Source organism: Rana temporaria, chromosome 12 (genome assembly GCF_905171775.1).
Source record: "Rana temporaria chromosome 12, aRanTem1.1, whole genome shotgun sequence".
Classification (NCBI taxonomy): Eukaryota; Metazoa; Chordata; class Amphibia; order Anura; family Ranidae; genus Rana; species Rana temporaria.
The window spans coordinates 64,565,546-64,709,724 of NC_053500.1; the positions used below are offsets into that span (position 1 = coordinate 64,565,546).

General features: G+C 46.2%; 2 protein-coding genes across 4 annotated transcripts; one reads left to right on the forward strand and one right to left on the reverse strand.

The window, feature by feature from the left end:
* Window positions 1-2,080: 2,080 nt before the first annotated feature.
* UNK (unk zinc finger) lies at window positions 2,081-104,294 on the reverse strand. Of its 3 annotated transcripts, XM_040330521.1 has the most exons (18): window positions 104,074-104,294; window positions 87,545-87,754; window positions 72,574-72,750; window positions 56,027-56,157; window positions 50,432-50,567; window positions 47,509-47,626; window positions 47,312-47,396; window positions 45,372-45,514; window positions 41,270-41,317; window positions 36,332-36,517; window positions 36,082-36,147; window positions 31,144-31,318; window positions 18,786-18,887; window positions 16,252-16,440; window positions 15,923-16,104; window positions 14,089-14,346; window positions 9,132-9,258; window positions 3,711-3,795 (listed from the first exon to the last, which is right to left on the reverse strand). In XM_040330521.1, the coding sequence occupies exons 1-17, from the start codon at window positions 104,178-104,180 to the stop codon at window positions 9,157-9,159; spliced, it is 2,415 nt and encodes an 804-aa protein (XP_040186455.1). In that variant the 5' UTR covers window positions 104,181-104,294; the 3' UTR covers window positions 3,711-3,795; window positions 9,132-9,156. The 3 variants fall into 3 exon arrangements, with proteins under 3 accessions (XP_040186454.1, XP_040186456.1, XP_040186455.1); XM_040330520.1 differs by lacking the exon at window positions 9,132-9,258 and having other exon boundaries at window positions 2,081-3,795; window positions 104,074-104,291; XM_040330522.1 differs by lacking the exons at window positions 9,132-9,258; window positions 45,372-45,514; window positions 47,312-47,396 and having other exon boundaries at window positions 2,081-3,795; window positions 104,074-104,292.
* A 17,889-nt stretch (window positions 104,295-122,183) lies between these two features.
* Window positions 122,184-129,379, forward strand: LOC120918225 (histone H3.3A). The gene is made up of 4 exons (XM_040329727.1): window positions 122,184-122,291; window positions 126,194-126,328; window positions 127,473-127,626; window positions 129,076-129,379. The coding sequence occupies exons 2-4, from the start codon at window positions 126,201-126,203 to the stop codon at window positions 129,202-129,204; spliced, it is 411 nt and encodes a 136-aa protein (XP_040185661.1). The 5' UTR covers window positions 122,184-122,291; window positions 126,194-126,200; the 3' UTR covers window positions 129,205-129,379.
* Window positions 129,380-144,179: the final 14,800 nt, after the last annotated feature.

Genomic DNA, 144,179 nt, shown 5'->3' on the forward strand with positions numbered 1-144,179 from the left:
CATAGTGACACTGCACTACTCTAGGGAAGTGATTGGGATTTTTTGCACTATAATTGTTAATACAGCCATAATGGCTGTTTAAGCAGTAATTTCTTACAGTTCGCAGCTGCATTCATGCAGTCACTGAGAACTACTGTGATAGCTGTGATTGGCTACAGCTATCTCATGGTACTAGGTTTGGCCCTGTACCATGTAATTTCGGTGACCAATTACAGCAATCACATGGTACCACGACGGAGCATAGCCGATCAATGCTCAGATCATTGATCGGCTGTGCCTGGTGCACCCCGAGGGGCATGCACAAAGCGCAGTTCTGGGAGGATGTACGGGTATGTCCTCCTAGAATGACGCTTGTCCCACCTGGCCACTGTACATATATATGTTCTAAAGGTGAAACTACCCTTTAAATACAGAACATTACACTTAGAGATTCTAAATTTGTACACAGAGGTTAAAGAAGTAGTACAGCCTGGGTGAAAAAAAATTAACGTCAGCAGCTACAAATACTGTAGCTGCTGACTTTTAATATTAGGGCACTTACACGTCCAGGGAGCCCGCAATGTCGGCACCCCAAGTCAATCTTCGGATCAACTGCCAGGTGCTGCTGCTCCTTCTAATTGGCCTGGCAGCGGGGGAAGGAGGAGGGGGGCCGAACTTCCGGGAGATCGGACCGCGGCCCATCTCCCGGGAATGGGGAAGGGGACCTGTCACAAAAGCACTGAAGGTTGCCAAATGTGACACCAGAGGGATGGGGGGGGGGGGGGGGGCATATAGGCGGAAAATTTACTTTTGGGTGGAACTCTGCTTTAACTATGAAAAACTATTACGAACATAAATAGAAAAAAACACTACTCCTCTTCAGAACAGATTCAGAACAGTTTATTTTTGACATTTCCAAAAAAGGCGGATTCATTTCACATATAGATTTATTTAATATATAAAAAAGGAGACTTCACATGTGAAGATTTTGATACAACTCTTTTCTGACCATGCCCAACTGGGCAAGCTCAGTGTAAAAAAAAAAAAAAAAAAAAAAGACAAAAGGAACTAGTTTTTAGTCCACCAGATAGGCTGGACATTGCTATAAAGGACATCCGGAACAATGAGAACGTACTGCAGTAAAAAGCATACAAAAAACTCACTGAACTGCCATTTTCTGAATTCAGGAACATCAAACACCTGTAAAACACTGTTGGCAATTTATAATTAGAACTAAAACTTCTGAAAGCCTACTTTTGGTTCTGCTACATCAGTCGGCAAACTGGGGGACATTTTATAAACATTGAGTAATGAAACCGATGAATGTGCACATGTTCATCGGCATGGATTTTGTACTTGTGATAAACCTGTGACCAGACTATGGATGTAAAAATGTTAACATATTCTGGAACAAACAAGGGCTTTAAAACAAGTCTGCATTGACTTCTGTAGCTCATGCACTGTGGAGTAATTCGTTCTCAAAGGCACAGACATGGCAGCTCATCTCTCCTAGCTTCCTCTTTGCAGCCTGCCTTTAATGTAAACAAACAGCAGGTGTTGTAAACACGGCAACCTAACTTCGGTTGTAAACTTTGAGGATGAATTTTGACACAGTACCTGCATCTACCAAGGTCAATGAGGGCTGTTTTTAAAGCTCATTTACTGCTAGTTAACAATATACTGTATATAAAAGTTTAATGTCCATTTCCTAGCCACAAGTTTACTTTAAGACCCCTTTCACACTGAGGGCGTATTGCAGGTGCTATAGCATTAAAAATAGCACCTGCAATCCGCCCTCAACCAGCTGCTCCATTGTCTCCAACGTGAAAGCCCAAGGGCTTTCACACTGGAGCGTTGCGCTAGCTGGACGGTAAAAAAAAGTCCTGCCAGCCGCATCTTTGGAGCGGTGTGTTTACCGCTCCTGCCCATTGAAATCAATGGGACAGCATGGTTTTTACCCTTTCTCGGCCGCTAGCGGGGGTTAAAATCACCCAACTAGCAGCCAAAATGCACTGCAAATCCACCCATAGCGTCGATGGTAAAAATAGCGGTGTTTTACCGCCAACACTATGGGCGGCTCAGTGTGAAAGGGGTCTTAGTGCAATTTTTACTCTAAATTGATTTTAGGATAATGCCATAAATGCACCAAGCCAGTTTTCCCAAACTAGTAAAGGTAACGAACGTGATATCATACTGTTAAACTTTTGGGGAAATGAAATGCAATTTGTTTGTAATAAACCCCTTTCCAACTTCATTTGAATAAAGAATGGTTGTAACTTGTCAAGTGCTTACAAGTGTACCACCATATAGCCTTCCACCTTCTTCATACCACAGTTTGCATATTGGGGCTAACGTATAAAACTGGTGGAAAGGTGAAGGTTTGGCCAAATGCAAACACTTGTGCTTGTCTTTGAACACACATCTGAAAAATAGCTGGAAACTGAACACAAGGGAGGATACTTGTACTTTTCTGTTTTCACATATTAGCACCGCAGTTGCACACACGCCATCATTACCTATGCGTGCAGTACTCTATTATCTAACAACAAATCCAACTGAAAGATTAATAGCTCTTAAATGATATTGAGATGGATCTAAACATTATTTGGACATAAATAACATCTTCTAAAACAGACAGTTCAAACACCTGCAGGACGACAAGGTTTAAAAGAACTGGTTGGTTTCTATAACATGTAAAGAGCTTGTGATATAAGGAACTAAAGAGAAGCATCCTTTGTCAGTATCCTTTGTTAATTTATAGCCATGCAGGCTGCAATACTTAAACTGTAGGCGTTTTTTCCATATTGGAGAACTTTAGGCCTCATTTTAAGCCTTGCCCAAAACCATGACTATATTTTTTTAAATGTCAACACTGAAGAGAGACGTAATTGTTCTATTATTAAAGACGGATACTTTTGTATTTCTGATTGCAAGAAATTAGGCTGTTAATACAAAAGAAAAATCCTTTTGCGGACACTCAATACTGAAATGATTACTTGCATGAATGAATAATCTAATTGATTTTACAGAATAACATTATCTAAGTGAGACAAGAGAACTTGATCTCTAACCCTATGTTAGAATGCTTCTATTCCTGATATCATATGACACACAGAGAATTCTTCAGGCATTCTAAAGAGGGGGAGCTTAAGCAGAACCCTGACTGCTTTACTCAAGGCTGGTCCCAGGTAAGTGCTATCTACAGCCACCATTGTTTACAAGGAATCGTCTCTCAGCAAAAGTCTTCGGGAAGTGTTGTGTTCTTTATTCAGCACATCACAATGATGACCAGCTTCAGACTCACCTTGGACATTTTTTTGGAGAGTTTATCAAGATGCGGCTTGTAGGTGGGAAAACAGACATTATTTGGTCCCAATAAAATATATCACAGAGGAAATCTTGCATTTCACTATGCCAAGATATGTCATCTGGGAAGTAATCCTTAATAGGAGGTTCTAGAAATGATAGAATACCGAGTCTCTCAGAGGAAGAAAAACTCTGAGGCTTTGTGGTAAGTTCCAAAAGGAATGACATTTTTTTTTCTTTGTTTAAAAGTGCTCAACTTCACTAGGATTCCATTGTATGAATATATATTGATTTATAGCAGTTTATATAAAAAAGGAGTTTTGAGGAGCCTGGGAGTCAGGCTTGCAGAGGTCATGGCTGCAGAACGGTTGTTATATTAAGCTGACAATTAGGGCAGTCTCCATCTTCCGCAGCACATACTTCGCAAATCACGCCATGTTGGCACTGTAGCATTGCTCTATTCTGGTCCTGACACTTGTGACATTTTACGGATTGGAGCTGATAAACTGCCTGCAAGGAAATAACAAAAGAGAATGTGAGAGAATACAATAGTAAAAGACCATTTATATAAAATCATAAAGAAATGCCAAAGAGTAAAAATATACTATATGGCCATACGTTTATGCAGACCTTGTTATGAGCATGTTGCATTTCCAATTTCAAAACCATGACCATTAAAGTGGACTTTGTATGTAAACATCAAGGTTCACTTATTCAGTGAGGGCCCTCTCCCCTTTAATTTGCTGCACCAAAAAGGTACAAGAAACAACAAAAATTCATGTGGGGGGGAAATAGTTAATAAACTTCCCTTACCACCATGGTCCCTAGGCAAGGAAAACGTTGCCATCTTTCCAGCAAGACATCAAAGAATGCCGAGTAGCTCAAACCTCATGAGAAGACTACAATGCACGGTGCTGTAGCAAGATCTAGTTACACATTGGGGTACTTGGCAATCCCCCCAGGATCTGCAGTATTGAAGCCAGAGGAAAAGTTAATTGTTTTATTACTTTTTACCCAAAGGTGCTTTTTTACCTTTTTGTTCAACAGATTAAGATGCGGTATGGATGGCGCCATACACCAGGGGTGCCCAACCAAGTGGCCAGCGGAGCCTCCGATGCCCACGTCCTCCTGCACTGGGATAGTGGGTTGGCAAACCCAGATTGCGGCTTGCTGACCCACCATCCCAGACCATCAGTGTTGTAAATGAAGCTGGCGGTAGAGGAAGCACAGCTGCGGAGGGCACAGGGCCGCATAAGCCAATGCTTCCTGTATAGTGCTGCCTCCTGTCAGAGGTGGAGTAATACCAAGTGCACTCTGCCACGTCTGGCAATACCTAAATGGAAGACTGTTATTAAAGGTAAGTTTATTACTTTAACTCACAGTGTATTTATGTATGGGCATATCTGTTCTGCAGTGGTTACTGAGCTGCTTTCAAACTTATTTGCAGGTGCAGTGCACCTACAGATTACCTGTACTGAGCGATAAACTTTGGTTATGACCTGCAGGTTTGGTGCGCTTTCAGAAAATTCTGCTGTGCGGTAAACCGCAGCACATTAATGTGAAAGCAGCCTTAGGTCCCTTTCACACGATTGGTCAAACCCAGTCAGACCCTTCTTTCATCTCTATGGAATGGCAGACGAAAACTGACTTGTGTCCATTTACACCCACCTACCTCCAATCCAATCCGCTAAAAAAAAACAGAAGGGGATCCATCCCCTTCTGTCTGGGCAGATCAGAGTGCCCATAGAGTAGAGTGGGCTGTGTCTGTGTTCAATCTGCAATGCAGAGTGGACACAGACCTGTCATCCACCGGCTTCACTCATTGTAGCTCATGACCGGTTACCAAGCCGCTTAAGTGGCCCTCGCTCTTAAAAAGGTTGGGCACTGAGGTTGGGGGTCTGTACAGGCCAACCACTGTCATGTTCTTCCACAGCATAAGCTTTAACCACTTCCTGCCCAAGGTGCGTAACAGGACGTCCTTGACTTTGAGCGGGGATATCTGAATGATGGGTGCAGCTCCAGGCATCATTCAGATATCGTCCTTTTCATCCGGTGATTCTCTGCACCATAAGAATGATCATAGCGGTTGTTCCACCGCTTGATCATTCTTACAGGAGGCAAGAGGGGACGCCCCCCCTCCTCCCGCCTCCCTCCGGCGCTTCTTCAGACTCACCACTGCGATCGGTGAGTCAGAGAACGGATCCACCGGCCCAGAATGCAAACTATAGAGATTTCCGGCGGACCAGATGGTCGCTGGAGTCTCTATGATCGTTCCGAGGCCGGGCACGATGTAATGACGTCATACCCGGCCTCTGCATTAAAAAAAAAACGGCGGCGCCTCGGCTGGGAAGCCGAGATCCTTTTTTTGTATTATTTATTTCAGGCTTCCCAGCCCAGAGGTGAGATGTGGGGTCTTATTGACCCCCATATCTCACTTTAAAGAGGACCGATCATGCCATATTCCTATTACAATGGATGTTTACATTTAGTGTCAAAGTAAAAAGTAGAATAAAAAGTGCACCTGTCCCCGTGTGCTCGCACGCAGAAACGAACGCATACGTAAGTTCAGTCCACATATGAAAACGGTGTTCAGAGCACACGTGAGGTATCGCCACAAACGTTAGAGCGATAGCAATAATTCTAGCCCTAAACCTCCTCTGTAACTCAAAACATGTAACCAGTAAAAAAAATTAAACGTTGCCCATGAGGATTTTTAAGTACCAAAGTTTGGCGCCATTCCACGAGCGTGTGCAATTTTGAAGGGTGACATGTTAGGTATCCATTTACTCGGTGTAACTTCATCTTTCACATTATGCAAAAAAATTGGGCTAACTTTAATGTTTTGTTTTTTAAAGTGGAGTTCCACCCTGAAAAAAAAATTGCCTCCAAAAATAAAAAATTTTACTTATCCGAAATAGCTGTTGTTATTCGGAAGTCCCGAATCTGCCTCTTCATTCTCCCCGGGGGATTCTCTTTCTCCTCCTACACTCGGTTTCTTCTTGTGAATGGGGGGCGCTGCATTCTGGGAACTGTGTGTATCCCAGAAAGCAGCCGGCCCATTCACAAAGCGCCGCGCTGCTCGCGCATGCGCAGTAGGAAACGGGCAGTGAAGCCGCACGGTTTCACTGCCTGTTTCCCTTACTGTGGATGGTGGAGCTTGGATTTACCAGGATCGAGGATCGGCCTCGGCGGGGGCCGACATTGCTGGCGACTAGGACAGGTAAGTGTCCTTATTAAAAGTCAGCAGCTACAGTGTTAGCAGCTACTGACTTTAATTTTTTATTTTTTTCCCCCCAGACCTCAGCTTTAAGCATGAATGTTCGAAAAATTGCTGCGCAAATACTGTGCGAGATAAAAAAAATCAAAGACCGCCATTGTATTTTCTAGGGTCTCTGCTAAAAAACATATATAATGTTTGGGGGTTCTATGTAATTTTCTAGCAAAAAAATATATGATTTTTACATGTAGGAGTAAAGTGCCAGAATTGGCCAGGATGGGAAGTGGTTAAACAAAGAGGTTAATTTAGTAAAACTGGAAAGTACAAAATCTGGTGCTGCTCTGCATAGAAACCAATCGGCTGAAGTTAGAAGCCTGGTGGCTACCATGCACAGTTGTACCAGATTTTGCACTCTCCAGTTTTAGTAAATCAACCCTTATTTATGTCTTTTTTGACCTGACTTTGTGCACAGAGGCACTGTCATGCTGGAATTAAAGGGACATTCTCCAAACTCTTGCCACAATTGTCTAAAAAGCCTAAGGCTTAATTTCCACTGGCGTTTTTACAGCCACTTTTCTGAGCGTTTTTTACAGCTTAAAAACGCCTGTCCATGTTATTCTATGGCATCATGCCCACATAGGCGTTTTTGAGCTGCAAATGGCATAGGCGTTTTTGAGCTGTAAAAAAAACGCAGGACCAGGGCGTTCTGAAGCTCCAGAGTAGAGCTGTTAAAACGCTGGATGTTAAAAAACGCTCAAACGCGCAAAAACGCGACCGCGGCATTTTTAAAGCTGCAGCTCACAAAAAAATTATTATTTTTTTTTTTTTACAAAATAAACATGGACAGGCGTTTTTAAGCTGTAAAAAAGCCTAACAACAGTGGCTGTAAAAACGCCAGTGGAAATTAAGCCTAAGCGGTATTCTTTACTAAAAACATCAATATTCTTTAGGGATGTCCACATACTTTTGACCACACTATTAATATTGTCCCCCTCTAGTTATGCTGAGAAATGTTTTAACCACTTAAAGCGGAGGTTCACCCATAGAGAACACATTTTTCCCTTAGCTTCATGCTCGTTTTGTCTAGGGGAATCGGCTAGTTGTTTTAAAATATGAGCTGTACTTACGGTTTACGAGATGCATCTTCTCCGCCGCTTCCGGGTATGGGCTGCGGGACTGGGCGTTCCTATTTTGATTGACAGTCTTCCGACGGTCGCATCCATCGCGTCATGATTTTCCGAAAGAAGCCGAACGTCGGTGCGCAGGCGCAGTATAGAGCCGCACCGACGTTCGGCTTCTTTCGGCTACTAGTGACGCGATGGATGCGACTGTCGGAAGCCTCTCGGAAGACTGTCAATCAAGAAGGAATGCTCGCTCCCGAAGACCCATACCCGGAAGCGACGGAGAAGATGCATCTCAAAAACGGGTAAGTACGGATCATATTTTAAAACAACTAGCCGATTCCCCTAGACAAAACGAGCATCCATCTAAGGGGAAAAGGTCTAAAAATAAATAAATGGGTGAACTCCCGCTTTAAAGGACCCCTCACTGTATATATACGTAATTTTTTTAAAGATGGATATCTCGGTAACGGCAGCAGCTGCTGCCACAACCGAGATATCCATCTTTTCAGTGAGCGGTCCTTTAAACGATAACGGTGGTCTCCGCAGTGGATTCGCCGCAAGATCACCATTATCGGCGGCGGGAGAGGGGCCCCCCCCTCTAATTACGTGCACTTGACTCTGGGTCTACAACAGAGAAAATAAAGCAAAAGCAATTGTGTTTTGTATAAGAGATAGAAAGGAAAGGCAAATGTAATAGCCCCCATTTAACAATTTCAACTTCTGCCTGCTTATTCTGAAGAGGGCCCTACAATTCATAAGTGAATCAAGTGACAGAACTCTGCAGTATGAACACATCAAAGATTACCAGATACTTGTAAATGTAGGACAGTGAAAATTCTGCTCAACAGCCACCTCCCGGAACACTTTGTACAGCAGGTAAAACTAAACTTTTACTGTAGAAAAATACAAGACAGAACACAAGGGCATGGTTTATAGTGAAACTAAAATGTCTTTCAGTGAGCACATATTTAAATCTGAACTCCAAGCAGATATAAAAGACACAAATAAGTGCAGCTCATTACATGAATTAAAAAACAAAAAAACTAAAATACCTGAATTTGAAGTGGCATTAGCCTTTTGCAAATCTGCTATACAGCAGAGCTCAGGCTAGGAGATGGAGGGACAGGATTGGGAGTCAATCAAGTGTGCTGTATGCAAATATGCTAACAAGGATCTGATAGAAGGAGAGAGCAGATTGGGTACAGGGATGATCTTGTCAGACTGTAGATGCTCTTTTACTTACCAGTCACAAGGCTGGGGATGAGCAGATTGGGTAGAAGGACTGCTGATGCTTACTGTCCACTCAGAGGGCGAGGGATGAGAGAGGACACCACTGTATTCCCTACCTGTCACCCACCTGGGTGTGTCGTGTGATGGGGCTGGGTAAGCCTCAGTACTCAAAAATTCAAATCTTTGGCAGATAATCAGCTCCCTTATATGTATTTCATATCTGCATTTAGCGGTTTGCCTGGAGTTCAGCTTTAATACATTACTTTAATTTTTACCTGCACATAATTCTTGATGTAAGTTTCACTTTTTTAACAAAGCGGCTATTTCCATGGCTTTATGGGACATAAAAAGGTGTAGATTCTGTCTGTATTGACTAAAACACTCAGTTTCACTAAATAACATCTGCAGGGATAAAATGAGTTAGACCTGACAGGTAGACTGCAATGACCAGGGAGAAAAGAAACACTACTAAGAAGAGCAGAAGAGCCTGCATATGCAATAACCAAATATAGATGGCATCATGTACATTATAAAATGCAATGCATACACAGAAATAGGAGTTTGAAAACGAACAAATTCACAAACAAATATGATTTCCATTTCAGTCAATAAATAAAGTTAGACATTAAAGGCTAAATTCACCTTTTGAAAAAAAAAAAAAATAATAATAATAATAAACGTACATATTTTTGGTCGCATTTCCTATTTTTTTTTTCTAACGAGCCTGCAGAGCATTGCTTTCCCGATCAGCAGATTGTGGGTGCAATGCCAGGATCCTGCAGACTCTGAAGCCTTGTATACACAATCGGATTTTCCAATAACAAACATGTGATGGCAGGGTTTTATCGGATAATCTAACCGTTTGAACGCTCCATCGGACAATTGTTGGAATTTCCAACAACAAATATATTTTATAGCATGCTTTCAAATTTTCTGACAACAAATGTGTGCCCTCAGATTATCCAATCGTCTGTAGACTAGTCCGTCACAAAAAAATCCAAAGTACAAACACGCATTCTCAGAAGCAATGCTAACCATAAGACAACATTAGCAGAAGTTGCCCAAAGGGTGGCGCTAAAGAGCTGTCTGTTTGCATACCAAGTTCACTGCCAACGCCCTTCGCACAAAATTCCACGGATTTGTCCATTGGAAATCCGATCGTGTGTACGAGGCTTTAGAATAGCTGTCTGCCCATACCTTAGATACGGGTATACAGTAACTTGAGAGCAGAAAGAACAATGAAGTACGAGAGCGCTCACTAGCGCCCTCACAGTTAATTGAGAACTACAAGCCGTCAGCCACAATGGACGGATCCCACCAACACTACTTTGTGGCATGGAGGAGCATGTGATCCAGAAGTGACAGATAGCAGTTATGCTCATAACTTCAATAATTAGTCTTCAGTCACACCCATTCACAAAACATAAGAATTGTTATACTGGCTGGGCCATGGGTCAAGTCTTACTGGGAAGCTAAATGTAGTTGTTTTTTGTGTTCGAAAATTTAGACATTTCAACTATGCCTAAGCATTAATCAACATTTTCCCTTCATTTCCGTCTGAAAAAAAGCACTGTACTTCCTAGTATGTGAGTGTGCCTAGGCAACCTTGTGCCCATAGCCTCATAGCTGTATATCTGCAGTGTATTCTCCCTAATAGGAAGAGGAATCAAAGTCCTGCCTCTACCAAGATGATCACCACCATATAAGGTGCAGAACAAGACATGCTAAGTCCGCTGCAGGAAGATCACAGGTTGCACAGGTGGCTAGCCTTTTGTCCTCTACTTGCTTCTTTTTTTGCACAGCTTCCACAGTTTAGTTCCTCTTTAACCACTTGCTGATCATAATATGTATACAGTGAGGAAAATAAGTATTTGAACACCCTGCTATTTTGCAAGTTCTCCCACTTGGAAATCATGGAGGGGTCTGAAATTGTCATCGTAGGTGCATGTCCACTGTGAGGCCCCGTACACACGACCGAGTTTCTCGGCAGAATTCAGCCAGAAACTCGGTCGGAGCTGGATTCTGCCGAGAAACTCGGCCGTGTGTACACTTTTCAGCGAGGAACCCGTCGAGGAACTCGTCGGGCCGAAAAGAGAACATGTTCTCTATTTCCTCGTTGTTCAATGAGGAAAGTCGGCCCGCCGAGCTCCTCGGCGGCTTCCACACTGAACTCGCCGAGGAACTCGATGTATTTGGCACGTCGAGTTCCTTGGTCGTGTGTACGGGGCCTCAGAGACATAATCAAAAAAAAAAAATCCAGAAATCACAATTTATGATTTTTTAACTATTTATTTGTATGATACAGCTGCAAATACGTATTTGAACACCTGTCTATCAGCTAGAATTCTGACCCTCAAAGACCTGTTAGTCTGCCTTTAAAATGTCCACCTCCACTCCATTTATTATCCTAAATTAGATGCACCTGTTTGAGGCCATTAGCTGCATAAAGACACCTGTCCACCCCATACAATCAATAAGAATCCAACTACTAACATGGCCAAGACCAAAGAGCTGTCCAAAGACACTAGAGACAAATTTGTACACCTCCACAAGGTTGGAAAGGGCTACGGGGAAATTGCCAAGCAGCTTGGTGAAAAAAGGTCCACTGTTGGAGCAATCATTAGAAAATGGAAGAAGCTAAACATGACTGTCAATCTCCCTCGGACTGGGGCTCCATGCAAAATCTCACCTCGTGGGGTCTCAATGATCCTAAGAAAGGTGAGAAATCAGCCCAGGACTACACAGGAGGAGCTGGTCAATGACCTGAAAAGAGCTGGGACCACCGTTTCCAAGGTTACTGTTAGTAATACACTAAGACGTCATGGTTTGAAATCATGCATGGCACGGAAGGTTCCCCTGCTTAAACCAGCACATGTCAAGGCCCGTCTTAAGTTTGCCAATGACCATTTGGATGATCCAGAGGAATCATGGGAGAAAGTCATGTGGTCAGATGAGACCAAAATAGAACTTTTTGGTCATAATTCCACTAACCGTGTTTGGAGGAAGAAGAATGATGAGTACCATCCCAAGAACACCATCCCTACTGTGAAGCATGGGGGTGGTAGCATCATGCTTTGGGGGTGTTTTTCTGCACATGGGACAGGGCGACTGCACTGTATTAAGGAGAGGATGACCGGGGCCATGTATTGCGAGATTTTGGGCAACAACCTCCTTCCCTCAGTTAGAGCTTTGAAGTTGGGTCTAGGCTGGGTCTTCCAACATGACAATGACCCGAAGCACACAGCCAGGATAACCAAGGAGTGGCTCTGTAAGAAGCATATCAAGGTTCTGGCGTGGCCTAGCCAGTCTCCAGACCTAAACCCAATAGAGAATCTTTGGAGGGAGCTCAAACTCCGTGTTTCTCAGCGACAGCCCAGAAACCTGACTGATCTAGAGAAGATCTGTGTGGAGGAGTGGGCCAAAATCCCTCCTCCAGTGTGTGCAAACCTGGTGAAAAACTACAAGAAACGTTTGACCTCTGTAATTGCAAACAAAGGCTACTGTACCAAATATTAACATTGATTTTCTCAGGTGTTCAAATACTTATTTGCAGCTGTATCATACAAATAAATAGTTAAAAAAATCATACATTGTGATTTCTGGATTTTTTTTTTTTTGATTATGTCTCTCACAGTGGACATGCACCTACGATAACAATTTCAGACCCCTCCATGATTTCCAAGTGGGAGAACTTGCAAAATAGCAGGGTGTTCAAATACTTATTTTCATCACTGTATATACGCTGCAGTTTGCAAGTGGTTTAAGGGGATTATGACTGAAGATATAAGCCATAAACCTATGTAAATTTTTCTGCAGCTGGGTTTCTCAGCAAAGCATTCTGAATGGCTTATGAGCCACTGTAATGTTTTCCAAAGTACCTCAGGCTTACCGTTCGCCCTAGAAACAATCCGGCTGCTCCCATAGGCGATCAAAGAGTAAATACTCTTTAATCGACTCTATGGCCTTGGAGGACTGGAGCGGCATCATACGTTACTTCCGGTCCAAGGTGAAAGTAAATAAAATCAATTTTAGGCAAAAGAGGTAAAAGGAAAATAAGAAATTGGGGGTCTTTTTGACCCCAGATCTCTTCATAAAGAGAACCTGTCATCCTTATTTCTATTACAAGGGATGTTTACATTCCTTGTAATAGGAATAAAAGTGAGAAAAAAATAAATATTAAAGGGACAGTGTAAAAATAAAAAATAAAATAAAGCACCCCTATCCCTCTGTGCTCGTGAAACGCATATGTAAGTCGTGCAGACATATGTAATCCTAGCGCTAGACCTCCTTTGCAACTCTAAACAGGTAACCTGTAAAAGGCATTTAAAGCATCACCATAGGAGATTTTTAACTACCGTAGCTTGTCGCCATTCCACGAGCGTGCGTAATTTTAAAAAGTGACAGGTTGGGTATCTATTTACTCGGCACAACATCATCTTTCACATTTCATAAAAAAATTGGGGTAAATATTGTGTTTTGTTTTTTCTAATTCATTAAAGTGTATTTTTTCATTTGATTCTTATCAGTCCCTCTGCCTTTTTATCAGATAAACAAAAGGATTTTAAGTGAGCCTCAAATATATCAGGGGAATACTACACAGCATGACCTGAGTGAACACTGAGTCTGCCTGGGGCTGCTGATGTCACATCCAACACGGCAGCACCCAGAAGCAGTTTTAGGCCTGTTCAATATGGTAATATCATCAATAACTACAGGGAGGTTAGTTGCACAAAATTTGGTAATTTGACATATAATCTTATGGAATGGTTGTTGCTGATATTAATAGTATGGAGACAGGGTCTCTTTTAACAGTGTGTACTTTACAATCACCCTGTAACCACACAAAGGAAACGTGTGCCTGGCAGCATACTAATTACTTGCTCTACTGCCCACTTTGCCAGCCTTCACTGTTTCCTTGAGATAAAGCTGGCTGAAGAATCTTCTGCAACTCACTCTTCTAGGGTGGTTGAATACATGGTCCGCCTCTGCAGTCCCATTCTTTGGCCCTACTTCTCTACAGGAAAAGCGGTGATGTTATGCCTAGCAGGCAGAACAGCAGTGGAGGACCAGGCACCCTACACAACATCTCTTGAAAACAGGGAAGATCATTGCCTCTGCAACAATTCTTTACATTTCTTTTAAGTGGTGTCAGGCTTGCGTGTGAATGAGATATCGTACATTTATATATGACCAAACATTTTCCCTTTCATGCACCCACTCCTTCATCCTGACCTTTTCAACTCTTTCCAAGCTGGCATGTAGCTGCTTCTGAATGCTATATAACGTAGCTAAAGGGAGAGTTTCTAGTTCAGAAACAGAGCTAAGTAATTTAGAATCTAGTGTTCCAGGAATTCTATCCAGCTCTTCCTGCAGTTTCTTCACTTGTTGTTCCAGGGCATCTCTCTGCTCCCGCGCAAGTTCACATTCCATGCTAGCTGCTGTCGCCCGCTCATTAGCTTCCTCTGCCTCTTTCTTCCAGGCATCACAGGCCTGATGAGAGAGAGAGAGATAACTTGAACCAATAAAAGGACAGAAGTCTGCATTCTAATTAGAAATGTTGTCAATCTTAAAGTGATTGTAAAGCTTCAAATTTTTTTAAAATAACAAACATGTCATGCTTACCTCCACTGTGCAGTTAATTTCACACAGAGTGGCCCCGATCCATGACTTCTGGGGTCCCTCGGCAGCTCTCGTGGCTCCTCCCTGCATCGTATAACCCCCTAGGAGACGCTCTCCCGGGGGGTTACCTTGCGGGCGCGCTCCCGAGTCCATCATTCGGAATGTAGGAATCAGCCCTGCCCCCCTGGTCATTGGATTTGATTGAAAGCAGCGGAAACCAATGGCTGCGCTGCTATCAATCTATCCAATCAAAAGCCAAGAGCCACGGGCAGCGGGACAGTGCATCTCCGCCGTGGCAAATTCTAGGGCTCAGGTAAATAAAACGGGGAGGCTGGGGGCCGATCACTGGCATCCATTAAGGTGAAAAAACATGAGGGTTTACAAAGTGAACATGGTAAGGAGAGAAGTGAGATAAACGTGAGAGTGTGCTGCTCCTCTTTCGTTGTGCAGTCATGGGCCATGACAGGTTTTGGACTTTGCTAAAGTGCTTAGTATAACTAAGCCTGGTACACCCTAGCAGCTTTGTTTTTCTTTCAACCCAGCGGACTGAATGAAAAAACTGAAGAGCTCAGAAGGATCTTCCCTACTGCTGTGCTATTGGGTCTTGACAGGGGGACACGGATGCCCCCCCCCCCCCCTGCCAGAACACTCCAGTCAGCACTCTCAGCCATTGCCGCTGGTTAGATGATGATCGGCAGACCTCATTCGTTCATGCCCATTCAAGCAGAATGTCGGACAGTTTCTATTGAACCAGCCAATACCGCCCAATATTCTGGCCCGTGTCTTAAGGGCTTAAGGGCAAAACTTTTTTTTTTTTTGGATAGAGTGGAGAGGGTTTATAACACTTGTCAGTTTTTATTGCTGTCTGTGCCCTCGTTAGGGAGATTCACCCTCTCTATTTGTCCTGTTTACCATTATCATTGAAAGTAAGTAAAAGAAAATCAAAAATGTTTTAATTGTTCCCAGAAATGTAATAGAGGGGGAAATCTTCCAAAGTGGACACTAGTTCTTGTGACCTGGGGGTCCCCAATGTATTCTCTTAATTTGCAGGCATTTCCTTTCACTTCCTGTGTTGGCAATGGGACAGGAAGTGAAAGCAAATCTCCCCAATATGACAGAGAGGGCAAAATAAACCTTACAGAGGTTATAGTCCTACCTTGCTCTATCCAAAATGAAAAAAAAAAGGTTTTGCCTACAGTTCCTTAAATAAAGCCCAGTCTACAGAGAGACCAAAGACTGAGTTGCTCTTTCCAGCAGGAGTGCCTGGATGACAAGACTGAACAAAGGCATATGTATTATACCAGAGCTGTTTTGCTGTTTTCCTGGAATTTAGCTTTACATAAAATGCAAAAAAAACATGGCACTTCCTTTGAACGACTTTGAAAGCACCCCAGAGTATTCCTAGTTAGAAGGCTAAAAGCAAATGCCAATGTACATCACTGTTTACCTGTTTTGCTTGTTTCCATGAGTCCTCCCATTGTTTGATAGTGTTACTAGCCTCTTCCAGCTCCTGGCGTAATCTAACAAGCTCGGCCCCACCTGCTCCAGAGGGGAACGCAGGTGACGTCCCAGGAGAATAGCTGCCTGACACAAAATGTTCCCATATACTGTTATTCATGCCATTTAAGCCTATAAACATAAAAACAAAACAAGGTAAACCTTAACCATGAATATGAATGTTAAAATATGAGTTATTTAAAAAACAAAAAATTCAGGAAGGAATAGCCCTACCATAGATGTCCCATTACATCCATTTGCTGCTGTACAGTCACTTACCTAGTGACCCAGGGGTGGTTGATGTACTGAGAAAGGTGCTTTCTGATTGGCTATGTGCTCCAGGGGTCTGGTGCATAAAGTGTGAGGAGATGCTTACAGGTGGAGATGGAGATGTGGAATGGAAGGACGCTGAGCTGCCTAAAGATCCAGGGATGTTTACAGGAGCAGAACTCTGCATTAGGCTGCCACCTGCAATTGGAGAGAACAAATTAACATTAACAAGGCAACATTGAAGAGGAGAGGAAAAAAATAAAACATTTCAGATGGAATCTGGAAGCTTTATACCAATTTGCTAGTAAGGCTGGCCATACACCAACAGATATTTTTCGTTTAGCTTGGAAGTCTGCATGGAAAAATGTATCCAATTCTTCTATCTACACTATGCAGCTATTTTATTTTGGCAGCCTTGCTCACCGTCTATCAAAAAAACCTGATTGGATGTTTCCAATGTTCGGCTGTCAATTTTCCACCCGACTCCTTCAATTTGTCAACCAAGGAATGCTGGGCAAGAGGTGGTCCATGGGGCCACCCAATGATTACATTTCATCCAGTTCATCAGGAACTGGGTAAAATGAGAACAGCGTATAAAAAATTTGATTTGGTTCAATCCTGCTAACTAAGAAGTATCATTATTTCGTGAATGAAAGCCTTAAAGTGGTTCTAAAGCCTTATGCCTCGTACACGATCGGAATTTCCAATGGAAAAAGTCAGACGGTCATACACTTTCCATTTTCGGATGATGGATTCAACAGTGCTCTATGAGATGTTCAAAGCTTGGGATATTTTTTTTATAACCTAACCCTGCTTCAAACTTCTCCACATCTTTATCCCTGACCTGTCTGGTGTGTTCCTTGACCTTCATGATGCTGTTTGTTCACTAAGGTTCTCTAACAAATCTCTGAGGGCTTCACAGAACAGCTGTATTTATAACGAGATTAAAATTACACACATGTGGACTCTATTTACTAATTAGGTACCTTCTGAAGGCAATTGGTTCCACTAGATGTTAGATAGGGGTATCAGAGTAAAGGAGACCGAATACAAATGCATTTCACACTTTTCAGATATTTATTAGTAAAAAAAATTGGAAAACCATTTATCATTTTCCTTCCACTTTATGTTGGTCCATCACATAAAATCCCAATAAAATACATTTACGTTTTTGGTTGTAACAAGACAAAACGTGAACAATTTCAAGGGGTATGAATACTTTTTCAAGGCACTGTACAAAATGTTCTTCCAGCTCTTCCTTGTTAGTACCACTTACTTCACCAGCTTTTTGTTGCCCTGTCCCTGAGACATGTTGCTGCCATCAATTTCAAAAAGACCTTATTTTTGTCTTAAAGCGGGGGTTCACCCGTACATAACACTTTTTCCCCTTAGATTCCTGCTCGTTTTGTCTAGGGGAATCGGCTAGTTGTTTTAAAATATGAGCATTACTTGCCGTTTACGAGATGCATCTTCTCCGCCGCTTCCGGGTATGGGCTGCGGGACTGGGCGTTCCTATTTTGATTGACAGTCTTCCGAGATGCTTCCGACGGTCGCATCCATCGCGTCACGATTTTCCGAAAGAAGCCGAACGTCGGTGCGCAGGCGCAGTATAGAGCCGCACCGACGTTCGGCTTCTTTCGGCTACTAGTGACGCGATGGATGCGTCCCGACAAACTTGCGTGCAGAAGCGAACGCATACATGAGTAGCGCCCGCATATGAAAACGGTGTTCAAACCACACAAGTGGGGTATCACCGCGATCGTTAGAGCGAGAGAAATAATTCTAGACCTAGACCTCCTCTGTAGCTCAAAAGATGCAACCTGTAGAATTTTGAAGCGTGACATGTTGGGTATCATTTTACTCGACGTAACATTATCTTTCACAATATATAAAAAAATTGGGCTAACTTTACTGTTTTATTAGTCTTATTTTTTAATTTAAAAAAGTGTTTTTTTTCCAAAAAAAGTGCGCTTGTAAGACTGCTGCGCAAATACGGTGTGACAAAAAGTATTGCAATGACCACCATTTTATTTTCTATGGTGTTAGAAAAAAACCTATATATAATGTTTGGGGGTTTTAAGTAATTTTCGAGCAAAAAAAAATGTTTTAATCTTGTAAACGCCAAATCTGAAAAACAGCCAAGGTCCTTAAGTGGTTAAAATGGTACATTTTCTCAGTTTAAACATTTGATATGTTGTCTACTTTCAATTGCGAATAAAAATCTGGGTTTATGAGATTTGCCAATCGTTGCATTCTGTTTTTTTGTAGATTTTACACATTGTCTGAACATTTTTGGCATTGGAGTTGCATTTAAATGAATGTTTTTGTGGTCAGAGTTCAGCTTTGAGGCATTAAATTATTAATGCGGACCTTCAGTAATTTTTTCATCTTTCCATCTATTAAATCTTCTGCCCTTGTTGTTTTAACTTTGTATAGTAAAAAAAAAAAAAGCCTTACGTGTCGCCCCAGTGTGAACCGAGTCTTAAAGTCAGCAGTTATGATCGTTACTCTGATATAAACAAAAGGAAAACATGATCAATTACCTATCATTATACCACCAGATGTGGCAACTGTGGTATTATCGAATGACTTCTCTAAAGCGGCAACACCAAAATCATTTAAATCAAGGTCATCCAGGGCAGATTCTGAAAGAAAAAAAAAAGTATGAAGAAAACTGTAGCCTGAAAAATATAAACGGTGGTATAAAAATGTATGATAAGCGAATGTACCCCTTGAGCTGGTTATACACAGCCAGTTTCTGACCTGGTAAATAAACAGCAATTCAAGCCATAGGTGGCCCTGTCTGCACCAATTGTGGGATGAACAGGGATGGCACCCTATCAGATGCAGTCACTGTTCAGGTATTCAGATGGCCATAGGTGGTTCGGTTTTCTGAATACAATAGTCAGCAGAAGAGATTCCTCCATCCACACGCTTTAGTGTTGATGGAGAAACCTATGCCTGTATAGCTAGCTTTAGAAAGAAAAAATAAATAAGGAGGTAAACTTTGGGCATAAATACCTATTAAAAATATAATGGTACAAGACTGATTCCAAAAGATCATTTATATCAGATCATTTAAATAAAGCTGGTACTTTGACCATAGCAGGCAAAGGAACAGGTACACCTTACAAGGATTACAAAAAACATGCTTTAATAAAATGTCCCCACTTTCCCCCAATGTCTCCATTTATTGCCTGAGACCCCTAAAACACGGGTAGCTTTTGACGGTGCTGACGGGGGAATACCTCCAACCGAGGCATTGCTTGCTCCCGCCGGGGGCGGGTAAGCCATCCCCGCTGGGAGATGACAGTGATTATCGTTAGTGGCTATAGCAACCGCTAGCGATAATCATAAGAGAATCCAGCTGGCAGGTTGTACCCAAGTTGATTGACTTGGTACATTCAGCCTGCCCATTAGCGGTTCAAAGCTCAGCTATGGCCTTCCTCAGAAGGCACCAGATATGTGGTCAGAAAAAGCAACTCCCATCATCTCCTATCTAGGCTGGAATAATACTCAGATTGTGACATAGGGGAATTTTTCTCTAGCAATACAAACCAAACTGAGCATGTGCAGCTTGCCCCCAAGGCTTGGTTCTATCAGCAGCTAGATTGGGGACAGTGGAAGAAGGGGAGTTTGAGAGACGACAGAATCAAGCAGCCTTTTTTACACAATGCTGAGAATTAACCCCTTAGGTTCCACAGCGAGTATAACAAGCATGCTTTACTGCATATACAGAGAGTCATCAACATGTGTGTATTTGATGGCATTTCCCTGACAAATATGAAAATACATTGTACTGGAAATCATCTCACTACTGGCAGCCTTACAAGCTGGATTCCCAAAAGAATGTTACCATTTTGGGTTCAGGGCAGAAAATACCTGACCCAGTGCTATAACAATCAACCAGAACAAGTACCGAACAACAAAATTTTATTTTATTTTTTTAAACAAAATGGTCATTTAGAAAATAGCGTGCAAAGTGTTTCTATTTTCAGTGAGAAAAAGTTAAGCTTTCATACTTGCCCACCATTGCTGGTCCACTGTGTGTCCTTCTCCAAACCCCAACCAACCAGCTGTAAGTTTAGCTCAGCTAAGCAACTACAGTGCTACCAGTGCTTAGAGAAATGTTGCCTTCCAAAGCCACTGCCTGCCATTAGAACCTTATTGGCTTTCATAGTGGGCTGACTCTCATTGGCACAATCTAGGTGGACTTTTATACAGTATTGTCCTAGAGGGAGGTTATTATAGTCCCTCTGTGTATTTTCATTTAGTTTCTCTCCTCTCTTCCACAAGCGCTTTGATTTTTAGGAAGGGCTAGTCGTTTTGTTTGCAATCTAGGTGGACTGTTGATCATATCTAGGGGCACTGGGAACTCCTGGAATGAAGGAACTTGATTACAGGAGCACATAAGATATCCGTGTCTATGTAGGAACAGTGGAGCAGGTACATGGTAAGAACAGACATACAGAAGACTATCACATTGCCAGCTCTGGGTAATGGGCTAGGATAGGACAGGCCCGGAATAGAAGGGAACCTAGGTGGAGGGCCGGCATGACTGGGGGAGCTGGGGGGAGAGCACCAATGGGTAGTCTGAGGAGGGGTTAAAAAATCTGGTGATGGGGTGTGATTTGAAAATAGGGAGGGGGCAAAGTATAGTATCCCGGGTTGGGGGGTGGGCCCAGCTCATTCCTGGGTAGCAGAGCAGGAAAGTGGGAACCAGCAGAGAGGATTTCCCGCCCGCCCGCCCTATTTGTGGTGGCTAGGTTGAGGAATTTTAGGGAGATGTTTGGCATGGGTCTTGGTGGTAGAGTGGAGGAAGTCGGTTTATGACATGGGATGGGTTGGACCTATCTAGGTATGGGTACCCTCCCTAGTCGTAAATAGTGGGCTACAAGATAACATCGGGCTGCAGTGGCACGAAGCAACAGCTCGTCCCTGAGCTTGTGGGACCACGGCTAGGGGCCAGGGTGGTGTTAGTGCAGCCGATGGGGTAGTTGTCATATTTCCTTCGCTCACCTAAAATAAGACAGCAGTTGTAAAGTTGTGGGTTGTTATGGTGTATATATATATATTGGTTGTTGTTTTATATATATATATATTTATATATTTAAAGAGTTTTATTGTTTGTTATTTGTAATAATAAAGTGGCCGGCTGGCCTCTTAACCAAGAAGTAGTTTGTCTTTACTTAGGTTAAGTGGAGGCACGGGTACTGGGTTTGTAGTCGGGACATCAGCTATACACCAGTCAAGGAGTACAATGACCAGGAGCACCCAGTCTTCAACCATGCTGTTGAGAGTACAGATGGACTAGAGAGGCCCGGAGCAAAAAACCCACAGCATAGGCGCAGGGCCGGCCATGACGGGGTTAAAGGAAAGCCCTGCCATGGTCAGTGGGAGGGGTTGCAGTGAAGGAGAGCGGTGGGAGGGGAGGTTATAAATCACCCTCCCACGCTTCCCGGGCTAACAGCACGAGGGGCGAAGTTTGCTGCTGGGGACTCTGTGCTCTGCCAGAAACGTCCGGGGAGAGGTAGGCCGCGACCGGGGACTTTATTTGCGGGCGTCCGGCGGGACATAGGCGCTGCTGGGGATCCATTGCTCTGCCAGTAAATACCAGGGAGAGGCAGGCCGCGACCGGGGACTCTATTTTCCGGCGATCGGCGGGTGTTAGGGGCGCTGCTGGGGCCTGTTGTTCTGCCAGAGACTTCCGTTAGAGGCAGGCCGCGACCGGGGGCTATATTTTCGGGCGATCGGCTCCAGGGACAGGCGCTGCTGGTGTAGCTGGCTCTGCCTAAAAAAAAAAAAAAAAAAAAAAACGAGCGCTGCTAGGCCGCAGCCGGGGGCTCAATTTTCACCCAGCTGCCTGCTACTATGTCTGGGGTTGAGGCTATGCTCGCCCAGCTTAGGGAGGAGGCAGATCGCCGCGGAGAGGGGTGGCTCCAGTCCATGCTGGGGCCGCTCCTGCCACAGGGGGATGCCAGGTCTGTTTCACCCGTCCGGGGGGGGGAGGGGGGCACCTCAGCAACACATGGGCCTCGGCCTGCGGAGCGGGGCAATGTGACGAGATCACCGGGCCGGGGGGGGGGGGGGGGGACACCCCGCGTTCACGGGTGTCCCGGCCCCCTGTGCGTTATTCACCCGGTCCATCCACCCGGTCCCATAGGAGGGAGGGCAGCCCCATCCGGGCCCCCTCGGGCCCCCCAGCGAAACGTACAGCGGCGGGGGGGCGCCAGGAGAAGACCATTGAGCGGCAGCGTGGGGCAGGGAGGGGGCGGCCAGGGGGCTCTTCTGCGGCGGCCAGGTCCGCTCGGCGAGACGATCGGAGGGATGCGGGCTCCAACCCCGGTTTTGCACCGGAGGGCCGAGAGCCTCAGCAACGCACATCGGTCCCTGCGGTGGCTAGCTCCCCAGCATCCGCGGCTAGCCACCTCCAATCCAGCCCCGTGGTGAGGGAGCGTGGGGGAGGGGAAGACGGCAGAATGTACGAGGCACCAAGGAAAGCAACGAGGAAGTCGGTTCACGGGTCCAGGGTGCGCAGCGAGAGCGAGTCCAGCTCTGGGCCCACGGCTCCCAGGCCCGAGTCGCCTGGTGGGCTTTCATCGGGTGAGGAGGGTCACCCTGGAGATCGATCGGAAGGGGAGCTGTCGGAGGAGGAAGTCGTGCCCAGGACGGAGGTCGCAGCGCGGGAGCCAAGCCGGACGGCTGATGGGATTGCTTCCAGACAGCCCGGTGAGTCGTTTTTGGCTTTGTCTTCTAATGTACAGAATGTGGGGGTGTCAGTGGGGGGACGGGGGGGTCCCCGTAGGCGTTTAGGGGTGCCCGCAGGGGCGAGTAGTGGGGGTTCGGGTGCCTTGGGGGAACAGTCGGGAGAGGATGGGGGTTTGCATCGGTTTTTGGTGGGTTTAGAAGCATTGGTGAGCCAGCTGAAGGGGGGGAGCAGCCCCGCCGTTAGCCCCGCGGCAGCATGGGGTCCGGCGGGGGGGTCCGGGGTCACGTCACCTGCAGTGGCGGTCGCCGTGTCGGGGCCAGTGGTGCCTGTGGACAAGGGGCAAGAGGTAGGGGCGGTGGCAGCGGGTAATGGGGTGCCGCCTGCGGATAAAGGAGATGCGGGGGTCGATTCCGCAAAGAAGAGGGATTTGGTCCGGTTGGCGGACGCAGCTAAAGGGGAGGTGTATACCTGTTATGAGGCACCGCTGGGTTCACATTTGAAGCCAGAGGTGCGGGAAAAGATTTGGAAGAGCGAATATGTAGAGATATTTGCGTTGTTACCGCTGGAAAAGTTTAACCTTGATAGGGTTAAGCCGGAGGAGTCCAAAAAAGAGGACGAGGAGAAGAGGAGGTATAGGCTTATACCTAGAACTTTTGCGAACTGGTCGCAGGCATACTCGATCATGGCGAGCGTGATCGGCGAGAAAAACCCCGAACACTGTTCGGCGCTTTTTAGTTACCAGGAGGCGATTAGCGAGGCCTACCGGTGCTACGGGGGCACTGGGTGGCTCCGGTATGATGAGCATTTCCGGCAACGCCGGGCTATCAGGCCGGATATTAGGTGGGACACTAAAGACATCGGCCTTTGGATGCGGCTTATGTCGGCCCCACGGACGTCCACGCCGTTTTTTCAGGGGGGGGCCGGTGGAACCTCTTCCCCAGGACAGTCGGCCGGAAAGAAAAAGGGGGTCTGCTGGCAGTTCAACGAAGGAAACTGCAAGTTCGGAGGGTCTTGCCGGTTCAAGCACGAGTGCTCCGGCTGTGGTGGCAATCACCCCTCTTCCCGGTGTTTTAAACAAGGCAAGGGCCGTTCCGGAGATGCTTCAAGTAAGAGGGAGGACTCCGGTGATGGTGGAAAGGATGCGACCGTTTCTCGGTAGATATCCTGACAGGGCGGCCGCCCTGTTGTTGGAAAGGGGATTCTCCGTGGGTTTCAGCATTCCGTGCAAGTTGGCGGTGGTCCCCCCGGTGGCAAAGAATTTGCGTTCCGCGTTACAACATCCGGAGGTGGTTTCGGAGAAACTGCTGAAGGAAGTGGCGTTGGGCAGGATGGGGGGCCCATTTGTTTCGCCTCCCTTGGACGATTTGGTGGTTTCACCTTTGGGGGTGGTGCCTAAGAAGGAGCCGAACAAATTCCGGCTCATTCATCATTTGTCGTTTCCAAGGGGGGGGTCGGTTAACGACGCTATCAGCATGGAGGAGTGTACGGTGAGCTACACCTCCTTTGACGCTGCGGTGGGCTGGGTTAGGCGGTATGGCCGGGGGGCCTTGATGGCCAAGTCGGACATTGAGGCGGCGTTTCGGCTCCTGCCGGTCCACCCGGATAGTTTTCGGCTTTTGGGTTGCCATTGGGGTGGGGAGTTCTACGTAGACAAGTGCCTACCGATGGGCTGCTCCATTTCCTGCGCGCTGTTTGAACGGTTTAGTTCTTTCCTGGAGTGGGTGGTTCGGGATGTGTCTGGAGTGAGCTCCGTGATCCACTATCTGGACGACTTTCTCTGCGTTGGACCGGCGGGGTCACGGATTTGCGCAGTGTTGTTGGCCACGCTGGAACACATTGCGGAGCGTTTTGGGGTGCCGCTGGCGCCCGAGAAAACGGAGGGTCCGAGATCGGTCATCCAATTTTTGGGCATTGTAATTGATTCAGAGGTGATGGAGTGTAGGTTGCCACTGGACAAGCTGGAAGGCCTCAAGGCTGAGATACAGGAGATGGTTGGTTTGCGGAAAGTGCAACTCCGAGCGCTGCAGTCGCTCCTGGGGAAGCTAAACTTTGCGTGCCGCATTCTCCCCATGGGGAGGGTTTTTTGCAGGCGCCTTTCGGCGGCCACAGCGGGGGTCAGGTCACCCAGGCACTATGTGCGCCTGGGGAGAGAACATAGGGAGGATTTGTTGGTGTGGCACTCCTTTTTGGAATCCTTCAACGGCAGGGCATTGTGGATGTCCGGTCCGGTTAGTAACTTTGACATGGAGTTGTTCACGGATGCAGCCGGAGGCGCAGGTTTTGGGGCATACTTTCAGGGGCAATGGAGTGCGGGCCCTTGGCCTCAGGCCTGGTTGGAGGCGGGGTTCACAAAGAACTTGGTGCTGTTGGAATTGTTTCCGGTGGTGCTGGCAGTAGAGTTGTGGGGGGCGGCCTTCCGGGACCGGAAGGTGCGGTTCCATGGGGACAATCTGGGGGTGGTCCAGGTGATCAACAAAGTTACGGCGTCCTCTCCTCCAGTTATTCGGCTATTACGGCACCTGGTGCTGCGCTGTTTGCAGATGAACATATTTGTGTATGCGGTGCATTTACCGGGGGTGGAGAATGTAGTGGCTGACGCTCTGTCTCGCTTTCAGTGGGACCGGTTTCGGGAGCTGGTGCCGGAGGCAGAGGAGCAAGGGGTACCCTGTCCGGAGTGGCTTTGGAGGATTCCGTTGGAATCGTCTCCAGTTGGATCAAAAAGTCGGTAAGTGTGACCACTTGGAGGGCTTATGAGAAGGTTTGGGCAGAATGGCAGGCTCTGGTCAGGGAGGCCGAGGTGGACCCGGCCGGTCCCGAGGTCAAGGGATTGGTGATTTATTTCTTGGCCAGGAACATGGAGGCCGGGGTGTCTCAGTCCATGTTGGACAAAAAATTGGCCGGCTTGGCTTTTCTGTTTAAGTGGCAAGGGTGTCCGGACTTTACGAAGGACTTTTGTGTCCGGCAGGCCCTTAAAGGTTACAGGAAACAGGGGCGTCGGGCGGATTCCCGGCGCCCAGTGTCGTTTGAAATATTGAAGGGTATTATGGGAAAGTTGGGGACAGTTTGTTCATCCCAGTTTGAGGTGTTATTGTTTAGGGTGGCGTTCGCGTTGGCGTTTTTTGGAGCTTTTCGAATAGGGGAATTGGTTAGCCCCTCGAAGACGGTACAGGGTGGCATGTTGGCCGGTGATGTGGCATGGACGCGAGAAGGGGTGAAAATGTTACTACGTCGGTCCAAGACGGACCAGAAAGGGAAGGGAAAAGTGGTGCGAGTTTTCCCTATTGAGGGGTCGGAATTATGCCCTGTTAGGGTGGTGCAGGAATTTTTGGACGTACGGCCGGAGTTGGGCGGGTCTTTTTTGCTGCATGAGGATGGTACGGCGTTGTCGCGGTATCAATTCGTGACGGTGTTTAGACGGTGCCTGGGGGCTTTGGGCCTTGTGGCTCAGGAGTTCTCGGCGCATTCTTTTCGGATTGGGGCTGCGACGGAAGCGGCCCGTTGTGGCTTGGATGAGGAATTGGTGAAGAGGATTGGCAGATGGGAGTCTAGGAGGTTTCGACTATATGTCAGGCCCCAGCTCATGGTAGAATTAGGGGTGAGTGGGGGTGCAGGTTAACATACGTCCCAAGAAAGTTAAGGGGCCACTTCCAATGTTGGTGGGAGTGGAACGGGGGTTTTTTGGTTAAGGGAACATGTTGGGGTCGGGGATGGGGTTCGTCTCCCGATGGGACTTATTTGTGATGGTTTTCTTACTTGCTGTCTTTCAGGTGCGGGACAAGGGCTGGTCTGGATAATGGGCCACTCCTTCGTTCATAGGGGGGCGGCAAGAGCAGATAGGCGACCGGACGGTCGACAGCTGGGGATCCCAAGACAGGAAGCGATGGTGCGGTGGTTGGGGTTCCCGGGGATGTTGTGGAGCAGGGTGGTGCCGGAAGTGCACAAGTTTGCACGGTTGGATCGCCCGCCGGATGTTTTATTGATACATGCGGGGGGCAACGACCTTGGGATTCGTAGTATGTTGGATGTCGCACGCGACATCAAATTCGATTTTCTGCGAATTCGCATGTCCTACCCGGATACGGTAGTGATATGGTCAGACATTGTGGGCAGGTCATCATGGCGGATGGCCAGATCGTGGGAAGGCGTGAACAGGGCCAGGAGAAAGATCAATCGGGACGTGGCTAAGTTTGTGATCAGGAATGGTGGCTTGGTGGTTAGACACCCTGAGCTGGAGGTGGATATGTGGAGGTATCAGCTGAAAGATGGAGTACATTTGACCGACGTGGGGATTGATATGTGGGTGTTGGGCCTGCAAGACGGGATCCAGCGAGCGTTGAGGGTGTGGAGGGGCGCCCAAAGGTAAGGAGTTACCTTTGGGTGCTGGTGGCGGGTGTTTTGGACTTTGCAGGAGAAGAAAGTACCCTAAAGTGGATGCCATTACCCAGAGGTGGTATGGGTTCTGAAGGGGCTGGTAGTCCAGTCTACCAAGGTGTAGCTGGGAAGGGGTTAATGGGGGCACTGCGGTCAGGTAAGGTCGTCTCTGAGTCAGGTTTTCGGCTTGAGGCCTAAGACCAGATTTAGGTATCGCAGTGCTCATAAAAGTTCTAGCATGGTTAAAATGGTTTAATGTGCCTGCAAAGTCCAGCACCAGTAGTGTTAATATTGTGTTTCAGGTTTACTTATGTTTATGTGTGGAAATGTTATTTAATGTGTTTTAATATTTAAAAAAGGTTATTTAAAAATAAATGGAGGCTGCTACGGCCAGTTTTTACTCCAAAGATTACAGTAGTGGTCTCAGTTATTTATTTAAGGTAAAAGTTGAGTAAAATGTGGGTCTTAGCAGATAAGGGTGTATGTATTTATACCATAGTCAAGAGAGGCCCGGAGCAAAAAACCCACAGCATAGGCGCAGGGCCGGCCATGACGGGGTTAAAGGAAAGCCCTGCCATGGTCAGTGGGAGGGGTTGCAGTGAAGGAGAGCGGTGGGAGGGGAGGTTATAAATCACCCTCCCACGCTTCCCGGGCTAACAGCACGAGGGGCGAAGTTTCCCACCCACCCTCCCTTTTTTGCTGGTTGGTTGGAGGGGGCGATTGGTTTATGGGGGTAAGAATGGGGATGTGTTATGGTGTTTGTGGTCTGGGGTGCTTTCCTGTTTTTTCTTTTTTCTGTCTCTCCACACAGGTGCGAAGTTATGATGTCGTGGCGGCGGCGGGTGTTTTGGACTTTGCAGGAGAAGAAAGTACCCTAAAGTGGATGCCATTACCCAGAGGTGGTATGGGTTCTGAAGGGGCTGGTAGTCCAGTCTACCAAGGTGTAGCTGGGAAGGGGTTAATGGGGGCACTGCGGTCAGGTAAGGTCGTCTCTGAGTCAGGTTTTCAGCTTGAGGCCTAAGACCAGATTTAGGTATCGCAGTGCTCATAAAAGTTCTAGCATGGTTAAAATGGTTTAATGTGCCTGCAAAGTCCAGCACCAGTAGTGTTAATATTGTGTTTCAGGTTTACTTATGTTTATGTGTGGAAATGTTATTTAATGTGTTTTAATATTTAAAAAAGGTTATTTAAAAATAAATGGAGGCTGCTACGGCCAGTTTTTACTCCAAAGATTACAGTAGTGGTCTCAGTTATTTATTTAAGGTAAAAGTTGAGTAAAATGTGGGTCTTAGCAGATAAGGGTGTATGTATTTATACCATAGTCATGTGCAGCAGCACAACTTCCAGTAAGTGAGTTACAGGAGTTTTTAGCTAGACAACTGCATACAAAAAACAGGGGCAGAGAGAGCACCAGTAGACAGCCAGGAAGAGATGAAGTTGTAACCAGAAACTACAAAATACACATACAAAGCATATCAGAAGTGAAGTCCATACAGGTCAGATGAACCAAAAGAGAATCCATATCCAATACAACTCAGATTAGAATCTCCTAATACAAAAGACAGAAGGGCTTAACCCAACCACAGGAAGAGAAAAAGATGCTGAGTACTGACTAGCTCTGAGGGATGCATTAATATTGGCCGGGGGATCACAGCTTCTAAGTGGGCACAAACACAGAACAGATTAGCTACACATGTTAAAGGGGAACACACCGTTTGAGGTACCGTCCGACTCTCTCGTCATCAAGTCCCATTTGCAGGGGCCAAGAGAGCCAGCTTGTTTGTCAAAAGTGTATACCTATGCTCCTTTGTGAGTGGGACCATTGCTTTTATTTTATTTTAAATAATAAACATTTTTATATGCGGTAATGCACTAGGTCGGTGCGCCCTGCTTTCTTTCATTTTCTCTTTAGCCATATGAACACCCATTGTTCTGAGGAGGGCTGAAAGACTATAGACCTTGCCATAAGACTGGACTACACTATCCGTGTTTAGAGAAACACCAGAGCGCAGGAGATTTTTGCTTTAACCACTTGCCGTCGCCGCACCGTCATAATACGTCCACAAGGTGGCTCTCCTAGGCGAGATCACGTATTATGACGTCCTACCTTTTAGCCGCCACTAGGGGCGCACGCGAGCCGCCGGAGGCGCGCGCGCCCCCCGCTCGCCCCCGACTCCCGTGCGTGTGCCCGGCGGGCGCGATCGCCGCCGGGCACACGCGATCGCTCGGTACAGAGCGGGGAACGGGAGCTGTGTGTGTAAACACACAGCTCTCGTTCCTGTCAGCAGGGGAAATGCTTTTCTTCGGTTCATACAATGTATGAACCGAGGATCAGTGTTTCCCCTAGTGAGGCCACCCCCCCCCCCCCACAGTAAGAACACACCCAGGCATACTTAACCCCTTCCCCGCCCCCTAGTGTTAACCCCTTCACTGCCAGTGGCATTTTTATAGTAATCTAATGCATTTTTATAGCACTGATCGCTATAAAAATGCCAATGGTCCCAAAAATGTGTCAAAAATGTCCGAAGTGTCCGCCATAATGTCGCAATACCGAAAAAAAAATCGCTGATCGCCGCCATTACTAGTAAAAAAAATATTAATAAAAATGCCATAAAAATACCCCCTATTTTGTAAACGCTATAACTTTTGCGCAAACCAATCAATAAACGCTTATTGCGATTTTTTTTTACGAAAAATATGTAGAAGAATACGTATCGGCCTAAACTGAGGAAAAAAAAAGTTTTTTTTATATATTTTTGGGGGATATTTATTACAGCAAAAAGTAAAAAATATTCATTTTTTTCAAAATTGTCGCTCTATTTTTGTTTATAGCGCAAAAACTAAAAACCGCAGAGGTGAACAAATACCACCAAAAGAAAGCTCTTTTTGTGGGGAAAAAAGGACGCCAATTTTGTTTGGGAGCCACGTCGCACGACCGCGCAATTGTCTGTTAAAGCGACGCAGTCCCGAATCGCAAAAAGTACTCTGGTCTTTGGGCAGCAATATGGTCCGGGGGGTAAGTGGTTAAAGGGGAACACACTGACCTTAGAAACAAAAAAAGAAAATAAATAAGTATCTGAAGATAGCAAAAAAACAAACATCTCCAAGCAGAGGCTGCCCTGGACCTACTAAGATGGTTTATCTATCTCTTTAGACAGCTGCTTAGTATAGGGTGACCAGACATCCCCAGTTTCAGGGGACAGTCCCCTGATTGAGGACACTGTCCCCGGACCAAGTCTGTCCCTGGTTTTGTCCCCAGATTGGATTTAATAGGGGGCAGGGGCAATTTCAAAGTCCAGTGCAGAATAAAAATAAAAAAAATTGAATTACGCACCCCTGCTCCACCGTGCCTACTAGCATAGGGGGGTTGTATTTTTCCCATTATCTGTGCCCCTTTCTGATGATCATGTACTGGTCGGAGCGGAGGGAATATTTCTTCAGTTTTGGGCACATGCCCATTCAGCTCCTCTCGCATGTTACTCTGCCTTGGCTCAAATCCTGGCCATCCACCTGCCTATCTGCTTGCCTTCCCTGGCGGATTGATCTTTCTCCGCTACCCATCCAGTAGTAGCCGGGGCCCAAAGAGTAAGACTTGAGAGGCTGTGAGGCGGGCCACGACGGGCAGAGAGTCGCTGATTGTTGCCATTACTAGTAAAGAAAAAATATGTCCCCGGATTTCATTTTAAAAATCTGGTCACCTTAGCTTAGTAGGGGTTCAAATCAGAACAGTAATGTTTTCCATTAGTGATAGTAATGGGGAGGAGAGGTTGTTCACCCTTTGAACAGTCACAGTTTCTGAAAGAGCAACACATATATCTTACCTATGACAGATTCTACTGTGTCACTGGTTGGGTAGAAGGGCAGAGCATTGGCATTCATACCAGGAGTACCACTTATGGCTGCAGGGCTGGGGGGTGTTGCAGCTAGACTAGAAGTAATACTAGAGGAAATGCTTGAGGTCAGTGGACTCCCCATTGGCATTATTCCTAATGCATCCTGTAATGATGATAACAACATGGCAAGGCTGTGTTACAGAATATGACACACAGCAGATTTTATTGTATGAACATTTTGCAAGAACAAGCCTATAAAATACACATTAACAATACAGATTATCTTAAAGCAAACCTATGCTTTTCCCGCAAAAGGAAAACAACAGGTTTACTTTAGTTCCTCCTTCTCCAGCAGCATTTAATCACCTTCCTTAACTCTGCCATGGGGGGGTCTGTATAGGGGAGTAAGTCATGTGCTCCTCCATACCCAGAAGTATTGGATATATTTTTTGCTCTCAGTGACTGAATGGAGTGGTGGTAGAATTAAAAAAAGGTAAGTATGTGCTGCTGGGAAGGGACCACAAAATCAATCCTGCTACTTTTCCCAGCATGGGCATTTTGCTTTAAAGTAAACCTGTGCCAACAGGCAGCTACCATTACTGTCCTCCTATGAAAATGCTACCCTCCTGGTAGTTCTACTGATCTTATGACTTCAGAACTTTGAGTCAATGACCTGCAGCATTCATGAGGTCACTTTCTTTATTACAAACTCTTTAGAGAAAATTTATAGTGTCTGTATAATGTGCCCCACTGAAAGTGAAGTGAAAAATAACACTCACATGTTAGGGTGCCTGATCATCCTGGTTTTTGGAACGATATTTTGCGCAATGAGGATTCTTTTGGTTTGTTTATCTGTATGAGGAACTGCACTGCATGAGGTGCCAGCAGCGGATCTCTACAGGGGCTTCCCCACATGCTTAACTACTTGCCGCCGCCGCCCACCACCAAATGACGGCTGGGCGGTGCAGCTCTCTTTATGGGTGGACGTCATATGACGGCCGCCCAGAATGACCGCTCCTGTGCGGGGGCGTGCTGCTGTGGCAAGGACATGGCGCGACCCCGATCTGTGTAAAGAGTTGTGGCCGCGACTCTTTGACCATGTGATCGGCTGTGATCAATCACAGGCGATCACATGTAAACACGGAGATGCCAGTAATCTTCTCTCCTGACAGAGTGTGAGGAGAAGAGAGCCGATCAGCGGCATCTCCTCACAGGGGACAGCTAGGTATGTAATCAGGGCACTGATGATCAGTGCCCTCAATCACAATTAGGTGCCCATCAGTGCCAGCAATGATTGCCCACCACTACCAGCAATCATGTCCAAGCAGTGCCCATTATTGTCAACAATCTGTGCCCAAAAGTGCCAGCAACCAGTGCCCAAAAGTGCCAGCAATCAGTGCCCACAAGTGATGCCAGTCAGTGCTGGCTATTAGTGCTGCCCATCAATGCCCACCACTGCTGCCCATCAATGCCCACCACTGCTGCCCATCAATGCTGCCTATATGTGCCCACCAGGGCTGCCTATCTGTGCCCACGAGTGCTGCCTATCTGTGCCCAGTGCCACCCATCAGTGCCACATATCAGTGCCGCATATTCGCGTCTCCTCATCAGTGCCACCTAATCAGTGCCATAAGTGCTGCCTCATCAGTGTCCATAAGTACAACCTCATCAGTGCCCATCAGTGCAGCATATCAGTGCCCATCAGTTCCAGTGCAAAATTTACTGACAGAAACTAAGAAAAACTTTATTTTTTTCAAAATGTTTGGCCTTTTTTTTGTTTTTGAAAAAAATAAAAAACCTAGGAGTGATTAAATACCACCAAAATAAAGCTCTATTTGTGTGAAGAAAATGATAAAAATGTCATATGGTTACAGTGTAGCATGACTGCGCAATTGTCATTCAAAGTGTGACAGCGCTGAAAGCTGAAAAATGGCCTAGACAGGAAGGGGGTTTAAGTGCCCAGTATTGAGGTGGTTAAAGGACCATACTAGCGATAGTTGGTGAACTCCAGGGGGTGAGTTTACATCTATGTGGGGCACCCAAGTCTGAGCACATTGAAGCACGGATATACCATCTTTAAGCACAAGCACTTTATATCACTATACAATTGGGACTGTTCTATATTTGTGTACATCATTTCTATTTGGCACGAGCGCAGCGGACTGTTTTTTATTATTTCTATTGCCATATTGTCAATTTTTATACTGCAGCTGGACCGATATTGTGTTTATTGCAATTTATATCCATTGGCAGTTGGTTTTTCTATTTTACAGCTGCTATTAAAATTCTTGGTGTCAGCTGTTGTCAGGTGACAGCGCTAGGACTAGTGTTTGGACACTTAGCCAGGGCACTGCATTATGGGAAATAGTCACAAGCTCCCCCATACCTAGGAGCACCAGAATTTCAGTGGGCTAAGGGGGAGCGGGGGAGCTGAGGTGCTAGGGCAAAGTGTCAATTTGACATTACCAGGCAAAGTGAAAGCCATTGGAGTAACGTGTCAGCCAGGCAACTAGCATTTTCAAAACAGACCAGTGATGTTAACCTCCATATTTCCCTCAGCACAGGTTTACTTTACCCAATGACACAAATAGATTAAGTTTGCAATATAGTTCATCCAGATAATGTAGAACTGAGGTGTTTGAACTACAGTCTACAACAGACTTTCTCAACCTTTTCAACACAGAGGAACCATTGAAATAACTTCCTATTATCAGGGAACCCCCTATAGCTCAGGATACATCAGTGTGATGGTTAGTGGGAAGAATGCTCCTTACACGTGTGGTCATTGAGAGGAGTTCCCCCCTTACAGATAGTTAAAAGGATCAATGGTTCCAACGGGAACTTAAAGAGGTGTTCCAGCCTTGGGGGAAAAACATTAACAGTCAACAGCTACAAATACTGTAGCTGCTGACCTTTAACCACTTATGGACCGCCGCACGACGATATACGTCGAAAAAATGGCATGGCTGGGCACAAGGGCGTACATGTACGTCCAATTTAAGAGCACAGCGCGCTCGTGACCCGGTCCTCTTCGCCGTGACCATCCCCGCCGGTGTCCCACGATCGGGTCACAGAGAGGAAGCACGGGGAGAGGTGAGTGTAAACGAACTGTCACTGATTGTCTGTTGCCTGTGTTGGGGAACAACGATCAGTGACGTTACACGCACAGCCACGCCCCCCCACAGTAAGAACACTCCCTAGTGCACACTTAACCCCTACAGCGCCCCCTCCTGGTTAACCCCTTCACTGCCAGTGTCATTTTTACAGTAACCAGTGCATTTTTATAGCACTGTTCGCTGTAAAAATGACAATGGTCACAAAATAGTGCCAGATGTGTCCGCCATAATGTCGCAGTCATGATAAAAATCGCTGATCGCCGCCATTACTAGAAAAAAAATTATTAATAAAAATGCAATAAATCTGTCCTCTATTTAGTAGACGCTATAAATTTTGCGCAAACCAATCAATAAACGCTTATTGCGATTTTTTTACCAAAAATATGTAGAAGAATACGTATCGGCCTAAACTGAGGGAAAAAAAGTGTTTATATCTTTTTTGGGGATATTTATTATAGCAAAAAGTAAAAAATATTGAATTTTTTTCAAAATTGTCGCTCTATTTTTGTTTATAGCGCAAAAAATAAAAACCGCAGAGGTGATCAAATACCACCAAAAGAAAGCTCTGTTTGTGGGAAAAAAAGGACATCAATTTTGTTTGGAAACTACATCGCACGACCGCGCAATTGTCAGTTAAAGTGACGCAGTGTCGAATCGTAAAAAGGGGAAAGGTCCTTTACCTGCATAATGTTTCCCGTGACTTAAGTGGTTAATATATGGACACTCACCTGTCCAGGGAGCCCACGATGTTAGCACTCCAGCCGATCTTCAGCTCAGCTGTTGGGTGCTGCCACTGTCATCTCCACTAAAGGAAACCAGCTTCACAGGCGGATCCACACTGCGCATGCGCAAAGCGTGCTGCACTTTCTAATTGGCCCGGCAGCGGAGGAAGGAGGAGGGGGGCCAAATTTCTGAGGAACAGTGCTGCAGTACTGTCAAAAACAAGTCCCCATTCCCCTCTTCCCCCTGAAAGGTGCCAAATGTAGCATCGGAGGGGGGGAGGAAGCAAAAAAACTAAAATTCAACTTTTGGGTGGAACTCCTCTTTAACTTAACTAGGCAGACATTTCTCACTGCTCAAGGAACCCATAGCAACCTCTGGAGGAATGTAGAAAGTGAGACCCAATTGATAAAGTGCCGTAGGCTGCTTGAGGCCAAGTGGCATCAATAAACATAGGTCAGGGGAAGGAGGGTTGGGACTTTCACGGCACTGATAGGAGACCAGATTGGTATAAAAAACAATATTTATTTACATAAAACACTTTATTAATTCGGTCTCACTTTCTACATACCAAACGGGATGCTGGCACATTTAAATTGTTTGCACAATTAGCCTTATAGAGGCAATACTCTCCCTTTTCAACCTCTGGAGGAACCCTGGTTAAGAAACCCCTACAATTTGATATCATTACACAGTGCCATCTAGAGGCCAGTGAAAGATATCACAACAAGTCATAGAGCATCCCGTGATAAGAAATTCAGTGATGTACAAGAAACAACTCCATAACTTTTAATAGGATGTTTCATTTAAAAGCTACTAAGACAGACTTACTTCCTTCTCTAAAGCTAGATGCATTCTATGTGACCCTGTCAATGATTATGTTATTAGCATACCATATTTGTTCACCGCCCTTACTATGGTTTCTTGCAAATAGGCTAAAAAGCAATAATATAATAGCAGGAGGTGCAGGATGTGAATGCAACTGTCATTAATACATATCTATATAATAAAATCTGGTATGTTAAACATTCCTGAATCATCGTACTTATATACACATAGACTAGAAAAGAAGCCCAATTTCCTGCCTTACCTGCTTTGACTGTAGAAGGGATTGATCTTGACCCCTGTGCTCCATCGGGTGCGGTTTTAACTTTGCCTTGGCAAAACAAATAGTGAGAATGTGAGGCGACAGAGCTATGGGTTTAATACTGCTGAGGCACACAGTTCTAGAAACATCTACTGCACATAAATGGGCCACTGCAGGCACAATACACAACACAAGAGTGAGTGCAGGGACAACAGACAGGGTCCCATAATGATAAGTTACCAAATCTACTGACCTGGCTTTTAAAGCTCTTTAGATAATCAGTCCCTGTGGAGTCTTCCCTCTCGCACCCTGGGGCTTTCTTGTAGCTGCCTGAGAGGTCACCGTGAAATCCAAGGCTATCCAGGTTCTGTGGCTTCCCAAGGGATCCCGAGGGAGATCCGCAACCATGAGTTGGGCTTCCTATGCTGGCACATAGTATCTGTCAGACAACAGCAAGGCTTTTTTATCCTGCTATTCAAAATGAGAACGATGTTACAGCAACTTATGGGAACTTATCAAGGGAGAAATACTGGAGTAGCCATTGCTGACTTGTTGTTCAAAGGGCTGGCTCTAGGGTTGCCGTTCTTATACTTGCTTTACCGACTTAGTGAGTGACTAACCAAGCGTCAGGATGGAGCAGTTGGAGTGCATAGTTGTTTTGGGTCAGTGACCCATTAAAGAGACCCTGTCATCAGACCATACATTTTACCAAAAATCTTCTGATATGAACAGTGAACATTTTTTATGCATGTTATAAACCTGTAAAAGCCTCCCTAGTGTAGACATCCAAACATTCTTAAACTGCTCTGGACATAAGTTCAGCTGTCCCAGCTATGTAGAGGGAAGAGGGAAAGAGGAGCTGGGCCAGCACATGATATAATTGGACAGTTCCATGAAAAAAGGACAGGGCTATGACGTGCATTTAGGAAGAGGGGCTGTGCTTTAAAGTGATTGTAACGTTTTTTTTTTTTAAATAATAAACCTGTTAAACTTACCTGCTCTGGTACTGAACTGAACAGCCTCGATCCTTCTCTTCTGTGGTCCCCTACTGGCACTCTAGGCTCCTCCTCTTTGTTGTGCGCCAACCTCCTATGGAAGCGCACCTGTGGGCTTGCTCCTAATGCGGGCTGTGTTCGTCTATAGACACGCTCAGCGTGGTTTGACCCCATGCCCCCCCCCCCCCACAGAATTTGATTGACAGCAGTGGGAGACAATGGCTCATGCTGCTGCCTCTGTGCCTATGTGAAGAGGCAGAAAAAGCAGCACTGGCTCAATATAGGGCTCAGGAGAGTATATAGTTAAGTGAGGGGGCGATACACTTACTGAGACACTCTTTACCCTAATACAGGGAATGCATTAGCCGCTTAAGGACCGCCGCATGACTATTTACGTTGGCAGAATGGCACAGCTGGGCACATTGGCGTGCAGGTACGTCCCCTTTAAAAAGCCCAGCCGTGGGTCGCGAGCGTGCCTCCGGCGGTGCGCTTGCGGCCCTGTCCTCCGTGACTGCACCCGGGGGACACACAGACTCAATCACTGCCGGTGTCCCGCCATAGGGTCACAGGAGATGAAGAACGGGGAGAGGTGAGTGTAAACACACCTCCCCCGTTCTTCCTAGTGTGGCTGTCAGTGATCGTCTGTTCCCTGTCACACGTCCAGCCACACCCCCCTACAGTAAAAATCACTCCCTTAGGGCACACTTAACCCTTTAGCACCCCCTAGTGGTTAACCCATTTCACTGCCAGTGTCATTTTCACAGTAATCAGCATATTTTTATAGCACTTTTCCCAAAAAAGTCGAAAGTGTCCGATGTGTCCGCCATAATGTCGCAGTCGTGCAAAAAAAATCGCTGATCACCGCCATTACTGGTAAAAAAAGATTTTTTTTATAAAAATGACAAAAAAAAACTATCCCCTATTTTGTAAACGCTATAAATTTTGCGCAAACCAATCAATAAACGCTTATTGCGATTTTTTTTTACCAAAGATATGTAGAAGAATATGGTCTAAACTGAGGGAAAAAAAAGTGTTTTTATATATTTTTTGGGGATATTTATTATAGCAAAAAGTAAAAAATATTGTTTTTTTTTTCAAATTGTCACTCTATTTTTGTTTATAGCGCAAAAAATAAAAACCGCAGAGGTGATCAAATTCCACCAAAAGAAAGCTCTGTTTGTGGGAAAAAAAGGATGCCAATTTTGTTTGGGAGCCCAGTTGCACGACCGCGCAATGGTCAGTTAAAGCGACGCAGTGCCGAATCGCAAAAAGGGGCAAGGTCATTAACCTGCATAATGGTTCGGGTCTTAAGTTGTTAAGGTAAAAAATGTCTTGCCTTTATAACCACTTTAATACTTCCCGTAGGAGTCAAATTTTCTAGCTAGTTCAATTTCTCAGCAACACGTGCTGAGTATGATTTCTTACATTTTTGTTTTTCAAAGATGAGGATAGAGATATGACAGCTGGCATTATTAAAGGGGTGTTCCAGGCATTTTTCATGTTTATTAAAAGTCAGTAGCTACAAAAAGTGTAGCTGCTGGCTTTTAATAAACATACACTTACCTGTTCCACGTTCCAGCGACGCGCCGGCCTGAGCTCCGCTCCTCTCCCCCCCTCTCCGGCCAGCGTCCTCATTGCTACTGTGGGCACCCGGCCATGACAGCTTTCGGCTTCACGGCTGGGCACTCACTGCGCATGCGCGAGCGGCGCTGTCTGATTGGAAAGGTGATCGCCTGGGAGCTGTCACGTGTCCCAAACGATCGCCTACTGGGAGGGGCCGCAAAAAGGCGATATGACGTATCGCCTTAGTGGCCCCTCGGCGGAAGTGGGACAGGATGTCCCACTCCTCCTGAAGCCCCCACTCCCCCCCCAAAAAAAATTACATGCCAAAAGTGGCATGTAAGGGGGTGAGGAGTGGATTAAGCAGAAGTTCCACTTTTGGGTGGAACTCCGCTTTAATTTGTTATGCAATCAGCATAGACCATCATTAATGTCTGCTTTAAGAGAAACTGTCACCAACTTAAAAAAATATATTTGCAGCGTTTTCCTTTCCATAAGGATTTTTTATTCACTTGAAATGCGCCTTTGCAATTGCTAGAGAATTCAAACACGCCGGTAAGAGTTCCCCCTCATTCCTACCATGCCAAAGCCTGGGAGCATATATTTACTGATTGTGCTGGCCTAATTCCTTTGTCCTACCCCCCAACCCCATACCAAAACTTTTATGTTGCTGTCAAGGGAGGAGCAAAGAAGCGAATGCTATAGTGCAGTGGTCCTCAACCTTTCTAGTGCCGCGACCCCTTGATAAAATTCCCTAAGTTGCGGGGACCCCTAACGGTAAAATTATTTTCATAGCGTGGGTTGTCAGCATCCAAGGCAAGTAATTTGTGCCCCTAACCCATGGACATTTAGCGCTCCCTTCCACTCATACAGTATTAAAACCCCTTATGATACATTTGAGGATGTACCTCTTTCTTTGTCCCCCCACCCCCCCCATCCCTCTCTAGCCGTCTGTCTTTCGCTCCCTTTTTCTTTGTTCCTTCCCCTCTTTTCTCTCCCTTCCATGTAGTCTCCATTTGTATTCCTTCTATTATTTCATGGTGGGGTTAATAGGATTAGTGGCAGTGCTGGTGGGAGTTCAAGGTCATCTGCTGATCTGAGAACTATAGTGGGGACTTTTAATGGCAAATATAATCACAGGTAGTGTTACTCCGCATTCACGGTGTCTCAGACATTGTGGTGTCTCGAAGCAGTGACACCTATGCTGAAATCAGGAGATAGGGTCTCCTCCAGCCTCTCCCACATCAGCTGACTTCTAGTCTCTGCCCCCAGCCATGCCGTGAACTGAATGGGCGACTGCAGGCTCCGGGAACAGCCCGGGAGTTGGTGACCCCCTGGCAAATCATCATTTGACCCCCAAGGGGGTCCCGACCCCCAGGTTGAGAACCACTGCTATAGTGCCTGTTGATTGACAGCTGCGAGTCTGCTGGGGCTACTGTCATCACATCCAAGATGTCTAAACAAGGGGGATATCAATGGTCTGGCAACAGCAAGCAACCCTCATTAAAGAGGAACTTAACTCGACCTCCGGCCTCCAGCCCCTTCCTACCAGCTATGCTGCTTTCTCAAAAAAAAAAAAAATATATACTAAACTTGCCCAGTAAATCTAGCATTGTACTGCAGCCATTTGCTGTCTGGGCGTTACAGATTGTGTCTCGTGCTGCCATCTTGGTCCTCATCAGCCAGCTGTCTCTTCCGGGTTCGGGCAGCCTGAGCCCCAATAAAGTGGCAGCTTTTGTAGCCTCCTGGACTTAGTGATGGGGATATTCTAGGATGCCGTAGGAGCAGGACACACCATCCTGGCCTAGACCACGGCTGCTAGAAAATAACTTAAAGTGGAGTTCCACCCCTCCTCCAGTGTCACATTTGGCACCTTTCAGGGGGGGGCATATACCTGTGTAATACAGGTATTTGCTCCCAATTCCTGGCATAGATCACCACGGTGATTGCGGTGACCTACGTCATGTCCGGCGCCTACACTGTCCTCACCTGCTGTCTTCTGGGAAACACACCGGTCCCAGAAGACAGCAGGGACCAGTGAGGACACGTAGCAAGACATCTTGCATGTGCAGTAGGGAACCGGGAAGTGAGGCCGCAAGGCTTCACTTCCTGATTCCCTCACCAAGAATGGCGGCGGGGGGCAGCCAAGAGCCGAGCGATTGATTGGATTTGGCTGCCGACATCACGGGCACCCTGGACAGTTAAGTGTCCATTATTAAAAGTCAGCAGCTGCAGTATTTGTAGCTGTTGGCTTTTAATATTTTTTTTAGGCGGACCGCCACTTTAAAAAACACAATAAATAGCCCCCCCCCCCCCACGGGTATCATTATTTAGGAGGTGGAGGCGGAGGCAGACACAGTAAGTCAATCTGCAGAGTAAAGTTCCACTTTAAGGCCTCCTAATCCTCTTGATCCTCTTGTACTGAAGTGTTTTGTAACTGCACTATCTCCCTTTACTTCGTATAATGGTGCTCAAAATGTTGCTATATAAAGCTATTAATATAAACATTATGAGCAACTATAATGAAAATTAAAGTAGATAAGTAGAATAGCAATACAGACTTGACTTTCTTAAGTATAGCCTCATCACAGATTACACAATTTCACACTGTAAGGAAAAACTACAGTCCTACTTACTGATGCTGGTGTTGGACTGGTAGGAAGGTGGCTCATCTTACCCCATACCTGCCAAGATAGAATTACAGTTAAAATTACAAACTCTATCCGCTATGAGGAAGCATAGGAGCATCTATAAAACAAACACAAGTGAAATGCGCTCCAGAACAGCATAATAAAAGAGGTGCTGGGAACCTTAAGACTTGCTCAATAGATCTGGTGCAGCGGCTCCCCTCGATGAGCACCCAACAGTGACTCAAACCATAAAAATACAGAAAAGAACGCCAGACCAAAATCATATAACAAAGTTCAAGATTTTAATTGTTGATAAAAAAAAATCATATAAAAACAGCCAATGCATTTCGGGGGCAACACCATTCACCTTATATCAGGGCTCAGCACAGGATAAAACGTGGATGGAATCAGAGAAACCAGTGTCTTCACAGATCTATACTAGGACCACTATGAAATTCCCTCATGAAGAAACAGCTTGAAAGCAGTTGCTGAGAAATGCTGCCCAGCAACTGCTATCAGGTTATTTCTCCATCAGGAGGGTTAATTACTGGTTCTAATGTAGATCTGTGAAGTCACTGGTTTCCTAATGAAGGGGGAGTAATGTTGCCCCAAATCATCTTGGACTTTTTTATCCAATTTTGGTCTAGTGCTCCTTTCTATAGTTTGAATTACAAATGAAATGCATCCCAACTTACACATTGTGTTTTTTTTCCATGTGAATGCTATACACCAATAATGACCTAATATTTTAGCCAGGCAAGGTAAATTAAACTCTCCCTTTTAAGGCTGGGTTCACACTATGTGAATTAGATGTGGTTTTCACTGCATCCAATTTGCATGTTAGGAGATTGTGACTGGCTCTCTAAGGAGCCGGTTCACATATCTCCGCTGCCGCTCCGGTGAAAATTTGCACAGGGGTCCTGTGCTTCTATTGGTTTAGTCTTGACTGTACTAAAACTGGTGCCACTGAGTATGTCCATGGATTAAGCTTTCCCTTTTCACACCAAGCAAAGCATGCTTTCATAGTTTCCAAGCATGGTTGCAATTCCTACGAAAAGAAGGCTTTCTGGTCTTCAGAACAGTGGGAATAGCGGAGACCACAAGATCCTAGTCGGTAAGGCCTTGGGCATAAACTGCCAATCCATGAAAAACAGGATGTCAAGATGCAACAAGGTTAAATGAAACTGTCTGAAATGGCACTGTTACCATCAACCCTAGCACCCTAATGCAAAGGCGGAGAGTCCTAAGCTTTTCTTTGGGAAGCAAATCTCATGTCAGGGCCATGTCCGGGATATTCCAAGTGGTGCAATGGCTTTAGGGTGGACTTCTTGAAATCGAGGACCCAACTGACCATATTGACCTGAGGACCATATTGACCTGAGAAAAGAAGATATCTTGGGACCATACGACCACAATGGCCACCAAACATGCCAATGATTGCAGAAGTGTGAGGGGTAGACCTTCAGTTGGAAGAAGGTTTGTTGCCTGACATGGAGAGTTTGGGGCTCCAGGACTTTCTGTTTCCCCAGAGTTCTGAAAAGAAAAAAGTAAACCTTCTTGGTTCCAGATGAAGATGACTTATGCTGCAAAAGCTTCTGCCACTTCTTTAGAGTTAAAAGAGTGCACTTTCCTCCAGTGATTTTTTGGATAAACGTATTCAGAGCATTGCAAGTGTTCACCCTTGAAAGGCGAATGTTTCAACTGCTTCTTGCAGGGAAGCTCTGCTAACCACAGCACTCACCTCATGTGCATAGGCCCCAGACAAGAGAGTTTCTAGAAAGAATAGAATCCCCCAACCCATCCACGCAGATGTGCAACACTCCAGGAAAGAGCTCCAAGTGCTCTCTGGCCCACCAATTAGACAAAAGTTTTTTTCACCATGAATTTTGTCCATACCAGCAAAGCCTGACAAACCCCCATAGATGCAATGCTACACTAGCCACACTAGTCATGCAAAAGGGCACCTTAAACAGGGACTCAAAACATTAGTCTGCAAGGACCTTTAACACTGACAGATTGTCCACAAGTACTGCACGGGTCTTATTAAGGTAAGACACTGCAGGGACCACCCACTTTTTGCAATCTGGAGTTAACTGCAAGGGTCCCAGTCCTTGTACAGACCATTTTTAATGTGAGGATGCAATGACTAAGGACTTGGTTGGTTTGGGTGCTTTCCAAGACCCCATCTCTGACACCTCAGGTCCCAAAGGTTCCTGTAGTGACAGTATCAGGATCTTACCACCTCTGAGAAAACTCAGTGTGGATCTTTGTGAATGGGACATACTAGAGGTCTGGGAGTACTTTTCAGAGGATTCGCCCACCTGGGAGGAGTCTGCTTTCTTGCACCCTCCCTTCTTTAGTAGCTTTTTTGGGGACAGAGCCCTAGACCTAAATTACCCAAACTCCCAGAGGCAGGGGACAGCACTATGTACCCCCACAAAAGAGGCACTTACAACACACAAAGCAAAGCCAACTCAATCATCACCTGATGCTGGTCAGGCATACCCTGTAGAGACTTCAGGGACTGGGCCTGCCTCAACATACCACGGCCCTGGACCTGTACAGCACCCCAACAGCAAGCTCACTCAATGCAACCAGATGCCAAGGTGAGAGCCCCCTCCAGGATTCAGAGACAACTTACAGGTCTTACCCATGCTTCTCACCAAGGTCTGGGATATATCCATCTATAAGGAACCATTGGGAAGCCTGCTATTGCTATAGAGAATCAAGACAATGCCAATGCCAAACCACCCGGAAGTGGAGCATAACCCAACAGACCAAAGCTGGCCAAACGGTGTTGTTTTTTGATCAGGCAGTGGGATAAACAAAAAAACAAAGTCTTTTATCAACATGAATGAGATGGATGGAGGAATTCCCAAAGCCAGAACATTGTATTCTTACAGTGGCTCCTGCTGCTGTCAAAGTACACTGATCAGCGCCTGATCAGGAAAAGTTTTCCAACTTGTTCATTCAACAGAAGTCGATCCAACAGTCACCTTTTGTTGAACAGGGCAAGGCACACACTGATTGAAATTTGGCTGGCCCCTGCTGTCTTGTGATGTATGAATAAAGGATAAGTTCAACTCTGGTAACATGTTACGCCCATATTCAGGCTGTAGCATGTTACTAAAGCACCAGCCCGCACCCCGATCCCCCAATATGATAGCAGGCGGGGGATCCTCTCCCCGCAACCACTGTCACAATTTAAAAGCAGTGCAGCTGTGCGTGGCTCTGCTTACAACCACATCATTTAGTCACAGAGTTCTGTGAATGAATGAACTACAAGTACCATTTTCCATTGGGGCAGACAGCTTGTAGTTCTCAATGAACTGCACGGGTGCTGGTGAGCAATCCTGTTGCTCAATGATTCTTCCTGGACTTCAGTAATTGGGCAGACAGCTGTACTGAGAGTTGGCAGGAGCTTGACATTGCAGCAGATCGCAGGTGCAATGCCCTGCAGTGCAGGCTCCTAAGAAAAAAAAATTGATGCACATTTATTACCTGCATAAGTGAACTTATCCTTTAAGAAAGCTTTTTCCTGAAAATAAGTTCTATAGTGATAAAAACCAATTGAGTTCTCACATCTTGCAATCTCTTTATAGTTCTGCTGCTTCCTCACCTCATTCTGCAGGGCTCTGTGATGGCAGAGAAAAATAACCACTAAAGTGTTCTCACAGGGGAGGGTGTGTGTGTAAGACCAGGTCTGTTACATTACAGTGTTCATAATATCGAAAACCATACCAAGTGGATGGAGGAACACCCCTGCGGGACAAATTATTCTGACAGTGGCGCCCACCACTGTCAGAATACACTGATCTGTCTGAATACACTGATCAGTGGCTGCAGCTAATTGGCTGCAACTGTTGATCGGTGGAAAATTATCACACATGTCCCTTTGAAGGAAGATAATTAAACAATTGCATTCTTTCTGAACCAGCCGAGTTTTGATCAGTGTATGACCAGCTTTACTATTTGACTGTACTGTCAGACACCCTGCACAACTCCTGGTAACAGGAAAGTGCGGGTAAGGTTATGAAAATTACAACTGCAAAAAAAGCACATAGAATATTTCTATTTAAAAAAATGTAAATAAAGTGCAACAACATACGCTGCTGAAGTCTGGTGCATGAGGGCTGGATGGGCTCACAGGAACAGAGTCTCCAGCAGCCGAAGGCATATACATAATAGGTCCAGTTTGTGTAGGGCTTGACACAGCTGAAGGAGATTGTAAGTCATCACATAGAAGAGACTCTATAACAAGAACAGTATAATACTATTAAGCAAGTAGGTAAGAGATTTGAAACAGAGGTAGCATCTGCAGCAATGTGTGCCTGGGACAAATTGTCACCTCCCGAGCTTACAATGTGCAATGAAGGTAATATGTGATAAACTATAAGCATGCCAATGACCCTCCCAAATGACCCCTGTTTGGAAAGTAGACAGTCCAAGGTAGTAAGTGGCATGGTAAATTTTTTGAACTTGCAATTTTTTGTCAAAATTTAGGAGAAAATTAAGAAATTAAATCATTTTCTTTTCTACATTTGTTTTTTTTTAACATACTGTCGCCAGAGCAGTACCGCATCACCATGTTACTGGTGTGGAAGTGATCAGGGACACTGACTGGTGACAATATGTTTAATAATATTTTAAAAATGTTAACATTATTCTTTTTTTTTTTTACATGCTGTGACCAGAGCAGTACAGTATTATAGTAGCACTGTACTACTCTGGGAAAGTGATCATGATTTTTTTTTACATACTATAATTGCTTATATCAGTGGTGATCACTGTTATAAGCTATCAGGTTTTGAATGGCATCCATTTATACATTGTATACTATTGTGAAACTGTGATTGGTCACAGCTATTATATGGTACAGATGCACTGTGATTGGCCCTGTGTGTACCATGTGATCACTGTGACCATGCTCAGAGATCAACACAATAGTACACAAAGAATGGTTATGAATGAAGGCTATTTATTGTGTACAACTGTCATGTGATCGGTGTGATTGGTCACAGAGATCACATGGTACCGGCACTGGATTGGTACAGTGATCTGTTAGCAGACAGATTGTGGTGCAGTACAGCCCCTAGGGTCCTTGTGAGGCGCCTGACTGGGAGGCCGTCATATGAAGTCTACCCAGGATGGGAGAGCTCCTGCTCAGTCATCAATCATCTATAGGCCAGGCGGGAGGCAGTTAAAGTGTATCTATAGTCAAAATTATTATAAAAAAAATTTTGGAATAGAGTAGGAGGTTATTAGAACCCCGGTCAGATTTTTTGTCTGCGGGATGTCTCAGAGACACAACAGGAAGTGAGAGGAAGTCCTTTCTTGTCATCAGAACATATTGCATAGTACCTTCTGTTGCACATTTTTGATATTTTTTTTTTTACTATCATAGAAACTTATGATCCCCAGCACAAATATAGTGGGTAAATACCTCCAGCAGGGTCACAGACAGAAATAAAAATCCAATGGGTGAGGTGTGTCAGAATCCAAGATTTCAAATTTTGAGAAATAATTTATTACCAATTTTGCAAACATAGAACACCAAAACATGTTTTAGCGTGTCCCCCTTCTTCATGGGTATACTTGTAATCATTGAATTATGAGCCATTCGATGTGTTTTAAGGGTCTTGTCTGGTATGTAGCTATAGCTCAATAGCTAGGCTGTGTTCCAAATGTTTTGGTTGTTTTAAGTATACAAAATTATAAAATAAAATCAATTTCCCTCACAGTTCTAAATCTCAGACTATTCATTATGGCACTCCTCATTCATCAATACAAGTGTCACACACTTTCATGTTGAGCTACCATAGGAAATCCTCCTTATAATACTCATAATCCACAAAAATATGGGTCTGAAACCATCCATCTGAAAAGCTCAATGCTAACTCTCTCTTACAGCAATAGAATCCTCACAGGGGTTCTAGCACTTGCACACTATACATTTTTGTTTTTTAATTTAGATATACTTTAAAGGTTTGTTAATTTTTTTCAGTACAGTGTACAAGTTACGCACTGAAGTGTGATAAAATAACCTACGTTCAACATGTGCAAAGGCACAAAATGGCCCACGTGGACAGCTGCCAGACTGTTGCATATCGTTGCACTTTGTAGATTTGTAAATCTATGCAAGAGGGGAAAAGGAACGTTAGAACTGATGACACACTATAGCCCCATATGGTGGTGAGAAACAGAACGAAAGTTGGATAAAAGGGACAAGAGAGGGGAACTTTTACCTCGGGGTGGAATTGCTGCTCTGTTCTTGTGTGACAGTATTGGCATGAATCTCCACTTTCACACTTACTAGGGTCACCCCACTCATCAGCATGCTTCACATTTGGACACGGGGAAGATCTATGGAACAAAAGAATGTGAAATCCAGGTAAACCATAAAATAAATGGCATTTGCCAACAGAAAGGATTATGTTTATAAGTCTAGATCATCCACAATGCAACCTAAGCAGTAGCCTATAGCCAAGTTGATCTCCAGGTGACTAAGCTACAACCTCCATACTCATGAAGTAAACCAGGGGGAGGTGCAGTTGATCAAAGATGTGCACCTGTCTGTCACTCACAATGCCAGCAGGGGACCCCAGAAGAGACAGACTGGCACTGCTCTATGAAAAACCATTGGACTGAGCGGGTAAGTATAACATGTTTGTTATTTGAAAATAATAAATAACCTTTCCAATCACTTTAAAGTAAACCTGTAACAAACTGAGGAAATTCAATTGAGCATATAATGAAAAAAATGTACCGTATTTATCGGCGTATACCGCGCACTTTTTTGCCCTGAAAATCAGGGCAAAATCGTGGGTGCGCGGTATACGCCGATACCCGCTTTCCCGCGCCGAGTTTGAATACTGCGCCGACATATACCGAGCGCAGTACACTCGGGTATAGTCGGGCAGTCTCGGCTCCTTCCGCACTCACGTCCTGGACGTATAGGACGTCAGCGCGAGAGTTGCCGAGCCTGCCCGACAATACACGAGTGTACTGCGCTCTGTATATGTCGGCGCAGTATTCAAACTCAGCGCGGGAAACGAGCGGGGAGGACGCGAGGACGCCGCAGAAGGACGCCGGACCCGACGAAGAGGACACCCGAAGACACAGAAGGACGCCGGACCCGACGAAGAGGACACCCGAAGCCGCAGACGGACGCCGGACCCGACGAGGCCGCCGATGGACGCCGCGCAAGACACCCAAACTGTAAGTACAAAAAAAACTTTTTTTCCACAGGATTCGGGGCAACTTTAGGGGTGCGCGGTATACGCGGGAGCGCGTTATACCGCGATAAATACGGTATGTAGTATAAGCTACCTTCAATAAATACTGGCAGGGGGCATTGTTAGACAGATACAGAAGCTGGCCCGTATGTTCTGTGAGGTAGCCACTCACATTATAGGATCAAAAGAAGGGCTCAGAAGGTGAGTGGAGGCAAAGCAAAACTTAATCAACAGAAAAGTCAAGATTACATTTTAGGGATACAGTGTGTATGGGGAGTGGGGTCAAGTGTTTGGAGTTCACTTTGTGAGTTTGGTTACATTTCAGGAGGATTATGTGTCTGGTTGCATAACAAGTAAAGAATCTGTCATTTGTTTACTAGGTGTATTGGGATGTATATTCAGCACTGTGCAAAAGTTTTAGGCGGGTGTGGAGAAATGCTGTAAATTATATATTTTGTTTGTTTTTATCAATTTACAAAATCAAAAGTGAGAAAAATCCAAATCTTATCAATAATTGTTGTGATTACCCTTTGGCTTCAAACCAGCATCACTTTTTACACTTGCACAAAGTCAGGGATTTTGTATGATTAGAGTCAGGTGTATGAGTAACCAATTATACCAAGCAGAAGCTAATGATCATCAATTTCATATGTAGGTTGAAACACAGTTATTAACTAAAACAGAAAAGGCTTCATAAAATATCTGGGGGTGTGCATATCTAGAAAACAGAAAGAGCTCTATAGGAGGCATAAACTGAGCGAGGAACAGCCAAACTCTGCTACTAAAGTTGTGAAAGGTTGTGAGGTTGTGAAAAGACAATTTTATGTCACAGGTCATGAGCTCAGTAACAAGACACAAGGTAGTTATACTGCATCAGGAAGGTCTCTCCCAGGTAAAGAATACAAATCAGAATGGGGTTTCAAGATGCGCTGTTCAAGCTCTTTGTAAGAAGTACAAATAAACGGGCAACACCGAGGACAGTAGATGTAGGGGGTCGGCCAAGGAATCTTCACACAGCAGATGAAAGACACATCATGCTTACTTCCCTTCGACATCAGAAGATGTCCCGCAGTGGCATCAGCACAGAACTGTCAGAAACCAGAGGGATCCAGGTACACCCATCTACTGTCTGGAGAAGTCCGTCCAGAAGTGGTCTTCCTGAAAGAATTGCAGCCAAAAAGCCATACCTCTGATGTGGAAACAAGGTTAAGGGCCTCAATAATGCACAGAAACATAGGAACTGGGGTGTAGAAAAATGGTAGTGATGATTCAAATTAGAAATATTTGGCTGTAGCAGGAGGCAGTTTGTTCCCGGAAGGGCTGGAGATCAGTACAATAATGAGCGTCTGCAGGCAATAGTGAAGCATGGTGGAGATTCCTTGCAAGTTTGGGGCTGCATTTCTGCAAGTAGAGTTGGAGATTTGGTCAGGATCAATGGTGTTCTCAGTGCTGAGAAACACAGACAGATACTTGTCCATCGTGCCATTAGGGAGGCAAGCGATTGGTCCCAAATTTTCTCTGCAACAGGACAATGACCCCAAACACGTCACTAGGAACTGTCTTCAATGTAAAGAACAATGAGTTCTGGAAAAGATGGTTTGGACCCCACAGAGACCTGTTCTCAACATCGTGGAGTATGTCTGGGATTAAATAGGAGACACAAGGATTTGAGGCGGCCTACTGTACATCCATAGCAGATCTGTGTTTAGTTCTCCAAGATGTTTGAAACAACTTACCTGCTTACCTACCATGTGCAAGTGTACCTAGAAAATTGATTCTGGGTTTAAGGCAAAGAGTGGTCACACCAAATGTTGATTTTATTTGGATTTCTCTCCTGTTCATTTACTTTCCTTTTTTTTTTTTAATAAGACATACAAAGTTTTAAATCATAAATTCCATTCTGATTGGCACTTATTTTATCCTAATATCATACCTGTACTTATTTTGGCGTGGACTTCTCCTCCTATCTTTGCTATTGTGGTAATAAGGACATGCATAACCCTGGCGACAAAGTCGTGGAGGCTTTTTGCACTGATCTGTCTTGTAGTGTCCTAGAACATATGTGGTATCTGCAAATAAACAAATAAAAATGAAAGATCAACTTCAATGGCTCCACTCACACGGCTGGTAATATTTGCACAATGTCTAGTTATGGACACTGCCAGTAGAAGGGTAGAGACTTTTGGTTATGCTTGCCCCATACAGCTTAAATATTTTCTAAACCCAAGAACAAAAATGTAATATCTTGCAGCTTACCAATCCTCAGACATGGTGGCTGCATTAGCTTTATTCTTTCAGGTTATGTACATTTTCTATAAGTACAGAGAAATGTCTGTTGATCCTGATATAAATGCAGCATCTTTTTAACGTCCTGGGTGCATCTCCTCCTCCCTAGGTCTCAGAGAGGGGGAGGTGTTTGTAGTCCAATCTGGAGATCAGCCCAGGGTGACAACGCTGCTCCTCCACAGATGGTGCAGCAAGTGAGTGTTGTCACCTTAGGACAGAAAATGTGTTACTGGCAGGACCACCAAGGTTGAAAACAAAGCCTGAAAATGTAGAACGCACCTAATGTAAGGTCGGGTAACTGGCAATGTTACATTATTTTTGTGTGTGGGGGGGGTTTAGCTACACATAGACAAAAGCTGGAATCAACGTTTTGGGATATTTTGTATCAGGGTGCAAAATCGCTCTGACTGTTTTTTATGGTTCCAGGTAAATGTGTGTGGGAGCTGTCATCGCTGATTTGCTTCTAAAGTCCAAATCCAGCTAAATAAACATAAGCAAAAAAACATGTTATAAAAATTGCAGCTTTCACTGCAATACTACCCTTCATCCAGTTGCTGTACCAGAGAACACCCACTGTGTCCAATAGCTGCCTTCCTGCATCCAGGCTGAATGATACCCAGCCTGACTCAAGACAGAAATCAGGGTACAGGCAGTCATGGCTCCACCCCCTTTGGCTCTAAAACTACAGAAGGTGTGGCCCTCAGACAGTGCTGACCACATACTTGTCACTGCTGTGGGACATGTCTACTCCACTCACAGAATGTAACTGGATCATGAATTGAAAAGGTCTGAGGTCACACAAAAGACAGTTAAAGCATGATTTTCAGAAGATTTTAAGAAGAGGGGTATGTAAAAAAAAATCCAGGGAGCAGGAATGACAAGGCTTATATATATATTTTTTTTGTATAATTGGAGTTGGGCTTCATATTTGTCAGCTTTGGGGCTGTCATCTCCACACCCCTTCACTACTTATTTAAGGAGAATTGGGGGGGGGGGGGGGGAATTTACTCACCGATGTGGATGTAGCATCCGTGAGCCCAACAACAGAGTGATCACATGACCACTAATTGCTCAGTTCTCTGTTTCCACTGAGAAGAGAGTGGTGACTGTCAGTCAATAGCTCTCTGCTCTGACCCTCCAGCGCTCACTGGGCAGGAGTATGCTCCTGATCAGGAATCTGGGTGGATCCCGACATTACAGAGACTGGAACGGGTTTGTGATGTTGGATCACAGGAGAGCACAAGTAAGTGCATTTCTGTGACCCACATGAGAAGTATGGCCAAAAGACCTTTGGTCGTGCTCATGCTTTTCTTTTAAATCTGTGCTTCAGAATAGTAGTGCCCGCCAGCTTTCCCAACCCAGGCTTGTTTTAAGATAGTGACTTACCATGTAATGAAGAAAAGATCAGCCGCAAAGCTTGCGTCTCTATTCTGACAGGCTCTGTTTACAGTGATTCTAATGCCCTGTACACACGATAGGTTAGTCTGATGAAAACGGTCTGATGGATTTTTTCATCAGTTATCTGATGAAGCTGACTGATGATCAGTCGTGCCTACACACCATCAGTTAAAAAAACGATTGTGTCAGAACGCGGTGACGTAAAACACAACGACGTGCTGAAAAAAATGAAGTTCAATGCTTCCAAGCATGCGTCGACTTGATTCTGAGCATGCGCGGCTTTTGCATACTAACCGTCGGTTTTGACCTATCGGTTAGTCTGAGCATGTGTGGATTTTTAACCGATGGACGTACCTACAAATGATAATTTTTTTCTATAGGTTTTTTATCCATCAGATAATTTTAAAACAAGTTCCTATTTTTTTAACCTATGGATAAATAACCGATGGGGCCCACACACGATCCGTTTGGTCTGATGAAAACGGTCCATCAGACCGTTTTCATCAGACTAACCTATCGTGTGTATGCAGCATAAGGCTCCATGCACACTGGACGCTAAAAAAAGCTATAAAAAACGCCAGTAGCTTTGCAGGGAGCCTTTCAAAGTTTTTTAGCGTTTTTGCAATAACGTTTATTAGCGTTTTTTAGCTTTTTTTTTCACTTTGATAAAAAACGCAAAAAAATGCTGGCGACCTGCGTTTTTGAGCGTTTATTAGCGTTTTTCCAGCATTTTTAGCCTTTTTTTCCACCAAAAAAAACGTCACTTTGAATGCGAATTTCTTGTGTTCAGAAAAAATTTCATAATCTCCACTGCTTATTAATGCTAAAAAAAAAATCCATGTGTGCATGGACACATAGAACACATACAACTATAAAACTACTATTGCTTGTTTGCCTATAAATGCACCTTTCTGCTGGTATCATTTACTAAAAGAAAATACCGTTGGAACAAGCTATCAATTTTTAGGGTCTCCTCAGTGACAGCACCACCATAAAATTATTAATCACTATGGGCAGAAAGCGGTAGAGCCCTACCAAACTAATTCAGTCTTTAACACAATGGGATTTTTTAGGATACTTTAAAAAAAAAAAGCATTGCAATTGTTTAAATATTATACTTTTCATGTATAATTCATTGATTGAGACTTGAGGATCCAGTGGATCTGGGGGCTTCCCATGTGTACTGCCCATCCTTGTCCTTCCCATTATCTTTTTATTTCCCCATCTCACCTTTTTTTTGTTTCTTTTGTTTATATTTATTTTTTCGTTTCCTATTGCCTACTTTCTTTCTCTTTTCCTGCTCTCTTCGATATGCATACCCCTTTTTTTACATGTTATTTTATATCAGGTATTAGAATGATTTGCTTCCAACAATGTTGATGCAAGTGTATACTTACATACACTGGGGTAGATTCAGATAGAATTTACGCCGGCGTATCCATAGATACGCCGCGTAAATTCAAATCTGCGCCGGCGTATCTACTTTCTGTATTCAGAAAGCTAGATACGCCGGCATTAGCCTAAGATACGACTGGCATAAGTCTCTTACGCCGTCGTATCTTAGGGTGCATTCTCACGCTGGCCGCTAGGTGGCGCTCCCGTAGTTTTCAGCGTAGAGTATGAGGACCAGCGGCGGTCCGTCCATAGAGGGCGCTGGAGCGCCGCCCCCTCTGGCTCCGCACCGCCACTGAAAATAACATACATTCATTCTGTCTGTAACTCCACACAGTAATGCAAGGCTTTCTCCCTCGTGTGGAGAAAGCCTCTTCAGGGGGGAGTGGGCGAGCAGGAGGGTCAGGACGCCCACTAACACACAGCTCCTTTCTCTATCTGCAAAGTAGAGAGTGTCCTGACTTGCCTGCTCGCCCCCTCCCCCCTCAAGAGGCTTTCTCCACACCAGGGAGAAAGCCTTGCATTAATGTGTGGAGTTACAGACAGAAGAACAGGAAGTGAGGATTTATCAGAAGAAATAAGGGCATTTAAAAGCAAAATGGAAGGATGAGGTAAGTGAAGGAGGACTGCACTAAGGTAAAGGAAGCTAGTTAGGGGGAAAAAAATGTTCCTTTAAAACCCCTTTAATGAGCTTCTCCTCTCCCCTAAATAAAACGAGCAGTTAACCCTTGCTATGGGCCATATTCTCCTAGATTTCCCGCGGGCGGCGCGTAAGCCATTTACACTCCGCCGCCCCAACCTACAGGAGCAAGTGCTGTATTCCCCAAACACTTGCTCCGTAGTTTGGGGCGGCGGAGTGTAAATGGCCCGGCGTAGCCACGCGTATCTCCAAGGGGGCGGCTTCTATTTAAATTAAGCGCACCCCCGATTCTAACGAACTGCGCATGCGCCGGGCTTAAAATAGCCCAGTGCGCATGCTCCAGTTCTCGGCGTAAAACGTCAATGACGCCGACGTGTGCGTCATTGACGTAAAGTCGTATTCAAGAACGACTTAGGGAAACGACGTAGCCGACGGAAAAACACGACGCGGACCCGACGCCATACTTAACATGGCCTACGTGGGACTTGCGTAAACTTACCCCTCATATAGCAGGGGTAAGTTTACGCTTACGCAAACGACGTTAGCGACGGTTACGCGACGCAAAATTGTTCGGGAATCGGCGTATCAGGCTCATTTGCATAAACAAATGAGACCTGAACGTAAACGCCATCTAGGCCGGCGTAATTACATTTAAGATCCGACAGTGTAAGTGACTTACACATGGCGGATCTTAAGTGTATCTATGCGAAAATGATTCTAAGAATCAGTCGCATAGATACACGGGCCAAAAAAGAGAGATACGATGGAGTATCCTGAGATACTCCATCGTATCTTTACTCAGAATATGGCCCAGTGTGTGCACATCCCGCCTATGAGAGGTCATTTTCAATTTTCCCAGAGCTGGGCTTTAGAAAAACTATATAGGCATAATACCAAGTATCCTGAAAAATTGATTTAGGGCCAACATAAATTTTTTTGCACAGAAAGGCAAAAGAAATAGAAGCGAGACTGCAACTAGCTACCTAAAAGAAGTTCAAACAATCTACCCCCGGCCCCCCGAACTAGAGATGCAGCTTAAAGGGGTTGTAAAGTTTCCAGGTTTTTTACCTTAATGTAACTGCCCCCTGATCCCCTCCCCCTTTTCTTACCAGAACCCGTGTATTCCAGCGAAAGGAGCATGAGCCCAGCGGCTCCAGCTGCTTTCAATCAAATCCAGTGACACGGGAGAGGCGCAGAGTCCTGCTGTCTGTGTCAATGGACGCAGCAGCAGGACTCGTAAGCGTGCCCATACGGGTGCACCCAAGAAAATCAGCTCTCTGTAGGGGCACTCGAGAAGAGGAGGAGCCATAAGCGCCACAGACGCACCCCAGAAGAGGAGGATCAAACCCTTGCACAGATCAGGTAAGTATAGGCATGTTTGTTATTTAAAATAAAACAAAAAACCTTTACTATCACTTTAACTTTGCTGGATGTTGGAAGGACCCAATGCAGAGAGACAGGCAACTCCTTCACCTGGCCCAGCTGGATAAATATACCAAATCAAGTTGCATTCTATCAATTGTTTTGAGGCATCAAGCCTCATGGAAAGCTGTATAAAGAGTTGGTCCCTGAGACTACCTGACTGATAAGCACACCAGTATTACACTGGTAGTTTACTAGGACTCCAGAGAAACAAAAATATTTGCCCTAATCCACTACAACATCTTCCTGGGACCATGAAGGCACAGAGAAGATAAAGTAGGGACTATGTTTTAAAATCTCCGAATCCTGGCAATCTCAAGATAATGCTGACAGAAAGGATGAACATGGAAATGACATTTCACAATTGAGCAGTCAGCAAAATGTTCTCACCCTGCCATCGTGGCTCTTCACCTAAAATCTTTTCTATCATGGCATGGCTTGCAGCTACAGCAGTCTGCCCTTCCATACTTCCATCTAGGGGTGTCTGTCCATTCTGCAGTGCCTCCATCGCCTGCAACTCCCTGCATTAAAACAGAAAACAAAAACTTCAATATATTTCAGATTCATATACCACACTGGGGGGTCAATGATATACACTGATATATCTAAGGACTCATTCACATGAGTGGTTAGGGGCGGTGAAAGCAGACAGGTGAGCCCTCTAAAATGCCCACCTAAACAAGGACATGCAGCTTCTCAGGGCTGTACACATTGTGTGGCAAAAATTAAACCCCTTGTTGTGCTGAAAGTGACCTATTCGAGGTAATGTGTGCACTGCATGCAGGGCCGCCATCAGGGGGGTACAGGAATTACACCTGTAAGAGGCCCGGATGGCAACCCCCTTTTTTTGTAAGGGGCCCAGTGATCCCCGGGTGATAACACCCCCTTCTTTTTTATAAAAACATTTTTTTATATATTTTTTTAATCATTATTAAAGGGCCCAGAGGTCCCCAGGGGCCCGGATGGCAACCCCCCTTTTTTTGTAAGGGGCTAGGGGGTCCTCATGGCCCCAGATGGCAACCCCCCTTTTTTTAATAAAAAAAAAATTATATATATATATATATATATATATATATATATATATATATATATATATATATATATTTTTTTTTTTTTTATTAAAGGGCCCAGAGGTCCCCAGGGCCCCGGATGGCAACCCTCCTTTTTTTTTATATAAAAAAATAATATATATTTTTTTGTTTGTTTTTATTAAAGGGCCCAGAGGTCCCCAGGGCCCCGGATGGCAACCCCCCCCCCTTTTTTAATATATTTTTTTTATTTTTATATATTTGCTTCTCAATTAGCGAATTACCACCCCCCCCCCCCCCCCTGACTGCATGCATGTGGCTGCTGCCCATTGGTTCAGTCTTTCCAGGGTTTAGGCTGGGTTCACACTACTACACTACTTTCATCCTACTTTGCTCTGTGTTCAATGTTTCCCTATGAGAGCGTCTTGTAGCGTCCTACACAAGTCGGTCCGACTTTGGAAATGCTCCCTGTACTACTTTTGGTCCTACATTGATCCTACTTCAGGCCCATTGAATATCATTGAAGTCGGACCAAAGTAGTATCCTGTTCATGAAAGTAGGATGGATGTAGGACCAATGTAGCAGAGCAAAGTAGGATGAAAGTAGTGTAGTAGTGTGAACCCAGCCTAAGGCAGTGAGGTAACTACCACCCCATGGAGGATTAGGACAGCTGACCAGAGTAAACAATCAGTCCACCTATATTAGGTGGCAAGAAACCCTCAATTATCTTTGTTTTTGAGCCCAGGTTCACACTGGGTACGATTTGAGATGCGATTTCACATGTGAAATCGCATCTCAAATCGGCGGCATTTGCCGGCAATTGACGGCAATGACACTGTCCTAATCGGTGCGACGCTGCATCTGCGGCGCTGCACTGATTTCAAAAAGTAGTTCCTGTACTACTTTTTGCGATTTCGGGCCGCAATTTACATTGACATGTATGCAGAAACCTGCACAGATATCTCTTAAATCGCGTCCGAAATCGGGACTGCCAGCGGGAGTGAAATCGCGCGAGTTCAGCTGAACTCGCACGGCTTCACTCCCGCAGCCCAGTGTGAACCAGGGCTCAGACAAATGCATTTCTATGATGTAGCTAGATAATATTCTTAAATAGTCTACATACCAATAATTAGGTAAAAGTGTAAGAACGAGTGCGCTACTCTGTGTTTGAGAACACGTGAATCAAAAACAAATAATAAATTACTATTGCACAATTGTATTTGTATCTGTACACTGATTATACATCAGACAGGAGGCTCATATCTTATGCATTAATCCTTCTTTATTAATGCTCACAGCAGAAGTGTAAAACATCTAACGTATGTAATAAAAGAAAAAACTGGTAGAACCACACCTCCCAGCAGTCCCATGGCCTAAACCACTCCCATACTAGTCTCTATAAATGGACTGCTCTCATCTAGGATCTTCCTCTTTCTTTCTGCTCACGGCGGAGCAAGATAAGTATCACCAAATGAATTGATATTGATAATATGTTATTCTTCATAATACATATCTATTATAGTACGGTTTAAAGATAATCTTGCCTTGACACCCAAGGCTTCATTCCCCAAAGTTTTTTCATCCTCTTTTATTGTTGTTTTTCTTCCCTGTCTAACTCTTTTTCTGTGCTGTATAACATTACCTCAGTTTCCGCTGGGACCGCTGCGATCGTCAGCGGTCACCAGCGGCCATACGCACCCTCTCTCTTTACCTGCCATCTTCTCCCATGCGGCGCGCCATCTTGGGCATATTCCCTCTCCTCTCCCCTCTGTAGAGCGAGCGCGCGTCGCCAAGGAGGCGGATCCACCGCCTCACTCTATCCCCGCAGAGCCGCCCCCGCCGTCCTATCACTTCGCGTGCTGGACTCGGGAGGCGGGTCCCCTCAATCTTTCCAGCCAATGGACGCCTGGGAGCCGTAGTCTCGCAAGACTTCGCCCCCAGAGCGCAATCGCTCCCAGGCTCTCCTCCCGTCGCATGCCAGTCAGCGCTGGTGACCGGAGGGAGAGCCTGGTATAGTTCTGCTGCCACAATATTGTCCTGGGAATTTTATTCCCACCACTGCCCTGTGCCCACAGTTCTCTCCTAACTACCTTCTATATAATCCCTGGGTACTACAGAGCCATCGCTCACAATATATATATTTTACCCATCTGCAGCTGTCTCCCACTACCATGACAGAAGAGGGTTCCCCCTCCCCATTAGAGCAGGACTTGGTTCTAGAACCAACTCACCTCCTTAGTACGGCCCAACTACAAGACATCATTAACCAATCTGTCCAAGCAGCACTAACAATAGCTGCCGCTTCCGGACCATCCCAATCCAATCATCCCCCTGTGCCCGTACCCCTCGGCACAGAACCGACCACAAACAAAGGAAAATCTTCTTATAAAAGGAAGAATGTGGTGACGGTTTATGACTCCCCGGCAGGGGAAGCTAATAATATGCTGCGAGCAGATCCTTCCACGGACTGCCACCCCACGCATCCTACAGACCCTTTTCAACCTCTGAGCCTCAGAGAGTCAACAAAAAGGCACGGTTTAGCTAAGAGAGCCAAACCAGACTCATACGTTATAGAGTCGGACGACGATTCATCCGCCGAGTCGGATAAATCGGATGTCTCAGGGTCTGATTACTATGAGGAAGAGGATGCGGGGGCTTCGGCAATCCTCCCGGATGCCAACCCTGACGACCAGGGCAAAGACGTACTAGACGCCATGGGGGAACCCCTATTCAACCCAGACACCATTTCCCATCCCCGCTCCGGGGACTGGTCCCCCCTGCCCCACGTGTCCCAATATGTAGAACTCTGGGCACGCAAAACTTTGGATAAATCCAATCGCAATAAACTTAGAGCGGAGTGCCCCCGCCCGCACATCCCCATGAAGGCGGTTGTCACACCTACAGTAGACCCCATTTTAATGAAATACCTGCTGAAGACAGGTAAAATGCCCAAGAAAGGGATAGACCGGTCCTTTACAAATATCCAAGACCGCATCCTGGACCTGTTCGGGCCTCTGACCAAAATTCTGAATTTGGCGGAACAATCCGCGACAACCGGCCAAGGGGTTGATTTAACACAACTTCGTGGTTGGGCCCAAAGAGCCATATGCCTTACGGGCAATGCCAACACCGCCTGTTCAGTTGAGCGCAGGCGCTCAATACTCATGCGCCTCGACCCACAACTAGCCCATCTAGCGGAGTCCGAGCCAGGCCCCTCAGCAGGGGGCATGCTTTTTGGCGAGTCCTTAATAAAGGACATTAATAAATTCGTGGGCATGTTCAACAGCCTGGATAAGGCACAAACGTCCCTGAAAAAAGCCAACAATACCAGAGTTTTTCCCCGGGCCGGCAGAAACAGGGGCCGTTCTGCCGGCCGATACAACTCGGGCAGACCTTTCCAGAGGTCTTCCGCTCAAACGCACTATACTCAGGCTCCCACCCACTATACCACCACCGCGCAACCGGCACCATTCTTCCCCCCCCGTGGGAGACCCTGGAGGGGACGCGGCCAAAGAGGATACCCTCGTTCACGCCCGTATTCCGGTGAGTACCACACCCATTCCCTTTCCCCTCATACCGGTGGGAGGCAGCCTAATGTTTTTTACGCTCGCCTGGTCTGCGATTACGGCAGACTCCTGGGTTCTGAATACAGTAACAGGTTTCCAAATAGACCTTGTTTCCCCACCGACTCTGGGGATACTACCACCCCCTATCCATTTTTCAGAAGAAAATGTGACCCTCATAGACACCGAACTTCGGGAATTGATAGCCAAACATGCGGTCACCGAAGTCACCACCCCGTCACCGGGTTTCCTCAGCAACCTCTTCCTGGTCAAGAAGAAGGGGGGGGGTTATCGCCCGGTCATAAATCTCTGGGACTTGAACCAACATGTCGCCTATCGACATTTCAAAATGGAAGGCATTCACTGCCTCCGAGACCTACTCACCCCCGGGGACTGGTTAGTGAAGGTGGACCTAAAGGACGCCTACCTCACAGTTCCCATGCACCCGGACTCCCAACATCTCCTCCGCTTCAGATGGTGGGGTCGCATCTGGCAATTTACGTGCCTACCGTTCGGCCTGTCCTCAGCCCCATGGTGTTTCACCAAGCTGCTGAAACCGGTCGTGGCAGCGTTGAGGAGCAGGGGAGTGCGTCTGATAATCTATCTGGACGACCTCCTCATAATAACTTACTCCAAGAATATGGCGTATCGCCATATGAATTGGACCATCGACCTGTTACAAGCCCTGGGTTTCGTAATCAACCGAGAAAAATCGGTTCTCGTCCCTGCTCAGGAGATGGAATTTCTGGGTTTCTCGATAGACACCCACCTCGCTATCCTTCGACTGCCCAGCGCGAAGCTGGCCCTAATCCGAAAGGAGATCAGGGCGGTTCTGCGCAAGGGTTCCCTATCCCTACGCATCCTGGCACGCATAGTAGGCCTATTAGCTGCGTCCATTCAAGCCATCTTTCCGGCTCCTTTACATTACCGAGCCCTCCAGAGGTTAAAAATCCTACATCTGCGTCAGGGCCTTCGCTACGCGGACGAAGTGTCCCTATCCCCAGAAGCTCAGGTCGAGCTACGCTGGTGGCTCCGACACGCCACCGACTGGAACGGCCGGACGATTTTCAACGCACAACCAGACGTAGTCATAGAATCGGACGCGAGCCGACGGGGCTGGGGCGCCCGCTTGGGGATGAGGTCCACGGGAGGGATCTGGTCCAGGGAGGAATCCCTGTTACATATCAACGCTTTGGAACTCTCAGCGGCTCTCTTCGCCATTCAGAGTTTCTTGGCAACACGGACCAATTGTTGCGTATTATTGCGCATGGACAATATTTTGGCGGTTCAATACATCAACCGCCTGGGAGGTACCAGATCCAAGATTCTAGCGGACATCTCTGCGGAGATTTGGCACTTCTGTCTGTCTCGAGACATCTCTCTTATAGCAGAGTACATTCCGGGGGTCTCCAACACAGTAGCAGACTGGAACTCTCGATATCTGGTAGATTCCAGCGACTGGGGTTTAGACCGTTCGGTTTTCACCCAGATAGAATTACTTTGGGGCCCCTTGGGCATAGACCTTTTCGCCTCTCGCCTCAACCACCAACTACCCCACTTCTTCAGCTGGAGACCGGACCCAGGGTCCTCGGCTGTGGACGCTTTCCGCCACTCTTGGACAGGGGGTACGCACTATGCGTTCCCCCCATTCTCGATGATCCCCAGGGTCCTTCTACAGATTACCAATCAGGGAGCAACGGTGGTTCTGATCACGCCATGGTGGCCAGCTCAACCCTGGTTTCCCCTGCTGTTGGACTCGATCATCGACCATCCCAGACTCCTTCCCCGATTCCCTCGTATCCTGTCACACCCGACCAAGGGCATTCATCCCCTGGTGGAGGAAGGCACTCTGACGCTCCTGGCGTGGCTGGTCTCCGGGTGCCGGACCCGGGTGACGGCCTTTCAAGCTCGGCTAGAGACCTCCTCGCCATGGCCTGGGCCCCCGGGACTCGGTCGGCATACCGATCAGCCTGGCAATTCTGGGTACGTTGGTGTGACCAACGGCAAGCTGATCCCTTGCGTGCCCCTGTAAACGTCATTGCGAACTACAGATTCTTTCTCCTCTGGCAAGGCTTACGTTCCATCAATGTCTACAGGTCAGCCATATCGGCCTATCACTACCCAGTGGATTCCATGCCTGTAGGCAAACACCCCCTGATCTGCAGACTTCTGCGAGGTATCAGGTTCAAACGACCCCCGCGGCCTAAGTATCAGTCCACCTGGGACGTTTCTAGGGTCCTTGCCATGCTCTCGGGCTGGGGGGACAACGATTCGCTGTCTCTTAAGATGCTGTCCTTCAAGCTTACTATCCTGCTTTGCCTGGTTTCTATAAAGCGCGTCTCCGACGTTAGAGCCTTGGACATCTCAAGGCGCCAATTTTCACCTCAGGGTGTCAAGTTCACGATAGTCCGCAGGACGAAGACCGGTCTGCACTCGGTCTTCTACCCCTTTTTCCCTTCACACCCACGACTCTGTGTGGTCAGATGCCTACAGGCATACGAAGCGCACACTGCGGACCTACGTAGTCCAGGTTCCTCTCAATTATTAGTTTCTTACGTCAGACCCCATCACCCAGTCACAACTGCCACCCTGGCACGTTGGGTTAGATCCACCATGGCTCTGGCTGGTATAGACATCACCTTGTTTGGAGCACACTCCTCCAGAGGGGCCATGGCTACCAAGGTGATGGCGACCGGAGGCTCACTCTCTGATCTGTTAATGGCGGCCGATTGGTCTTCTGAATCAGTCTTCCGTCTTTTTTATTTCAGACCAGAGGATCATGTTGCCATGTCTGTTTTATGATGCTTGATTGCTATGTACTGTCTTGTTTTTTCCTTTTGGTATATATATATATATTTATGCTGTGTTAGCTTTGAACTTGCATAAGATATGAGCCTCCTGTCTGATGTATAATTCGAGATTTTCCTAGCTTGTGACGGAAAATATTGATTATATGAAGACAGGAGGCGAGTATCTTCCCTCCCTTCCCAACCCTTTCACGTTTTGTGTTTTGTTTCAGGCTATTGACATATCTATTACCTGGAGTTTTCGTTTAAACTATGGTTAGGGTGATGTTCCCCTGTTCGGTTCAATCAGCAAGTCGATGCGGCACCGTGGGCCAGCATAGTCGGGACCTACAGCCTATTCTTCTTTGGAAGTCTTCGGTTACGAATAGTGGGCCGGCTGGTCGAAGAGTCGATAATCAGAGACTAGAAACGACACCTCGCACTCACACAAAGAAAGAGGAAGATCCTAGATGAGAGCAGTCCATTTATAGAGACTAGTATGGGAGTGGTTTAGGCCATGGGACTGCTGGGAGGTGTGGTTCTACCAGTTTTTTCTTTTATTACATACGTTAGATGTTTTACACTTCTGCTGTGAGCATTAATAAAGAAGGATTAATGCATAAGATACTCGCCTCCTGTCTTCATATAATCAATATTTTCCGTCACAAGCTAGGAAAATCTCGAATTAATGTTCAAAGGATAAAGCTGCCATTCCTTGTAGTGTACACACATACATAAACAGTCATAATCGCAATATATGGAGAGGCACTAAATCTGTATAAAAATAACAATAATAAAGTGCTTTCATATAAAAGTATATAAAATAAACATAATATTAATAAACATGTGAAAAATATCTCTCATAAGTGATCACCATAAAATGAAGATCCAGTGAAGGATAATTGCAACACAGATAAAGTGCCAAATAATAATCAAAGGTGACCTTAGATATCTGGTGAGATAATAGTCCAGTGCAAAAAGGTGTAAGAAAAAGCACAATTCAAGGTTACAGTGCTAAATAAAAAATTAAAAAATATATAATTTTTATTATTTAATTTTTCTATTTTATTTAGCACTGTAACCTTGAATTGTGCTTTTTTTATTACACCTTTCTTTTTGCAATCATCCTTCACTGGATCTTCGTTTTATGGTGATCACTTATGAGAGATCGATCAATTAAAAGTTAATTTGCACAGCCCTATTTTATTAATATTGGCCCGGATTCACAAAACACTTACGCCGACGTATCTCGAGATACGCCGCGTAAGTGTAAATATGCGCCGTCGTATCTGTGCGCCGTGCCCACAATCTGAGAAACACCTAAAAATAGGGGGTCAGATTCACAAAAGAGATACGACGGCGTTTCTCCTGATACGCCGTTGTATCTCTGAGATACGATTGTCGTATCTATGCGCCTGATTCATAGAATCAGGTTACGCATAGATAGCCCTAAGATCCGACAGGGGTAACTGTGTTACACCGTCGGATCTTAGGCTGCAATTCTAGGCCGGCCGCTAGGTGGCGATTCCATTGCGGTCGGCGTAGAATATGCAAATGACTAGTTACGCCGATTCACGAACGTCCGCGTTGCCCGTCGATCTAAATTTACGTTGTTTCCGTAGAGATGCGTCGCGTAAAACTAAGCATGCCCTCTAGTTGGTCTAACCAATGTTAAGTATGGGCGTCGTTCCCGCGTCGAATTTTTAAATTTCACGTCGTTTGCTTAAGTCGTCCATGAATGGCACTGGACGCCATTTACGTTAACGTCTAAACCAATGACGTCCTTGCGGGAAATTTTAGGGACGGAGCATGCGCAGTACGTTCGGCGCGGGAACGCGCCTAATTTAAATGGTCCCCGCCCCATTTGAATTAGGCTTGCTTGCGCCGGGCGGATTTATGCTACGCCGCTGCAAGTTTACAGGTAAGTGATTTGTGAATCAAGCACTTATGCTGTAAACTTGCGTCGGTGTAACGTAAATGGGATACGTTGCGCCGCCGCTGCGTAACGCAATTGTATGTGAATCTGGCCCAGACTTCCTACGACCAACGTAATTTGCCTACGCCGTCGCATCGTGGGCGCATATTTACGCTGGGCGCATTTTCCGCTCCCATTGATTTTCTATGCACATATGCAAATAAGGGAGATACGCCGATTCACGAACGTAGTTGCGCCCGGCGCATAATATACGCGGTTTGCGTAAGTCGTACGTCCAGCGTAAAGTTATTCCCCATATAGGAGGCGCGGGTCATGCAAAGGTATGGACCAGGGAACACAGCCGTCGTATTTTACGTAGTACGTGAATAGGGCTAGGCGTAGGTTACTTTCACGTCGTAGGCAGTGATTCGACGTATCTTAGGCAGTTGTTTCGACGTGATTCTGAGCATGCGCACTGGGATGCGTCCACGGGACGGCGCATGCGCCGTACATTATTCGTAACTTGATGACGCTCAGTCCTTCATTTACATGGGGTCACGCCTCATTAGTATGGCTCACGCCCACTTCCACCTACGCTGGCTTACGCTGCGGAAACCCAGCATAGATTTGAGAGCGACTGGGGGCAAGTGCTTTGTGAATACTGTGCTTGCCTCTGTGCGCTGCGTCGGAGTAGCGTATATTCGATACGCTACTCCGGCATAACTATGTGCCAATGTATGTGAATCCGGGCCATTATGTTTATTTTATATACTTTTATATGGAAGCACTTTATTATTGTTACTTTTATACAGATTTAGTGCCTCTCCGTATATTGCGATTAGACTAACAATTAACTTATTTTATTTGACCCTTTTTGTTCTGTTAAATTTACCATTAAAAGCAATTTTAGATCAGTTTGGTAAGTACCAAAAAAACGTATTTTTCCTTTGAGAAATCTTCTCAGCTAATGACTTGCTGTGCCCCTGCCTGTGCTGACATCTATATTATGGAGAAGATAAGAAGGATGTGTTTGCAGTCCCATCCTAGGGTAAAGATGCTGCTTCTCTATACATACAGTCACTGGCGTAGCAAGGGGGGGGGCAGGGGGTGCTGGGGCCCCGGGCGAGAAATTTAGGGGGGCGACTTTCCGTGCCTCCACCTAATTTTAAATCCCCGTGTCACCGACACGGATGTCCGGCCAGCGGCCAGCGGCCACCATGTTTAATGTCCTCCAGCGCCCTGTGATTGGGCATATGGGGGTCATGTGAGGAGTGGGGCTGGAAGTCCCGCCTCCGCACATGACCGCCATACGCCCAATCACAGAGCGCCGGGAAAGTCTGAACATGGCGGCGGCCGGGGGGAGACGTCAGGCACTGCAAGTGTAAGCCGCCGTCTTCCCCTGCGGTACGGCGCTGTGTGGAGGGAGTTTCAGCATGGAGCGGGCATGCTGGGTGTGGATGGCGCTGGCGGCCGGCGGGGAAGAGAGTCGGGACTCCGAAGCAGTTCTGGGATCCTGTCCGTCCTGAGGAGAGTCCTGGAGGAGTCTCTGGAGAAGAGCAGCAGAGTCAGACAGAGGTAAGGAGGACTCTGAGGATCGATTTTCACCAAGCTGGGGGGAGGGGGGTGCGAGTATTGCAGGAAGTAGGACTTCTACTGTAGGTGTCAGTGTAAGTGTATGTGTCAGTGTAGGTGTCAGGTCAGTTTAAGTGCAGGGGTCAGTGCAGGGGTCAGTGCAGGGGTATGTGTCAGTGTAGGTGTCAGGTCAGTGTAGGTGTCGGTGTAAGTGTCAGTGTATGTGTCAGGTCAGTGCAGGTGTCAGTGTCGGTGTAAGTGTCGGTGTATGTGTCAGGTCAGGTCAGTGTCAGTGCAGGGGTCAGTGTAAGTGTCAGTGTAGGTGTATGTGTCAGGTCAGTGCAGGTGTCAGTGCAGGTGTCAGTGTAGGTGTCAATGTAGGTGTCAGTGTATGTGTCAGTGTATGTGTCAGTGTAGGTGTCAGGTCAGTGTCGGTGCAGGGGTCAGTGCAGGTGTCAGTGTAGGTGTCAGGTCAGTGTAGGTGTCGGTGTCCGTGCAGGGGTCAGTGCAAGTGTCGGTGTAAGTGTCGGTGCAGGGGTCAGTGTCAGTGTAAGTGTCAGTGTATGTCGGGTCAGTGCAGGGGTCAGGTCAGTGCAGGGGTCAGTGTCGGTGTAAGTGTCGGTGTATGTGTCAGGTCAGGTCAGTGCAGGGGTCAGTGCAGGGGTCGGTGTATGTGTCAGGTCAGTGTATGTGTCAGGTCAGGTCAGTGCAGGTGTCAGTGTCAGTGTATGTGTCAGGTCGTGTCAGTGTCAGTGTATGTGTCAGGTCGTGTCAGTGTCAGTGTATGTGTCAGGTCAGTGCAGGTGTCAGTGTCAGTGCAGGGGTCAGTGTCAGGTCAATGTATGTGTCAGGTCAGGTCAGTGCAGGTGTCAGTGTCAGTATATGTGTCAGGTCGTGTCAGTGTCAGTGTATGTGTCAGGTCAGTGCAGGTGTCAGTGCAGGGGTCAGTGTCAGGTCAGTGTATGTGTCAGGTCAGGTCAGTGCAGGGGTCAGTGTAGGTGTCGGTGTTAGTGTATAGGTTAGGTTAGGTCAGTGCAGGTGTCGGTGTCAGTGTAGGTGTGTAGGTGTCGGGTCAGTGTGTAGGTGTGGGGTCAGTGTAGGGGTCAGGTCAGTGTTAGGGGTCAGTGTTAGGGGTCAGTGTAGGTGTGTAGGTGTCGGGTCAGTGTGTAGGTGTGGGGTCAGTGTAGGGGTGAGGTCAGTGTTAGGGGTCAGTGTAGGTGTCAGTGTAGGGGTAGGTGTCAGTGTAGGGGTAGGTGTCAGTGTAGGGGTAGGTGTCAGTGTCGGGTCAGTGTGTAGGTGTGGGGTCAGTGTAGGGGTCAGGTCAGTGTTAGGGGTCAGTGTTAGGGGTCAGTGTAGGTGTCAGTGTAGGGGTAGGTGTCAGTGTAGGGGTAGGTGTCAGTGTCGGGTCAGTGTGTAGGTGTGGGGTCAGTGTAGGGGTCAGGTCAGTGTTAGGGGTCAGTGTTAGGGGTCAGTGTAGGTGTCAGTGTAGGGGTAGGTGTCAGTGTAGGGGTCAGTGTAGGGCTAGGTGTCAGTGTCGGGTCAGTGTGTAGGTGTCGGGTCAGTGTGTAGGGGTCAGTGTAGGTGTCAGTGTAGGGGTCAGTGTGTAGGTGTCGGGTCAGTGTGTAGGTGTCGGGTCAGTGTGTAGGGGTCAGTGTAGGTGTCAGTGTAGGGGTCAGTGTGTAGGTGTCGGGTCAGTGTGTAGGTGTCGGGTCAGTGTAGGTGTCAGTGTTAGGGGTCAGTGTTAGGGGTCAGTGTAGGTGTCAGTGTAGGGGTAGGTGTCAGTGTAGGGGTAGGTGTCAGTGTAGGGGTAGGTGTCAATGTAGGGGTAGGTGTCAGTGTCGGGTCAGTGTGTAGGTGTGGGGTCAGTGTAGGGGTCAGGTCAGTGTTAGGGGTCAGTGTTAGGGGTCAGGTTAGTGTAGGGGTCAGTGTAGGGGTCAGGTTTGTGTAGGAGTCAGTGTAGGGGTCAGTGTAGGGGTCAGGTTAGTGTAGGGGTCAGTGTAGGGGTCAGGTTTGTGTAGGAGTCAGTGTAGGTGTCGGGGGTCAGTGCCATTACCGGTTAAACTTTCACATATACACGATCGGCGGCTCTATAGCCTGCCAATTGTGTATATGTGCTGGCTGCGTGCCCCCCTACCCCCCTCCAGTACTGCCGCCACCCCCCCTCCTGACCCCTCACCTTTAATCCCGGGATCCGCTGCCCCATCTGCGGCCCGGGACCGGCTCGGGAGGGTGTCAGGAGGTAAGATGGGAGGGAGTCCAGCATGTTCCTCCTTGCTGATCTCCCTCCAGGCTGTGAATGCAGAAGTGATGTGTATTACATCTGCATTCACCTGTCAGTCATCTGGCTGCTATAGCCAGAGAGAAGAAGCAGATCTGTGCTTCATCAGCTTCTTTTGGGGTCCCCAGGTGACATTAGGGGTCCTAGAGACCCCTAATGTCTCCATAAAGAGGACCTGTCAGTGTACCTGTGCTATTATATAGGGGGATTTGTATCCCCCTATGTAATAGCAATGACATCAAGTGTAAAAAAACATAAAAAGAGGGCAAAAATGTGTAACTATATAAACAGTTTTAAAAAAAATCTCAAATGTTTAAGTCCCCCACGTTTACGCACATATAAACATGGATGTTTATATAAGGGGGGGGGGCGAAAAAAAAATTCCGCCCGGGCGCCCATAACTCTGGTTACGCCACTGCATACAGTACAGTGGTGATCATTGTTACCTAATGACAGGAAGTGTGTTTCTGGCAGACATAAAGAAAAAAGCCTGAAAAAGGAAACAAATACAGCAACCACATCCAAAGACTGGCAAACTACAGTATAATAATGAAACATCATCAAAACACAGCTTTTCTCAACCTGAATACCCCTATAGGATACTCTGGGTTTTTAGAGCAGTGGCAGATGGTCCTCTGTGTCCTTTGTGACACAAACATCATTTGACAGAGCAAACTGCATGTGATCATTGAAGCCTCTTCTCTCACAGAAATCCACTGACACCAATGATCTTTTAGCTGTAATTTTTCCACTGACCACTAATATAAGAAGACATTGTTTGACTACCAATGTAAGGGGCCCTTCTGAGAACCTACATACTGTAAGTGGACCTTTTCTCCCCACTGATGACCAAGGTTCTCCCCACTCACTATTAACATAATTATGTTCTACTCCTCCTCACTGACCACAATCGTAAAGAGAACTCCCCTCCCCCCCCCCACTGACAACAAACATGGGGGGCCCTTTTCCCTGTTGACCACAAAAAATTGGGGTTGTTCTACACTGACCACCAATGTATAACTGCCATTTTCCCCTGACCACCAACACACGGGGAGAAGATTTCCCAACACATAAGGCCCTTCACCACTAACCACCAATATAAGGGAGCACTTTTTCACAATCCATCAGTGGTAAGGGGAACACTTCTTCACTGGCCAAAAATGTAAGGGAGCCTTTCTCTACTGACATCAATGTAAGGGAGCCTTTCTTCACCATAGTACAGGGTCCCTGTAAACTGACCACCAGCGTATGGGGCCCTTCACCACTTACCACCAATGTAATAGGGCACTTTTTAATGAACCATCTTGTGACGGGGAACATTTCTTCACTGACCACCAATGTAAAGGGGCACTTTTTCACAAACCATCTTGTGAAGGAGAACACATCTTCACTAACCACCAAAGTAAGGAAGCCACTGACGACCAATGTGTGGGGGCCCTTATCTACTAACTACCAATATAAGAGGGTCTTTCTCCACTGACATCAATGTAAGGGAACCCTTGTCCACCAAGGCAATGCTGTATCCTGGCCTAGGCCAACAAGGCCCAGTCCTAGGGCAGCACTTTGCAGGGGGGCAGCACGGAAAGAGTCCTCACTGGCTTGTGCTACACTGTCAGTGTAGCGCCAGTCTTATGGGGCAAACTGGGCTGAGAGTCAAATTAGTCTAGCGCCCCCATAAAGCAGCCACACTGCTTCCGGTATGCGGGCGGCCAGCATTCTGCAACTGTGGGGGGGGGGGTTCTCTGCTTCTAATTTTCACTGTCCCATCATCCTGGACCAGAAACCTTCCTCACTTTGCTATATTTTTTCTGCTGCACCATTGGCATGGTTATATCTTCTTAGTCCTCTCCATAAAATGATCAGAAGTTTTTGCTTAACCACTTGCCAACCGCCGCACGCCGATGTACGTCGGCAGAATGGCATGGCTGTGCACATTGGCGTACGTCCTCTTTAAGGTGTGCGCCGCTGGGGGCACACTCGCGACCCTTTTAGGAACTCCGTGACCACTCCCGCGGGACCTGATCGCCGCCGGTGTCCCACGATCGGGTCACAGAGCTGAAGAACGGGGAGAGGTAAGTGTAAACAAACCTTTCCCTGTTCTTCCTAGTGGCACTGTCAGTGATCGTCTGTTCCCTGTCATAGGGAACAACGATCAGTGACATGTCACGCCAAGCCAAGCCCCCTAACAGTAAGAATCACTCTTTAGGTCACACTTAACCCCTTTAGCGCCCCCTACAGGTTACCCCCTTCACTGCCATTGTTATTTTCACAGTAATCAGTGCATTTTTATAGCACTGTTCACTGTAAAAATTACAATGATCCCAAAATGGTGTCAAAAGTGTCCGATGTGTCCGCCATAATGTCGCAATCACGATAAAAATTGATGATCATAAAAAAATTATTAATAATAATGCCATAAAACTATTCCCTATTTTGTAGACGCTATAACTTTTGCGCAAACCAATCAATAAACGCTTATTGCGATTTTTTTACCAAAAATATGTAGAAGAATACGTATCAGCCTAAACTGAGGGAAAAAATATGTTTTTTTATATATTTTTGGGGGATATTTATTTGCATTTTTTTCAAAATTGTCGCTCTATTTTTGTTTATAGCACATTAAATAAAAAACGCAGAGGTTAACAAATACCACCAAAAGAAAGCTCTATTTGTGGGAAAAAAAGAAGGCAATTTTGTTTAGAGCCATGTCGCACGACCGCGCAATTGTCAGTTAAAGCGAAGCAGTGCTGAATTGCAAAAAGGGGCCTGGTCCTTTAGCAACAAAATGGTCCGGGGCTGAAGTGGTTAAAGTACAACTATAGGCAACACTTTTTCCATTTTGGATAGAGTAAGGCAGGGTTATGGCCCCTGTCAGTTTATTTTTTACCATCCCTGTCCCATTGCAGAGATTTCCCTTCACTTCCTGCCCAATAGCCAAACAGGAAGTGAGAGAAAATCTTTGCAAAGAACTAGTGTCCCCACTCGAAAATCTCAGGGCGTGTCTTAAACAGCAAGGGGTTGCAAGGGTAGCCTTTACAGAAAGGGGTGGGTAATTTTTAAATTAGGGTGTGCACGAGTTTAGTCAGGCCTAGGGCAGCACACAACCTAAATACACTACTGCACCAAGGTATGGGGTCTCTGCTGCACTGACCACCAATGCATGGGAGCCCTTCACCACTAAAAACCAATGTATGGAGGTTCTTCTCAACTGATTATAAATGTTTGGAGCTTCTCTTCACTGCCCACCAAAGTAAGAGGGCATTTTTTCATTGACCGTCAATATAAAAGGGATCCATCACCACTGACTGCCAATGTAAGGGGTCCCTCTTCCCTGACCACCACTATAAGAGAGCTCTTCTCTACTGATCACCACTGTAAAAGGGTCCCTCTCCTCTGACCACCCAAATAAGGGGGCCTTTCTTCACAGACCCCTTCCCAACTGATCACTACTGTAAGAGATCACTGACCGCTAATGTAAGGGAGCCCCATTTTTCTGTCTATCAATATTTGTTCAGTTTAAATTTAATGTTTATCACTAAAAATGAAATGATTGCATACAACAGGAGGTGTTGAAAAATGATCTGCCTTGGGTATTCTTTCTTCTGTTATTGAGTACCATAAATAAAACATATTGATTACCCAGATGTACCTAGCTGCAGATATAATAACTGAAAATGATTTCAATGGTAAAAAGGTTGAGAAAGCCTGTTTCATCACATTATTATTGTAGAACTTTGTGTACAGGTAAAAAGAGGCATCAAGTATTCTGCACAAGTGTATGTGTGATCCTCCTACCTTATATCATACACAGGGGAGCGTAGATCATGGGGCCCATGGGCGAAGGCACAGTGCTGCCCATTCTTGGTACAATGACCCTTGGAGTCTGTCTCATGGATGCAGATGCCAGTTTTGTAATAGCGTAAGTGGTACCTTCTTTCCGTATCCCCTGTTGTTCTGTGTAGGAAGGGGCAACTGAAAAGAAAGTAGGAAAGAGTAAGTTATAATAAAAACATATTTTTGCACTTACAACAAGGCCATTAAAATGTAAGTCAAGTCAGAAAGAAACTTTTGTTTTGAGCAGTGGGGCTGGGTTAGAACCCCTGTTCAGTTATTACTGTTCTCCAGGTCTCAGTAAGACTAAGTTCACACTTGCAAAAAATCCTAGCACTGACTAACACCAACCAATGCACCTTTAGCATTACATGCGTTTTTTATGTGTTTAAGGAGCGTTAAAGAGCGCACCCCAGTTTATTGTAATGATATTTATTGCAGGCTGCTTTGCTAGGCATTCTGGGAACAACAAAATTGCACCCAAATTGGGTTTTAGAAAAATATCCCCTCTGTTCATGTCCTGCTAACAACGTTTTACTAGACAGGAAGTAAGCTGAACTCTCCAAAAGGAACACAGACAGAATTAAAAACGCTTTTCTTTAGTAGAGGAAGGCACCCTGTTATTTGAATATCTGTCCCTGTCACTTGCAGATTTTCCCCCATTTACTATCAGCTAAAACCATTGTCAGCAGGACAGGAAGTGAGATTGAATCTCTTTAATAGAGCTCCAAGAAGCAGCACAAACCCAACAGGAGTTCTAGTTTTCCCCAATCTAACCAAAACTAAAAAAATAAAAAAAATGGCTTAGCATACATACACTTTAAAACCCTATGTTTCTGATATCATGTACCATGCTGATTCTGACCATGAGGTTACACTTTCTTTTTATCAACTTATCTAAAGAGTTTTGTATAAGTCAGGAGTAGGAAACCTGAGTGTACCATGCCCAAATTTTTTTTTAAGGAATTGAGAGGGCCATATATAAAACAAAATGTCTACTTCACAAACTCAATCAACAAAATTTAGTTAGTAAATGATGGCGCTATAAACCAGATCATGCAATAATAACCTGCAACTTTAGCACCAGTAATGGTATCAGTGAGTGCAAAAACAACCCCCAGCATTGGTGTCAGTGAGTGAAATGACAACCCCCAGTATTGGTATCAGTGAGTGCAAAAACAACCCCCAGCATTGGTGTCAGTGAGTGAAATGACAACCCCCAGTATTGGTATCAGTGAGTGCAAAAACAACCCCCAGCATAAACTAGATCATGCAATAATAGCCTGCAACTTTAGCATCAGTCTCTGCGATAACAACCCCCAGCATTGGTGTCAGTGAGCGCAATAACAACCCCCAGTATTGATGTCAGTGAGCGCAATAACAACCCCCAGCATTGGTGTCAGTGAGCGCAATAAAAAAAAACAGTATTGATGTCAGTGAGCGCAATAACAACCCCCAGCATTGGTGTCAGTGAGTGCAATAACAACCCCCAGCATTGGTGTCAGTGAGTGCAATAACAACCCCCAGCATTGGTGTCAGTGAGTGCAATAACAACTCCCAGCATTGGTGTCAGTGAGTGCAATAACAACCCCCAGCATTGGTGACATTGGGTGCAATAACAACCCCCAGCATTGATGTCAGTGAGTGCAATAACAACCCGCAGTATTGAAGTCAGTGAGCACAATAACAACCCCCAGCATTGGTGTCAGTGAGCGCAATAACAACCCCCAGTATTGATGTCAGTGAGCGCAATAACAACCCCCAGCATTGGTGTCAGTGAGCGCAATAAAAAAAACCAGTATTGATGTCAGTGAGCGCAATAACAACCCCCAGCATTGGTGTCAGTGAGTGCAATAACAACCCCCAGCATTGGTGTCAGTGAGTGCAATAACAACCCCCAGCATTGGTGTCAGTGAGTGCAATAACAACCCCCAGCATTGGTGTCAGTGAGTGCAATAACAACCCCCAGCATTGGTGTCAGTGAGTGCAATAACAACCCCCAGCATTGGTGTCAGTGAGTGCAATAACAACCCCCAGCATTGGTGTCAGTGAGTGCAATAACAACCCCCAGCATTGGTGACATTGGGTGCAATAACAACCCCCAGCATTGATGTCAGTGAGTGCAATAACAACCCGCAGTATTGATGTCAGTGAGCGCAATAACAACCCCCAGCATTGGTGTCAGTGAGCGCAATAACAACCCCCAGAATTGGTGTCAGTGAGTGCAATAACAACCCCCAGTATTGATGTCAGTGAGCGCAATAACAAACCCCAGGCTTTGGTGTCAGTGAGTGCAATAACAACCCCCAGCATTGGTGTCGGTGAGCGCAATAACAACCCCCAGCATTGGTGTCAGTGAGTGCAATAACAACCCCCAGTATTGATGTCAGTGAGTGCAATAACAACCCCCAGCATTGGTGTCAGTGAGTGCAATAACAACCCCCAGTATTGGTGACATTGGGTGCAATAACAACCCCCTGCATTGGTGTCAGTGTCTGCAATAACAACCTCAAGCATTGGTGCAGATCATGGGGCTCGTGGGCGAAGGCACAGAGCTGCGGTGAGAAGTGAGCATGACTACATTTGGATGAATTCTGGATGTGGTTTAAAGGAATACAGGTAAATATCTGAGTCTACGCATAGTGTTTGCTGTACATGTTTGTTGCAATCTTGTACTTCTATCAGGCTTTTTAGTACCCAGCAACTGTTGAAACAACACTTTGGTCAGAAATATGTAACACATAGGCCAGCACAAAATCTGCAGTGGTTTAGGGTCACCATACACTTTGCAGTCTGACTGTACAATGTTTATACAATCAACTTTAGATTTACCAAAATGATGTATGAGGGCCTACTTAAACTATACAATCAATCTGTATCCAATCAGACAGACAATCTCACTGCATAGTTATTGGTAGATCAAGGTAGATTATTCAATTAGATGGTAATGTGTGTTGTGAGCTTAGGACTTCCTTTCCTTTCAACTATGTAGTGCAAGGGCCTGTATGATTGCATACAAATTGAACGTTTTTAGGCTTGACCTCATATTATATGGTTTTGGTGAATCTAAAAGAAAACTGTACAAGAAAATTGTATAATGTATGGCCAGCTTTATATTGCTTGTCAATGAAAAAGAAAAGCATGCCCTTGCATTGGTAGTAGAAAAAAAAATGCCCCACTGTTGGTGGTCAGTGGGAAAGAAATTGCTTGAAATTATTGGTGAGTGGGATAAAAACAAAATGACCCACTTTTGGTGGTCTGTGGTAGAAAAATGCCCGACATTTTTGGACAGTAGGAGAAAAATTAAAGTGGTTGTATAGTCTTTTTTTTTTTTTTACTTTTACCTACAGGTAAGCCTATAATAAGGCTTACTTGTAGGTAAAAAAAAATATTGCCTAAACCTTTACTGTTTAGGAGATATTCCCCTTTGCGATGAGCCGCTGACTGCAGCGGCGCATGCGCACAGGGGATTCTCGGCTGCAGGCCCGGCAGACGCTGAACCTTGCCGGAAAGAAGTCTCCCGCGCGCATGGAGCACTGGAGCCGAGATACCCGGAAGACACACCAAGGGACTATACAACCACTTTAAATTACCGCCTATTGGTGGTCAATAGGAGGAGAAAGTCTGGCTTCATTGGTCTGTGGGGAAAAAAATGTCCAGTGTTATTGGTCAGTGGAAATAAAATGGGCAGCATCATTGCTCAGGAGAGAAGTGACTGCATAATTGGTCAGTAGGAGGAAATTAATGCCAAGGAAAAATTACTACGGAGTCAGCGGGAGTAAAATACAGAGTGTGGGGGTCAGGAATAAGCAATGTAGAGTTCAGGAGTATATAGTGTTGAGTTCAGGGGTCAGGAGTAAGTAATGCAGGGTGCAGGGGTTTGAATTAAATAATGCGGAGTGCAGGGTTCAGGAGGGGCTGTTGCCAAGTGCAGGGGTCACAAGTAGGTAATGCAGAGTACAGGACAGTGATGAGAGGAGACACCACTCCAGGCGAGGACACAGACAGCCCCTCTATACACCGACAGGTGCCGGTCCGGTCCGTGATCGTGGAAATCTGAACACAAAGCCAACTAGGCTGACCGCACACCAACTATGTAGAAGATAAATTAAGTTAATTGAAATCTTCAATGCATGAAATGTAGCGACATCACTACTCCAAATCAGGGATAGTGGTTATCACGTTTCACGCAGATTGCACTTATTAGTAAGTGCCTCCTGCATGAAACGCGTTAATCACTATTCCTGCTTTGGAGCTGTGATGTCGTTACATTTCATGCATTGAAGATTTCAATAAACCTAATTTCTCTTCTACATTGTTGGAGTGTGGTCAGTCTACTTGCCTTTGTCTTCATAGTGCAGACAGTGGCACCTTATGTGTATGACCCAGAGTGGACCTGTGTGTACCCTGACACGTGGCATGTCACAACACATCCCCTCTGCTCTGGGTAAGTTCTGCTGCTGCCTCACAGGCTCCTTTCTTATAACTAATAATTCCCCTGCACTAACCTCAAGCCATCATGCCTACCCCCTTTTCCCAGTTCCACCCCCATGTCCTAAACTGCCTTTTTGCTGCCACATCGTATATGCAGAGTGGCACAGAGAAGCAACACTATGACACAGTAACCTGTTCTAGTGCCCACCAATCCATCTTTCAATTCAAACCCATGCCCTTGTATACATATTAATGTCTTGGATGGATGAGAGAGGTGGATCAGCAGGCACCAGTGCACCAGATACTCTGTCTTCTCACCACTGCTTCCATGCACCACTCTGTGTATGGAGCAAGTCACTTGCAGGCTGAAAAGGTACCATGTGCTACCCCTGGTGTACATCAGTAAATGTAGAGTATACAAAGTATAATTAAAATATGTAAGTACAGTAGATGTTTCAATACTATACTAAATGCAAAGTTGATTGGAGTGTATGCATAGCTCAAACATTCTTTGGTACAGCAAGAAAGAGTTACAACCCCTACCAGGATATTGCTTGAGGTCTGTAACCCAGAGATGCAAAAGCAAGTGAGAGGACATTTCTACAAACTAGAATTCTCATCACCTGTTCTGGTAACAACTCTCAAATTATGGATTTCTCGTCACTTTATGTCTCAATGAGAATGGTCAATAGGACAAATAGAGAAGAATATACAGTACCTAGCAGGAACACAGACAGTATTGAAACCACAATGGGGAGATTTCTCTTCATTTCTTGTCCCAGAGATGCAATAAGAAGTGAGATTTTTTTTATACAAAGTTTTTTTTTATACACCTCTTGTTCTGGTCACTCTAAAATTGTGTGGTTTTTTTTTTTGTTATGACTTTCTTTCATCTCTGTGACAATAGTCATGAGAGTGATATACCTAGTGGGGGACACAGATAACCACAAAAAAATTGCCCCCTGACAGCACCAAAGGGCTGCACATAATGTTCAATATATATAATGCTTGAGAGGACTGTCAGAGACTGCAAACCTAATAGAGGAAATGGGGGTCAGAGAGTGCGGACATGCTATATGTTTGGCTGGGGATATGCTGCAGAAGACAATAGAAAACTAGGAACATGTTACATGAAGTTAGTAGTGATCAATGCTATTACCCTAATCAATGTTTCCACTAAAGACTTCTGAACTCCAAGGGCCGCACATTATATACTTAAGGGCCACATGTGGCCCTCAGGCCCCAGGTTGGGCAACAAAGCCTTAAAGTGTATGTAAACGTTAATAACAGACTTCCCTTATTTGTTTCCTTTTTATCTGTTAAAGTGAAATTCCACCCCAAAACTATTTTTATAATTGTTCCCTTTGCTTTCCTGTTATCTATGCTGCCTAACCTGTGTAAAAAAAAGGTGTGTATACTTACCTATTTTTAGTTTGCTCTGGTAACGCGATCTGCAGATCTGGCCCCCCTATGTCAGTCAGTGGCGGCTGCAGGGGAGAGGAGCAAGCGCCGACAAGGGCTGAGACATGGGAGCCGATGAGAACTCCTGGCAAAACATGTATAGAATGTAACATCTGTAGCTTTGCTAAATGTGGATTGAACCAACCACTGTTGAATGATGCAACACTATGATTATTGGTTTGATTAAAGGATACGCTCCCCTTTGGGAACATGTTATATGTTACACCCATTTTTAGGGTGGAACATGTAACATGTTCACCATTCTGCAGCCGCTGCATTTTCTGCTTCAGGGCTCCAGCAGAAGAGTATCTTTTATCCCCTGTCCTGTTCTACAGAATCATAAACAAGCAAAGTACTACCTAAATGTCAATCAATTCATTTTTTTTTATTCTAGCCTGCGTTTGTTTTGTGGCAAAAAACAGCTAAGAGCTTATTTGAATAATTCTTCAGTGCATATAAATGCATGTATTTGCATAATTATATGCCACATTGGTGTGTTATAATGCAGATATGAAAAAGAAAACACATAGGGATTGATTTACTAAAGGCAAACAGACAGTGTACCTTGCAAGTGCAGTTGCACTCATTTTCCCCAGTCAATGTAACGTGGTAAAGCTTCACTTTGTAAAGAATACCCAATCAGGTGCAAGTAAATTTTTTTTTTTTTAAACAGCATTTTTGCTTGCATATGATTGGATGATGGAAATTAGCAGAGCTCTTTACCACATTAACGAAGCTCCGGGGGAAAAAGAGTGCAACTGCATTTGCAAAGGGCACTATTTGCCTTTAAGCAGTATTAAACCAAAAATGTAATATATTGCAGCTTACCAATCATTAGATGTGGTGGCTGCATCAGTTTTCTTTTCTTTGGCTTTTTCCCCTCTGTTTTCACCTGGTGATCTGGCCAGTAACACACCTCCTGTATTAGAGTGCCCCCACTCTGGATGAATGAGCACAGGAGGTACATCAGGCTGCAGCATTGTCAGTCTAGGGGGAGGGTAGTGTTAAATGTATTAGAAGATTTACATGCACTAACAAATTGAAGCCAAACTCCAGCTTACACTTTATAATCAGTTACAGCAAACAGTTTTATTTTTTTCCTTTTGGGATAAAGATTTTACATAAATAAATAAAAGCTGATCGTTTTAAGCACCCCTGTCAGTGTTAATGATTTGTCTCATCCATGTAAACTGATACATGGATGTTTTGAAAAACAACAAATTTGCTGGCTGGATCACCAGATAAAAATAGAAGAAAGAAAGCCTATAAAAGAACACAAATGCAGCTTTCATATCTAAGAATTAGTAAGCTGCAATATACTAAGTATTTGCTTGTGGGTTTAATACTGCGTTCTGTAAATCCACCCCATAATGGGATAACACTGTAGCACAGGCAAATGTTTCTGCATATGAAAGTATGCAAAATACAGTCGTTTAACCACTTGACCTCCGGAAGGTTTTACCCTTCACGACCAGAGCTTTTTCGGCTATTGTCACTGCACTACTTTTAGGCTGCTTTCACATTGCAGCGTGGAGCCGCGGTGACGGTATAGCCGCGCTATTTGTAGCGCGGCTATACCGTCGTATTTACCGCGATATTCGGGCGCTAGCGGTGAGGTTTTAACCCCCGCTAGCGGCCGAAAAAGGGTTAATACCTCCCGCGTTGCGGGCGGTATTACCGCGCTTTCCCATTGATTTCAATGGGAAGGCGCGGTATAGGAGCGGTGAACACACCGCTCCTATACCGCGGTAAAGATGCGGCTAGCAGGACTTTTGGTGCGCTCCTAAGGCCCCTTGCACACTGGGGCGTTTTTCATGCGGTACAGCGCTAAAAATATCGCTGCTATACCGCATGAAAAATCATGCCCTGCAGTGTTCAATGTGAAAGCCCGAAGGCTTTCACATTGAAGCGGTGCGCTAGCAGGAACGCACCAAAAGTCCTGCTAGCCGCATCTTTACCGCGGTATAGGAGCGGTGTGTTCACCGCTCCTATACCGCGCCTTCCCATTGAAATCAATGGGAAAGCGCGGTAATACCGCGGTATTAACCCTTTTTCGGCGCTAGCGGGGGTTAAAACCTCACCGCTAGCGCCCGAATATCGCGGTAAATACGACGGTATAGCCGCGCTACAAATAGCGTGGCTATACCGTCACCGCGGCTCCACGCTGCAATGTGAAAGCAGCCTAACAGGCAATTGCTCGGTAAAGCAACTTTATAAGAACATTTTTTTTCACACAAATAGAGCTTTCTTTTGGTGGCATTAGATCACCACTGGGTGTTTTATTTTTTTATGTAAACTAAAAAAAACTATTTTCTACTTTCTTTTATAAGAAATATCCAATAAACTTAAATTTTGTCATAAATTTAGGCCAAAATGTATTTTCCTACATGTCTTTAGTGTTTATGAATTGGTTTGTGCTGGAACTTATGCCCCGTATGTGATGTAAAAAAACAACGTTTTTAAAAACGTCATTTAAAATGACCGTGTGTGGGGAAAACGTTGTTTTATGTCTTCTGAAAAACGACAAAAAAAAAATTGAGAATGCTTCAATTTTTTGTGTCGTTTTTCAAAACATCGTTTTTTGTGTCACAAAAAATCACTGTGTGTAGCTAAAACGATGTTTAAAACAACATTTTTAAACCCGCGCATGCTCAGAAGCAAGTTATGAAGCGAGCTTCAATGGAAAAGAGTGCTGAACGTAACCGCGCTTTGCTAGAGCATTTTCAAAAAACGATGGTGTGTAGGCAACGTCGTTTTTGAAAATGAAGTTTAAAAAACGTTGTTTTTTTACTTCACAAAAAAAAATAGTTTTTTTCATAAAAAAAACGACCGTCTGTACGCGGCATAACTCTACTACAGTGTAATGGGGGTGATCAGCGACTTATAGTGGGACTGTGATAGTGTGGCGGAAAATCTGGCACTAACGGACACTGGCTGGGAGAGTCACTAACCGATACCAACATCACTAGTGATCAGCGATAATACTGTATGCTGACACTGTACTAATGAAAGTGTCTTGGAAAGGGTTAACATCTAAAGGCAATCAATGAGTTAACTGTGTGCCTGACAAGTGTATTGTGTGTAATGTGTGCTGTTTTTACGAACAGATCTGGCTGTTTTTTCCCCGCTTTGCACGGAATACAAACAGTCAGATCGCTGATCTGTGTACGGGGCACTGTGCTGTGATTGGCTACAGCAGATCAGCAGGTCTCAGCCATAAAGCATTAGCTGGGACCTGTTGAAAACATCCTGCTGTTGCCAGTGACAGCGTGGATTAGCAGGGGGCATGCGCATGGGGGAAAATGAAACCTCCTCCAAGGATGTAGTGCTCAGACCTTTGCAAGGTAATAGCCAGGCCTGAACACTGTCACCTGAAAAGGAGGATGATGTCATCAGGCCTGTGTAAGTTCCAACACCATCAGACACAGAGCCTACAACTGCAGAGCCGCAGGACAGCAGAGAAGATGAGCTGTTGGATAATAATAAAGACCTAGCAGGAGACCAAACCCAAAATGAGTATCTTAAAATTGTATTAGAATTCTGCTGTCAAGGAGAGAGTGGACCTGATGGGGAACAAGTGTCTCAGCTTGTCCACCAGGCTCCACCCACTGGTTGCTAGGAGGCTGTTGGATGTGAAGCTGACTGCGTCCTGAACATCCAGGGAGAGGGTAACGGCAGCAAATATGCCACTCTGCTACACTGAGTACAGAGACAGGCACTCTGCCTGTTTCTGTGCACGAGCCTAGAGTTGGTCTTGGTTATCTCTAGTTTTGAGATCTACAAACTAAAGGCAATTTTTTGGTTTTGATGCAGGAATAGCACCACTTTGTAAAATGGGCTCTATTAGGAACCACCCGGATTCTGCCGTATGCGTTGCTAAAGATACCAAAACAATTGACAGGAATTTCGGAATCTGCAGCCATGTACCTTAGCGCCAGAAAAGTGTCGGTAGTGCGTTATTGAATTCCTCCATTTTGTGTCTTATTTTTACATGTTTCCAGCAAACTGTATTAAAGGAAACTTGTACTGAGAGACATAAGGGGGCTGTCCTGCTGACCCCTTCCCCTGAAAATGCTTGTTCCCTGGTTTTCTTGCAAATCTAATGACTTGGAATAAAGTATACATATCAGGAGTTCTGCCTTCATTGGCTGCATGCTTTTTATGGCTCAGTGACTTACAAAGTATGAAGGGCAGAGAAAGGCAGGCTACTAGCATTTTCAGAAGGGGTGGGATTGGGAGCCTAAATATATATCTCAGTTCAGTCTTCCTACAATTTAAAAAAAAATTCTAATCAGCAACTCTTCCAAACCTTATAGTATAAGAATAATATACAGTAGTGCTCATAAGTTTACATACCCTGGCAGAATTTATGATTTCTTGGCCATTTTTCAGAGAATATGAATGATAACACAAAAACATTTCTTTCACTCATTGTTAGTGTTTGGCTGAAGCCATTTATTATCAATCAACTGTGTTTACTCTTTTTAACCACTTAAAGCGGAGGTTCACCCGTACAATATACTTTTTCCTCTTAGATGGATGCTCGTTGTGTCTAGGGGAATCGGCTAGTTGTTTTAAAATATGAGCTGTACTTACGGTTTACGAGATGCATCTTCTCCGTCGCTTCCGGGTATGGGCTGCGGGACTGGGCGTTCCTATTTTGATTGACAGTCTTCCGAGAGGCTTCCGACGGTCGCATCCATCGCGTCACGATTTTCCGAAAGAAGCTGAACGTCGGTGCGCAGGCGCAGTATAGAGCCGCACCGACGTTCGGCTTCTTTCGGCTACTAGTGACGCGACCGTCGGAAGCCTCTCGGAAGACTGTCAATCAAGAAGGAACGCCCGCTCCCGAAGACCCATACCCGGAAGCGACGGAGAGGATGCATCTCGTAAACCGTAAGTACAGATCATATTTTAAAACAACTAGCCGATTCCCCTAGACAAAACGAGCAGGAATCTAGGGGGATTGTTTAAAAAATTGATTAATGGGTGTCCCGCTTTAAGGACTGCCTAACACCAATATACGTCGGCAGAATGGCACGGCTGGGCACAATCACGTACCTGTACGTGATTGTTAAATGCCCAGCCGTGGGCAAGAGCCCCCGACCCGGTCCGAAGCCCCGTGACCACGGCCGCGGGACCCGATCGCCGCCGGAGTCCCGCGATCGGTCCCCGGAGCTGAAGAACGGGGAGAGGTGTGTGTAAACACACCTTCCTCGTTCTTCACAGTGGCGCTGTCATTGATCATCTGTTCCCTGATATAGGGAAAGGCGATCAATGACGTCACACATCCAGCCCCGCCCCCTACAGTTAGAAACACATATGAGGTCACACTTAACCCCCTCAGCGCCCCCTAGTGGTTAACTCCCAAACTGCAATTGTAATTTTCACAGTAAACAATGCATTCTTATAGCATTTTTTGCTGTGAAAATGACAATGGTCCCAAAAATGTGTCAAAATAGTTCGATGTGTCCGCCATAATGTCGCAGTCACGAAAAAAAAACGCTAATCGCCGCCATTAGTAGTAAAAAAAATGTTTTTTTATAAAAATGCAATAAAACTATCCCCTATTTTGTAAACGCTATAAATTTTGCGCAAACCAATTGATAAACGCTTATTGCGATTTATTTATTTATTTTTACCAAAAATTAGGTAGAAGAATACGTATCGGCCTAAACTGAGGAAAAAACGTGTTTTTTTATATATTTTTGGGGGATATTTATTATAGCAAAAAGTAAAAAAAAATGTTTTCAAAATTGTTGCTCTATTTTTGTTTATAGCGCAAAAAATAAAAACCGCAGAGGTGATCAAATACCACCAAAAGAAAGCTCTATTTGTGGGAAAAAAAGGACGCCAATTTTGTTTGGGAGCCACGTCGCACGATTGCGCAATTGTCAGTTAAATCGACGCAGTGCCGAATCGTAAAAAGGGGCCTGGTCCTTAACCTGCATGTTGGTCCAGGTCTTAAGTGGTTAAATCATAATGACAACAGAAACCAAATGATCCTGATCAAAAGTTTACATATCCTGGTGATTTTGGCCTGATAACAGGCACACAAGTTAACACAAAGGGGTTTAAATGGCTAATAAAAGGTAACCATCCTCACCTGTGATCTGTTTGCTTGTAATTAGTGTGTGTATAAAAAGTCAATGAGTTTCTGGACTCCTGACAGACCCTTGCATCTTTCATCTAGGGCCGAAACAACTAATCGATTAATCGACAACTGATCGATTATGAAATTAATTGATTACAATTTTCATAATCGATTAATCGGGCAGTAAGATAATGGGGTTAAAAAAACTAACATTAGCCCTTTATAGTACAAAAAAGCAAATCGCTACTGTAAATATTACTTTCACTGTCTCACAGTAAAAAAAATGAAGCCAAAAGGGATTATTTGCTCTTTTTGTACTTTTTTTATTTTTTTTTTAACCCCATTATGTTACTAAACATCTCAGGCCTGGGTTTACACCTCTGGGCCAGATTCACAGTCGAAATACACCGACGTATCTACTGATACTCCGGCGTATTTTCAAATTTGCCGCGTCGTATCTTTAGTTTGAATCCTCAAACCAAGATACGACGGCTTTTGGCTTTGATCCGACAGGCGTACGGCTTCGTACGCCTTCGGATCGTAGGTGTAATACTTCGGCGCCCGCTGGGTGGAGTTTGCGTCGTTTTCCGCGTCGGGTATGCTAATTAGCTGTTTACGGCGATCCACGAAGGTACACGCGTTCGTCGCATTCTCTTACATCGTTGCTAGTCGGCTTTTCCCGTCGTATAGTTACGGCTGCTATTTCATGGCTTATATTTAGACTTGCCATGTTAAAGTATGGCCGTCGTTCCCGCGTCGAATTTAAAATTTAATTTTTTTTTTTTTTTGCGAAAGTCGTCTGTGAATAGGAAAGGATGAAACGCACGTCGCCGTTCAAAAGATTACGTCGGTTCGACGTCATTTCGCGCAAAGCACGGCGGGAAATTTCTAAACGGAGCATGCGCAGTACGTTCAGCGCGGGAACGCGCCTAATTTAAATGATACACGCCCCATTTGAATTAGGCGGGCTTGCAAGTTTACAGGCAAATGCTTTGTGAATCAAGCACTTACGCTTAAAACTTGCGGCGGTGTAATGTAAATGGGATATGTTAGACCGCCGCATTTGTACCTGAATCTGGCCCTCTGTTTTTTGCACAAACACACTACAGTTCATTTACATGTTTTCCTATGGGACACGTTCACATCCATGATTTTTTTCAGCTGCTCCGTATTTGGAAAGGGCAAGGACTTTTTAACGCAAAACGGTGCTATATATTTTTTTTTTTGGTTCAATATACTTCAATGGAGAAGCTGCAGAAAAGCATGTAATGTGTTTTTGCAGCAATTTGTGTTCTGTAATCTGCCCGACAACAAATTGGCCCAAAATTTTTTTTAAATGCTCATTTATATTTTTTTTAGGCTATTATCCGATTAATCGAAACAATAATCGGCCAACTAATCGATTATGAAAATAATCTATAGTTGCAGCCCTACTTTCATCCAGTGCTGCACTGATGTTTCTGGATTCTGATTCATGGGGAATGCAAAAGAATTGTCAAAGGATCGGCGGGAAAAGGTAGTTGAACTGTAAACAGGAAAGGGATATAAAAAGATATCCAAGGAATTGAGAATGCCAATCAGCAGTGTTCAAACTCTAATTAGGAATTGGAAAATGAGGGGTTGTGTTAAAACCAAACCACGGTCAGGTAGACCAACTAAATTTTCAGCCACAACTGCCAGGAAAATTGTTTGGGATGCAAAGAAAAACCCACAAATAACTTCAGGTCAAATACGCAGTGGTCATCAACCCTGTCCTCAGGGCCCACTAACAGGCCAGGTTTGCAAGATAACTGAAATACATCACAGGTGAGATCATTTGCTGCTCAGTGATTGTAGTATTCTAGTCTGCATCTCCCCAAGGTAATACATAAAACCTGGCCTGTTAGTGGGCCCTGAGGACAGGGTTGATGACCACTGAAATACAGGACTCTCTGAAAACATGTGGTGTGGCTGTTTTAAGATGCATAATAAGGAGGCACTTGAAGAATGATGGGCTGCATGGTCGAGTAGCCAGAAGAAAGCCATTACTATGCAATTGCCACAAAGTATCCCGCTTACAATACGCCAAACAGCACAGAAACAAGCCTCAAACCTTCTGGCACAAAGTCATTTGGAGTAATGAGACCAAAATTACATTTTTGGCCACAACCATAAACACTTTATTTGGAGCGGAGTCAACAAGGCCTATGATCAAAGGTACACCATTCCTACTGTGAAACATGGAGGTGGATTGCTGATATTTTGGGGATGTGTGACCTACAAAGGCACAGGAAACTTGGTCAAAATTGTTGGCAAGATGAATGCAGTATGTTATCAAAAAATACTGGAGGAACATTTGCATTCATCAGCCAGGAAGCTGCGCATGGGACGTACTTGGATATTCCATCATGACAATGATCCAAAACACAAGACCAAGTCGATCTGTCATTGGCTACAGCAGAATAAAGTGAAGGTTCTGGAGTGGCCATCTCAGTCTCCTGACCTCAATATCATTGAGCCACTCTGGGGAGATCTCAAACATGCAGTTCATGCAAGACAGCCCAAGAATTTACAGGAACTGGAGGCTTTTTGCCAAGAGGGATGGGCAGCTTTACCATCTGAGAAGATAAACAGCCTCATCCACAAATACCACAAAAGACTTCAAGCTTTCATTCATGTTAAAGGGGGCAATACACATATTAAGAACAGGGGTATGTAAACTTTTGATCGGGGTCATTTGGGTAGTGTCTGTTGTCATTATGATTTAAAAAGAGTAAACATTGTTGATAATAAATGGCTTCAGCCAAACACTAACCGTGAGTGAAAGAAAAGTTTTTGTGTTATCATTCATTTTCTCTGAAAAATGGCCAAGAAATCCTAAATTCTGCCAGGGTATGTAAACTTATGAGCATAACTGTATGACAGATGTAATTGGCAGCCACTATAAAATGTCATAATACTACTCACTCGTCTCCTTCAGGGCACAGGCCTGTAGTCTCATCATACTTTGTACAGTAGATGTCTGGGCTGTAGTTAAATGTCCCATCTCTACGTCGTACTGACCTCCGCCGCCGCTGGTTCACAAAGTGCCAATGGAAGCAGGTATAGGGCCTATGCTGGGTACATTTGTGCTGTACAAATAAGGGACACTGCTCAGTTCGAAATTCTTTTAGATACCTGAGGAATAGGGAATATAAACAAAAATGAAGTTATACCATAGTGCAATTATCAAAAACATTAGACTCAACACGTCTTTCTTTTTTTTTGTGTTTTTACCTGATTACTTTCACTGCAGAATACTGTCTATTTAAAGTGTATGTACAATATAGCCAAATGATTTGGATAGAGTGAGGAAGGGGCAAAACCCATATCAACTTATCGTTTCTGTTCTTTTTCGGAGATTTCATGTACTGGGGATGCTATAGGAGTGAGTAGAAATCATTACAAAGTGGGGACAGTCGTCACCCTACCAGGTGCCCCCATTAACCACTTAAGGACCGGCCCATGTAGATATACGTTGGCAGAATGGCATGGACAGGCATTATCACGTACATGTACGTGGCCCTTTAAATGCCTGCCGTGTTGTCGCGACCCTGCCGCCTTCCCCTTGAGACGGACCACAGGTCCCGCGGACTCGATCGCTGCAGGGATCCCCGCGTCTCCTTGCTCTGACTAGTGACAATGACACTGATCTAGGCTCCGTGTACTCGGAGCGGAGATCAGTGTCATGTGACACAGAGCCCATCCCCCCTACAGTATGAAACACTATGCAGGGCACACTTAATTGTAATTAATTGTAATTTTCACAGTAATCAGTGCATTTTTATTTTTTATAGCACTGTTCGCTGTGAAAATGACAATGGTCTCAAAAATGCGTCAAAAGTGTCCGACATAATGTCACAGTCACACAAAAAATCGCTGATCGCCGCCATTACTAGTTAAAAAAAAATATATATAAAAATGCCATAACACTATCCCCTATTTTGTAAACGCTATAACTTTTGCGCAAACTAATCAATAAACGATTATTGCGATTTTTTTTTTTACCAAATATGTAGAAGAATACGTAACGGCCTAAACTGAGGAAATGTTTTTTTTTATATATATTTTTGGGATATTTATTATATTTAAAGGGATATTTATTATAGCAAAAAGTAAAAAATATTGAATTTTTTTCAAAATTTACGCTCTATTTTTGTTTATAGCGCAAAAAATAAAAACTGCAGAGGTGATCAAATACCACCAAAAGAAAGCTCTATTTGTGGGGAAAAAAGGACGCCAATTTTGTTTGGGAGCCACGTCGCACGACCGCGCTATTGTCAGTTAAAGCGAAACAGTGCCGTTTCGCAAAAAGTGACCTGGTCTTTCACCACCCAAATGGTTCGGGGCTGAAGTGGTTAATAGACTTTCTTCCAGATGACAACTACAATTTTGAATTTTCCATCAATTCCTGTCTTAACAGGACAAATAGAAGGTAAATCAAGGCAGCAAAAAATAAAAAATAAATATGGTGCAACAAATGGCAACTGTTTAAACCCAACCTGGTGGGGCAAAGCATTTTTTGGGCATTTCAAAAGCACACACAATTTTCAACCTAAATGTATTTTATATTTATATTTACCGGAAAATTTTGAGTATTTCTGCACACTAATAAAACGTTATTTTCATAAACATTTGTGCAAGGTTTACATTTCTCTAATGTTTTTGTTACCGATTCCTTTTCCATTTTTTGCCACGTGCGCCTGTTTTTTTTTTTTTTTTTTTTTAGGGAGAACACCGACTACCCACCTACTAGGATATACTAATTAGCTGAATATATGAGATTCTGGTAAACTAAGCTTTAATGAATACATCTGTATTTATGAATCATATACAACGTAAGATGATAATACTGCAATGGAATTTATCATTTTTAAATGGATACTAAGCAGTAACATTTTAGATGGTGCCTAGTACTAATTCTACGATCTCGCAGGTACTGAAAGCTAGGTATTCCTACCATTTGGTTACTTAAAGCACATTTATAGACATTGGGCCAGATTCAGAAAACACTTACGCTGGCGTATCTACAGATACGCAGCGTAAGTGTAGAGATGCGCCGTCATATCTATGCGCCTTATTCACAATACTAGATACGCCTGAAATATGGCTTCTTCCGACCGATGTAAGTCTTAGTACGCCATCGTATCTTGGGTGCATATTTACGCTGGCCGGAAGGGGCGCTTCCGTCGATTTACGCATCGAATATGCAAATGACCTAGATACGCCGATTCACGAACGTACTTGCGCCCGTCGTATTAAGCTATGCCGTTTACGTAAGGCTTACATCCGGTGTAAGTTTACCTCTCATAAAGCAGGGGTAAGTCATGTTAAGGTATGGACGTCGGAACAGCCGTCGATTTTTACGTTGTTTAAGTAAGTCGTACGTGAATGGGCCTGGGCGAAGGTTACGTTCACGTCACAGGCATTGAGCCGGCGTATGTTAGGGAGTAAATTCGACGTGATACTGAGCATGCGCGCGCATGCGCCGTTCGTTCGGCGCTTCATTTACATGGGTTCACGATTCATTTAAATACATCACGCCCACCTTCCACCTACTTTGAATTAGGCGGGCTTACGCCGGCCTATTTACGTTACGACGGCGCAACGTTGTCGGCGAGTGCTTTGTGTTTAGTGATCTTTCCTCTCTATGTTACATCGGCGTAGCATATCAGATGCGCTACGCCGCACTAAAGATACGCCGATGTATCTGAAATGGCCCATTATTTGTTACACTACAAGCCACCAATCAGTGTATAGTGCAGGTGCCTCCTGATTTTTGCAAGCACTCATAGGTTATTCGCAGAACAACCTAGAACAGGGCTCCTCAAACTATGGCCCGCGGGATGGATCCGGTCCGCCAGTGTGGTTTACCCGGCCCACAGACTGCCCCTTTAATATGGCAGCAATCCCCCTCTTCTACCTTTTTATAACACACGATGAGAAACACGACAGGTCCGGACAAAAGGCGAGTCTTTTGAGTAAAGCAGCCGGGCGGTTTCAGCAATCAAAGACCTGCCTTTCACTAGCAAAGTCCCGCCCTTTGTCCGGACCTGCCATGCTTTGCGTCTTGTGTGATTGAGGTAGCAGAGAGGCGGAGTGCTGGGATGTTATAGAAGGGGCGGCAGTGTAAAATCGATGGGGGGGGGGGATCTGTAAAAGGGGGAGATCTGTGATGGGGGGCTATGTGAGGAGAGGAGTTTGTGTTGGGTGGGCTTTGTGATGGGGGGGGGGTCTGCTTTTGGGGGGACCTGATATGGGGGCTTTTTAATGGGGGGAATCTGTGATGGAGATGAGTCTGTGATTGGGAATATGTTATGGGGGTCTGTTATTCTGGGCTTTGTGATGGGGGGAGTCTGTGATGGGGGGGGGTCTGCTTTTGGGGGGACCTGATATGGGGGCTTTTTGATGGGGGGGATCTGTGATGGAGAGGAGTCTGTGATTGGGAATATGTTATCGGGGTCTGTTATTCTGGTCTTTGTGATGGAGAGGAATTTGTGTTGGGGGGCTTTATGATGGAGAGGATCTGTTATGGGGGCTTTTTGATGGAGAGGTGTTTGTGGTGGGGGGTCTGTTATTGGGGGCTTTGTGATAGAGAGAAGTTTCTGTTGGGGTGGGGGGGGCTTTGTGATGGGGGGCCTAATATGGGGGGAATCTTTGATAGGGGGATCGGTGATGGAGAGGAATCTGTGATGGGGGGGTTCCATGATGAGGGGGGTCTGTGTTGGGACGTGGTTCTGTGATGAGGGGGTTCTGTGTTGGGGAGTGGTTCTGTGATGAGGGGGGTCTGTGTTGGGGAGGGGGTTCTGTGATGAGGGGAGTCTGTGAAATACTAATAAGTTTATGTTGATAAAAATTGTTCTTTATTTTAAATATTATCTAGGTTTTTCCTGTTTTTTTTGCACTTCAAATAAGATGTGTGCATAGGTTCATATTTTTTTAAACTATAGTCCAGCCCCCCAACAGTCTAAGAAACCGTGAACTGGCCCCCTGTTTAAAAAGTTTGAGGACCCCTGACCTAGAACCTCCCAAAAAACAGGCTAATCTGCTAGGGAAAGCATTAACCCCGACTGTTATGGCTTTCCCCTTAATGCTTGCTTACCCCTATTGGGTAAAAAACAGTAAATGGAAGCCCAGCTAGGGTTTAAAGAGCAGGAGGAGGTAGACCATAGGTCAGCCATGACAACTGTGGTCAATGTTTCTCCAACAGATCAACCTGGCATTTCAGGGCACATGGCTGTTATGTAAATGAAGGAAAGGCACATGCAGGAACCTAACAGTGTCCACTGTCTATTTTTTTTGTTCTAGTGGTATAAAAGACACGGTCGTGTCCAGTACTGTGCAGTGATATTCTCCCGGAATAGACATACACTATATTACCAAAAGTATTGGGACGTCTGCCTTTACACACACATGAACAATAATGGCATCCCAGTCTTAGTCCGTAGGGTTTAATATTGGGTTTGCTGTTGTCCACAAGGTTTAGGAGTGTGTCTATGGGAAAGTTTGACCATTCTTTCAGAAGAGCATTTGTGAGGTCCGTCAGGCACTAATGTTGGACGAGAAGGCCTGGCTCACAGTCCCAAAGTTGTTCTATCTGGTTGAGGTCAAGTTCCTACACCCCAAACTCGCTCATCCATATCTTTATGGACCTTGCTTTGTGCACTGGTCCAAATTATTTGGTGGAGAGGGGATTATGACGTGGGGTTGTTTTTCAGGGGTTGGGCTTGTAGTGTATGGACTGGAGCTTATCTGAGGTATGTAGTGTATGGACTGGGGCCGATCTGAGGTATGAAGTGTATGGACTGGAACATGAAGTGTATGGACTGGGGCTGATCTGAGGTATGAAGTGTATGGCCCGGGGCTGATCTGAGATATGATGTGTATGGACTGGGGCTGATCTGAGGTATGAAGTGTATGGCCCGGGGCTGATCTGAGATATGATGTGTATGGACTGGGGCTGATCTGAGGTATGAAGTGTATGGACTGGAGAATGAAGTGTATGGATCGGGGCTAATCTGAGGTATAAAGTGTATGGACCGGGGCTGATCTGAGATATGAAGTGTATGGACTGGAGCTGATCTGAGGTATGTAGTGTATGGACTGGGGCTGATCTGAGGTATGAAGTGTATGGACTGGAGAATGAAGTGTATGGATCGGGGCTAATCTGAGGTATGAAGTGTATGGACCGGGGCTGATCTGAGATATGAAGTGTATGGACTGGAGCTGATCTGAGGTATGTAGTGTATGGACTGGGGCTGATCTGAGGTATAAAGTGTATGGACTAGACTAGAGAATGATGTGTATGGACTGGGGCTGATCTGAGGTATGAAGTGTATGGACTGGGGCTGATCTGAGGTATGAAGTGTATGGACTGGGGCTGATCTGAGGTATGAAGTGTATGGACTGGGTCCGATCTGAGGTATGAAATGTATGAACTGGGGCTGATCTGAGGTATGAAGTGTATGGACTGGGTCCGATCTGAGGTATGAAATGTATGAACTGGGGCTGATCTGAGGTATGAAGTGTATGGACTGGGGCTGATCTGAGGTATGAAATGTATGAACTGGGGCTGAACTGAGGTATGAAGTGTATGGACTGGAGAATGAAGTGCATGGACTGGGGCTGATCTGAGGTATGTAGTGTATGGACTGGAGCTGATCTGAGGTATGAAGTGTATGGACTAGAGAATGAAGTGTATGGACTGGGGCTGATCTGAGGTATGAAGTGTATGGACTGGGGCTGATCTGAGGTATGAAGTGTATGGAATGGGTCCGATCTGAGGTATGAAATGTATGAACTGGGGCTGATCTGAGGTATGAAGTGTATGGACTGGGGCTGATCTGAGGTATGAAGTGTATGGACTGGGGCTGATCTGAGGTATGAAATGTATGAACTGGGGCTGAACTGAGGTATGAAGTGTATGGACTGGAGAATGAAGTGCATGGACTGGGGCTGATCTGAGGTATGTAGTGTATGGACTGGAGCTGATCTGAGGTATGAAGTGTATGGACTAGAGAATGAAGTGTATGGACTGGGGCTGATCTGAGGTATGAAGTGTATGGACTGGGGCTGATCTGAGGTATGAAGTGTATGGACTGGGGCTGATCTGTGGTATGAAGTGTATGAACTGGGGCTGAAGTGAGGTATGAAGTGTATGGACTGGAGAATGAAGTGTATGGACTGGAGAATGAAGTGTATGGACTGGGGCTGATCTGAGGTATGAAGTGTATGGACTGGGGCTGATCTGAGGTATGAAGTGTATGGACTGGGGCTGATCTGAGGTATGAACTGGGGCTGAACTGAGGTATGAAGTGTATGGACTGGAGCTGATCTGGGGTATGAAATGTATGGACTGGGGCTGATCTGAGGTTAGAATTGTATGGGCTGGAGCTAATATGAGATATGAAGTGTATGGACTGGAGCTGATATGAGATATGAAGTGTATGGACTGGGGCTGAACTGAGGATAGAATTGGATGGACTGGAGCTGATCTGGGGTATGAAATGTATGGACTGGGGCTGATCTGAGGTATGAATTGTATGGAATGGGAGTGATCTTGAGTCTGCAGTATATGGATTGGGGTTGATCTGTATCTGTCCTGGTAAGATTTGTCACCAAGAGAAAAACATTTTGGGAAAAACTCACAATACCACAGCTGCCACCAAATTAGGGAGGGAAAATCTTCAAAGAGAGACAGACAACTTTTCTGGTGACAAGAGAGATTTCCCCTCATTTTGGAGGGATTTTTACTAATTTCTATTATATTTCTCATTTCTATTTTCTTTCTAAGAAAAGGAAGTGTGGGGTAACTTTTACGTACCCTAATGAAAACTGGCAAAATACGTTTTGGCAATAGCCGCTCTTTAATGTCTATGTCAGATGTGTTTTTGTGAACATGCAGAATGAATGCCGCTTGTGGAACTTTAAAGGGGTGGTTCCCCTAAAAATAAAGTTTTGACATTGCATTTGGTATAATAATTACAGTTAGAATCGGCTGGTTATATGTAAATAATACCTCCGTACGTAGCGTTTGTATTATTCCTTCCCACCGCCACTTCCGGGTACGATGCTGGCGGTGGGCGTTCCTTATTGATGGACAGGCATCCGACCGACGCATCCATCGCGTCACGAGATGCCGAAAGAAGCCGAACGTCGTTGCGCATGCGCCGTATAGAGCCGCACCGACGTTCGGCTTCTTTCGGCATCTCGTGACGCGATGGATGCGTCGGTCGGATGCCTGTCCTATTTTTAGGGGAACCACCGCTTTAAGGGAATCCACTAGATGAAAACTCAGAAGTGCAGACTGTACAATAGTGGTATGGATCCCATCAGTTAGGCTGCATTCACAACTGAACGTATAGTTTTCAGGTATTTTTTTGTGTGTTTTTGTACAGACGTTTTGAGGTCCAAGGGTCACCAATGTAAAAACCAGTAAAAAAACGCCTGTAATCTGCCGGCTGCATTCACACCTGAGCATTTTAAGCTCGTAAAACGCTCATCTCAAAAGTTCCAAAATGCCCAACATGCAAAATCCTATTAATTTAAATGTTCCCTGTTCACATCTGAGCGTTCTGTCACCTGAAGCAAAACGCCTGAAGCTCAAAAAAGTACATGAGCTTATTTTTAGGCAGATTACAGGCATTTTTCTTCCTTTTACATTGGTGACCTTTGGACCCCAAAACGCCTGAAAAAGATAGTGTGATATTCACTCAGGTGTGATATTCACAAGAAGCTTATGTACTTTTTTGAGCTTCGGGCTCAAGCAACAGAACACTCATATGTGAACAGGGACCATTTAACCACTTGCCATCCGGCCGTTGCCCATTTATGGCCACAAGGTGGCTTTAAAATGCCAGGAAGCCATCAATATACGGCCTCTGGCCTCCCGGCGCTGGGGGGCGCGTGCCCGCCACGTCACTCAGGTGCAGATGCGCGTGCGCTGTATAAATGTGAATGGTCCCAAAAATGTGTCAAAAGTGTCCAATGTGTCCGCCGTAATATCGCAGTCCTGACAAAAATCGCAGATCGCCACCATTACTAGTAAAAGAAAAAAAAATTGTCATAATTCTATCCCCTATTTTGTAGGCGCTATAACATTTGCACAAACCAATCACTATACGCTTATTGCCATTTTTTTTTTTTTTTACCAAAAATATGTAGAAGAATACGTATCGGACTAAACTGAGAAAAAATCTTTTTTTTTGTTTTTTTTTATATTTATTATAGCAAAAAGTAAAAAATATTGTGGTTTTTTTTCAAAATTGTCACTCTATTTTTGTTTATAGCGCAAGAAGTAAAATCCGTAGAGGTGATCAAATACCACCAAAAGAAAGCTCTATTTGTGTAAAAAAAAAAGGACGTCAATTTTGTTTGGGAGCCACGTCGCACAATTGTCATTCAAATCGTGACAGTTCTGAAAGCTGAAATTTCGCCTGGACAGGAAGGGGGTATATGTGCCCCGTAAGCAAGTGGTTAAATGAATGGGATTTTGCTTGTTGGGCATTCTGGAACTTTTGAGAGGAGCGTTATACGAACTGAAAACACTCAGATGTGAATGCAGCCTTACTATTTGTGTTTTACAGAATGGGGCGTCATCTCTCTAAAGGTACAGTGGATAAAAGAAGTCTACACACCCCTGTTAAAAGGTCAGGTTTCTGTGATGTAAAAAAATTAGACAAAAATAAATAATTTACGAACTTTTTCCACCTTTAATGTCACATATAAACTGTACAACTCAGTTGAACAACAAACTGAAATCTTTTAGGTGGGGGGAAGAAAAAAAATAATAATATGGTTGCATAAGTGTGCACATCCTTCAACTAAAGCCCCGTACACACTATTACGTTTTCTGCAGATTTTTGTCTTCAGATTTACCAAAACCATATAATATGAGGTCAAACCTAGAGAGTTTCAATCAGGCAAGCCCTTGCACTACGTGGTTTTGGTAAATCTGAAGACAAATAATCTGCAGAAAATCAGTGTGTATGGGGGTCTTATACTTTGTTGAAGCACCTTTTGATTTTATCACAGCACTCAGTCTTTTTGGGTATGCGTCTATCAGCATGGCACATCTTGACTTGTGCCCACTCTTCTTTGCAAAAACACTCCAAATCTGTCAGATTGCGAGAACATCTCCTGTGCACAGTCCTCTTCAGATCACCCCACAGATTTTCAATCTGATTCGGATCTGGGCTCTGGCTGGGCCATTCCAAAACTATAATTTTCTTCTGGTGAAGTCACTCTTTTGTTGATTTGGATGTTTGCTTTCGGTCGTTGTCATGCTGAAAGATGAAGTTCCTCTTCATGTTCAGCTTTCTAGCAGAAGCCTGAATGTTTTGTGCCAATATTGACTACTATTTGGAGCTGTTCACAATTCCCTCTACCTTGACTAAAGCCCCTGTTCCAGCTGAAGAAAAACCGCCCCAAAGCATGATCCTGCCACCACCATGCTTCACGGTGAGTATGGTGTTTTTTTTGGTGATGTGCAGTGTTGTTTTTGCACCAAACATATCTTGGAATTTTGGCCAAAAAGTTAATCAGACCACAACACATTTTCTCACAGGCTTTTGGGAGACTTCAGATGTGTTTTTCCAAAAATTATCCGGGCTTTGATGTTTTCTTTGTAAGAAAAGGCTTCCTTCTTGCTACTCTACCCCAAAGCCCAAACATATGAAGAATACGGGAGATTGTTGTCACATGTACCACACAGCCAGTACTTGCCAGATATTCCTGCAGCTCCTTTAATGTTGCTGTTGACCTCTTGGCAGCCTCCGACCAGTTTTCTTATCATACATTTTGGAGGAATGTCCAGTTCTTGGTAATGTCACTGTTGTGGCAGATTTTCTCCATTTGATGATGACGGTCTTCACTGTGTTTCATAGTATATCTAATGCCTTGGAAATTCTTTTATACCCTTCTCCTGACTGATACCTTTTAACAATAAGATCCCTCTGATGCTTTGGAAGCTCTCTGTGGACCATGGCTTTTGCTGTAGGATGCCACTAAGAAAATGTCAGGAAAGACCTACTAGAACAGCTGAACATTACTTGGGGTTAATCAGAGGCACTTTAAATGATGACAGGTGTGTACTGACTCCTATTTATCACGAGTTTGAATATGATTGCTTAATTCTGAGCACAGCTACATCCCCAGTTATAAGAGGGTGTGCACACTTATGCAACCACATTATTTTATTTTTTTATTTTTACTCCCCCCCCCCCTTAAAAGATTTCAGTTTGATATTCAATTTGTACAGTTTATAGGTCACATTAAGGCTACTTTCACACTTTACAGGCGCTAAAAATAGTACCTGCAAAGCGCCTCTCCAGTCACTGAGTGCTTTCACACTGGAGCGGTGCACTTGCAGAACGTTAATAAAAGTTCTGCAAGCAGCATCTTTGAGGCGCTTTGAAATCAATGGTCAGCGCTGCCGAAGCACCTGCCGCGGTGCTTTGTGGGCGCTTTTAACCCTTTTTCCGGCCGCTAGCGGGGTTTAAATGCACCCCACTAACAGCCAAAAAGCTCCTCCAAACCGGTAAATCGCAGCTAAAACAGCAGCTTTACCGCCAACGCCCCCGCGCCTAAGTGTTAAAGTGCCCTAAAGGTGGAAAAAGTTCCGAAATGTCTCTCTTTTTTTTTATACACAGAAACCTGACATTTTAACAGAGGTGTGTAGACTTTTTATATACACTGTATATAGGAATAGCCTTTCTCAGCCAATGTTCTATGGATTTTAGGGCTTCTCTACAGATTGCTTAAGAAGTGAACAGTGGTGGATTTATCTTCCTATTGACCACCATTGTAAGAAGGCATTACACTGACACCCAATTTTAATAGGATTTTTCTACTGGCCCTCAATGTAACAGGGCACATTCCCTACTGGCCCCCAATGTAATGGGGGCCCCCAATGTAACAAGGTACCCCCAATTTAACAGGCACTCTTCCTACTGATCCCCAATATAATGGGACATTCTTTCTACTGACCCCCAATTAGACAAGGCACTCTTCCTACTGGCCCCCAATGTAACAGTGCAGTCTTGCTGCTGACCCCCAATGTGTCAGGGTACTCTTCCTACTGACCACTAATGTTAGAAGGCACTACACTGACCCCCAATAGATGGGCTATTCTGACCACCACCAATGTAAAGGCATTCTTCTCTACTGACCACCAAAGTAATGAGGCTCTACTCTGCGCACTACCAATATAAGGGGCCCTCCCCTGCTGACCACCAATGTAAGGGGCCCTCCTCCACTGACCACCAATGTAAGAGGGCACTCCTCCACTGACCACAAATGTAAGGCCCTCCTCCACTAACAATCAAAGTGAGGAACCCTCCTCCACTGACCATCAGTGTAAGAGGCCCTCCTCCACTGACCATCAAAGTGAGGAACCCTCCTCCACTGACCACCAGTGTAAGAGGCCCTCCTCCACTGACCATCAGTGTAAGAGGCCCTCCTCCACTGACCACCAGTGTAAGAGGCCCTCCTCCGCTGACCCCCAGTGTAAGGGGCCCTTCTCCACTGACCACCAACGTAAGGGAGCCTCCTCCGCTGACCACCAACGTAAGGGGCCCTCCTCCACTGACCACCAACGTAAGGGAGCCCCCCTTCGCTGACCACCAACGCAAGGGAGCCTCCTCCGCTGACCACTAACTTAAGGGAGCCCTCCTCCGCTGACCACCATGTAAGGGGCTCTCCTCCGCTGACCCCGAATGTAAGGGGCCCTCCTCCCCTGACCACCAACGTAAGGGGCCCTCCTCCGCTGCCCCTACAACGTAAGGGGCCCTGCTCTGCTGACCCCCAATGTAAGGGGCCCTTCTCCGCTGACCCCCAATGTAAGGGGCCCTCCTCCGCTGACCCCCAACATAAGGGGCCCTCCTCCACTGACCCCCCAATGTAATGGGCCCTCCTCCGCTGACCCCCAATGTAAGGGGCCCTCCTCCGCTGACCCCCAACATAAGGGGCCCTCCTCCGCTGACCCCCCAATGTAATGAGCCCTCCTCCGCTGACCCCCAATGTAAGGGGCCCTCCTCCGCTGACCCCCAATGTAATGCCCCGTACACACGGTCGCTTTATGTGATGTAAAAAAACAACGTTTTTAAAAACGGCATTTTAAATGACAGTGTGTGGGGAAAACGTCGTTTTTTGTGTCATAAAAAATGACCATGTGTAGGCTAAAACAACGTTTAAAACGACGTTTTTAAACCTGCGCATGCTCAGAAGCAAGTTAGGACTCGAGTTTAAATGGAATAGAGTGCCGTCGTACGTGCTGAACGTAACCGCGCTTTGCTAGAGCTTTTGGAAAAAACGATGGCGTGCATGCTACATCGTTTTTGAAAATGAAGTTTGAAAAACTTTGTTTTTTTTCATCACATAAAAAGTTTTTTTCTATCACAAAAAACGACCGTCTGTACGCGGCATAAGAGGCCCTCCTCCGCTGACCACCAATGTAAGGGGCCCTCCTCCGCTGACCACCAATGTAAGGGGCCCTCCTCCGCTGACCACCAATGTAAGGGGCCCTCCTCCGCTGACCACCAATGTAAGGGGCCCTCCTCCGCTGACCACCAATGTAAGGGGCCCTCCTCCGCTGACCACCAATGTAAGGGGCCCTCCTCCGCTGACCACCAATGTAAGGGGCCCTCCTCCGCTGACCCCCAATGTAAGGGGCCCTCCTCCGCTGACCACCAATGTAAGGGGCCCTCCTCCGCTGACCACCAATGTAAGGGGCCCTCCTCCGCTGACCCCAACAAAAGGGGCCCTCCTCCGTTGACCCTCAATGTAAGGGGCCCTCCTCCGTTGACCCTCAACGTAAGGGGCCCTCCTCCGCTGACCCCCAACATAAGGGGCCCTCCTCCGCTGACCCCCAACATAAGGGGACCTCCTCCACTGACCCCCAATGTAAGAGGCCCTTCTCCGCTGACCCCCAATGTAAGGGGCCGTCCTCCGCTGACCCCCAATGTAAGGGGCCCTCCTCCGCTGACCAGGGCCGTCTTACTGAGCGGGCACCCCTGGGCACAGCCCGGGGGCCCCACGTGACCTTGGGCCCCATCAGAGCTGGACAAATAGCTCCCCATCAGAGCTGGAAAACTAGCCAGGGCCCCCGGAGGAGTGTCAGTTGGTGTTTGCGCTCGAGGTGAGCTGAATGAGTAGTCGGCAGCGGCGGCGCTCAATCTATAGGAGGAAAGAAGTGAGGGAGGGAGCTTGGTATGGTGCATTTCTTCCTGGCCATTCCTGTGTGTGCTGCAGATGTTCCGCGAGCGGAGGAATGTGTTTCTGGTGCTGTGGAGAGCCTTAGTTAGCTGGTATCTTTGGCGGTGTACAGCTCCACATCACCGCCGAAGATACCAGCTAACTAAGGCTCTCCACAGCACCAGAAAGTTCAGAAACACCTTCCGTCGCCCGCGGAACATCCGCAGCACACCCGGGAATGGCCAGGAAACCCGTAGCTTCTCCTCTCCTCCCTTGATGGCTGCTGAGCCGCTCCACCCTCACTGCTCAATGTGCAGTGACACGCCGCTCCGTCCTGTACCCTCCACATGCCTTCTCCCGCCCCTCTCTCCTTGCATGTGTGCTGCTAGCTACGTCTGTGAAGGGGATGAGTGACTGTGGGCGGGAAGACTAAAAAGTCAAAGGTCAAAGACCCCTTCCTTCTCTCTCCCCCCTTCTTCTCTCCCCCTTCCTCTCTCCCCCTTCCTTCTCTCCCCCCCCTTACTTCTCTCTCCCCCCTTCTTCTCTCCCCCCCTTACTTCTCTCTCTCCCCCCTTCTTCTCTCCCTCTCCCCCCTTCTTCTCTCCCTCTCTGCCCCCCTTCCTTTTCTCCCCCCTCCTCTCCCCCCCTCCTCCTCTCTCTCCTCCCTTCTCCTTGCTCCACTTTTTTTCCCGCTTTCCTTCCCCCCCCCCCCTCCTCTTCTTTCTCCCTCCTTCCTTCTCTCCCCCCCATTTCTCTCCTCCACCTCCCCTCTTCCTTCTCCCTCGCCTTCCTTCCCCCCCCCCCCATTTCTCTCCTCCACCTCCCCTCTTCCTTCTCCCTCGCCTTCCTCCCCCCCCCCCCCATTTCTCTCCTCCACCTCCCCTCTTCCTTCTCCCTCGCCTTCCTCCCCCCCCCCCCCATTCCTCTCCTCCACCTCCCCTCTTCCTTCTCCCCCCCCCCATTTCTCTCCTCCACCTCCCCTCTTCCTTCTCCCTCGCCTTCCTTCTCTCCCCCCCATTTCTCTCCTCCACCTCCCCTCTTCCTTCACCCCCCCCCATTTCTCTCCTCCACCTCCCCTCTTCCTTCTCCCTCGCCTTCCTCCCCCCCCCCCATTTCTCTCCTCCACCTCCCCTCTTCCTTCTCCCTTGCCTTCCTTCTCTCCCCCCCATTTCTCTCCTCCACCTCCCCTCTTCCTTCTCCCTCGCCTTGCTTCTCTCCCCCACCTCTCCCCCCTCCTCCTCTCTCTCCTCCCTACTCCTCTTTTTTTTCCCGCTTTCCTTCACCCTCCCCCCATCCTTCTCTCCCTTCCTTCTCCCCCCCTTCCAGACACGCTGAATCTGGTGATAGTGGCAAGTGACACACCGAATCTGGTGGCAGGTGACACGCTGAATTTGGTGGCAAGTGACACACTGAATCTGGTGATAGTGGCAAGTGACACACCGAATCTGGTGGCAGGTGACAATGGCAAGTGACACGCTGAATTTGGTGGCAAGTGACACACTGAATTTGGTGGCAAGTGACACGCTGAATTTGGTGGCAAGTGACACACTGAATCTGGTGACAGTGGCAAGTGACACACTGAATTGTGTGGCAGGTGACAGTGGAAAGTAATATGCTGAATTTTGTTGCAGGTGACAGTGGCAAGTGACACGCCGAATCTGGTGACAGGGGACGGTGGCAAGTCACATACTGTAAAGTAGAAATATTGTACTACCATTCTTGAGAGTTGGTGCGTAAATTGGGGCAACCTTGTAGGGGCCCATAGGATTACTTTGCCCAGGGGCCCATGAGGCTATTAAGATGGCCCTGCCGCTGACCCCCAATGTAAGGGGGCCCTCCTCCGCTGACTCCCAATGTAAGGGGCCCTCCTCCGCTGACCCCCAATGTAAGGGGCCCTCCTCCGCTGACCCCCAATGTAAGGGGCCCTCCTCCGCTGACCCCCAATGTAAGGGGCCGTCCTCCGCTGACCCCCAATGTAAGGGGCCCTCCTCCGCTGACCCCCAATGTAAGGGGCCGTCCTCCGCTGACCCCCAATGTAAGGGGCCCTCCTCCGCTGACCCCCAATGTAAGGGGCCGTCCTCCGCTGACCCCCAATGTAAGGGGCCCTCTTCCGCTGACCCCCAATGTAAGGGGCCCTCTTCCGCTGACCCCCAACGTAAGGGGCCCTCCTCCGCTGACCCCCAACGTAAGGGGCCCTCCTCCGCTGACCCCCAATGTAAGGGGCCCTCCTCCGCTGACCCCCAATGTAAGAGGCCCTCCTCCGCTGATCCCCAATGTAAGGGGCCGTCCTCCGCTGACCCCCAATGTAAGGGGCCCTCCTCCGCTGACCCCCAATGTAAGGGGCCCTCCTCCGCTGACCCCCAATGTAAGGGGCCCTCCTCCGCTGACCACCAATGTAAGGGGCCCTCCTCCGCTGACTCCCAATGTAAGGGGCCGTCCTCCGCTGACCCCCAATGTAAGGGGCCCTCTTCCGCTGACCCCCAATGTAAGGGGCCCTCTTCCGCTGACCCCCAATGTAAGGGGCCCTCCTCCGCTGACCACCAATGTAAGGGGCCCTCCTCCGCTGACCACCAATGTAAGGGGCCCTCCTCCGCTGACCCCCAATGTAAGGGGCCGTCCTCCGCTGACCCCCAATGTAAGGGGCCCTCTTCCGCTGACCCCCAATGTAAGGGGCCCTCCTCCGATGACCCCCAATGTAAGGGGCCCTCCTCCGATGACCCCCAATGTAAGGGGCCCTCCTCCGCTGACCCCCAATGTAAGGGGCCCTCTTCCGCTGACCCCCAATGTAAGGGGCCCTCCTCCGCTGACCCCCAATGTAAGGGGCCCTTCTCTCCATGAGTAATACTGATAATTTGTATTTATATAAATACAGTGGGGGGGGGGGTGTGTGCTATGTATTATTACTATGTAGAGATGGGGGGGGGTGCACCTGAAGTGGATGTTCAGGGTATGAAGGGTGATTCATTATCAGTAGAATATAGAGAGTTTGCAGAGTCCTCCTGGGTCCACCCTTGTGAGGTAAGTACAGGAAGGACACACATTAAAGGGGAAGTCCCTGTCACAGTAGGTGAGGACCTCTCCCGGAAGCGGTGACACATCCTGTACTCTCTGACAACGCCGAGCCCCGCACGCCTGGCGCCCCAACAAGGCACCGCCCACTTTCTCCAGGTTTGACCGGTTCCCGCCGGCCTGGGCGCGGGGCACTGCGCGTGACTCACGCCTCCCGCTGACGTCAGCCGTCTTGTGCCGTGTTTTTTTTTACGTACGTGTAGTGCTGCGGCTTCTCGGGCTGCGCCTGGAGCGCTCCGCTCGCCACTGCTGCCGGGGAAGCGGACGAGGCGGACGGTGAAGTGGGGACGGGGCCCTTAGACATCTTCGGGCCTCCCTCCTACGTTCCTTTTATCGCTGGCTCTACGCGGAACGCCGCGGTGGGGGCCGAGCGCGCCTGCGCGGGCGCCATGAGAGGAAGTCAGAAGTGCTTCCGAGGCACTGCGAGGGAAGGGAGAGAAGGGGTGCTGCGCTCCTACCTCCGCTAGAGGGAAGCAGGGTGCCTAAGCGGATGGGTGGCGCAGAGCATGGCGGGAGTTGTAGTTTACTGATCGTGTTTCCGGTCTCTGCTCCTCTCCGGATGTGTGAGAAGGGGAGAGATGACATAAATGAAAGGGGCTGCATGTACCCCATTATTAGGTGAGGGGGTTACTGCACGACGAGAGATTTTCATCATTACTTTCACATTCTCTCTTTTTTTTTTTTTTTTTCAATTAACCACTTCAAGACCAGACCTTTTCTGGCACTTTTTGAAAATTACTTAAAAACCCCAAACATATAATTATTTTAGCAGGGAATAAAATGGTGGTTTATGTCACACTATATTTGCGCAGTGGTCTTTTAACTACTTCCCGTCAGGCTTCTGTACATATACGGCAGCAGGTTGGCTCTCCTGCGTGAGTCGCCCTATGTGTATGGCGGCTCCTTTAAGAGTCAAAGGAGGCATTCGCACCCGCTGCACAGCAGGGGACCTGATGCACGTGTCCAGACTCCAGCGGGAGCCAGAACGGGGATTTGTATGTGTAAACACACAAATCCCTGCTCTGACAGGGGAGGAGAAACAGATTGTATGTTCCTACTTGGCAGGAACAAAAATTGGCTTCTCCTCTAGTCAGTCCCACCTCCCCCCACAGTTAGAACACGCTGAGAGAACACGGTTAACCCCTTGATCGCCCCTAGTGTTAACCCCTTCCCTGCCAGTGACATTTACACAGTAATCAGTGCATTTTTATAGCCGTGATCGCTGTATAAATGTCAATGGTCCCAAAAATGTGTCAAAAGTGTCCGATCTCTCCGCCGCAATGTCGCAGTCCCGATAAAAAACTAGTAAAAAAAAAAAATTAATAATAAAATGCCATAAATCTATTCCCTATTTTGTAGGCGCTATAACTTTTGTGCAAACCAATCAATATACGTTTATTGCGATTTTTTATTTTTAACCCAAAATATGTAGAAGGATATATATCGGCCTAAACTGATGAAGAAGTTATTTTATTTTTTTTAAATTAGGGATATTTATTATAGCAAAAAAGTTAAAAATATATATATTTTTTTCAATATTGTCGGCCTTTTTTTGTTTATAGCGCAAAAAATAAAAACCGCAGAGGTGATCAAATACCACCAAAAGAAAGCTCTGTGTGAGGAAAAAAACGGAAAATTGTATCATACTTACCAGTAATTTTCCTTTCCTGGTGCCTATCCATGGCAGCATACCTGTGACAAGCTCCGCCTTGGCTCCTCCCTCAGGACTAGTGAATATTATAAAAGTGTTGGTTAGCACAGCCCCCACATTCTCCGTAATATAGAATACCGAAGGGAGGGATTGTATGCTGCCATGGATAGGCACCAGGAAAGGAAAATTACTGGTAAGTATGATACAATTTTCCGTTTTCCTGGTGCCTCCATGGCAGCATACCTGTGACAAATAACTAGCTGAGATGGGTGGGATGATTCAAAGAGTTTTTTTTTTTTTTTTTTTATCATTTAAAAGAAGAACCAAAAGGCCTATTCGCCGTCTGACTGCCGAACTCCACTGATGAAAAAGAGCTCCACTCTGCAAATTTTTCAGAAACATATGCTGGGACGCCCCAGTCGTTGCGCTGCGAATAGCTTCAATTGATGCACTCGCTCTTGCCGCCCAAGAGGCAGGAACCGCTCTGGTGGAGTACGCCCAGACTGCCAAAGAGGATCACAGTCCTTTTGCCCTGTACACCTTGTGGATGAGCCACAAGGCAATCGTTCTTGCTGGCGCCTCCATGCCCTTGTTTTCCAACCTAGGGAGTTAAAAACAACCTGGTAGAGTCCCTGAAGGATGCCGTAGCCTGCGGATGTCACCTGAAAGTGGAGAAAATGTCCAGCTCGTGAAGGGAACCTGAGCCCTGTCTTGAAAATGTTGGAAGCGCCCAAGTTTATGACATGTTCGAGGATGATATGACCTTGGGGCTAAATCCCCGAACAGTTCCGAGTTCCACTCTGTCAGGATAGAATATGATAGGATTATAATCCGCTCCTAAATCTGGGAGTACTGCAAACATGTCTGCCAGAGATTATGGCTATGCAGAAGAATAGCTGCATGGTTAGATTCCAAAGCGATGTTGACTCTGAAGGGACAAGAGGTGAATTGGCTAAGGACTCTAGGATGATAGCAAGGCCCCGAGTGGAAAAGAATGTTTAGTTGGCGATCGGCTCTTTGACGGCTTTGAAAAATTGGATTATTAATGAATCCTCTGTCCATTTTAACTGGCTGCTGCTGAAATTGCCGCTGCACGTACCCTTAGTGTACTCAAGCAAGACCTAGGTCTAAGCCTGCCTGCAAGCATTCAAGAATTTGAGAGGATGATGGAGAATCTGGAACACCGCTTCTGCCAATCATGAAGGCCCAGAACCTGTTCCGCACCTTGTTTGTGGTTGTACTGGATGGACTTGAGTCTTTTCTCAACTTGATCAACAATGTAACTATATAAGCCTATCCTATATCCTGTTTGTGGATGGCTTTCTTGCCCTGAGCAGGGTTGCGATAACCTTGTTGGAACATCCTATGGATTGGAACCTTTCCCTTTCATCTGCCAGATGTGAAGATCCAACCTGTGGGGAACTGGATAGGTGCGACGTACTTATGACAGGAGAAAGGTATTATTGGAACCCTGACTGAAGGCTTGGTATTCAGGTACATTGTTGTGGGAAAACAAGGATGTCTTGGCCAGTGCGGTAGGCCTGCTATCACCGTCATGGTTCCTACCATGAGGCTCCACAGGAGCTTTGGAATGAGAGACCCTGGAAAAAAGGCATAGACCAGGTTGCAGGGATCGCATCTACTGCTTCTGCTTGGGGATGAGGAGGCCTCGGGACGAACTTTGAAATCTTGGTGCTGTCGCAAATAGGTCCGGCTCGAGGGGACCCACTGGACCACTATCTAGGTGAAAACTTTCTGGTGCAGAAACCATTCTTTGGAATCAACGAACCCCCGAGATAGGTGGACGGCCCTTGAATTGAGATGACTGGGCAGAAAGCCTGTTTTTAAGTCTTTAGATTCCTTTCTGCCCAAAGGATTATTGTTTCCACTTCCCTCAGCAGGTCCTGCTGTGCATTCCTTCTTGTCAGTGCCAATAAGACACTGCAGCCCTCTTGGCCATTCGGAGGTGGGAACTGGGTTGCCTGTACCTCAAATTTCTAGTGTTAGCAATGCAAAAGGAAGGATTCCTGAACCTCCAGGCTATTCGATACTAGGCATGTTGTATGGAAGGACCATCTTCCCTGCCCTGAGATCTGGATCTAGTGTGAGCCCCCACTTGCCGCACTGGTATCGGTAGTAGTTGTGATCCAGTTGACATGTCCTGATGGATGCGATTTCATAAGCGTGTATTTCTTCATCCACCCATGTAGACTCCTGGGCATCAGGGTCGTCAGGTATATGGATTGAGATAGATACGGTCTGTTCTGTCGCCTCCAAAACTCTGGCTGGAAATGTCTCGAATGCTAATACCATAGTGATGCATGACAACATCTGGCCTATTAGGCTCAGACAGTTCAATGCCCACAGGTAGGATGTCACACTGACTCCCTTCATCTGCCGAATAGTGGACTTTACCTTTGAGGCGGGAAGTTTACTGTACTGTTCTGTTCCACTAATTGGGCTGGATTCTTCACCATGGGACAAAGGTCATTCTGTAGTGGTGTACTTCAGAGTCCTAATTCTCCTGGAGGGGTTATGATAGCAATTAGGATCTTCATAAAGACTTTTGGTGATGTGCAGAGGCCGAATGGGAAGGCTCAAAAATTGAAGATGTACATGCCCCACTGCAAACCCTGGATATTTCAGGAGAGGAGTACAGGTACATGCAGGTAAGCATCCTGCAAGTCTATTGATAACATCCAATACCTCGGTTGGAATAAACGAACAATCGTTTGAAGCGAAACCATTTAGAGATTTCCAGGAGGATCTTAGCGAGTTAGACTCTTCAGATCCATCACGGAACTCCAACCTTCGTTTCTCTTGGGAACTAGAAACAGGGTGGAGTAAAAACCGAGAATCTCTCTGATAGAGGTACTGGGACCACTGCTTGCTGCTCCTGCACAGGAGAGAAGAAAAAACACTAGTGCTTCAGATTTTCTGGGGGAACATCGACACCCTTGTCGGAAAAAAAATAAGATTTGGAGGGGGGCTGTGTCTATAAACGCCCAGAAGTGACCATATTCAACTGTGAAGACTACCCAGGGATCCCTGCACCTTGAACCCGGATCCTCGAGAAGTACTTGAGTCTGACCCCCCTTGGGAAAAAGGATTTGGCAGAATCCTGTGGAGGTAGGCATGAGCTTCCGCATACGGGCTTGAGGAAGGTGGAATGCTTGCTTCTCTAGCTCTGCCTACAGCCTTCTTCCGTCTGGACTGTCTGTAGTCCTCACTCTTGGAGTATTAAAAACTTGGTGCGAATGAGCTGGAGCACCCGGATCGTCTGTCTTGGGGTAACAGGCCTAATTTCCCGCCATTGATGCGAGAGATGGTCTTACCCAATTTCTCCCTAAACAAGGCTTTCCCGTCAGAAGGTATCTTGTACCAGCTCTGTTTTGAGGCAATATCTGTTGACTATGGTTCCAGTCACAAGGCCCGTTTGGCCATGACTATGTGGAGCATTGACCCAGGGGAGCATAGAAAAGAATCGATTGCGGATTCACCAATAAGATCTGCTTAGAGCTTTAGCTCATCTAAGGCCCTGGTGGTATCCCCCTTGGGATATCCAGTTGCATTGCGCACTCCATCACATCTGTCCAGACGTAAAGGGGGGTGGACATTGATGTCAGGGCCATCGCAGGATTACAAGTGTTTGCCCACCGTCTGGTGGAAGATCAAGATCCAACCTTCTGTCTAGTGGGTGCCTAAGTGAAGTCGAGTCCCCTTTTTTAATTTTTTATACAAGAGACATAGAAAACAAAACAGCAGCCGGCCAGTATTTACTGAGCCGAACAAGGCCCAACGTGGCCCATTACACAGGTACAATCAGTGACCTCTAAGTGAGGTTGAGTCTTACATGGGCAATGTGACGTTCTTTGCCAACTTTACCACCACTCCATCGACTACTGGAGGGCTTCCAAGCATTGCGGAAACTGCTTTTGAGGAGGTATAACTTTCCTAGTTGAACAATGGAGAATTCTCTCTCCGTCCTCTTCCACTCTTCCTCAATCACACTCCTCAATTTGCCCATGAGAGGGAAAAGGCAATCTGGAGGAGAAAAGGGAGGCACGATTTAGACTTCTGTGCCAGTCTCCTCCCAGCCGATTGCTAGTTTCACCGCCTGCACATACGGCTGGACCGTGGTGAAAGCGAAACAAAAGGCATCATGGACATCGGAGAAGTCCCCTGAGATAGTATTCTCTTCCTGATGTTTGAAGGAAGAGACAGGCGTTGGGCGAGATTTCACTTGAAGATGGCCCGGGAATGGACGCCTCCGCCTATTGCTCCAGAGTAGAAGATGCCGGTTGTTGTGGCGGCATTGTGAGGCCCAAATCCGCAAAGGAACTCTCTCCCGCGTATTTAGGTAGGTCCGCCATTTGCAGGCTTTGGCCCTCTGCCACTGGGCAATTCCGCCAGACCGGTTTGTCTGGAAGTGGGGTGACTCCACGGGTCTGACATTTCGGGGATCTAGGCTTCAAAGAGCGCGAGTGACGGCGTTTATTTGGCCGATGATTACCTGCCACTCCTATGATCCCTATGCCTGGACGACCCGTCTCCACGTGGACTAGAGTCACCATGGTCCACATGTCGCCTTGAGGTTCTCTTAGACATCTTCTGGCGTACAGGGCTGAAAAGAAAGTACCAGCCTCAGTGCACTCTTTTCCTTTAAGATCTGTAAGCTTACCTGAACGTAGGTCCTTACCTCATCTGTAGAGTAGGATCTTGTACAGGTGGCGAATGGCTCACACTGAGTGGATTTAGCAGAAGTAGCAGCCAAGAAAAGAATAAAGAGGAAACCAGGGGTCAGATCCTAATCTGGGGATTTACCTCTGAATAAATGGTGTGATTTTTTTTTTTTTTTATTATTATTATTTCCGGAGACACGAAAAAAATATATTTTATTTTATATGTGTATTTATCTTTAATTATTATCTTTTACTTAAGCTATATTTCTTCTACTTCCCCTTTTTTTTTTTTTTTTTTTAATTTAAATAAACATATAATACACGTATCCGTCTTATTTTTAAAAGAAAACATATGTATGCATACATTATTATTATTTTTTTTTTTTTTTTTACTTTTACTTACCTGAAGAGAAGAGAGTGTTTCCCTGGAGCCATCTGACTGCGTAGTACTTCCTGCAACCTTTAGGTGTCTCACTGAAGCCACTAGAGGGATCCATAGAGGCGAAGAATGCTTTAGACTTGTGCCTGACATCTTGTGGGCAAAAAGCGTCGCTCTGCCCTCATCCAAAATGGCCACCGCAGCCTCCGGATCCACCGCGCATGCGCCGACCGTCGGGACGAGAACCCGGAAGACGCGCACCGCCGGCGCATGCGCAGAACGCGACTGAGGACGCCGAACATAAATAAAAAGCCGGCGCTAAGCGAGCGCGGCTCCTAAGGAGCTGGAAAAGTTTACAGGGGGCTAGGCACAATAAGAAAGGGGAATGAATACAAAGAGGACTAGTGCAAGGCAGGATTGGGAGAAAACCTGGAGAGAAAACAAAAGTAAATGCAGAAATGGCTGCTACCTCTGTAGCCAGCAACTGAGCAAATGCCTAAACACCACTGTGCAGATAGAGCTCTTAGTTAAGAGACAAACTGCTTGTCCCAAAAGATCCTACAGAAGGGACTCCCTACCTTATCAGCGCATTTAGCTGCCCAAGAGAAGGGACCGCGTCCGGGAGAGGCTTGAACCCAGACGGAAGCTGCCGAATGCAGAAGGTAAGGACAACCGACCAGAATTCACTGCCATGAGGTATGAGGAAAAAAAGGAGAATGTGGGGGCTGTGCTAACCAACACTTTTATAATATTCACTAGTCCTGAGGGAGGAGCCAAGGCGGAGCTTGTCACAGGTATGCTGCCATGGAGGCACCAGGAAAAAACGATTTCAATGTTTGGGTACAGCGCCACCCAACCACACAATTGTCACTTAAAGCAACGCAGTGCTGTTTTTTTGGGGAAAAATACATTTTAATGAATTAAAAAACAAAACTCAATATATACACCCCAGTTTTTTTGTATAATGTGAAAGATGATGTTACACTGAGTAAATAGAGAACTAAAATGTCATGCTTTGAAATTGCGTACGCTTGTGGAATGCTGACGAACTACAGTACTTAAAAATCTCCATAGACGCTTTAAAGTGGTTGTAAACCCTAATAATAAAAACAATACCTGCAAGACAAAGGCATAATTAGCTAGTATGCATATCATACTAGCTCATTATGTATTACTTACCTCAGATCGGAGGTGGGAGACAGTCCCCGTCTCCCACCTCCGGCCGCCGACATCTCTCTCGGGGCTTACTTCCGCGTGGGAGCCGCCGTTAACGGCACACGAACATACGTGCCGTTGCTTCAGTTTGCCCCAGTGCGGATGTGCCGATGACATCGGTGTATGCAGGGGACAGGGGATATCTCCTAAACGGTGCAGGTAATATAGGCTTACCTGTAGCCTAAAGTGGTTGTAAAGGGTGTACAACCACTTTAACTGCCTTTACAGTTTACCTGTTTAGAGTTACAGAGGAGATCTAATGCTAAAATTATTGCTTTCGCTCTGACATTCATAGTGATATCTCACGTGTTGTGCAAACACCATTTATGTATGTATGTATGCACTCGCTTCAACATGCGAGCACGGAGGGATGGGGATGCGTTTAATTTTTTTAATTATTTTTACACTGTCCCTTTAACCACTTAAGGACCCCTTCACGCCGATATACGTCGACAGAATGGCACGGCTGGGCACATCCAAGTACCTATACGTGGCCCTTTAAGCCCAGCCGTGGGGTCGCACGCACCGCCGGCGCGTGCACGCAAACCGGTCCGAAGCTCAGTGACCGCACCCGCGGGACCCCGCGAACCCGATCGCCGCTGGTGTCCCGCGATTGGTCCTCCGGAGCTGACGAACGGGGAGAGGTGTGTGTAAACACAACTTCCCTGTTCTTCGTTGTGGCACTGTCATTGATCGTGTGTTCCCTGATATAGGGAAACATGATCAATGACGTCACGCGTCCAGCCCCGCCCCCTACAGTTAGAAACACATATGAGGTCACACTTAACCCCTTCAGCGCCCCCTAGTGGTTTACTCCCAAACTGCAATTGTCATTTTCACAGTAAACAATGCATTTTTATAGCATTTTTTGCTGTGAAAATGACAATGGTCCCAAAAATGTGTCAAAATTGTCCGATGTGTCCGCCATAATGTCGCGGTCACGAAAAAAAACGCTGATCGCCGCCATTAGTAGTAAAAAAAAATATTAATAAAATGCAATAAAACTATCTCCTATTTTGTAAACGCTATAAATTTTGCAAAAACCAATCGATAAACGCTTATTGCGATTTTTTTTTTACCAAAAATAGGTAGAAGAATACGTATCGGCCTAAACTGAGGAAAAAAAAATTGTTTTTATATCTTTTTTGGGGACCGGTCCGGAAGTGACATCATGATGTCACTCCTGTTTTCCAAGGCCATAGAGGCAATCAGAAACAATCTAGTCTCTCACTGTCTCTGTGACCAGCCAGCTGCACCGTCGTTCGCTTCTCGGGTGAGGCGGTGGAAACTGTAAGGGGCTAGCATTCAGTCTCCTCCAAAAGCCTCTGTCCTGGTTCTGTCACAGTGCCAATTAGTGCTGCCCATCAGCACTGCCTATCAGTGCTTGTTATTAGTAGCCATCAGCGCTGCCTATCAGTTGCGTCTATCAATGACAATTAGTGCCCATCAGTGCAACTGAAATCTGTTGCCACATGCCAATCTTTAGTATGATAGGTAATCACTACACTACTATTTACTATACTTAAAAAGTGTCAGTAAAAGGCCTGCCGCTAAGCACTGTTATGTGTTCTCACACCACAAAAAAGTGCAGCACTAACTTACTGATCAATAACTTAATAATGGTGGAATCCTCCAATTTATAGAAATCTTAATAAACTTCCATATTACCACAATACTGGCCTCTGTACTACGTGACATCACATATAATACACATCAGACTAAAAATAAGACATACTGTATAAAATGAAACTTAGCAGGGATGGTGGAAACCCCTCCTATAGATATTTGCCATACAGATTGACTTCAAGTGCAATAATTCCAGTGATATGTGATGTCACATGTTTAACAAATGAGAATAAGACATAAACATTTTTTTTTAACTTAGCAGGAATGGTGAAAACCCCTCTACAGATAATTTCAAGTGCAACAAGTTTTGAGTTGGGAGGTTTACACCATTATAGCACTTTGGAGTTTTTATTTTTTACATTGTTACATTTAATTTTATATGTTTTAGTTACTATTATAATGTGAATTTTTGCACTTAAAGTTAATTTTCCACCACCCTTGCTAAGTCCTTGTCTTTATGGACCTTGCTTTGTGCACTGGTGCGCAGTCATGTTGGAACAAGAAGGTGCCAAAACTGTTCCCACAAAGTTAGGAGCATGAAATTGTCCAAAATGTCTTGGTATGCTGATGCCCTAAAGCGGTTGTATACCTATTTTTTTCACTTTGACCTACAGGTAAGTCTATAATAAGGATTACCTGTAGGTAAAAAGAATATCTCCTGTATTATGTACGGTTTAGAAGATATTCCCCTTGCATGCAGCCGCTATCTTCAGCGGCGCATGCGCTCTGAGTTCCCGGCTGAATGGTCCGGCAGATGCTGGACCTTGCCGGAAAGAAGTCTCCCGCACGCATTCGTGGAAGTGATGACATTGCGGCTCCGGCCACTCACAGCGCCGAAGCCGTGATACCCGGAAGACACGCCGAGGGAAAATGTCCTCTCCCTCGGCGTGGACCAAGATCACCTGCCGACGCCTCGTTAGTATGCAATGCCTTACAGGGTTAAAAAATCTGCGGGTTTACTACCGTTTTTAGAGTTCCCTTTACTGGAACTAAGGGGCCAAGCCCAACCCCTGAAAAACAACCCCACACCATAATCCACCCTCCACCAAATTATTTGGACTAGTGCCCAAAGCAAGGTCCATTAAGACATGGATGAGCGAGTTTGGGGTGGAGGAACTTGACTGGCCTGCACAGAGTCCTGACCTCAACCCCAAAGAACACCTTTGGGATGAATTAAAGTGGAGACTGCGAGCCAGGTCTTCTGGTCCACATCAGTACCTGAACTCACAAATGCGCTTCTGGAAGAATGGTCAAACATTCCCATAGACACTCTACTAAACCTTGTGGACAGCCTTCCCAGTAGAGTTGAAGCTGTTATAGCTTCAGGGTGGGCCAACTCCATATAGAATCCTACGGACTAAGACTGGGATGGCATTGAAGTTCATGTGTGTAAAGGCAGGTGTCCCAATACTTTTGGTAATATAGTGTATATGTAAAGTGCTGCTCTTTTTTTTGTTTTGTACTAGCTCTATTTGAAATGTACAAAACGTACACTTCAATCACTGCAATTTTGTGTGGTGCGATGCACTGCCGAAATCCAGTGCGATTCGTCCTGGTGCATTGCTTTTTTCGCAGCAATGGAAGTTCTAGGCTGTATTACAGTGTGAATGGGACACTGAAAAAACATTGACATCCACCGCCCCATAGAGAACAGTAGGTGGTCTGATCGGGTCCGCTTGAAAAAATGGCCAGGTGGACCCAATCGCTCTAAAGGCCCATACACACGATCGGACGTGTTTTATCAGACAATCCAACCGTGTGTATGCTGCACCGGACAATTGACAGTTTTTCAAAAGACAAATGTTCGCTGTGCATGCTCTCAAACTTTCCGACAACAAATGTCCTTTGGAGGATCATCTGATCGTGTGTACACAAGTCCATCGGACTAAAGTACAAACACGCATGCTCAGAACCAACGCTAAACATCAGACAACATTAGCAGAAGTTGCCCAAAGGGTGGCGGTAAAGAGATGAAAAACCACGTGATTTGATGAATGTTGGCTGAAAATGTTCTGCCGTGTGTCTGCAGAACAAGTTCACGGCCAACGCCCTTCGGACCAAAATCCACGGAAAAGTCCGATCGTGTGTACGAAGTTTTAGAATTGATGCTGGTTTGAGGCCAAAGGGTAGTCACACCAAATATTGATTTATTTTCTGTTTGCCCACTTTGCATTTTGTAAATTGATAAAAAAAATAAACAATTTAAATAAATATTTTTGAAAGCATTCTTACTTTCCGGCATTTCATCACACCTGCCTAAAACTTTTGCACAGTGCTGTATGTCTGTGTATAAGGTCTTAGAATAAATGTTGACCCCTGGAGATGAATTATGCGATAGCTGCCTACAGGAAATAAACCATACAGGTGATCAAATCCAACTTTCCATTTGAACGGTGCAATGTTTTGTAAATAAATACATCAGTTGTGAAAAATTTCCACCCATTATACGGGGTGAGGGCAAACCGATTCAAATTCGAATCACATTCTACGCTGACATAAGGATTGTTATTGGGTACAACAACATTGCATTGTAGTGCCTACGCCCGCCATTGTGGGATATAGAAATGATAATTACGGAGACCCCAGGAGGGATTGTCTCATAAACATACAAATTTACTCTCTACTTATAGTATACACATCCACAGAAAACACTGCTTAAAGAAGAGCTAAAGGCAAAACTGTTTTATTTTGATAGCTTTGAATAGAGTGGAGATGGATTAGAACACGTGTCATTTTTTATTGATGTCTGTGACCCCGTTACAGAAATTCATCCTCTCTATTTGTCCTGGTGACCAATATCAGTGAAAGTGAAAGAAAATGTAACTTTTGCGTTGTCACCAAAACAGGAATAGAAGAGAAATCTTCCAATGGGGACACTAGTTCTGGGGATCCCCTCACTTTGGAGGGATTTCCTCTCACTTCCTGTTTTGGCTATGGGACAGGAAGTGAAGGGAAATCAAGCCAAGGGGACACAGATGGCAAAAAAAAACTGACCAGGTTATAACTCTATCCCCCAAAAAATTGTGTTTTTGCACCATTTCTTGTGCCCCAATTAAGTAATTTGGGGCCAAAAACATTTGAAGCTTGTAACTGAGAAGGAGCTCATGTTTTAAAATGTAAAGAACCCTACATTCAGGTGTGTGCCACCATTGAAAACCATGGGATTTTGTATGATGGGCGGATTGTAGCTTCAGCCTAGGGTCACGCTGACAGGGCCGCCATCAGGAATTTTGGGGTCCTTTACACAGCTTCAGGCATAGGCCCCCTGGAGCAGAGATGATAAGGGGGTGCAAAAAAATGGGGGGCGCCCAGGCCCCTGGGGACAGCCGGGCCCCTTACAGGTGTACTGCCTGTACCCCCCTGATGGCGGCCCTGCACACTAATGCCATGCAGGAAACGCAGTGACTCCTGTGCATTTCCTGCACCGCACTGCAATCGCACAACGTCCATGTGATCTGCTGCGGGTGTCAATGTTACACCTGGAAACATTGTGAATACCCATGCTATGCGTTTCAGATGCAGAAAAAAAAGGGGTCCTGTATCAGTTTGGTGTGGATGCGATGTGATGGGAATTGAGCCTTACAAAAAAAGACACCGCATGTGATGTCCACAGGAATGTGGTGCGATTCCTGTGCGAATCACATGCGGTGTCTGCAGCACACAAGTGTGAACCCAGGCATGAAGTATAGATAAAGGCAAAACTTTATTTTAGTTTTGGATGGAGTGGAGAGGGATTAGAATACCTGTCAGTTTTTATTGCCGTCTATACACCCATTAGGGAGATTCATCCTCTCTATTTGTCCTGTTTACCATTATTATGGACAGTAAAAAGAAAATCCCAAATGTTGGGTTGTCCCCAAAAATGTATTAGAAAGGAAATCTTCCAATGGGGACACTAGTTCTGGTGGTCCCCAAGAGATTCCTTTAATTTGCAGGCATTTCCTCTCACTTCCTGTTTGGCTATTGGTATTCCTCTCAATACTGCCTGCCAGTGCCACCTGCCAGTGCCCACAGTGCCACCTATCAATGCCCGCAGTGCCACCTATCAATGCCCACAGTGCCACCTATCAATGCCCACCTGTGATGCCAATCAGTGTCACCTAGTAATGCTGCCTATCAGTGTAACCGATCAGTGCCCATTATTGCCACTCATTAGTGCCCATCACTGCCACCTATCAATACCCTTCAGTGCCGCCTATTAGTGCCCACCATTGCCGCCTTATCGGTGCCCACCAGTGCCTCCTAATCGGTGCCCATCAATGCAGCCCATCACAGACCATCAGTACAGCCTCATCAACGTAAATCAATGAAGGAAAAAAATGACCTGTTTGCAAAATGTTATAACAAAATATAAAAAACATTTAAATTTTTTTTTTTTAACAAAAAAAGAAAAATTGCAGATGTGATAAAATACCATTAAAAGAAAGCTCTATTTGTGGGGAAAAAATGATAAAAAATATCATTTGGGTGTTGCATGACCGCGCAATTGTCATTCAAAGTGCGACAGCACTGAAAGCTGAAAATTGGTGTGGGCAGGAGGGGGGTTTAAGTGCCCAGTAAGGAAGTGGTTAAGCTACACAGCACTGAGGTGTGAACGAAGTCTCAGATGGCAGGGCAATCCGATCAAGGAACCCCCAGTAGTCTAGGAACTTTGGGGTAACATGGAACCCTGGCTGAGACATCTCTGACCTATGTCTGGTGACCCTAAGGCCGGCCTTACATGGTTCAGCAGGAACCCAGGTAATATTCGAACCATTAATGGGCAGGCTGAATGTACCATCGATCAGCTTGGGTACAACCAGCATGCCAGATTCACTTACGATTATCACTTATGGCTGCTACAGCTGCTAGCAATAATCAATATATTATCCCTGTGGGGGTGGCTTCCAGAAAAGAAGTTCACACCGTGTATGGCCGGCCTCATGGTGGCCACACACACTTCAATTTTATTATCTGATCAATCAAATCTGCAAACAATTAAAGTGGATGTAAGCCTGATTCATGAAATTTGAGCTGGGCACATATATAACTGCAGTGTTTTCTTATCTCTCTTTAACCACTTCAATACTGGGCACTTTCCTTCCCAGACCAATTTTCAGCGCTCTCGCACTTTCAATGACAATTGCGCGGTCATGCTGTGCGGAACCCAAATGACATTTTTATCATTTTGTTCACACAAATAGAGCTTTCTTTTGGTGGTATTTATTCACGAATCCGTTTTTTATTTTTTTTGCACTATAAGCGAAAAAAGAGCGGAAATTTGGAAAAAAAATATATATATTTTCTTCTTTCTATTTTAAAAGAAATTCAATAAAATCAAATTTTGTCACAAATTTAGGCCAAAATGTATTCTGCTACATGTCTTTGGTAAAAAAAACTCCAGTTACGTGTATAATAATTGGTTTGTGTGATCACGGGCATATGTGCGCAGGTGATCATGTACAGATGTGCGCAGGGGATCACGGACATATGTACGCAGGTGATCATGTACAGATGTGCGCAGGGGATCACGGACATATGTACGCAGGTGATCATGTACAGATGTGCGCAGGGGATCACGGACATATGTACGCAGGTGATCATGTACAGATGTGCGCAGGGGATCACGGACATATGTACGCAGATGATCATGTACAGATGTGCACAGGTGATCACGGACATATGTACGCAGGTCATCATGTACAGATGTGCGCAGGGGATCATGTACAGATGTGCGCAGGGGATCACGGACATATGTGCGCAGGTGATCATGTACAGATGTGCGCAGGGGATCACGGACATATGTACGCAGGTGATCATGTACAGACGTGCGCAGGTGATCACGGACATATGTACGCAGGTGATCATGTACAGATGTGCGCAGGGGATCACGGACATTTGTATGCAGGTGATCATGTACAGATGTGCGCAGGGGATGACGGACATATGTACGCAGGTGATCATGTACAGACGTGTGCAGGGGATCACGGACATATGTACGCAGGTGATCATGTACAAATGTGCGCAGGAGATCACGGACATATGTACGCATGTGATCATGTACAAATGTGCGCAGGGTATCACGGACATTAGTATGCAAATGATTATTGGGACATGTGATTTTACTGTTACATAGGTGTGGGGGACACTATTTTGGGGACTTTGTGTGTTTACATTGTGTGGGGACACTAGGCCAGTGATCAGTGTGTAAAAAACAGCTCATATATACTGATCACCAGCCGGCTGCAGAGATCCGCTCTCCTCACTGACAACTTCTGTGTGAGGAGAAGAGAGCCGATCGCCTAGCAACCGGCTCTCTATTTACATCACATGACTGCTGTGATTGGACACAGCCATCATGTGATTAAGAGGGCCAATCACAGAGCCCTCCTGCTGATCGGAGATGCCCAGTGTCCGGGTGACACGAGCGCATCGGGATCACGCCGCTGCACGTGGTCCCCCACTTTCTGAGGAACGTTCCTAAACGTCCCTCAGAAGCGCCCATCCGGCCGTATATGTGCAGTGGCCGGGTGGGAAGTGGTTAAAGCACTAAGTCCTATAGCTGTCTCCTGCTCCATTCTTCTGTTATCAGGCTGATAACTCCGGACAAGTTCTCTGTCACATGTGATAAAAGCAGCCTGAAGTTTTGTGGGAGGTGGCTATAAATAGATTAGCAGACAGCTTGACTTGTCAGAGAAGAGCTCTGCACATTCCTTCCTTCCTTTGCCTATGTGGAGGGGGGGGGGGTGTGCCTTTCCTCCAATCAGCTATCTTGGTGGTCTGCCAATATTCCACTCCCAGTGCTGAACAGGAAGAGAAAATCTGTAACACAATCTGAACATTCTAAAGGATATATAAAGGGGGCAGATATACATGTACAGTGGAACCTCGGATTGCAAGTAACGCGTTTTTTTTTTTTTAATCCTGACTCGGTTTGCGAGTGTTGTCTTGCAAAACAAGCAGGATTCAAGCCTCTGAGGTGTGCAGTACTGAATTTGGCCAGAGGTGCGGGGGCGCCAGTGACATTCGGAAACACTCAGTTTTCCGAGTATTTCCATGTCTCTACGGCGCCCCCCACCTCTGGCCACATACGGTATTGCATGCCATAGAAGTCGATGTGGAATTAATTATCTTTGTTTCCATTGACTTCTATGGGGAAACTCGCTTTGATATGCACGTGCTTTGGATTACAAGCATTCTCCTGGAACAGATTATGCTCATAATCAGAGGTTCCACTGTAAAACTTATGTAGAGAGATTTGTTTAATCTCTGTGTATCATCTGAGGCTGTTCACTTCACTGAGTATATGTGAGGGTTTACATCCACTTTATAATATGCCTTGTAATCGATTTGGAGTCAGTTGGAATCGATCAAACGATTAAATCGACCAGGGCAGGAAATGATTGGTTGTCTTGCATTGATTGGTAGCATTGGATTACTTTGTGAATACAATTGTATTTCAATTGATCAGATTAGGAGATTACAGGGTGGGAACAAACATGTGATTGATGTCCTACAATCATTTGTTACAATCACATCTAACGCCAGGCATACACGGAGCCAATTTCTTTCCTGCAACCACAGAGAGTGTTGACGTGACAATCTCCCCTGGCAGGCTATTGTCTTCTCCCGGGGGGATGGGTGGAGCCATAATCACAAGTAAAACCAGGCATGCTGGTTGTGCCCAAGTTGATCGATTAACTTGGTACATTCAGCCTGCCTATACACAGTTCAAATCACGGTTGGTTCCTGCTGACCTGGCCGAGATTTGATCCGTGTATGGCTGGCCTAAGGCAGGGAGGTTGACCATGAGATTTCCCTTCGGAGCATGCACCTTTTTCTGCAGGAAACGCAGGCACAGCAGATCATTCAAATGAGTGTGGTGCCCGAGCAAGCACCGCCCACAAGGGGGCATACATGTGACCCTTACCGTAAATGTCAATTAGAGATAAAAGTTTTACCAAAAGGACCCCACCAGGCCGGTCACTCTACCACATCTGTGGACACGCCATAACGGTGGCACCAGAGGGCGGTGCGTCCACTACAGAAGAAGGACTCTGTATTAACCAGAAATGGAGACCCTTTGCCCTGTGTATGGCATATTGATCAAACGGCTCCTCCACTACAGATGGGGAAAACAATCACTTATTTCTAGAAGTGTGTATGGCTACTATATAGGAGTTGTACAATCACGTTGTATTGTGTATGGCCACCATAAGATCGCATGCACACTGCTGCTGTTAGGGGCGTCTGACGTTTTTCTTTGAACTGCCTCTATGTTATCCTATGTGTCCATGCACACATCAACTGTCAGTGGCGATCAGATTGTATAGTGAAGGTCCATCATAATGGGGGTTGTATAGTGTATGGTCTTAGTAAAATAAAAGTTCTTGTAGTAATAGTGAGCCTTGTGATCGGTCCCCAGTGCTCTGAGCTCACCCCTCTATCATTGGCTGTCATATAAAGTTCCTATCATTGCTCCTCCATACATATCTACTGTCTTCCCTACTATAGCGGAGCTTTGAAACAATGCAGGATACAAACATGCTCGGATTCAGCCAATCCCGAGTTAGGGGAAAGAGTCGCGCGTGATTGGTTCGCTTGCTCTCCCAGAGGACCAATAGGAGCGCTCAGCTAAGAACCAATGGGATGCCGCCAATTTCAGCGTTCGGCCCGCAATTATTTTAGGGCGGGACTGAGCAACGAGAAACGCCCACAATAATTACTGTGACCAATGTCAGACGGGGAAATTTTTTAACAAACAGTGACGTAGCTGGCTGAGCGTTGTGCGGCTATATGAAGCGCGGTCCCGCTCAGTGACACTGACTTATAGACTAAACGGCTCGGTGTATTGAGGACTTGTGGAGAAAGCAGTTGGAAGCGGTAAGTACGGCAGTGTGAGGGATAGGAGAGGCCCGTGTAGCGGAGTCCTTGTTCGGGGCAGGGCCGGCCTTTGCGGTGTGCGGGCTGTGCGGTCGCTCAGGGCGCCATAAGCAACAGGGCGCCATGCGGCCGTCACAGTTTGCAGAATGTGAGTCGCAAACTCGCAGTCAGTTGATGAATGATCATCATCATTCATCACAGGCAGGGGCGGCCGGGTCACTGCTTAGCAGCACCCCGGCGCTGCAGACGGGGGGCGCCGTCCCGCCGAAGTGTCAGACACTGTTCCCCTCCCTCCCTCCTCCTCGTTGGTTCTATAGTATCCTGCCGACTTCGCAGGCAATGGTGAGGGGACTCAAAACCCTGGAAAACTTTACAAAGGAGGAGACCGCTATAGAAGAAAGAGTCTGGCCAGCAGTGCCCTGTCTGTGTTCGGGTATCAGTGGAGAATTGGAGAAGCGCGCTGGATCGGGGATGGGAGCTCCATGATCGGCCGATCAGCATGTCATTTATCACACAGACAGCTGACCAGACACAGACCGTGCAGGAGACCAGCTGCAGAATCAGCTACATCTACCATACTTGGCTGGGTAAGAAAAACACTGACCTGAGGAGGGAGGGGGGACAGCCAGAGAGGGGGGAATTCCTAGGATTCTTTGCTATCACCTCTGTGTTGTATGTGATGATCGGGAGTCAGGCCCGGTGCCAGCAAAATAGTGTCCTGCAAAGAGTAGTGTGTCCACTCCACAGGTGCTCCTGTCATCCTGCCCTTTACTGTCACACTGCCTGCCCCCCCTCCTGTCACACTGCCTGACCCCCTCCTGTTACACTGCCTGCCCCCCTCCTTTCACACTGCCTGCCCCCCCCTCCTTTCACACTGCCTGCCCCCCCTCCTTTCACACTGCCTGCCCCCCCCTCTTGTCACACTGCCTGCCCCCCTCTTGTCACACTGCCTGACCCCCTCCTGTCACACTGCCTGCCCCCCCTCCTGTCACACTGCCTGACCCCCTCCTTTCACACTGCCTGCCCCCCCTCCTTTCACACTGCCTGCCCCCCCCCTCTTGTCACACTGCCTGCCCCCCTCTTGTCACACTGCCTGACCCCCTCCTGTCACACTGCCTGCCCCCCCTCCTGTCACACTGCCTGACCCCCTCCTGTCACACTGCCTGATCCCCCTCCTTTCACACTGCCTGCCCTTCCTCTTGTCACACTGCCTTCCCCCCCTCTTGTCACACTGCCTGACCCCCTCCAGTCACTCTGCCTGACCCCCTCCAGTCACACTGCCTGCCCCCCCTCTTGTCACACTGCCTGCCCCCCCTCCTGTCACTCTGCCTGCCCCCCCTCTTGTCACACTGCCTGACCCCCTCCTGTCACTCTGCCTGCCCCCCCTCCTGTCACTCTGCCTGCCCCCCCATCATCCTGCCCCCCTTCTGTCACTCTGCCTGCCCCCCTATCATTCTGCCCCCCTTCTGTCACTCTGCCTGCCCCCCTTCTGTCACTCTGCCTGCCCCCCTTCTGTCACTCTGCCTGCCCCCCTTCTGTCACTCTGCCTGCCTCCCCTATCATCCTGCCCCCTTCTGTCACTCTGCCTGCCCCCCTTCTGTCACTCTGCCTGCCCCCCTTCTGTCACTCTGCCTGCCCCCCTTCTGTCACTCTGCCTGCCCCCCTTCTGTCACTCTGCCTGCCTCCCCTATCATCCTGCCCCCTTCTGTCACTCTGCCTGCCCCCCTTCTGTCACTCTGCCTGCCCCCCTTCTGTCACTCTGCCTGCCTCCCCTATCATCCTGCCCCCTTCTGTCACTCTGCCTGCCCCCCTTCTGTCACTCTGCCTGCCCCCCTTCTGTCACTCTGCCTGCCCCCCTTCTGTCACTCTGCCTGCCTCCCCTATCATCCTGCCCCCCTTCTGTCACTCTGCCTGCCCAGGGGTTAAATAGTCTTGTTCCTTCCCCTGGCCCCCAGCTGATTCCACAGAATATAATGGAATGGCTGAACAGCCTTACGGCTCATTTACACATGTAGTGCCCTCTGAAGAGCAATACACATTTGTATTGCTCTTTAGAGGGCATTTGACAGGCGCCTGTTTAAACCCCACAGTATTGCCCTGCAATTTAATGCATCGCACATGTGGCCCATTAACTTGAATGGGCCACATTCGGCAGGCAATACTGCTTGCTGAACCCAACAGTGCAGACATGTTTTGCCGCACTGTGATGCAAAGCATTTTGGCTGTGGCAAGTGTACATCCCCCTCTGCTGCCTTTTCAGCTTGAGGGAAATGGTTGGGTAGAAGTAATAACACAGCTCAACCTCTAATTTTTACTGTCCCCCCAACCACAAGTGTAAATGGAGTTGCAGGGCACTCTGAAAAGTGATCCATAGTGGATCATGTTTTGAAGGTATTTGACAGGTGGTGAAGAAGCGTTATATTGCCTCCTCACCACCTGTTTTTAACCCTTAAAACCCATGCCCAGTGCTGTAGCCATGTGCATTACACATGGTTGCAGCACAGCCCCATTCAGGTGAATGGGTTGGGTTAAGCAAGCACAGTGCCGTGCACCACTAAAATGTTCGGGTTTAGCTTAAAGAAAAGGTGGCAACCCTAAGTGTCCCCCTGTGTGTTTCCTATTTGTGTATGTTTAGGTGACCAGGGGGTGAGGGGTGAAGGTGGGGGGGGGGGGGGCGCCACAGGATTAGCTCGCACAGGGCGCCTGAACACCTAAGGCCGGCCCTGGTTCGGGGTGACTAGGAGGGTTCGGGGGGTGTACGGAGGAAGGGGAGAGGCCGCTCCCGGGACTTTTCATGGCGCCCAGTCACCTCAGCACAGCCATGACGTCATCCCCCTCCGTGTGACCTCCATCATTGTCCGCCTCGGCACAATGTCTGCTGTGTGGGGGAGGGGTTGGCGCCTCTTTTTTGGCCAAATCAACGGCATTTCATTAAAACTTCCACCGACTAGATTCCCCCCTCCATCGGCTGAACACGGGACGTGTGTGGGCTTGTGCTGGGCAGTGTGTGGTGATCTGATGGTGTGAGTGCCCCGCCCTGCTGGTGATGAGTGGAGGTGCAGACTGCATAGAAGAACAAAGAAATCCGTCGCTCGTATTCCGAGTCCTGTTCTCTTCTGGGAATAATTCCTCTTTCTGAGTTCCTCATCGTATGAAGAGATGTTGTAGAAAGGTGTCCTTGTATGGAGGGGGAGGGGACATGATGAGGGGTAAACATCTGTAATGATGAGGTGATATCCTGGGCTTCACCTCTGGGGGCTGCTTGTGTTTATACAATCCTTCATTCCTCTAGTACAGCTCTCCTTCCCACTCCATACATTCATCACATGGAACATCCTCCATTGTACCCAATGACCTGATCACATCTCAGGAGGGGGGGGGGGGATTACTTCCTGGGACTCCGCACCCCAAGCACAGGTCTGATGGTGACCACACACTTTACTAAATGATCCATTTCTGATTGGAGGAACAGATGTAATGTCAGCAACAAGATGCAGTATATCAATGTGACACATGGGGGAAGTGTAACATGGTCAGTAGTTGGGAACTCTAACTTGTAATCTGTTTTCATATCTCATCCGTTACTATCAATCACTTCTGATCACTTTAGGATTGTTATCAAATCCACTGTTTGGCACCATGGAGATGATTTGATTGATGTAGGAAAACGGATACGAGCAATAATGATTACTTTCCACTTCACCTATGTGGCATTATCAATAGATTTTGTTGCTGACTTTACATATAATAATCCTCCAATCAAAAATAATTTAGTAATTTAATTGCATTCGAAAGCAGCCTTAAATATACCATGAATTTTTATAATTAAGATGTTGCTTGACAGATGGGACCTGTGTCACACATGACATTAAACTTATTGTATTTTTTTTTTTTTTTTGCAGATAAAACATGGCACGTACCAAGCAAACCGCTCGTAAATCAACTGGAGGAAAGGCTCCACGAAAACAGCTGGCTACAAAAGCAGCCCGTAAAAGTGCACCCTCTACAGGCGGTGTAAAAAAGCCCCATCGTTACAGGTAAGCGGTTTTCTACTTAATGTTTGTATGCATTAATCTGGTCCTGTCTTGATGCTTGTAAAGTAACTGACAGGACATAAGGCATAGTTGCCAACATTTGTCCAGGGACACTTTGCAGCACAGCTATTAATTAATTACCACACTCCCTTCCCTGAAGCTCCACCCACTCCGCATAATCTTCGCCAGGCGAAGATTATGCGGAGTGGGTGGAGCTTCGGGGAAGTGAGTGTGGTAATTAATTAATAGCTGTGCTGCAAAGTGTCCCTGGAATATTTTTTAAAATGTTGGCAACTATGATAAGGCACTTTATGATCTACAGTTAAACAATCCAGTGATTGCAGCAGTTGTTCAGATATGGGAAACTTGCTCAGACATGTCACTGCTGGAGTTCCCTAGAAATTTATAAAATCGGTGGCTTGTCTTTTGGTACTTATTTCCCCATAGTCAGAACTGTGGTTTCAGTGCATTGTGTCAACCACTAAACCACAGATGGATTTACATTTGGGCTTTTGCTGTGGGACAGAAGGATACCAAAGTAATTTGTTTAAAGTAAACTTAATCTCCTCCTCCCCCCCCCCCCCTGTGGGGGGGGGGGGTTGTCTATTTATCCACCCCTACCTTGTGTGCTAGGTTAGCTGCACATAAAGTGATTTGTAAACCTAATTTTATGTTTTTAAGCATGTTGTACTTGCCTGCTCTGTGGAAAAGTCCCCCCCCCCCCCCCCCCCCCCACCAGTGCCACTGGCTCCTCATGTTCAATGTACTTCCATAAGAAGCTACTTCTATTGTGGCAAACTATTGGCTTGAGCCAAACCCACGCTGTCTACATCTTGGCCCCACTGTCTTCTCCTTGCCACAGGATTTGATTTGACAGCAGCTGGAGCCAATGGCTTCCACTGCTCTGTCCCATGAGGAAAAAGTGTTTTGCTTTTTTTTTTTTTTTTTTTCGGTAACCTGTTAACCCTTACAACCACCATAACGCTCATCAGTGAGTCCCGCATTGTTGTGGTGCTCCAAGTGCAACCTGTAGGATGCAACTTCCATTTTTATTTATTTCTCTCTTCTATCTCATTGGAGAGCCACGTCACTGGTACAGAATATGTAATGCTGGAGTTGAGATCTTATCAAAATCTATTTATTTCAGGCCTGGAACTGTTGCCCTGCGTGAAATTCGCCGTTACCAGAAATCAACCGAGCTTTTGATTCGCAAGCTCCCTTTCCAGCGACTGGTGAGAGAAATTGCACAGGATTTCAAGACTGATCTGAGGTTCCAGAGTGCTGCCATAGGTGCACTGCAGGTAAATGCCATTCTACCTACACTATTAGCTGGCACTGTAGAGATCACCTAGACGTCCTGCATCTTTCATCTAAAAATTGAGTGGCTGATCTAATATTGGCTTGTGAGTGCTGGGTCCTGTTGGGTTGAAGTAAACTTATTAGAAGTATAAAGGCTGCCATTGCTAAACTTGGGTGAAATCCTATGTATCTGAATGTTCTAAACCAGTGGTCTCCAAACTGTGGCCCTTTGCTTGCCTCTATCTGGCCCTTGGGGCACTATTCCATTATAAACTAACAATAATGATGGGGCACTATTCCACACACTGACACAGGATGGGGTGCTATCCCTCCCACTGATATCGACCATAGGGCACTAGTCCTTCCACGAAAACCAATGATGGGATGTGGTTTACTTCCTTTGATGCTTGGTCATTTTCTACTCCCAATGGCCATAGTCTGGCCCCCCTAAAGTCTGAAGGACAATAAACTGGCCCTTTGTGTAGAAAGTTTGGAGACCCTTTGTTCTAGCCAATGGTTTAGAGTAGTTTCACAGATCAGGAACAAGCATGTGGATATGGAGTCAGTTCTTCTGTACAGATGTGTTCTTGGTAAAGGATTCCAACTATTCAAGCAAGCAGAGTTGTATGATTGAGCAAACTAGGATATTTTTTTTGTCTGCTATGGCAGCCTCCATGCTTCTTTCTCAGATCTATGTATTGTGTGCTGGGGGATCATGTCTCTGTGGGGGAAATGAATTGATGATTTGGCTTTCTGTACGGGGGTTTGCACAGTTTATACATGGAAGGCTTTCCTTGTGGTGGTCTGCATTCCAATCTGTCAACCCATTGCTGCTGCTAACCTCTCCCAGCCTTTGGGAGATACTTCCCACCCACAGCATGCCAATATATGGTAGTTTAGGTGTACATCAGAAGGCTTTAAAGGAAACTGCTTATATGCAGTCTCTTCTGGTAGCAATTTTCCTGGGAGGAGCTTTTTTACCACAGATTGTTAGTCACTGATGTGGAACTAAAATACAGCAATTGGAGAAGTCGGGCCTTCTAATTTGCATACTTGTGTCATCATTGCCAGGAAGTGACACTTGCCAGTCACATCAGCCTGCAATGCTGGGAGCCCAGACTGCAAAGTTTCTACAGAGAACTTGGTCCCTGAGAAGACCTTCTGGGGCAATACTGGTGTGTGGTCCTAACTCTAGGAAGTACACAGTAATTTAGGGTGGAAATGTTTGCTTTGTATATTTCCAGCGTGATTGTATGCAGTAGCCCAGCTTTACTAACAAGACAGGCAGTTGGTGAATGTTCTGAGTCTTGGTGCCAGTGTGTCTTCACCCCATTACAGAAAGTGGTCTCCTAAATGAATAAGCAGGGACATGATTGCATTCATTGGCTGGTTCATATATAGTTTTCTCATGATAGTACACCTCCCTAATACCCTGTCTTTGATCCTTGCAGGAGGCTAGCGAGGCCTATCTGGTTGGGCTGTTTGAAGATACCAATCTGTGTGCCATCCATGCCAAGCGGGTGACCATCATGCCCAAAGACATCCAGCTTGCTCGCAGGATTCGAGGCGAGCGGGCATAGTCTCACCTGGAAAATATTTTATATTAAATGCTGTATATATTTGGTTTTATTTTGTGTTTATTTTATATAAATCTGTATTTTTATCTTACAACCATTCCATCTGCCACTCAGGGTAAATGATTATGCTCAAGGCTGCCCTTTGCTGCCTGCCTAAAGCAGGCACGTTAGTGTGGGGACAGCGGGTGCTTTTTTTGCTATTTGTATGACAGTAACATGTTCCAGGGTGCTTTGCAGCCAATGCAATACAGCAGAACCTCGGATTACGAGCATAATCCGTTCCAGGAGAATGTTCATAATCCAAGGTACTCTCATCAAAGCGAGTTTCCAAGTCAATGGAAAGGAAAATTATTTGTTCCGCATTGACTTCAATGGGATGCAATACTGCATATGGCCAGAGGTGAGGGGCCCAGGAAAGCCTTGGAGAGGACAGCGTGGCAAACCTCAAATGCAGTCTTTCTGATCTGCTCTGGTGCCCCCACCTCAGGCCAAATGTGGTACTGCAAATCGTTTTGGCTTGTTTTGCGAAACACTTGCAAACTGAGTTAGGATATTTTTTTTTTAAAATGCAGCACTCGTTACTCGCAATATGAGGTTTTACTGTAACTTCTATTCAGCTTGAATAGTTGGGGCAGTGCTGCCCTCTAGCTGGTTATGTAACTGCACAAGCCAGACACAGGCTCCATTCACACCTAGGCGTAGGGCGTACAGGCGATTTTTACCGACGTTTTTGTCGCGCGTTTGCGCGCGTTTTCGCACAGTGGCGTTCGACGTTTTTGTACTTTGTCTTTTTCCATATTAGCCAATAAGAAAAATGATCCTCCCTGACATCACTTGTTGCTCTCCTAGGAATTTTTTATTCCTCTTCCTGGGTGAATATACCTCTTCCGGATTTCAGCAACACAGGCGTCAAAACGCTTGTACAAGCGCGTGTTTACGCGCAATACGCGTGTATCAGGCGTTTTACATTGACTTCAATGTAAAAAAAAAAACGCTCAAATACGCGCATATCGCGCGCTAGGAGCGACAAAAAAGGGTCCGGAACTTTTTTGAGCTACAGGCGTTTAGGCGTTCAGATGTGAACCATCCCCATTGCCTTTCATTACTTTTCGTCCCTCTGGCGTTTGTGCGCGTCGCGCTACAGGCGTAAAAACGCCTAGGTGTGAATGGAGCCACAGGAACACATTCACTTTTTTTTAGTTGTGTTTTTATCACTCATTTCATGAGGTTGATCTGCAACTGTAGATGGGTACATCAGGTGATTATATTGGGAATTCTAGTCTACCACTGTGAACTTGTGTCTGTTCTTTCACCATCTCATTGTAACTCATAGCTTTGTAGTTGAGTCAATGTTCTGGTGCTTCTGAAGTGTGCAGATTGATGTGTTAATAAGGCAGCTAAACACAATGTGCATTTAAGAAAGCTATTTTCTATTGTAGTGTCACTATTTTAAATTAAATGTTTTTACAATGATTCATGTTGTGTGCTCCTTCACTTTACACTGCATTTCATATAAAAAATAGTTTTATTTACAGAAGTCAATGCAATATACATTGTAGTACAAAGTAAAGGTAATCTCTATAGTTATGGCTTCATTAACATTAATTGGTCTTCATTCAGTACTTGATGTAGTATTTCTTTCATTCACACAAACCATTCTGTATGCTTGAATCCTGCAGCTGTAATGGAAGCATAGCAGGTTTACTTGGGCCACATTCAAACCAAATGTGCAGAAAAACATGCAGATTGGATTTGCATAGAATGTTTTGGGATTATACACGCCATATGCGTTTGTATATTGAGGGATAACGCATCAATAGCTACTGTATAATATAAACCCAATGCACTTGACCCAACAGAGGAGATGTACTAGACACTTAAGTCCTGAGGGTAAATTTGGGACTTGCAGATCTTCAGGTGGAAGAACACCACCTGGTCTTATAGTGATGTTGGCCAATTGGCAGTGCTGCAATGGAAGAACCCAGTCCTCGTTGCTGCGCATACAACCACTGTCATGAGCCCCCCCCCCCCCCTTACAGGTGAAACTCAAAACATTTGACTATCGTGCAAAAGTTCATTTTATTTCACTAATGCAACTTAAAAGGTGAAACTATGTACGAGAGACTCATAACATGCAAGACAGTTCAAGCTGTGATTTGTCATTGTGGTGATTATGGCTTGCAGTTAATGAACCCCAAATCCACAATCTCATAAAATTAGAATATTGTGAAAAGGTGCGATATTCTAGGCTCAATGTCCCACTCTAATCGGCTAATTAATCCATAACACCTGCAAAGGGTTTCTGAGCCTTTAAATGGTCTCTGTCTGGTTTAGGCCGGGTTCACACTTCCGACAAACGCTCCGACATTGGAAGCTCATGACGTGTGAAAATCAATGTTTCCCTATGAGAGCCGTCTTAACTGGTCTGACTTTGAAAATGCTGCCTGTACTACTTTGGTCCGACCTTGATCCTACTTCAGCCCATTGAATATCATCGAAGTTGGACCAAGTAGGACCCTTGTCCTTACCATCTGACTTTTGACATCCGACATGTGATTACTGCAGCAGGAAAACATTTTTTCTCACTCTGGGATTGTTTTGATTGGTCAAAGAACAAGTCAGACTATGACAAAGTCAGATCAAAGTGATATCCTGTTCATGAGCAAAGTAGGATGAAAGTCGTACTGCTGTAGTATAGTGTGAACCCAGCCTTGGTGGCAATCACAATCATGGGACAGACTGGTGACCTGACATTTGTGCAGAAAACTATCATTGACACCCTCCATAAGGAGCGAGAGCCCCAAAGAGCTGTATCAAAGCACATTAATAGAAAGATATGTGGAAGAAAAGGGTGCACAAGCAGCAGGGAGGATTGTCAGGAAAAGGCCATTTAAAAGTGTTGGACTTTCACAAGGAGTGGACTGAGGCTGGAGTCAGTGCAAGAGCCACCACACACAGACAGATCCTGGACATGGGCTTCAAATGTGGTATTTCTCTTGTCAAGCCACTCCTGAAAAACAAACAACTTCAGAAGCGTCTTACCTGGGCTAAAGAAAAACACACCTGGTCTGGTGCTCAGTGGTCCAAAGTCCTCTTTTCTGATGAGAGCAAATTTTGCATCTCATTTGGAAACCAAGGAGCCGGAGTATGGAGGAGGAATGGAGAGGCACACACTGCAAGATGCTTGAAGTCCAGTGTGAAGTGTCCACAGGCTGTGTTGATTTGGGATAAAAAAAATCACTGGCGCTCAATGGGAAATAACTAATATCCCATGAAATACTTAAAACCCTCGTATGGGCTGAGAACAGTCCGTGCTGCAGAGATCCGGATACCCTGAAGTACCACAAATACACAAATACACCAAAAAGGAAAACTCTGCGCTCCTGAAAGTTCACCAATTATAAATCCACTTAATGTTTGTGAAGAAAAAAACATACATTAACACTTTAATTTTCGGAAGATCCAGTCCTTTATATGGTTAAAAAAGGGAAAGTTTCCACAATGTACACAATATAATAAAAAAAGTATAAAAAAAAAAAAAAACTTTCCAAATGTCTGCATCAGACCAGCACCCTCTTCAGACTTCAAATGGTTAAAGCTTGCGGTTTTAGTTTGTGGGCTGTCTAGCAAGACATCATTAGTGCAAATGGTGAGCACAGTACATTACCCAGCCAGATGTACACATCGATCGAATGTCCTTCTCCTGGCTGATGTAACAATGTCCGGGATCCTAAGCTCTCTCCTATGCGGGTATGGAAGCTTCACAGACCCGATAAATGTGACTGCTGGAGACACAGGGTGGATCAGCCTATCAGAAAGGACGCTCTCCCTGGGTGAACATGCAAGCGTCCCACGTCTGAGACACTGTTTCAGTAAACCAGCTGTACTGCAGGGAGAAGTTTAGGCGCCCTCCAGTGGGCAAATTGCAGTATGCGCTTGTTGAAAAATCAACAGCGTTGCATGGCGATTAAAATAATCGGATATAAAAGTTCTTATGCATGAATAGGATCTTCCATCATAAAAGGGGGATATTAAGAGGGGTCCTAGACGACGCGTTTCGCCCTTACAAGAGCTTTGTCACAGTCCTGGACCACAGGACTGGATCTTCCGAAAATTAAAGTGTTAATGTATGTTTTTTTCTTCACAAACATTAAGTGGATTTATAATTGGTGAACTTTCAGGAGCGCAGAGTTTTCCTTTTTGGTGTATTTGTGTTGATTTGGGAGCCATGTCATCTGCTGGTGTTGGTCCACTGAGCTTCAATAAGTCCAACGCAGCCGTGTACCAGGAGATTTTGGAGCATTTCATGCTTCATTCCGCAGACAAGCTCTATGGGGATGGTGGCACTGCCAAAACCTGGTTCAATGACTATGGGATTACTCGTTACTGTGCTTGATTGGCCAGGAAACTCTCCTTACCTGAAGCCCATAGAGGAGTGGTCATCAACCCTGTCCTCAGGGCCCACGAACAGGACAGGTTTTATGTATTACCTTGGGGGAGATGCAACCTAGAATACTGCAATCACTGAGCAGAAAATATCACCTGTGATGTATTTCAGTTATCTTGCAAACCTGCCCTGTTAGTGGGCTCTAAGGACAGGGTTGATAACCAATGCCATAGAGAAGCTCTGGGGTATTGCCAAGAGAAAGATGAGACTGAACAATGCAGAAGAGCTGAAGGCCGCTATTGAAGTATCCTGGTCTTCCATAACACCTCAGCAGTGCCGCAGGCTGATAGCTTCCATGCCACGTCGTAATTGCTGCAAAAGGGCCCAAACCAAGTACTGAGTATATATGCATGCTTCTACTTTTCAGAGGTCTAATATTGTTCTATGTCCAATCCTTGTTTTATTGATTACATGTAATATCCTAATTTTCTGAGATTGGGGTATTGGGGTTTTCATGAGCTGTAAGCCATAATCATCACAATTCTGACAAATCACGGCTTCAACTATCTTGCTTTGCATGTAATGAGTCTCTCTCATATTAGTTTCATCTTTTAAGTTGCATTAGTGAAATAAATTAACTTTTGCACGGTATTCAAATTTTTGCTCACTCAGCTGTCAAGAGAGAACCTGGGCAGCCTACCAAGTTTTATACAAAATTGTCTGCACTGGCAGATAACTATAAACATTGTAGCTTTTTGTTCTTAGATCAAAGGAATGCACTTTGGTCTGTATATGAGGCAAGTTTAACCACTAGAAGCAGAGTTCCACCCAGAAATTGAACTTTCGCTGATCCGGTCCCTCTGGTGTCACATTTTGGCACCTTTTCAGTGGGGCGCAGATACCTGTCTAATCCAGGTTATTGCTTCCAGCGAAAGATCTAAATAGCTTCCTTTACCTTAGTGCAGTCCTCCTTCACTTACCTCATCCTTCCATTTTGCTTTTAAATGTCCTTATTTCTTCTGAGAAATCCTCACTTCCTGTTCTGTCTGTAACTACCCACCGTAATGCGAGGCTTTCTCCCTGGTGTGGAGTGTCGTGCTCGTCCCTCCCTTGGACTACAGGAGAGTCAGGACGCTCTCTATGTTTCAGATAGAGAAAGGTCCCAAACTGTAGAGAAATAGAGACTTCACTCTAGCTCGTAAAGGCGATCTACTAACTATAAGACCTCTTTCACATTGAGGCGTGGTGACGGTATAGCCGCGCTATTTGTAGCGCCGCTATAGCGTCGTATTTACCGCGATATTTGGGCGCTAGCGGCCGAAAAGGGGTTAATACCGCCCGCGGTTTCCCATTGATTTCAATGGGAAGGCGCGGTATAGGAGCGGTGAACACACCGCTCCTATACCGCGGTAAAGATGCGGCTAGCAGGACTTTTGGAGCGCTCCTGCTAGCGCACCGCTTCAGTGTGAAAGCCTTAGGGCTTTCACATTGAACACTACAGGGTATGATTTTTCATGCGGTATAGCAGCGCTATTTTTAGCGCTGTACCGCATGAAAAACGCCTCAATGTGAAAGGGGCCTAACTCCCATGGAACATATGTGCAGGCATTATGATAAAATCAGGGGTCACATTTCCGCTATATATTCGATCTTGACATATTTTTAGATAAAACTGAGCTATATGTTCCAATCAGGGCCGGTGCTAGACTATTTTGCACCCTAGGCGAGACCAGCTACTTGCGCCCCCCCCCCCCCCCAAAAAAATAAAAACAATTATTTTAGCATCAGAACTCCTGGTGGAGGGATGGAGACAGGTGGACAGGAGAGGGGGTGCAGCCAGGTGGGGGGTATGAGCCAGGTGGATGGATGAGCCAGGTGGGGGGGGATGAGCGAGGCTGAGGATGAGCCATGTAGATGGATGAGTCAGGTGGGAGGATGAATCAGGCGTGGGGATGTGCCAGGTGGGGGGGATGAGCCAGGTGGGGGGGTGAGACAGGTGGATGGATGAGCCAGGTGGGGGGGATGAGTCAGGCGTGGGGATGAGCCAGGTGGATAATGAGTCAGGTGGGGGGGATGAGCCAGGTGGAGAGATGAGTCAGGTGGATGGATGAGCCAGGTGGGGGGATGAGCGAGGCGGAGGATGAACCATGTAGATGGATGAGTCAGGTGGGGGGGGGGTGAGTCAGGCGTGGGGATGAGCCAGGTGGATGAATGAGTCAGGTTGGGGATGAGCCAGGTGGGGGGGATGAGACAGGTGGATGGATAAGTCAGGTGGGGGGGGATGAGCAAGGTGGGGGGGGTGAGCCAGGTGGGGGGGGGGTGAGGCGGAGGATGAGCCATGTAGATGGATGAGTCAGGTGGGGGAATAAGTCAGGCGTGGGGATGAGCCAGGTGGATGATGAGTCAGATGGATGGATGTGCCAGGTGGGGGGGTGAGCCAGGTGGATGAGTCAGGTGGATGGATGAGCCAGGTGGATGAATGAGTCAGGTGGGGGATGAGCCAGGTGGGGGGGATGAGTAAGGTGGATGGATGAGCCAGGTGGGAGGGGGATGAGCTAGGTGGGAGGGGGATGATGAGCCATGTAGATGGATGAGTCAGGTGGGGGGATGAGTCAGGCGTGGGGATGAGCCAGGTGGATGAATGAGTCAGGTGGGGGATGAGTCAGATGGATGGATGAGCCAGGTGGGGGGGATGAGCCAGGTGGATAGATGAGCCAGGTGGGGGGGATGAGTGAGGCGGAGGATGAGCCATGTAGATGGATGAGTCAGGTGGGGCCGTGGGGGGGATGAGACAGGCGTGGGGATGAGTCAGATGGATGAATGAGTCAGGTGGGGGATGAGTCAGATGGATGAGCCAGGTGGGGGGGGGGGGGGTGAGTAAGGTGGATGGATGAGCCAGGTGGGGGGGGATGAGCCAGGTGGATAGATGAGCCAGGGGGGGGGGGGTGAGCCAGGTGGGGGGGATGAGTGAGGCGGAGGATGAGCCATGTAGATGGATGAGTCAGGTGGGGGGATGAGTCAGGCGTGGGGATGAGCCAGGTTGATGAATGAGTCAGGTGGGGGATGAGTCAGATGGATGGATGAGCCAGGTGGGGGGGATGAGCCAGGTGGGGGGGGATGAGTGAGGCGGAGGATGAGCCATGTAGATGGATGAGTCAGGTGGGGCCGTGGGGGGGATGAGTCAGGCGTGGGGATGAGCCAGGTGGATGAATGAGTCAGGTGGGGGGGAGGTGAGCCAGGTGGGGAATGAGTCAGATGGATGGATAAGCCAGGTGGGGGGGGGATGAGCCAGGTGGGGGGGTGAGAGCCAGGTGGGGGGGGGGTGAGCCAGGTGGGGGGGAGGTGAGCCAGGTGGGGGGGATGAGCCAGGTGGTGGGGGATGAGCCAGGTGGGGGGGGTGAGCCGGGTGGGGGGGGGTGAGCCAGGTGGGGGGGGGATGAGCCAGGTGGAGAGATAGTCAGGTGGAAAGGAGAGGGGGTGCAGCCAAGTGAAAGCAGATGGTCTGACTACACCATATTTATACATCAGTGACACCTGCACAAACAGCGACGCCTCCTCCGTCCCTGGAAACTCCTCCACCCTGCACCTACCTCCCGACCACCACACCGATCCCCGGGGCTGCTCCTCCCGATAACCCGCGCCAGGCACACTAACTGAAAGCCGGAGGAGAGAGGAGCGGCCACACCCCCTGTCACATGGTACACGGAGGAAGCGTAGTCTCTACGGGTCGCAGGAGCTGTGATGGGCTCGGGGCTGATCGCAGGGGGGGTAGCGGGCGATGTGTGATCAGAGAGCGGAGGAGGGAGCAGACTGTCCCTGACGTGCTGTGCTCGGGGGGGAGGCTGGCGGCGGCGCTGCTTGACATGTCAGACTGCTTGTGGATTGTGTGCAAGCGCTGTGGCGGACAGTGCGGCAGAACAAAAACCAGCCGCCGGGCGCCCTAGGTGGCAGTGCGCCCTAAGCGGTCGCTTAGTCCGCCTAGTGGTAGCGCCGGCCCTGGTTCCAATTGGAGCAGGATCTTCAAGAAACTCTTGAACTTCATGAATGGCACAAGTTGTCAAAAACAGCCTCTCGATCGCTTATAAATACCTTCATTATAGAGCAGGCATGTCCAAAGTCCGGCCCGGGGGCCAAATGCGGCTACCCTGTTGATTTAATATGGCCCCCCTGGGGATTTGGATATATGTATTGTTTGTGGCCCCCAGGGCGACAAAAGATATATGCTGTATTTATCGGCGCTGCCTTGGAGGGGACAGGGAGTGGGCAGGACGAGCGCCATCCGATTACATGAAGAGAATCTTCTGTTTACTTAGCATCTGTATTGGAAGTCCCGTCTCCTGGGATGCCATTGGACGGCTGTTCTGTCTATCATATGAGGCGGGACTTTGTATTAAAGAGACCATAGTGTAAACAAGAGACTCTCCTGTTTGTAATCTGTCGGCACTCATCCCGCCCCCCTCCCTCTGCCCTCCATGGCTGCAGATGGGCATCAATCAGGCTGCACTGATGGCAATGGTAAGGCTGCATTTAGGCACATGTGAGGTTGCAATGGTAAGGCAGCCATTATGGCAATGGTAAGGCTGCATTCATGGCAATGGTATATACGGTATATCCAAATAACAAGCTCATCCTTAGTCCTAAGCAACGCTCTGGGATTCATTGGGGCAACAAAAGAAACATATATGGTATATCCAAATAACACGCCCAAGCTCATCTCTTCACCACACACAGCCACAAAGGCAAGAGAATTCTTGTTGGGCAGAGTATTGGTGCTCAGACGAACACACTTAGACTGAATTTTAATAGTTCAAAGATTGTCAGGAAAAATATTCGGCCCTCACGCATGTTCACTTCATCAAATCTGGCCCTCTTTGAAAAAAGTTTGGACACCCCTGTTATAGAGGCTAACTACAAGGTCTTACTGAGATAGTATATGGTTCCGGCTAGATTGGCCAGCTTTGTGCCCAGCGCCACTCCGGAGTGCTTTAGGGGATTCACCTACCATGTATGGTGGACATGCCCCAAGGTCAGGAGTTTTTGGATCGGGGTGTACAATTTTATTTTAACTCTTTACCCAGATTAATCTGATTAAATCCGCAAAACTTGCACTCCTGGGTGGCAGGGTAGCCGAAGCTTCCAGATCCCAAGGACGGCTCATTACATTTATTTTTATATCGGCAAAAATAACTATAGCCAGAAATTGGAAGTCTGCAGCCTTACCATTCGATCAACTCAAACGTAAACTGTCTCGGCTCATGTTGAATGAACAGTTAACAGCGATTACACAAGATAGGGTCGCTGTGAGGGGCATGGAGCCACTGCCCCCTCCCCCCTCCTATGGTCTCTCCCTTTTTTTTTCTCTCTCTCTTTTCCCCCCTCTTGGTTTTGTTTCTCGTCTTTGTTCAATCTCCCTCTCTCCTAATGTTTTGAAATCCATAATGATAGGTATCAGTTATTGTCTCTTACTTGCTAATGGGTCATGGATGATATGAGAGGAGGTTTCCTCAAATGTACCGGTTTACTGACATGTTACCCAGATGATATAGTTTATTTCACAATGAAAAGATGAAATCTTTGGGAGTTATACTGTAAAACTTTAATAAAATTATTGAACCATAAATAATAGTTTTCTAAAAACGATATTTATCCCAAAGATTGAGCGATGTATTCAAATGAATACAGAGCCTGCTCGGATTGGCTTTAAGAGTCAGAGAGGCGTGGGCTGATGTTACAGCCTCTGCCAATCCAAGAAGGCTTTGTATTAATTAATAGAATACATCACTCGCGCCGTGATTGGCTCCATCTCCAGCAAGAATGAAGAAGAATATGGCTCCAGAAGAAAGAAATATAAAGCATCGGAATGGGGGTCATCTTATACGGTGAGTACAGGCAAAATATTCTTAAAAAAATGCAAAATTAGGTTGTTGTCTTATACGCCTGGTCACCTTATACGCCGGCAAATACGGTATATGGCCCAGATTCACATAGAACTGCGGCGGCGTAAAGTATGGTAGATATGTTACACCGCCGCAAGTTTTCATCGCAAGTGCCTGATTCACCAAGCACTTGCATGAAAACTTACGCCGGCGGCCTCCGGTGTAAGCCCGCGTAATTCAAAGGGGCGTGTGCCATTTAAATTAGGCGCGCTCCCGCGCCGGACCTACTGCGCATGCTCCGTTTTGAAATTCCTGCCGTGCTTTGCGCAAAGTGACGTCATTTTTTCGAACGGTGTCGTGCGTAGCGTACTTTCGTATTCCCGGACGTCTTACGCAAGAACAAAAAATGTTAAAATTTCGACGTGGGAACGACGGCCATACTTTATACAGCACTTACGTGTGCTGTGTAAAGTTACGGCAGCTAAAACGACGACTAACTTTTCGACGGGAAACTAGACTAGCAGCAACGTAGCGAACGCGAAAAACCGTCGTGGATCGCCGTAACTACTAATTTGCATACCCGACGCTGGTTTACGACGCAAACTCCCCCCCAGCGGCGGCCGAGGTATTGCATCCTAAGATCCGACAGTGTAATTCAATTACACCTGTCGGATCTTAGGGCTAACTATGCATAACTGATTCTATGAATCAGTCGCATAGTTAGGAAGACCCTAAAACAGAGATACGACGGCGTATCAGGAGATACGCCGTCGTATCTCTTTTGTGAATCTGGGCCTATATATTTAGTAGGAACTCTGCTTTAATGCATCCTATAGACCCAATCGCTCTTAAAATTTATGCTGGTTTGAATCCACCAAATATTGATTTCTCTTCTGTTTGCCCACTTTGCATTTTGTAAATTGATAAAAAAATAAACACTTTAAATATTTTTGAAAGCATTCTTACTTTCCAGTATTTCATCACACCTGCCTAAAACATTTGCACAGTGCTGTATGTCTGTGTATAAGGTCTTAGAATAAATGTTGACCCCTGGAGATGAATTATGCGATAGCTGCCTACAGGAAATAAACCATACAGGTGATCAAATCCAACTTTCCATTTGAACGGTGCAATGTTTTGTAAATAAATACATCAGTTGTGAAAAATTTCCACCCATTATACGAGGTGAGGGCAAACCGATTCAAATTCGAATCACATTCTACGCTGACATAAGGATTGTTATTGGGTACAACAACATTCCATTGTAGTGCCTACGCCCGCCATTGTGGGATATAGAAATGATAATTACGGAGACCCCAGGAGGGATTGTCTCATAAACATACAAATGTACTCTCTACTTATAGTATACACATCCACAGAAAACACTGCTTAAAGCGAAGCTCCACCGTTAAAAAAATATTAAAAGCCAGCAGCTACAAATACTGCAGCTGCTGACTTTTAATATATGGACACTTACCTGTCCTGGAGTCCAGCGACGTCTGCAGCAGAAGATGAGCGATCGCTCGTCACTCTGCTGCCCCCACCGCCATCCTCGGTGAGGGAAACAGGAAGTGAAGTGTTCCCTACGGCGCATGCGGAAGTCACACAGTGCTGTCCTCACTGGTCCCCGATGTGTTCTGGGAGCCACGTGTTTCCCAGAACATAACGGGCGGGTGCGGAAAGTGACGAACTACCCTGCAGAATGACTCCTGGAAGTGGGTGCAAATACCTGTCTTAGACAGGTATCTGCACCCCCCCTCCCCCCCTGAAAGGTGGCAAATGTGACACCGGAGGGGGGGGAGGGTTTCGATGAGCGGATGTTCCACTTTAGGGTGGAGCTCCGCTTTAAAGAAGAGCTAAAGACAAAACTTTATTCTTAAGGTTTGGATGGAGTGGAGGGGGATTAGAGCCCCTATCAGTTTTTATTGATGTCTGTGTCCCCATTATGGAGATTCACCCTCTCTTTGTCCTGCTGACCAATATCAGTGAAATCTTCCAATGGTGACACTAGTTCTGGGGATTCCCTCACTTCCTGTTTGACTATGGGACAGGAAGTGAACGGAACTCTAACCAAGGGGACACAGATGGCAAAAAAATAAATTATAAGGTTATAACTCTATCCAAAATTTAAAAAAAAAAATGTGTTTTTGCACGATTAAGTCATTTGGGGCCAAAAACATTTGATGCTTGAAGCTTGTAACTGAAAAGGAGCTCATGTGAAAGTAACCCTACATTCAGGTGTGAGCCACGATTGAAAACCATGGGATTTTGGATGTTGAGCGGTTTGGAGCGTCAGCCTAAGGTCACACTGATTCATTCATTCATGCGTGAAACGCAGTGACTCCTGCACCGCACTGCAATCGCACAACGTTCATGCGATCTGCAGCGGGTGTCAATATTACCAATATTACATTAACGACACCTGTAAACAAATCGTGAATACCCATGCTATGCGTTTCAGATGCGGAAAAAAAGGGGTCCTGTATCAGTTTGGTGTGGATGCGATGTGATGGGAATTGAGCCTTACAAAAAAAGACATCGCATGTGATGTCCACAGGAATGTGGTGTGATTCCTGTGCGAATCGCATGTGGTGTCTGCAGCACACAAGTGTGAACGCAGGCATGAAGACCAAACTTTGTTTTAGTTTTTGATGGAGTGGAGAGGGATTAGAACGCCTGTTAGTTTTTATTGCTGTCTATACCTCAATAACGGAGAATCACTCTCTTTATTTGTCCTGTTTACCATTATTATGGACAGTGAAAATAAAATCTCAAACGTTTAGTTGTCCCCAGAAATGTAATAGAAAGGAAATCTTCCAATGGGGACACTAGTTCTGGTGACCTGGGGGTCTCCAAGAGATTCCTTTAATTTGCAGGCATTTCCTCTCACTTCCTGTTTGGCTATGGGACAGGAAGTGAAGGGAAATCTCCCCAATGGGACACGAATGGCGAAAATCCAAAATGAAAAAATTGCTATAGTTCTGCTTTAAGCTACAAAGCACTGAGTTGTGAATGAAGTCTCAGATGGCAGGGCAATCCGATAAAGGAACCCCCAGTAGTCTAGGAACTCTGGGGTAGCATGCGGTGTGCAGTACCGCATTTTGCCAGAGGTGCGAGGGCGCCTGTGACATTCGGAGCCGTTCAGAAATATTCGGTTCCTGAGTGTTTCCAAGCCTTTGCGAGGGTTTCCAAGTGCAGCCGAGCTGTCTCCGAGTATTTCTGAGTCTCTTCGGTGCCCCCCCACCTCTGACCACATGCGGTATTGCATGACATAGAAGTCAATGTGGAATGAATTAACCTTTGTTTCCATTGACTTCTATGGGGAAACTCGCTTTGATATGTGAGTGCATTCGCCTGGAACAGATTATGCTCATAATCCGAGGTTCCAATGTAAAACTTATGTAGAGAGATTTGTGTATCATCTGAGGCTGTTCACTTCACTGAGTATATGTGAGGGTTTACATCCACTTTATAATATGCCTTGTAATCGATTTGGAATCGATCAAACTATTAAATCGACCAGGGCAGGAAATGATTGGTTGTCTTGCATTGATTGGTAGCATTGGATTACTTTGTGAATACAATTGTATTTCAATTGATCAGATTAGGAGATTACAGGGTGGGAACAAACATGTGATTGATGTCCTACAATCATTTGTTACAATCACATCTAACGCCAGGCATACACGGAGCCAATTTCTTTCCTGCAACCACAGAGAGTGTTGATGTGACAATCTCCCCTGGCAGGCTATTGTCTTCTCCCGGGGGGATGGGTGGAGCCATAATCACAAGTAAAACCAGGCATGCTGGTTGTGCCCAAGTTGATCAATTAACTTGGTACATTCAGCCTGCCTATACACAGTTCAAATCACGGTTGGTTCCTGCTGACCTGGCCGAGATGTATGGCTGGCCTAAGGCAGGGAGGTTGACCATGAGATTTCCCTTCGGAGCATGCACCTTTTTCTGCAGGAAATGCAGGCACAGCAGATCATTCAAATGAGTGTGGTGCCCGAGCAAGCACCGCCCACAAAAGGGCAAACATGTGACCAGGGCCGGTGTCCTGCTGAGAAAGGTCCCCCGGCGGATAATGCCCACCCTGCGCAGTACAGAGCACAACGGAGCCGCCGAAAATCACTGAAGATGAACAGCTGTGAATAAACTGTACATGGCGCCTGCGCAATGAGCATGACATTGTGCCACACTCTGCCACACGCTCCCGATGCTCGTGCAACTCTGCAAGGGGTGGGTGTTGTAGCACTACCCCCGGAGGAGCTGCTGGTTGTTTTGGGTGGCACATTTACCTCATGGCTCCCCCGAATTCCTAGGGGTGGATGATGTGTATTGCATTTGGTAGAAGTAAAGGAATGTCCGCAACAGGTTCTCTTTGCTGTGCTCTTTATTACCCAGCCGGGTAAAAACAATAACTTGTGGCGAGGAAAGTAAAGTTGAAGAAGAAGGGAGAATAGCAGATTCAGGCGTGATAATAGGAAACAGTCCTGCTCCCAAGCGCAACACTTTTCTGCGCCACTCCTGCCTGAGTGGGTATAGAGTCCCCGGACAGGCCTCTCTCACTGACCTGGCAGCCAGAGTATCACTCGAACATTTGTAGGATAAAGTCTCTGCCACAGACCCTCCTTAGTGAACTTGAACTTGAGGAAAAGTCTCTGCCACACACCCTCCTTGGTGAACGTCAGAGAGACACCTCTGCCACAGGC

What these genes read in the sequence shown, in the direction of transcription:
- UNK (XM_040330520.1), bottom strand. Translation starts at nt 104,180, where the DNA reads ATGTCTAAGGGCCCCGTCCCCACTTCACCGTCCGCCTCGTCCGCTTCC. An exon ending in CCAGTCCAACACCAGCATCA is followed by an intron (nt 36,518 to 41,269) that starts GTAAGTAGGACT and finishes GTTGTCTGACAG; the next exon opens with ATACTATGTGCCAGCATAGG. An exon ending in AACCACCCCTGGGTCACTAG is followed by an intron (nt 16,105 to 16,251) that starts GTAAGTGACTGT and finishes TTATGTTTATAG; the next exon opens with GCTTAAATGGCATGAATAAC.
- LOC120918225 (XM_040329727.1), top strand. Translation starts at nt 126,201, where the DNA reads ATGGCACGTACCAAGCAAACCGCTCGTAAATCAACTGGAGGAAAGGCT. An exon ending in AAAAAGCCCCATCGTTACAG is followed by an intron (nt 126,329 to 127,472) that starts GTAAGCGGTTTT and finishes TATTTATTTCAG; the next exon opens with GCCTGGAACTGTTGCCCTGC. An exon ending in CTGCCATAGGTGCACTGCAG is followed by an intron (nt 127,627 to 129,075) that starts GTAAATGCCATT and finishes TGATCCTTGCAG; the next exon opens with GAGGCTAGCGAGGCCTATCT.